This window comes from Diadema antillarum, unplaced genomic scaffold (genome assembly GCF_040938485.1).
Source record: "Diadema antillarum isolate AM-2024a unplaced genomic scaffold, OU_Dant_1.0 scf00000025, whole genome shotgun sequence".
NCBI classification, from domain to species: Eukaryota; Metazoa; Echinodermata; class Echinoidea; order Diadematoida; family Diadematidae; genus Diadema; species Diadema antillarum.
Window position 1 is genome coordinate 1,283,071 of NW_027270914.1, and position 121,896 is coordinate 1,404,966.

At 38.2% G+C, this 121,896-nt stretch overlaps 5 protein-coding genes across 5 annotated transcripts in view; 2 read left to right on the plus strand and 3 right to left on the minus strand.

The window, feature by feature from the left end:
- The window catches only part of LOC139733939 (uncharacterized), a 10,206-nt gene extending 8,950 nt beyond the window's left edge, over nucleotides 1-1,256 (minus strand). Inside the window, exons 1-2 of the mRNA XM_071644755.1 lie at nucleotides 1,121-1,256; nucleotides 414-545 (exon numbers count right to left, since the gene is read on the minus strand). Coding sequence (XP_071500856.1) covers nucleotides 414-545; nucleotides 1,121-1,256 — 268 coding nt within the window. The remainder of the gene's footprint in view (nucleotides 1-413; nucleotides 546-1,120) is intronic.
- A 44,780-nt stretch (nucleotides 1,257-46,036) lies between these two features.
- LOC139733424 (pleckstrin homology domain-containing family F member 2-like) lies at nucleotides 46,037-71,276 on the minus strand. The gene is made up of 9 exons (XM_071644244.1): nucleotides 71,261-71,276; nucleotides 64,718-64,782; nucleotides 59,659-59,796; nucleotides 57,235-57,298; nucleotides 53,498-53,623; nucleotides 52,426-52,529; nucleotides 51,008-51,164; nucleotides 49,538-49,635; nucleotides 46,037-46,535 (listed from the first exon to the last, which is right to left on the minus strand). The coding sequence occupies exons 1-9, from the start codon at nucleotides 71,274-71,276 to the stop codon at nucleotides 46,503-46,505; spliced, it is 801 nt and encodes a 266-aa protein (XP_071500345.1). The 3' UTR covers nucleotides 46,037-46,502.
- A 392-nt stretch (nucleotides 71,277-71,668) lies between these two features.
- On the plus strand, nucleotides 71,669-75,574 carry LOC139733433 (ribonuclease kappa-like). The gene is made up of 2 exons (XM_071644254.1): nucleotides 71,669-71,938; nucleotides 73,714-75,574. The coding sequence occupies exons 1-2, from the start codon at nucleotides 71,867-71,869 to the stop codon at nucleotides 73,927-73,929; spliced, it is 288 nt and encodes a 95-aa protein (XP_071500355.1). The 5' UTR covers nucleotides 71,669-71,866; the 3' UTR covers nucleotides 73,930-75,574.
- Nucleotides 75,575-85,114: 9,540 nt separating this feature from the next.
- Nucleotides 85,115-91,027, minus strand: LOC139733444 (ubiquitin-conjugating enzyme E2 T-like). Its single transcript, XM_071644263.1, has 6 exons — nucleotides 90,919-91,027; nucleotides 90,332-90,401; nucleotides 89,628-89,733; nucleotides 88,636-88,734; nucleotides 87,312-87,401; nucleotides 85,115-85,456 (listed from the first exon to the last, which is right to left on the minus strand). The coding sequence occupies exons 1-6, from the start codon at nucleotides 91,025-91,027 to the stop codon at nucleotides 85,148-85,150; spliced, it is 783 nt and encodes a 260-aa protein (XP_071500364.1). The 3' UTR covers nucleotides 85,115-85,147.
- Nucleotides 91,028-98,463: 7,436 nt separating this feature from the next.
- On the plus strand, nucleotides 98,464-116,896 carry LOC139733463 (actin-like protein 6B). Its single transcript, XM_071644283.1, has 13 exons — nucleotides 98,464-98,570; nucleotides 103,013-103,089; nucleotides 104,179-104,362; nucleotides 104,887-104,987; nucleotides 106,581-106,678; nucleotides 107,566-107,660; nucleotides 109,516-109,622; nucleotides 110,786-110,934; nucleotides 111,569-111,683; nucleotides 112,980-113,060; nucleotides 114,627-114,722; nucleotides 115,409-115,519; nucleotides 116,611-116,896. Exons 1-13 carry the CDS (start codon nucleotides 98,546-98,548, stop codon nucleotides 116,689-116,691), a joined length of 1,320 nt encoding a protein of 439 aa, XP_071500384.1. The 5' UTR covers nucleotides 98,464-98,545; the 3' UTR covers nucleotides 116,692-116,896.
- The last annotated feature ends 5,000 nt before the right edge of the window (nucleotides 116,897-121,896 follow it).

Sequence of the window (121,896 nt, forward strand, 5' to 3'; positions counted from 1 at the left end):
CAAGGTCTTGTCACCCCAGCGACTGCTCTCTTTTAAATGTAATATTCAAACGAAATTAAAAGGTACCATCCCATTTCACCTAGCTTTCCAGTGTATGATGAGTATTCAACAAATGCGTGGTTTCCTGCTGTTTATCGTTATACTCAAGTACGTGGACACCATTTTTCAGTGTTCTTTTGCTTCCCGTGACCTTTACCCATCCACTTTATTCTGCAATGTAGCAGACTTATATCCATCAGTATCGAAGATCTTATTAAATCTCACCCTCTTTTTTTATTAGTTATGACGTACAGATAGAGAAGTAGAAATGATGGCTGGACACAACAAAGAACAATTCTACCTGTGCTTTATGCTCTGGCATGTTAAAAGAAGAAACATTACAGCCTGTAAACAAGAACAGCCGCGACGTTAACCTTTTGGTTTGGTATATTTCTTCTTCCAGCCTCCGGGCGTCCATTCCTCGTCTTCACTGTCACTCTCTCTTTTTGTTGATTTTTTCCTCTTTCGACTACTCTGCATGAAGTCGGGAGCTGGAACATTTAGTCCTGTTTAAAGGGAAACGGGATTGTAAAGATGGATACCAAACATGACCCTGAACACAAATTCACTTTCATGTAGCGGTGATCCTTGAGTCCTGAAAGCATTTCATTAATGAATTACCAATGAAGGCTCAACAACGTTCTCTATGTGTTAAACCTATGCATAAATGGTATGCACACGATATAATCTACTGCAACTGTTTCAATGCAAACAAAATGTGATGGACTAAAATAATTTTGAAAAATTTGGCCCATAGTAATCTTGCCCCAAACCCGACACCAACAAGGGAGCATACATACTTTTCCAATTCTATTCTTGCCTCCATGTTCAAGAGGTGGCATAAAATAAACATACAAATTAGTACGAAATTCTGTCACATGATTGAAATAAATACATAATTCCGTGAGGAGTGTATTCTTACAGGAATTTTTATTTTGATGTTTACACACAGCTCGAGATCGAATTTCAAAGTACAATTATTATTACAGAAATAAAAGATCTAGACTCTAATGTTCATATGCTAGAATACCTAGATATTTTTCATTTCTTATACATCATCACTCTATTATTTGCTTCTTACCAACTTCTCGCATCATCTCATAGTTTTCTTTGATGTTCTTCAATCTCATCTTCTCATAGTCGTTCATGTCCGCCCATTCTTTAGTTGAAAAATACGCCTTCACCTGAGAAAAGTCATTCTTGGCCCGAAGAGCCATGCCGGAACTGTTTTTGTGAGTTCTTCACCGATGGATTTTGCTAGAAAATTAAAAGAGTTAAAACTCGATAAGAAAAAAAACTTTTCAATTTATCTTAAACAATTCTTGCAGAGCAAAGGAAGCAAATAATGCCCTTATGGCGTTAAGAGCAGAGGCAACAACATAAATCTAGAATCTAATGTCTTAAATGATAGGAGTAAAATATAGATAGCCTTGATGAAACTTGCAACATCTTAGGTCTGGCCTTGAATAACAAGTATGACCAAGCGTTGTGGAACCGGACGCGTTCCAATTCGCGAAAAATTCATGCCGCGAATACGTGGTTAGAGTTAGAGATCTAACAATTAATACCTAACGGTTAGGCCCTAAGCCTGGGTTAGCTTTAATATTATACTTTGTGGTGTAACGATAGTATAGAAATAGGATTAGGAGTAACTTAGGACTATCACTTAACGTTTAATACACTCTAACTGTGCTAGTCTACGTTAAAGGCCAGCGACTGACCGTAGGCGTAGGCCTATTAAACCGTTAACACTTTAACAGTTAGTTAGGTATTTCTGGAGTGTTAGATCTCTAACGTTGAATATTCTAGGCCCTTACCGTTGTAACGTTAGATGGGTCTAACTCAACTGTTAGTGTAATGTTAGTCATTGTTAACCAGACTCTAACGTTAGACAAATTCTAACGTTAACGTTTAAACAGACCATACCGTATCACTATCACGTTGAATAGCATAGTTCTAATAGATAGTTGGTGAGAAAGGTGTTTATCATTGATCAATAGCACATCATTGTTTTTATACCGTAAATGTTAACGGTTTAATACTGCTTTACTAGTCGAGTGTTGTAGTGATACTTCGTTAGCGTTTCTCTACTACTAGTCTATGGACTCTAACATGTTAATACACGTTTATTGCAAATAGACTCTCTATTTCTAGGTCCTAAGACATGTTACTGTACTGGAACTACTGCACTGGCTCAAATATCTTTCTGTAGTGACGGGTAAGACCTCTACTGTGTGTTCTATGACTATTATAAACGGGTTAACGGGTTACCGTTAAGACTGTCGTAATACGTTAACGTTTCATAGAAGCCCAACAAGCGTGCAAGTTTAATTTACTAACGTTAGCTTAGATTTAATAGATTTTAGGACACCTCTAGATCTAGTCTAACGTTAGACCTCTCTATCAACGCTAACCTAACGACAACGTTAATCATTAACGTTCGTTAAGTTGTTAGCTGCTGTTAAAAGTGTTAATGATGCAAAGGATTTAGATCTCTAACGCTATGCTGAAACGTTAGTGTTATAAAGTTAACGTTAACAATGTTAGACGGATAGGAGTTGACAAAGACAATAAGTTATTTTAGGCTACCATTATTACACTACTAGTCTAGAGTTCTACGTCAGTTTTCGTGTATTTCTCTAGAACACCGCCTTCTGAAATGTCATGTTCATACGTTCACAGGGCTGCCAACAATGGAAACTCGGTTAGATATTTGTATAGTTGAGAGTGAGACTCCCACAGGCCAATGCTAACGTTATTAATTAACAGTTAACGTTAGGAGTCAAAATGAGTGAGATCAATATAATAGTAATGCATGCAAATGAAATAAAGTTTTAGAGTGAGAAAGGACCAAAATGAGTGAGTCTCACTCTCAATGAGTGAGAGTTGGCAGCCCTGTGTTCAAATATCTTACCTTTGAAAATTACCCAGCTTTACCGTTCCACGTTTGGGAGCGCTAGCGTACCAGTTATTGAGGTTAGCATGCAAGATCGACCATCAGCTGCAATAAATCACAGACGACAAGTACAAGTATCGTACTGGAGCGCGAGCTATAGCTGTATTACTGGGCCGGCATGCAATGTACCGTTACGTACCTAAACCAAAGAGATTATACATATAGAGTAAGTAGTCGCCATACGCGTGCGTACAAATAGTGCGTCCAAAATTGAAGAGGGAGCGCACACTCAGCTCCTGGCACTGGATCTAAGTCTACGTTCAAGTCATATCTTCTCATATCATATCTGGAATGATATGATATTCTTCATTACACATTTTCATTTTCAGAATCACAATGTGGTTAATTGTTTAAATATTAGTTTCTACGATGATATCATATCACTTGAATCATTTGTTAGAGTCCAGACCTTTTTGTTGTTCGCAAACTAAACAGTGGGAACTTGGGTGTAGACTAGACAGTACTTGAGCATTATGACGTTTGTTTCGCTTACATTCCCACTCACGCCATAAAATCAAACAACATCAGCACCATTATGACGCTTAAACATGACCATTGTGACGTCACAATAAAACAACGCAAGGTCACTGCGCCAAATATTGGATCCGCGCAATGGCGGCTCCCACAACGCGAAATGGCAGCTCCCTCGCGCGGCTGCCTCCCCACTGGACTACGCCCTCTTGTGGTATAATCTCTTTGACCTAAACACACTGCGGTGCCGTACGCGTTGACGTACGTGCATAATGCAAGCCAAACAGTCATGCCCGATATACGTACAAAATAGTTTCTCAATGCTGTTCAAGGTAAAACTCAGGGATTCAATGCTCCATAAAATTGCACTATATCATGGTCAAAGAAATGTGGTCAAAATGTGGTCATTTCTCTATGACCGCTTAACCAAGTTGAATGGGGTTTTCTGCAAAATAGAGCTCAGAATGATGTTATGTTTTAAGACCCTGAAGTAGCATTTAGACAATTTAATCATATTGGGCATGTTATCAATGCGAAAATCTGATTGTATTCCTTTGGGGGCATACTGTAAAGGGGAGAGTGGGGTACAAGAACTGGGAAGCTTTCAGGTCGTATCCTCTATTTGGCATGGAGTATTCATAATCATATTAATGGTAACGCCTCGCGGCAATGAACTCTGACGGAAAGCTTAATTCATTTTGAATTCTTTTTCATGATACTTTTTTCCTTTTTTGTATTCAGTGTAAAGTGTCTTCTGAATTCATTAATTGCTACGGCTTCAAGAGGACATTAAAAGCACGCTCTATTGATGATATATAGGGCTTATGAGTTAAGCAAACACTGGCGTAGCCAGGGGGGCGATGGGGGCGGTCGTCCCCCCCCCCCCCCCCTAAGATTTGGACCGGGGATTTGGGGGGCGGAAAAAAAAAATGCGTGTATACTGTATGCATGCACATGAAGCGGGTCTCCTTTGCAACCTTTCATCAAATAAGATATTTGTTTGAATATTTCACTCAAAGTGTGCACCAGATCGTTGAATTTCAATTCAAAATATGCAAAATCTCTCGTGCTTGGGAGGGGGATACCCCCTCCCAAACCCTCCCCCTCTGTGCCTCTTTCCCTAGCTTAGTACACTTTTTAGATTTGCACAAAAATTATGAATAATTCTGAGTGCACAAGACTTAACACTTATATTCCGAAAACTCAAGGTTCCCTCATGTATAAGGGGAGTTTCCCCTTTTAATCGACCCTTTCCTCCCTCAGTCCCCCCCCCCCCATCAGTTGTTTTGTGGGGTTTTTTTGTGATTTCCCAAATGTTGATTCCATCAAATATGCGTATACGAGATATCTAAATTTCAACCTTAAAAAGGCAAAAGCTCCATCGGAAGGGAAGGGTGGAGATAACACTCGCCCACGCCTTCTCCCTGCTCGCCCGCCCCTACCCCCCCCCCCCCCATCTTCTAGGCCGCCATGCATAGAAGTAGACTGTGGCTATACCCAGATCGCTTTCTTTCAATTCTAAAAACGCAAAAGCTCCGCGAGCGGGAGGGGAAATCCCCCTTCCCCTAAGCTCTACCTCACTAGACTTTATACATACACACAGATGGTGCACATTCAGAATAAGAGCTAAATTCCGTGATTTTAACACTTCGATGAAAAAGTATTGCACCAAAAATTTGCACCAGATCGCTGAATTTCAGGTCTGAAAACGCAAAATCACGTTCGTGTGGGAGGGGATATGCCTCTATATCTACACCCTCGTGTGCATGCTTTTTCTGTTTGATTGCTGAACAGACAGCGTTCATGATATTCAGTGTAAGGATTAATACAAGAAGATTATTTAAATGATACCATTTTATAGGCAAATTGTTCAATAATAATCTACACTAAAATATACTGCAACCTTAAACAAGTGGGACTGTTTCAACTCGTTAAAACACGCAAAAACATGCATCAAATTGCACCATTTGCAACATCAAAATGCAAAAAGTTCTCACCGTGGGAGGGGGGAACACCCCCCTCCCACACCCTCCCCTCCCCCTTCGCTCGCTCCGCTTGTTCGGGTTCAGTCGCGTTCGTGATATTCAGTGAAAAGAATTAATACAAGAAGATAATGATACCATTTTATAGGCAAATTGTTCAATAATAATCTACATCAAAATATACTGCTACCAAACAAGTGTTACTGTTTCACGTCGATAAAACGCGCAAAAACATGCATCAAATTGCACCATTTGCAACATCAAAATGCAAAATGTTCTCCCACACCTTCCCCTCACCCCTCGCTCGCTCCGCTCGCTCGGGTTCAGTCGCGTTCATGATATTCAGAGAAAAAAATTAATACAAGAAGTGTATTTAAATCATGCCATATTACAGGCAAATATTGTTCAATGATAATCTACATCAAGATATACTGCAACCTTAAACAAGTGGGACTGTTTCAACTCGTTAAAACACGCAAAAACATGCATCAAATTGCACCATTTGCAACATCAAAATGCGAAAAGTTCTTACCGTGGGAGGGGGCACACCCCCCTCCCACACCCTCCCCTCCCCCTTCGCTCGCTCCGCTCGCTCGGGTTCAGTCGCAATCAGGATATTCAGTGAAAAGAATTAATACTAGAAGTGTATTTAAATGATACCATTTTATAGGCAAAATTGTTCAATAATAATCTACACCAAAATATACTGCTACCTTAAACAAGTGGGACTGTTTCAACTCGCTAAAACACGCAAAAACATGCATCAAATTGCACCATTTGAAACATCAAAATGCAAAAAGTTCTCACCGTGGGAGGGGGGAACACCCCCGTCCCACACCCTCCCCTCCCCCTTCGCTCGCTCCGCTTGTTCGGGTTCAGTCGCGTTCAAGATATGCAGTGAAAAGAATTAATACAAGAAGATTATGATACCATTTTATAGGCAAATTGCTCAATAATAATCTACACTAAAATATACTGCAACCTTAAACAAGTGGGACTGTTTCAACTCGTTAAAACACGCAAAAACATGCATCAAATTGCACCATTTTGCAACATCAAAATGCAAAATGTTCTCCCACACCTTCCCCTCACCCCTCGCTCGCTCCGCTCGCTCGGGTTCAGTCGCGTTCATGATATTCAGAGAAAAAAATTAATACAAGAAGTGCATTTAAATCATACCATATTACAGGCAAATTGTTCAATGATAATCTACATCAAGATATACCTGCAACCTTAAACAAGTGGGACTGTTTCAACTCGTTAAAACACGCAAAAACATGCATCAAATTGCACCATTTGCAACATCAAAATGCAAAAAGTTCTTACCGTGGGAGGGGGTACACCCCCTCCCACACCCTCCCCTCCCCCTTCGCTCGCTCCGCTCGCTCGGGTTCAGTCGCGTTCATGATATTCAGTGAAAAGAATTAATACAAGAAGTGTATTTAAATCATACCATATTACAGGCAAATTGTTCAATGATAATCTACAGTAAAGTATACTGCAACCTTAAACAAGTGGGACTGTTTCAACTCGTTAAAACACGCAAAAACATGCATCAAATTGCACCATTTGCAACATCAAAACGCAAAAAGTTCTTACCGTGGCAGGGGGGACACCCCCTCCCACACCCTCCCCTCCCCCTTCGCTCGCTCCGCTCGCTCGGGTTCAGTCGCGTTCGTGATATTCAGTGAAAAGAATTAATACAAGAAGTGTATTCAAATTATACCATTTTATAGGCAAATTGTTCAATAATAATCTACACTAAAATATACTGCTACCTTAAACAAGTGGGACTGTTTCACGTCGATATAAAACGCGCAAAAACATGCATCAAATTGCACTATTTGCAACATCAAAATGCAAAAAGTTCTCACCGTGGGAGGGGGCACACCCCCCTCCCACACCCTCCCCTCCCCCTCGCTCGCTCCGCTCGCTCGGGTTCAGTCGCGTTCATGATTCAGTGAAGAGAATTGATACAAGAAGTGTATTTAAATTATACCATTTTACAGGCAAATTGTTCAATAATAATCGACATCAAAATAAACTGCTACCTTAAACAAGTGGGACTGTTTCACGTCGATAAAACGCGCAAAAACATGCATCAAATTGCACCATTTACAACATCAAAATGCAAAAAGTTCTTACCGTGGGAGGGGGGGACACCCCCCTCCCACACCCTCCCCCCCCCCCCTCTCGCTCGCTCCGCTCGCTCGGGCTCGGTCGCTTCGCTCCCTCGCAGACTAACCGCCCCCCCCCCCCTAAGATGAAATCCTGGCTACGCCGTTGTAAGCAAATTAACATTAAAAGGCTTTGCAATAAGTGAGAATGCGACATCAGCTCTCATTTTGATCTTTTGGGGGTGCTGGGGTAAAATGGGACATCACTGTCCCATCATCCACTTCTCCCTCTATTCAAAGTTATGATAGCGATATCACAGATATTCTTATTATTTTCTTTAAATTTCAGGCTCGTTTGACTGTATTATAACGTTTTCATTTCATTTCATTTCATTTCATTTTTATTTCATTTCCGGCCAAAGCATATAATATGACAATTTCATATGAACAAATTAAGTACAATGTAATTTTTACATTATTTTCCAAATGAAATTTAGATACACGTCATTTGTTTACATGAATCAATAAACATACTAGTTGAAGAAATACATGGGCAAAATGTCACTGAATCATAAGAAAGAAAAGGTCGGAAATGGAGGGGACTGGGCAAAGCCAAGCTTGTAGAATGCAGTCCCCTCGTGAGTCGTGAAAATTATAGTAATGATGCAACAAGACAATTTGACATAATAGTCCTCGGGAAACAGAACATAAAACGAGTACGCACATAACACAAAACGAGTACACACAGTTGCGATGAAACTCTTCATATTGTGTTTACATTCACACGCGCACGTGCACACACACACACACACACACACACATACAATCATGCTTGTAATAGTAGCCTACAATATTACTGTTTGTCACTCTTCACTGTCCCTATAATGTCCCTTTTTTCCCAGGGGGTGGGCAATTCACCCCATTCAGAAGCCCCCCCCCCCCTTTTTTTTTTACATCATTTGGGGCCTACACAATAATAATGGATAACACAATGACACTTGTATGTCGAGGAACATAAAGTAACAACACATTATGTGGCTTTGCATGCAGTCTTCGGGTCCGAGACAGGAGTGCCCTACATATTCTGAATGTCAGAAAATTAAACAAGAAATATTCATCAAATCAATTCATTGTACCACTTCATCCCAGTCTCCCTTATACATGCCGTGAAGAATATCCTTATAACATTACCCCTTGAGTGTTCCCAAAAACACCATTATGCGCTGAAAAAAAAAAAAAAAAATATGTTGGGGTCAACTGCGGGTTGAGAGGTTGAGCCCTTCAGATGGCACTGATTAAAATCAAATCCTTTCTCTCCCTCTCTCTCTCCCTCCCCCACCCTCACACACACACACACACATACACACTTTCCCTTTCTCTGTTTCTCATGAAAGAAATCACAAAAGGGAAAGGGTACTGGGCGTTGCCCTCAGGTGACCGGAACCCATCATCAAACGAGCAATGACGGCCCCTTTACGGGCCGCAGCCTAACACAGTGATGTGGAAGTGTATATAAATAGGAGCCTATTGGTTTACAGAGAGCGTAGATCTACTTCTTGCAACGACAGGCGGTGCTATGTATATTTATCTATTTATTATGTTTCTCTTTTTCCATTTCCAGCAGAATACCTTACAGAAGTTGAATGTATGATTTGCATCACAATGCGTGATGATAAAGGAAATGGAAAAGTTTGGAAATATTGAGAGTATAGTATACGGAAGTGTTGGAAATGGGAAAGAACGCTGACACGCAATGCTTGTTGGGTGCACCCCCTCCCTCCCCCCCCCCCCCCCCACCACACTCTATTCACTATTGAAGGAGTGATACAAAAATGAGTGAAGTTAGAGTGAAACTGGAGCGAATTTTTAGTGAAAATGTTCATTTTCACTCATTTTTTAGTGACCTCAAGGATCACTCGAAGATTTTGGAGTGATCCCTGAGGTCACTCTAAAACGAGTGAAAATGAACATTTTCACTAAAAATTCGCTCCAGTTTCACTCTAACTTCACTCATTTTTTTTTCACTCCGTCAATAGTGAATATTTTCACTCGATTTTTTTTAGAGAGCACACAAGAAATACAAGAAATCACATGACTGACTGCTTTTCATAAAAAGTGGAATTACGAAATAAACTAAGACATGGAAACCTACAAACCCGAAACAAACACTCTGTATTATCCCTTTAAGTCGCTGTCATGCAATATCGAGAAAGAAGAGAAAGAGAGGGGGAGGGGGAGAGAAACTAATATTGAACATAAAAATGTAGAAGAATGATTGATGCAGCTGCATGGAGCCGATCAGCAATAACTGCCTTTTTTTGTGAGAAAAAGAAATTTCATAGATGAAGATTCTTTTGAAACAATAAACATCAGCACAATAAGTTTTACGGTTTTTGTCATTGTGTTTAAGAATGTGATTCAAATGCGCTTAGGCCCATTGTAGTGTCGTCTGATGTATACGGCTCAGCATAGGATAAGGTCTAGAAAATTAGCTGTCAAGCAATTTTGTTCTTACGTTTGGTTTCGGCGTTATGAAACCTATATAGTCCAGCGGATATAGAAAAAATCATGTACTTAATGGTAAAAGCACCATATTTGGTACACATGTACATGATGCCAATACAAGTCATTTCTGATATGGAAGCCACTCTGATTCTCCCTTGGGCGGCCGTGGCGGCCATTTTTCAAAATGGCCGCCATGTGATATAGCAATGCTGTGTATTTTGGAAAGTATAAGTCCGATTGTCGTAATTCTTTTACCAAAGTATAGGATTTTAGGGTCAAGGATTCCAATAAAATAATTTTTGAGAGGATAAAACCATGGCAACCTACTTATTGGCGGCCATTTTGAAAAAAATATGGCCACCATGCTAGATATAACATATCCTTAAAACGTATGGACAAAAGGTCATGACTCTGGTACCAACATATATGTTTCTGGTAAGTGAATATGAATCGTTTCATCCTACGTTTTGGCGGCCATTTTAATAAATATGGCTGCCATACAACAGATGATGAATATTGTATATCTTCGAACTCAAAAGATATATAATCAAGATTCAAGTGTAAAAGTATAGTTTTTGGGTGAAGGTTTTCAATATAATGATGTTTTAGCAAAGTGAATAGGTTCATCACATCCTTTGTTTTGGCGGCCATTCTCATAGCGTACGAGTGTTATGAAAGCGGGATGCCCATTGTGGATTGATTCTGGTGTAAACGTTTGTTTTAGGGGTCAACAATTACTTGTTCACTCATTTTTAGTATTCTAATGTGGGACATCTGGGCACAGTTAACTTTGTAATCATTTTGGAAAATATGCTCAACTTCCTTTATAGGATTTCTGTGTGTACAGTGTATGTGAAAAACATGATCTTCACAATTTCGTGTCTGAAATATTAATCAAGATTATAATATTTTCTAGAAATATCGACTCTCGCTTTCTCTGGTCCCTGGACTATGGAATGAAAATCATAGTTTCCAACCAATTGTTTAGTACATCTGTTTTCTTTGGAAAAATGACACAAAGTGTGAGAAAACTTCTAAAACTTCTTGGGTCACTTACATCAAATGTAAACACACTATATGTATGTCTATAAAATCCATGATTGACCAGGCTGTTCTGATACTTATAACTACACTGAATCTTGTACATCAAACGATAAAGTAAATAGTGGCAGTGGGCAGGTCCTTCTGGTCCTGTACGGGTAGAAAGACGTCCCCGCCCTCCACGAGTCTCGCGCTTCCTTGCGGGCAGTTTTTTGGTTAATCAAAGGCTAGGGAGTAAACCTTATGCAAATCCGGAGCGTAACCCCTAAGGCGGTTAGGTGTTGGTTCATCATCTCTCCGACAAATATAATTAGGTATTATACAATACATCTTTTTAGGTTTACATCTAATTGTCATTTGCAGCTCCACATGAGTCTACTATCAAAATATAAACTAGAAGAAAAATTATGCTAATTTATGAATTTAAGGAAAACCTCAAAGAAATACAATTTTTTAGGTTCATAATTATTGGAAGACAAAACTGCAGAATAGAATATTCAGTAAATCGATCTTACTTACCGGCACCAGTAGAAATACTGAAGACGTTCTCTAAAGCGCAACTGCATCTATATATGCATTTACTTTCATCACCGCTCAGCAATGGGTAATCAGGAACAATAATTGTTTTCGATTGTCAGAGCTAATTCGATTCCTTCATATGATTCCTTATAATTTTGTGTAACAGTTTTGACAAGATCATACTATGAAATAATGAACAAGAACTGAAAACAAACTTTATAAATCAGTAGGTCTTATAAGACTGCAATTATCATGTCTTTGTGGCTGGAAGCTATGACAGTACACTATATTGTACTCTCCTGTCTATGCATCCAAAATTGGGGGAAAGTCTTCTATTCCATTCTCACCATTTCATTCTACCTTTGATATTCAACATAATTATCTTTAGTATTCCAGGTATGCAACAATTGTACTTATGTGACGTTGAATACCTTATACTTGAATAGTGAATGTGATAGAGGTATGGTCAATCAACAACAATCAATGAACAATAAATAACTAAACGCCGCAACGACATAGGAGGTTCATTTACCAATAATAGGTGAACGATTCTTGTCAATGGGACAAGACATATGGCAAGTGAGGGTATAATACATACAGGGTGGCCCCTCAGAAAATGGAAACGGATATTTTTCCAAAATCAAAACGAAATTGTCCAATTTGGTTGAGTACTTTTCTTTCTAGACATGTTTTTGTTAACCATTAATTTCTTACTTTATTTTATCAAAGCTCAGCAACGGAGGCTACCCAACAATTGAAGGTCAATTTTCGACAATAATCCTATTCAAGCATTCCACATTGTGATGTGCGGCCTCAATTCTTTGTTAGTCTCCCAAGTGGCTTTTGTTCGATGCTGAAATTTGTTGAATTTAGCTGAGAAATTTACGCTCGACCCGTCTTTACAAAAACATCTGTAGAATGAAAACTACTCAACCAAATCGGATGATTTTGGTGTCATTCTTCTTCTAGATAAATTCTCTACAACTCTATGTCATTCATTATGGCATCAAAGTAATGCAAATGTGCAGATATTTGCGAAAACTCGCGTTTCCGTTAATTCTAGGCCACACTGTTATAATGTGTGTGTGTGTGTGTGTGTGTGTGTGTGTGTGCATACTCTATGTAGTGCGGCAGTCATACTTATCAAAATGGACATGAAAACGAAATGTGTTAGTTCTATTCATCAACAAATGCTTGTTTAAAATCATTGACTAATGACCCCAATTAGTTTCAAAGACGTACAGTATAGTATATATTGCGGTGGCCATATTTTAAAATGGCAGCCAAAACATAGGATGTGATGATTGTATACACGAAAAGATGTATCCATTTAAGTAATTGAACCTCAAAAACATATTTTTGTACCAGAATCATGAAGATGCATCCATTGGTTTTAAAGATATATGAATAGAAGATAGAGCGGCAGCCATGTTTAACTGGAGGGAGGCCACATTTATTAAATGGCCGCCAAAACAAAGGATGTGATGAACCTATTCACTTTGCAAAAACATCATTATATTGAAAATCTTCACCCCAAATCTATACTTTTACACTTGAATCACGATTATATATTCATTGAGTTCGAAGATATACAATGTTTATTATCCGTTGTATGGCAGCCATATTTATTAAAATGGCCGCCAAAACGTAGGATGAAACGATTCATACTCACAGTTGAATTCATCGGAGTCCTTGACGCCAAAAAACATATAAGTTTGTATCAGAGTCATGACGCTTTGTCCATACGTTTTAAGGATATGTTATATCACGCATGGATGCCATATTTTTTCAAAATGGCCGCCAATAAGTAGGTTGCCATGGTTTTATCCTCTCAAAAATTATTTTATTGGAATCCTTGACCCTCAAAACCTATACTTTGGTACAAGAATCACGACAATTGGACTTATAGTTTCCAAAATACACAGCATTGCTATATCACATGGTGGCCAGTTTGAAAAATGGCCGCCACGGCCGCCACAGGCAGAATCAGAGTGGCTTCCATATCAGAAATGACTTGTATTGACATCATATACATGTGTACCAAATATGGTGCTTTTACCATAATGTGCATGATTCACCATATATGTGCCCTATATCCGCTAGACTAATAGGAAATCATTTGTTCTCTACTCATTACTAAATGAAACCGCATGCTGGCCCGAAAATCACAGTACATGGTATCTGCATCATATATCAATGAGTATGTACATTAGTATTTAGAACAATTTAATATGAATATGTTGTATTGGTATAACAAATTGTTGCTGTTAGTGTTTAGTTCCAGTGTTCCATGTCTTTTAAGTGGAACGCTGTTTTCCATCGTAGTGATTAATTACTTCTTCTTTTTTTTTGGCCATGGCAAAGTGCATTGTTTCTTTTTTTGTATGATATCATTCGAGCATAATTATACTGTATATTGTATTTGAAAAATAATTGCCTTTATCAGACGAATGAAAGACAAATTGAAAACTTGTGCCACTTTTGATCATGTTCCCTATTTCTTTTTCTTTCTTGATGATAGAAATAAACTATTGAATTGCATTGAATTGAAATTGAACATTTTAAAAATCAAATCGTGTACAGATTATCACAGTGTTAACGTGCATCCTTCGAATCGCGTCCCTCATCCCCTACCATGCCTACATTCCGCACCAATCTTTTCGCTCGTTCACTCTCTCTCTCTCTCAAAAAAAAATCAAAAATCAGTAAATTATATTTTCAAAATGTCAAAGGTTTTGAAGTGTAAAAATACATGAGACTTTGTGAAGAAATTGTGTTTCTGACAGGTTAGTGTTTATCTGCTGGTGTGGTCTTTATGGCATAGTGTGTTTCCTCTGATACCTTTTTTCCTGTGGTTTAATGTACAGATCGATGTTTTATTCTTTCATAAAGCATGATTATGAGCCCTATACGTCTATTATTGTTCCCATTATTAATATGGTTTGTTTATCGTTGACGCTATTGTTGAATCAAACTTCTTTGTTAATATTCCATGGCCTAGGATCGGTTGGCCAGTTCAAGAATAAAGATATATTGTCATTTTCTATCTTTCCCCCACTCTCTGTCACACACACACACACACACACACACACCACGTGCAGATTGCACACTTTTCGTTTCTCTCTTTATTGCACAGCCGCTGAACGAACTTAACAATCATATCGAAGTAAATCAAGTAGACCGCTCGGAGTGATTTAGTTACAATAAAAGGGCGTTTATTTACATATTTCTGAGCAAATATAGTGCAGTATTATATTTTATTCATCGTTACATACTTATTCAAGCATGGCATTGCTCAGTCTTCATGGGATGCACTTGCGATATGTTTATGAAGTCATTTCCCACAATAATATTAATATCGCCGGTCATGAGATGAAAATAAATTATCATGAACGTATATCAACAGAGAGTACAATAATTCTCTCATCTCCATGGTACAATGCAACAAAGCCTTATACTGTATACGATAGAGTTGTCAAATGTCAATGTAACAATTTCATACGGCCTAAATATTTACAAACACTTTCGTAGAATCTGCTTATCGACGCAGCCTTTTAGTTAAAACTTACAAACTGCATTGTCTCAAACGGATAACACGCACACACTGTAGAAACATGAGCGAACTTTCAAGAAATTTACATCGCACTTGTATAACATCGTTAATAAATTCACAAAGCTGTATAACCGCTCATCAATAGTACACTATGAAGGCTTGCAACAGTTTGATGTGATTAAAATCGTGCAAAGAGGTCCACTGCAGTAATATACATTCTTTCCTCTAAATGAAAAAATAAAACAAAACAAAACAAAACAAAAATAGAAACAAAAATGCGTCGGACGGTGATAACTGCAGTGATATCCACATAGAAGGTATACAAAAGACCAAATTCACATGGAAATTTAAAGATTATTGTAATGTTGAGGGCTGACCAGAATCTGCTTCTTCTTGCCTCAAAATACAGAGTTGAAAAGTCACAGTCAATTCAACGAATGTGACATTTACACATGCCGGTTTGGGGTCTTCCCATAAGATATAGCCTACCCGCGAGTCACACGCGGCAGACGAGCTCGACATTGATGGTCCATATTATAAGTCTTATGTATACTTTTTGAGTCTTAAAACCTTCAAGTTATACAGACCACAAGCTAATGGCCACCAAGTAAAACAGATAGTGCAGACAATGACAGGCCCCACGAGCTCGACACCGCAAAAGAGCAAAAAAAAAAAGTTTTGAGCTCGACACTATAATCGATAATTACACATAATGCCCCATCGTGTATTGTATAGAGCTCGCGGGCCGTTTCCCCCGATGAGTAGGGTCTAGCTCGTGTCTAACTCATGGGCTTAATGACTCGTGTCGAGTTCACGACGTGAACTCACTAATAGTTAAACTGGTGCTGTTCTTTGAACACCATGTGACCGCTTACGGTAAAATGTAGAGGGAGATCACCCAGCCTTAAGTCGTGAAAGTTTGAAACGACATTCCTGACTGTGAATATAAAACTTGAAATAGAGTGTAACATGTATGAGAAAAGCATAACCATATCAATATAACAATGAAATAAACAAAACAAAAGAAATATACCTGTAGTGCTAAACATTCAAATCAGTTATTCAGAATTTCATTTATACAATATACAGCGGCGCCCGGCAGCCGCAGTGGTAGAACGATATTACTGAAATTCATAATTATTATGATTACAACATTTAAAAGTAAACCAGTATTGTAGATTAAAGTTAAAGGGGATGGCTAGTAAGCGATCAGTGGGAATCAGTGGGAATGCTGGGGGATGATTGTTGCAATTCTTGTGGGATTCATCAAAGAGCACATTATATATCTATTGTTGTGTGAAAATTATTTGCTTCAGAACGGTCTCATATTCAAGTAATGTGCAGATTAATGCCCCGTCACTGACCAGGCACGCTAACCTGGAAACATTAAACTGCACATTACTTGATTATAAGACCATTCTGGAGCAAATAATTTTCACACAACAATAGATATATAATATACTCTTAAATGAATCCCACAAGGATTGGAACAGTCATCCTTCAGCATTCCCACTGATTCCCACTGATCCCCTTTAATGCTCCCATTTCAGGTGAAGAATAAGTAACAGGATGGTGGTTAACAGTACAACCCTTAAACCTTATGATTGTCCATATCATTCTAAATCATACGAGAGAGCAGCAAAATGTAATGCTTACTCGATATTGTAGACCCTAATGGGATACTTCCAAAGAACGTAGACATCCAAGTGCTCAAATTTCAAATAGTCATGTTCTCACTCCAATTTCTTTAGCAGATATCTTATACAAAATCAACTGCAATGTATCAAGTTGAATATGATATTCAACAGTATTATAACGAGCTGCTGCTGCTTTTCGTTTTCTGTGGCAACTGAGACCCTTTTTTCACAGACAACGGTCAAGTCGAAGGATCCGTTCCATGTGGTTTCTTCACGAGGGATTTGCCTTTTTTAGACCGGCCGTAAACGTTCTTTCCTGGTCTGGTGACGGCGCAGTTCTTTTCTCTGTGTTCTACTTCAATTCTTTCGAAGCACTGGGATTGATCGCGTTTCATCTCTTCGCTCTCTGTAGTTTGCCGGATCGATTGTGACTGTTTGCAATGACCATCATTTGAATCATTTGGTGAAGGGCAGGAGTTGAATCCAGAATTGAAAATGTCAACACTTTCGCGGCTTTCTGTCCCGTCCGGAGAGCTAAGGTATGAACAATCAATAAACTGACCTTCAAGTAAAAAAGGCCCTGGCAGTTCGGAATCCGAACTTTGACGCGATTCGTGTTGGTTGACCGATCGTCTCATTACCTCTACAGGATCCTCGGATGGTACTTCTTTCTGAGAGGAGTCAATTATTTCTTGCTGCAGTACAGTGGCCCTCTCTTTGAATCGCTCAATGTACTGGGCAAGTGGAAGATCGTCGTCTGAGTCCGATGATTCAGTGACAGTATTCTGGCGTTTAGTGACTGCACGATCCTGTCTTCTGCGATTTCTACCAGGGTTAGAGGCTGTGGATACTGCTCTTTGAAATTCCAGGTCACCTGCACCGTTGATTTGTAAAGCATGTGCCCCATCTGTATCAACAACACTTCCGCTACTCGTCCTTGCGGAGTCCCCTTCTTCATGGCAGTTATTTCGGTTAGCCGTGCCCGCCGAATAGTCTGGTGATGAAGATGGTCTATCATTTGACCCGTGCATTACCCCTCTGTGAGCTGGCCACTGCAGACGTTCAAAGACAGCTCTCTGTGTGGAGATACCCTGAAAATGAGCTTGCAAAGGAGGAGGGGATTGAGCTGATTCCGATGCGTGGTAATCTTCATGGGACAGTCTCGTCTCAACACTGTTTGGTGTCAAACCTTCGAAGGACAATCCATTGGGAACGTCTAATATCTGATTAGTGCCGTCCTTCTGAGCCGTTTCCTCTTGCACAGATGCACTTTCACTTCGTTCATCCCATGCAGTTTGTGCGGTTTCGTCGTGAAATGATCTCTCACGTACAGTCCCTTCAACACTGTATACAGATTCGTCAGAATCAGCATCACAACTTTCATGTGGTTTGGAGGACTGCTTTGCCAGTTGGTACCCCTCTAAGAGTACCATCAACGAATTAGCCACAGCCGGAGGAAGGTTCATACCTTCTATATCTTCAGCCGTGACCGGAAGTGACTCCATGTCGCTGTAATTTCCCGTGTAGCGCAACAGATCCTCCCATAGCTTCATCATCTTTGATTCCAGGCCAGTTCGTCGGGTAGCTGGAGGACTGTTGTTACAAGGAAGATGTGCTTCTTTTGAAACTGTCGTCTCAAATTTCGCGTCGTTAAGAGTTGCCCAGTAGCATTCATTCCAAAGCCGTGCGGAAAGCGAAGCTAGAGTACTTCTCCTTTTAGGTTTGTGCTCGAAGTTACCCTTTTCATTCACGTCTTGAGAGTTTTGTTTCTGCACAGAATCATCGTTGTCAAGTTTCTGAACATCTTTGACAGGCGTCTTCTTCCTCAGTTTTGAATTCTTTTTCCTATTGCCAGACAAGCTCTTTCGACGTGACGTCGAGGTTCGGTCGAGTGACTTTTTCTTGCACCATCTATATTTGGTGTAGCCTCTGGTCTTAGTTGCAAATTGCTTCACAGTTCTTTTCGAAAGCTTACGTGATGAGAGGTTTGATGACTGCTTCGGAGAGTGGCATTCACTTGACGTCATAGTTCCAGTGTTTCTCAGTTTCATCTTGACATCCGAACGTTTCTTGATACGTCTGACAGTCTCCTCAATTGAAATGAGACTACTATCATACTCAAGTGTTCTCTCACTCGAATTTGACTGCCTGGATAGGACTTCCTCTCGAAGGGAGATTAAATCCTCTAGTTCTGACGTTTCTGTGGATGTTAATGGTTTTTCCTGTTCATCGGTGCAGGAAGGGGATCCAGTTCGCGGAATTTTGTCGCGTGGCTTGCAGACACTGCCGGTTGATTCGCGATCGCGTTTTTTCTTTTTCTGTCTCTCCTTACACGAATCACTAGTTGAAATGGCAGAATCGGAAATACCCTCACTATCAACCCCGTTTAAAGGATTTTTGACAAACGAATCTGAACTTGCTTGAATTCCTCTTGAGATCAAGGAAACATATTCGTTCGGTTCATCATCATTGCTGTTTCTCTCGCCTGCTTCACGTGATCGCTCTCCTCCACGCATGATCCGTTTTGTTGAAATTGCACCCTTTCTTTGTTTTTGTAGCTGTTTTAGCAAACGCTGGAATTTCACTGCAGCACTACTTCCAACAGACTTCGTGATGTTTATATTGCCGATGCTCGTCAGATTTCCTCGAATAATAGGATTCCCGTTGACATGTTTCACTGTTGAGCCTGGTCTCCCCTGTTTCATGCATCTGTGCATATTCGCACTTCGCGACTCCAGTTCCCCGTCACCCTTGTCTTTAGCCTCATTACCGTGATCAACTGTCGAGGAAGCGCCAGGGAATGCACGTCTCCAGACATCTTTGACCAGTTCTCTGTCTTCTTTGTCGATTAGATCCACATGCTCTTTGGATGGTCCTGAGAACAGCTTGTCTTTGATAGATTTCATGTGGTTCTTAAGCAGGACTGGTTCTGTCGTTTCTCTTACCTCTTCTACAACACTTCTAGGCAGGGTTGACTTTGTTTTGTCTTTGACTGAGGGTTCTTCGTATCTTGAAGATTCTTCACTTTGAACATCAACCACCATATCATTTCTGGACATCATTGCCGCTGACGTGACATTTTTGGCAGTATTGGAATTCATGTCTGCATCAAAGATTCTTGGAAATGACTCTATTCCGTTGAACTCTTTATCACCTTTCTTTCCCCTCAGAGTGACCTGCGAGAGTTCTTCACACGTGCTATCAGTCTTATTCACCTTTTCGTATATTTTACCAACTCTCTCCAAGCGTAAGACAAGTTTTTCCTTACCTCCCATACGCGTCGTCTCAACTGGCATAAAGCAATCACTCTCTGCAGTACTAGAACTGGTGCACTCATTAACCTCCATTTCGACCGAGGCAGAAGTTATACTCGAAACGGGACTATGGGAAGACGTGTCTTCGCCTAGAGAGATGTCTTTTACCCACCCTTGTCTTTCATCTTTCGTATCAGCGCATTTAGCTTGTTTTTTCGTAGCCATTGCCGTAATGCAATTTCTAAGAAACCTCACTGAGCTCAAGGGTTGCTGCTCTCTTTTCACATCGGATTCTTTAGCTGGTGTTACAGGCTTCTTCTGGGGAATGCTTTCACTTGCGACAGAAGCTCCGTCACACATTCTCGTAGAATCGTTCCTAGCTGGAGGTAATGCTGTCATATTACCTGATACATTCTCTTGGGGTTTGATTTCAGTTCCATCGCGTTCTTGTGTTGCAACTGACCGACTGGTCGACTCATCTTGCTTTGTCAAAGAAGTCATTTCTTTAGTGCATTCATGAAGTCGTCGGATAAGCAGATCCTCCACCTGTTTCAATCGTTCAATTCTTCTCGCGCATTCCCCATCTTCAGTTTTTCCGTGTTTTGAAAGGAAACTGCGGACATTTCGTAGTTCTTTAACCTTTGATGCAATAGCCCGCTGTCGGGACCACCACTGCTGAATCTTGTTGCAGTATTGCATTGCTTCAGCCATTAATGCCTTCTCTGACACATCGGTTTCGCTGCATTCTTCTGTCACGTCTTTGGGATCCGCTTTGGTCGAGACATTGACTACCGTAGCTGATGCATTCCCCCTCTCAGAATCAGGCCCATGCGGTTGATCTTGTATGGATACATCTTCATGACAAGGGACTTTGGGAGTTGACGGGCATAAAGCAAGGGAACCGCTCTTTGCCTTTGAAGGGCATGTCACATGGCCAGTAGCTTTAGGAGTTGAACCTATGTTGAGAGTTGAAATTTCCTGTCCACCAATCCCTTTGTCCACTTTCGCTGGCTGAAGTAGCTCTTGCTTGTGGGAGGTGCTGCTCTTAGGATTTCCTTCTTTTGGCCCAACAGCACTTCGCGTGACGCCCATGAGGGATTGGTTGTTGGGAAGTATCACAACAAGATTTCCTTTACCATCTTTAACAACTGGCACGTTGATATAACCGAGTAGTCCTTGAAGAGAATTTGCACTCTCTGTAGTTCCACGATGTGGCGTGTTACCATCCGGCTTGACAACACAGGATGTAGCCGTATTCACACTGGACTTTCGACTCTCTCCCTCGTGCATGACGTCTGAAGTTGGGACTCTCAAGCTACTACTGCGTGAAGGTTGAGAATTGCCTTGATAAGCTGTAGCGATTGTCGGCTGCACAGCAGCTTGACTTATTTGGGGGTGTGATGCATTTTGCTGCTCACCTGTCCTCTGCTGAGTTACATTGGTTGCTCCTGTTTGAAAGCTATTACATCCTCCATTCGTTTTAACAAGAACATATGGAGAAATTTTCGATGATGTCGACAAGCTAGCGTTACATGACCTCACCCCAGTCGAATGTAATGCTACTGAGCCTTGATTTTCCCCTGGAAGGCCGTTCAACACTATGTTTCCAAGTCCTGGCAGAACGGCGTTGTTACGTGGCGTGAGAAAGGCACCATGACCTGTCGGAAAGGTGAATGAGCCGTTATTTTGAAACTGTTGGAATGGATTCTGCAGTCCAAGCTGACATGAAGACAGTGTTCCGTTAATAATTGGCGTGTTCCCGCCTACACTGTAAGCCTGACCGTAAATATTATACAAGCTGCTCTGAGCGGGGGCAGCTGAGAAGGAAACTGGTGCTAGTTTCTCCCGTATCACGACTGGCTCTTCACGAGGCTTCATACATCGCCTCGAAAGCTCGAGAAAATTAGATCCTGCTTCAATATTTCTGTCGCGGTGACCATCTTGGACACAAGCGTTCGTACTGGTATGTGAAGAGTCAGTACCGGTCTGTGGTCTGTGGTCTCCCATGGAACCAACTGGCTTACTATCAGTTTCCCCAGCAGGAGTTTCAGGGTGTCGGACGTTGCTGTCTTGCCCCGTCACAGTCGATGTCTCTACAGTCTTTTCATCTACTAAGACTGAATGCCGTTCCCTGCTTTCATGCTTACTGGCTGAAGTGAGGCTCTCAGTAGAACTGCCTTTGGTGGAAGAGGAAACATCAGTGTGTGAGTTTTCTGGCGCTTTAATGATTATGGAATCCGTCTTATTCGCTGGTATCGCTAAACTGCTGACACCTTCTAAATGATCAACAACAACGGGAAGTCCTTGATGTCTACCGTTTATTCGACTTCCAGTCTTGTCCGACTGATATTGTTCAGCAAGAACATTATCGATGTGCGGTGATTTCGCTTTACCTTCAGTTCCCAAAACGCCTCCGGTAGAAGTTGTCATGAGGCACTCAGCAGATGGCTCAACTACTTTGCAGCTCCCTGTTTCGTCCTTGTCATATGAACTCCTTATGTTTGCATCAATATCTTCTAGAGCAAAAATCCTTTGCGATGCTTTTTGGGCTGGAATAATCTTAATCTCCTCGACATTAATTGGACTCACTTTCTGTGCGCATACATCAGAATTGCCATTCGCCTGGCAAGGAGTGTCTTCGCCAGTGTCTGTTGTAGCACTATTGTTTTTGTTTAAACAGTCATGCAGTGCGGTCTCATGGCAATTTGTCAATTCTGGCGTCTCGTTTGTCCCTTCACTCGGGTGCACATTTTCAGAGAGTGTCTGTTGCATGGAAACAATGGAATTCTTCATTGTGTTATTTGCTGTCTTGTCAACAGGTTTTCTACTTTCGGAGTGGTTACACGCAGAAGTCATTACTTCCGATCTGTTCATACCGATAATTCCTTGTTTCATAGATTCTTTTAGTGTCCTGCTCACGTCTTTGACGACTGATGCATCCATTGATGTAGTTTTGTTTTGTACCTCGGCGTTTTCATTATCCTTCTTTCTTTTTTCTTGTTCCTTCATTTGCATCATGAAAATTGCTCTCTTTCTGAACATTTCGTCTTCCGCTTTTTTAGACAATTCTGTTTTTCTCGCTGGCTGGCTGTTTTTGTTGTTAAAGCCGTAGGAGTAGAGTCTCGGTTGGAACAGAGGCAAATAGCCTAAATATTCTTTCCTTCTTTTCTCGATGAGATCCTGAAGCAATTTTTGTGACTGCTTACTGGTCTTTTTCATGTTGCTACTGTCTGTGCTTTCGCTGGATTTACCAGAAGAAAATTCGTTGCTACCTGTCACCTTGGTTTTCTCATTTTGGAATATTTTCGAAGCAAAATCGAATCCTTCTGTTTGCTCATGTGCTGTATCCATAAGTTTCAATCGCCCGTTATCGTCAATCAGCTCAACGTCCCCCGGGCTGTTCGAATCTGGTTCGTTTGCTGACGTCTCATCTGCTACCAACGTTGCTGGGGGCTGGGTTTTACCCCCACTTTCTCCAACAGAATCAAGACAAGGGCTGCCAATAGATGGAATTTCCAGCGACGTCTTCTTGCGCCAAGAAAGATTTACGTCAGCTCGATACCCCTTTTGGAATCCTTTGGACGTTCTCGGTTTCTGGTATTTGCGTTCATTCCTGATGGCGTAAGCGAGAGTCTTGCTTTTGGTCCATGTGCCTGAACTTTTGTTGAGGTTACGCACTTGGTGGGAATGTGCAGATGTGCGATCGAGTATTCCAAACGATGAGCAGTCACGATGATATTGTGTGGACCGTGGATTGTTGGTCTGTGTGAAGAAAATAATGAAACAGCTCAAGAGACAATGTAATCTGTAATAACAAATTTAAGTCCACAGGATTTGAATGAGAAAGGGAACAAAGAAAAAGCCACTTTTGCTCTTGGCGAAATATGTCGTTATAGTTGGAAAAATTGTTGACAGCGTTTATAGATGTCATTCATTTGAATGGATTACAGTATTACCTGCGGAAGTATTCTTGAATATGATGGCAGTAGTTATAGGTTAAAGCATTAAAACAATATGCTGTTTCCGTGGCAACGTATACTTTCAGTCATTTTCTTTTTTTACGTCCACTTCCCCACTAACGTCTAAAGAAATCATGTAGTTCCAATAGTTATAGGGTTTTTTTTTCTCTCTCTCTTTAAAAGACAAGAAAAGAAAAACCTTCATACATCTATGGGACATATTCCATTAGATTTCGTTGCAATTCTGAACCACTGAAAATTATTACCTATTCAGCTAGAGCAACTGTCATCTACAGAAACATTCAAATCCAAACTTAAAATGCATGTATCTGTTCCTCTCATGCTGCGGACTATAATTGCTGTCTAGAATGTTCGAAACAATTGCATTCTTTATCTGATATGTCTTTATTATTTGTTTGTTGTTTTCCATTTTCTTCTCTGTTGCCATGTTTGAACATATTATATACACTGTATTATATCTTTTCATTTCTGAAGCGCCATGATCACTGAAAGGTGGACCTGTGCCCGATACAAGAAGCCAATATTATTATTATTATTATTATCATCATCATCATTATTATTATCATTATTATTACTATTATTACTCACTTAGCAGGTTTCATTCCCTCATTAAATCTTCCTTTGGAGATGCGTCTTACATGTTATACACGCTGTAAAAGCAAACCATCATGTAATTTTAGTTGCTTCACACACAGAAAGCTGTCTACTCAGTGATGTTTTCTCTAATTTCCGTAATATTTCATGACCTTGAAAGCACATCTCGGAATAATCATTGTGCAAATCTGAACGTCAATTTTTGAATACGTGACAGAATACGTGACAAATCACTTGGCCATTTAGGGACTAATTCGGTCTGCAATCTTGCAACAGGTCAACCTATACGGAGAGTACACTCGCCGACAGTACACAGAGATCCGTTTACCATACAGGCCTAAATTTTGTTTAGCGAGGTAATACAAAATAATTAGCTAAACAGCCATGTTATCAGCGACTTGGTAGTTTTGCAAATTACATGTTGGCATTAAATGACTTACTGCACAACTTGTTATAAGCTACAAATGTACCACTGAAGATGATGGGATTCTTTTTTGCCCGCCTAAAGTTTTGTGCGACTATATAATATTCTTGGGGGGAATAAACGTAAGTGAGTGAGTGTGTGTGTGTGTGTGTGTTTGTGTGTGTTTTACCCAAGTTTAAATCACAACCACGTTGTGATATTATGTTGCGAAAGTTCCTCTGCATCCAGAAGAATTAGTCTGCAAGACTTATCCCTCATTTTTTTTAGGCAGCAACGTACTGTTACCATGGCAACATACTTCTGCTATATACTCTAATATTTTTTCCTCCACAATTTAGTATGAAATTCCACAAGCGTATACCAAATTTGACTTGAATCACTTAAAAACTGGAGAGGTTCTTTCTGCTAGGCTTATCCTGATTTGGAGGCCATGCATAATGGACTCTTTCCATGGCAAATTCACTTTCCGCTTTTCTTACGAGTTCAATTAGGGACTACAAACTTTGAGTGATTATTGCTTCAAAACTGGACAAGTTCTATCTGCAGGTTTTACATTACATAGGGCCATAATCAACTGCCACAAATTTCACCTGCACAACTTTATATCACATTCAACACGGATTGTGTGCCAAGTTTCTTTTTAATCGCTAAAAAAACACCCCAAAAAAAGGAAAATTTCGTCTGCAAGGTTCTTAACTATTTGGGGGCCAAAATACACATGTACATTTTTACCATGACAGGATTTCCATTACATTTTGATGAATGTGTCTTGTACAACATCATAGTTTCATGTTTGTTTGTTCTTTTTTTTTTGGGGGGGGGGGATGCCCTTACAAAAACTTTAGAAGTTTTTTGATCAGCTAGAGTTTTGCCTAATATTGATCATGTTGATGGCTATAATTTACTCCTCCCATGGCGACGCACTTCTGATGCTGTTTAAGAAAAACCAAATCTTTCACGAATTTATATTGAGCCTATAGTGTGCCGAATTTCTGTCAAATCGCTTGAAAACTGTTCGATCCGCGAGCATTTTACCTATACAGTATATATAAATCATGTTATCATGGCAATGCACTTTATGCTACTGCTGGAAAAATTTACACCGAGTTGGGCATGTTTGCCGAATCTCGTTTGACTTACTTGAAAACTGCAAAAGTGGTTCGATCCGCGAGCCTTTTATGTGGTTTTGATGGGGATTATGAGGACGCTAATGTGATCTTCCCATAATAACACAATTTCCGGTGTATGTGTCTAGGCAATTTGACATGAAAGAACTACTATTGACGTAGATTGAGTAAAATCATCAATGTCAGTTTGAGAAAAATCGGACAATCCATATTCAAAAGTTTTTTTTTTAATTTCTTAAGTTTCAGTGCTGCCATTGCTGGATAAGAAAACTTTACATTTCATGACGTCATGTGTAGACAAAAATACATTTTTTTTTTTCAAGCACAAGGAGAATTCCACAAATCTTCATATTTAACAAAAAGTACATATTTCCCAATGTGTCTGGTTGATAACGTTTGCTGCTTATAAGCTAGTCACCTGGGGCGAACCACACGAGGTCGGCATCTTTCGCCTGTTTTCTTGTGTGGGTAGGTAGGAGGACCACTTTCGGTTAAAAACAACCTTCGCGATGAACGAAGGAGGTGGGATCTTTGACGTAAAAGTGAGTCGTGGTTATTCACACACGGGACCACATCATAACCGTGTCAGACCTTTCCGCGGGGCAAGCCTGCGTGCGACTTGCGAAGAACAATTTTTGCAACCCGCAGGCCCGTCCCCGCAGATGCCCCGCACATGACAGTATACCTATATAGCACGTATTTCACCTGTAGTTACTCGGAGTTGTGCACGCAAGTCCTCTTTACCCGCAGCAAAGTTTTGGCCCTGTCAAATCTTTCTGGGCAAGATTATGTGGACTATATGAGTGTGGGGATTTTTCAGCATACCGGACAATTTCTGAGGGCAGACAAGGATTTGGGAGAGTTTCGCATGTGTCTTACTTGCAGGACACGTTCTACTAAAAGTTCTACTTGCAGGTATTCTGTGTGACCTGCGTGCAATCCCCGCCACTCACCCATAAAAAAAAAAGAAAGAAAAGTTTGGTCATGCTCAAAACTTGGCTGCGGGTAAATCGGACTTGCGTGCACACCTCCGGGCAACACTACTCTCAGGTGTGGACCAACTGCTGGGAGGAGCGTCCGGGTAGAAAAAAAAAAAAAAAAATCTCCGCACAGGAATTTCATGTTTTCAGGGCAATACTCAACGCTTGCATGAAAAGGTAAGCCACCGTGTTTTTTTTCTTGATACTGGAAAAGTGAAAGCGGTTTGAATTTTCTTCACTTTTTTTTTTCTTCTTTTCTTTTCTTCTCTTAAAATGCAGCATGGACGGCACCAAACTATGGATTATAAGAATTAATGAATTGTCAATCGATCGTCCGATTTTCCTCCGATTTTCACTTTATGTTCCACTATCTTGCTGTTTTAACTCAATCCATTTCTGGGTTTGGGTTTTCTTTAGGCTCAACACACACTTATGTAATAATACCAAAATTTCGTTTGATTGATTAAAAAAAAATGATCTGCGAGCTTTACAACTGATCTGCGGACATACATGCTCTGAAACCAAAGCATGGCAACGCACTTTCCAATATTCTTGAACAAGACTATGATGTCTTACACAGCTTCAATCATTATCATGCATGGCTCTAACGCAAGCATCCCAATGTTCATGTGAATCACTGAGAAACTGGAGTTGTATTGATCAGCATTGAGCCCAGTACCTGATTTCATGTGTTTATACCATGGCAACATACTTTTAGCTGCTGTTGAAAAAAAAATGTCTTGCTCGACTTTAGACTGAACTCAACATTTGTGCCAATATTGTTTGAATCGCTTGAAAAATTGAAAGTAGTTTCTCCATTTTTCCTGATTTTACGGCCATAATGTACTTTCTGCTTCTCATGTATATGTTGTGTTTTACAGAACTTTACATTGAGCTCATCACATACGTTTGTACCAAACTACATGTATACGTTTGAATCGGAATTACTTTTTTTTATTTATTATTTGGCCCACAAATTTCCTTTGATTTGCATATGCTATTGCCATGGCAGCACATTTCTTGACATCACCAAGCTTAAATTTCTCTACTAAATAATTGCCATCATAACCATTTTTACAGGTCCCTATTCCGGCTCAAATTTAATGTTCGAGAACTGAGAGGGTAGTTCGATCCACAACATTTTGCGTGATTTTTATTTTTTTTAAAAAAGAACTGCTGTCGTTGAAGAAACACATTTCTTGACACTCATGAAGCAGATGCCTTGCACATGGTATTACATCATTGTTTCTAGTGCAAGTAGAGAGATGGCGCTATTCAAATATACTGTGCAAAATCCAAGCACAATTTCTCACCATCAGTCACCTACAGTGATTCATTCCTTGCAGGTAATGATAATTATCCTTTATTCCGAAAGTTCGTTACTCCGGAAGTAAAGTGTAAGATTCCTTAATTTGAAAATAAAAAGAAGGCGCTTATTAGCGAAAACGAGCATTATTTTGTTTTCGGATCAAGGAACCTTCTGAATGACGAACCCATTACATTCTCGGATTAACGAACCTCCGGAATAACGAACCGTGTATTTTACGCTTTTGATTACAGTAGTTCTCTTGCCGATTTTGTCTTCCGAGATAACAAACTTGAACCCATACATTTCAAAAGTTTCATTACGTATCATGTATGAGATCAATGACAATCAAAAGGAATAACCATAAGTATGTCCTGTTTACAATTTTACATTTTGGACGGGAAAAAAAAATCAATCTTTGCGTATTAGTGATGAATTGATGAAGATATTAAGGATACATCGTATATTTAGAGAAGAAATAAAAACGGCAGGCTCTAGCCTAGCTCTAAATAGCCAATGATTGTCCTCTAATAGGGGTACAATGAAAAAATTACGCCAGAGAAAGTTGACTTAAGGTGTTTGCTTAGTAATTTTATATGAGGTATAAGCTGTAAATCGACAGCATGCCATCTACAGATTAAATTATGGAATTCACTGAAAGTCTTGAGCAGATAAAGCAACTAAAATAAAAAGGTATGTCACATGAACTAAACAAGGATGATGACTATTGTTTTTCGATTATAACATGATTTGCTAGTGATTTCACCTGTGCATGATTTAAGGATGCTTTCTTTTGTTTTGCATCAGCTGTTAACTAAACATTATTCAGATGCATTTTTTTTTGGTCATTGCCCTTGATTATTGTGATTTCTTGTGATTTTTCAAATTTTAACATGATTGTTCTCAAAATTTCCTTTTTTTGAAAGCATTCTCTTTCCTAATCAAAATCACTATAAATTCTGCAGCTCTGTACCCGGTTCATTGATTTTGTAGATGGTCAAAATAATCTACAAGTAAAAAAAAAAAATCGTCTGGAAGTCTCCTTCAAATTACGTTGTTACTAGAAAAGGAAAAGACATCTTGGAAGTAATTATGTCTTTTTCACGTACCTGTGGCCACTACGTCACTTCTCGGTAACTATAATACAACTTCAAGTTATATATATATATATATATATATATATATTTCTTTTTGGAGGGGTTACACCTCTACCATAACTTATTGCCAGTTCACGAAGATCTTTTTTGATACGATAATATATACATCTAATGTCTTTTATTATGTACATAATGTATGCTTACCATAGCAGATTATGGTGAAACAAATCTAAGAATGAAATCAAATCAAAACTATTTGAGATCAAATGTATAGTTTGTGTCAGAGAGAAAAATATTCGCATATTATTTCATCTGGTAATTTATCATTCTTGATTGGGTAATGATTGAAAACAAAAAAAAAGTAAACGAAAACAGGTTCAGGAGATCCTAATTATGTAATCGCGCAAGCCTTGTCGACATAGATTTAACACTAATGTGTGGTATACTTATCGAATTACAAGGTCATGATCATCGATGTACATAGCATGGCCCTGTTGCATAAAACCCTTACCGCTGGACTTACCGCTCCTTTCTAGCGGTAAGTCTTCAAATTAGCGGTAAATGTTATAATCCTTGATGCTGATTGGCTGTGACGCCTAATTTTGACGGTAGTTACCATTGAAATTCTACGGCAAGTTTTATGCAAGGGGCCCCATATAATATCGATGGTCATGATTGTGTGGATTCTTGCTTTGTCGTTCCTCGAGCTAGTAACAATTTGCAAAATTTCACCACTTCTTCTGAAACTCTGTTCGAGGATATAAGGTTTTGAAAGTTAGTAGATCTCTTGGTTGAGGGCTAATTTAACAATAAATTATTTCAGCCTTTGGCTCGGTGAAGATGGAGACCTATAATGCTACTGATTTCATTCTCCAATCTCGACTGAGACAAATGTCCTTCCAAGCTGACTTTCCCTTCACGGATAGGGTTAAAATCAGACGAAGAAAATGCTAACAAATCATGAGATTCAGATTCCTGTCATGGAAGTTATGGAATTCTAAATCTATACCCTCTATCATTTTCGTCAAATGCCATCATTTACGCTCCACTGATAAACCTATAGGGAAGAAAACCTAATTTTGTAATAGGGACCTACTTATGGGGAAATATGCGGCTAAGTATACAGTATAACAGTCGTTACTTGTTTCAGTCAGTGAATTTGGAACAACATAGAAAATAATTATTATTTTCAAGATTCTGTTAATATTACATCATTCATTTCATTCTTTTTCCCCCTTATACCTATTACGTGACTCTGTTAAAAAAAACACAACAACAATCCGACACGAAGTCCACGTTTATCATCAGATGCATCGTTCCTCCAAACACCAGAGTAAAACATGGATGGGGCGATCGTACTTTCTCCGTTATGGGATCAAAATTGTGGAATCAATCACCTATTCAGTTAAGGCAAATGCCATCTACAGACAAATTTAAATCCAAATTTAAAATGCATCTGTTCCTCTCACACTGAGGACCATTGTGGTCTATAATATTCGGAACAATTTTTGTATTCTTTATCTTGTAAGTCCCATTTTCTTCTCTGTTGTCATGTTTGAACATGACTGCATCATCTTTTTTTTAAAGCGCCATGAGCACTGAAAGGTGAACCATGTGCGCTATTACAAGTAGCCACTATTATAACAGAGTCCATCTCAAGAGTCTAAACTACTTCCATGGGATGATGTAAGGACACTAATAATTATGTATATATCTATATGATTCATTGTTATCACATAGGTTAGGTAGTCCAAGGTTGTCAAGGTATACATCAGATTTAGGCCAATAGGGGGAGCAAGAGGAGGTCAGGTTCGATTCCCACTGGTTCCTTTTTACCGACATGTTAAAAAGAAAATGTAGATCAGCAGTTGCGATCTTACAGGGGGAGATCAGACAAGATGAACTATAGGGGGCCCTACTAATTTACATGCTGATAATAATATGACCCTTATTTACGGTTTACTATTTGCCAACCAGACGGCCTGGAGAGTCTGCATCTTCCTGTGTTCCATAACGACCGTATTAATTATAAGAATAATTATAATAATATAATAATAATAACGATAATAATAATGATAACAATAACAATAATGATAATGATAATAGTAATAATAGAGATAATGATAATGATAATAATTGCATATAATTATGGCGCTTTATGATAATAATAATAATAATAATAATAGTGGCTACTTGTATAGCGCATGCACTTTTCAGTGCTCATGGCGCTTCAAAAATAAAAAGATATCATATATTAACATGCATATACATATTCAAACATTTCAACAAAGAAGAAAATGGTAAACAAAAACAAATATATACCAAATAAAGAATACAAACATATACCAATTTAAAAAGACAATATTGATCCAATATTAATGACATACAGCAATTACAGTCCTCAGTATGAAAGGAACAGATAAATTTTAAGTTTGGATTTGAATGACTCTGTAGATGACAGTTCCCTTAACTGAAGAGGTGACTGATTCCACAATTTTGGTCCCATAACGGAAAAAGCACGATCACCATACCCATGTTTTACTCTGGGAGTTTGGAGTAAGAATATATCAGATGATGAACGTAGCCTTCGTGTCGGATTGTATTTTTGAACAGAATTAGTTATGTATAGTTTATGGGGGAAAAAATGAACTGAATGATGTAAGTAACAGAATCTTGAAAATAGTCCTTTTTTCTACAGGTAACCAATGTAACGAACGGAGAACTGGTGGCATGGAATCAAACTTAATCGTAAAAGTTAACAATCGGGCAGCAGAATTTTGCAACCGTTGAAGTTTTGTGACATTTTTTTTTTTTGAAGATTACGCAACAATGAATTCGAAAAATCCAACCGAGAAGAAATCAAAGCATGAATAAGTATCTCAGCTGCAGATTTAGACAAACTATTTCCTTATGAAACTTAAATTACGCAAGTGATGTCGAACATTCCGCTGAATATAAGTTACTCGCATGACTTCGAAATGACATTTCCTGATCTAATATGACACCTAAATTACGAGCTGTTTTCGACGGAGTAATGCAAGTGCGTTGACATGACATGACTGACAATACGGGTGTTTTTAAGCGCACATTGGTTACGGGACTGAGTGAGTGAGTGATTTTATTTGGGGAATGTTCTCCCATGAATATCATTTTACAGGTGACCTTTTAGACTCTAGATCTACTCTATACGCAAAATTTATTACAATAAACAATTTTCTGCGTAACTATAACACAGGTCATGTACACATTGAAGTCTAAACCATGACCCCCGTAAATTGCAGAGGAGGTCATATCGGCCGATGAGGTGCAGCTTGATATGGTTTCCCTAATCAACAGTAATAATATCTCTTTTTCTAAGTCTTACCTTGGCAATAGAAGATGATGTTTGCGGAGCAGCATTAGTGGATGAATTCTTCGAATTCGGTTGGGATCGCCAGTTTTGATCGTCAGATCGTCTTGATCTTTTCCCGCTCTTCGTTTGCCCTTCCATTTCAAGCCATTACTGGACGAAAGCAGATAAAGAATGAAACACACCCTGCACAGTTCCACCACAATAAACTGATCTTCGAACCACAACTTCGATTATGAAAACGTTGCATTATATTCGGACATACAAAACTTTTTGTTGACACAACATGCGCGCGTGTAGCTGTGGAGATGTGAATAAGCGCGGTCTACAGCAAAGAAACCACTCTACATACGCAGCACATGACAAAAGTATGCGCGCGCATTACGCATGAAAAAATTCCTCCCCTCCTTTTGTGCCTGCGCGATATCAAAGGGTGGTTGCTATGGTAGCATGAACGTATTGTCATTATCATCAGCAGGTTTGATGTAACAGAAATAGGAGTTTACATGCACAAAAAGTCGTTTCTATTTATTCCTAGGAATCGTTTATTTTCAGAATGTAACACAATCATTTGCGATTTCACATCTTTCAGAAAGAAAAAAAAAACACAAAGATTTACCTTACGACACAAGACCAAGGTTTTTTAATTTACATGATTGTACAACTGCATGACATCTCCCTTTTTTACATAAGTAAATGCACTAGTGCTTCGTCTAATTATCAGACATTCTGACACTTTGACAAAGTTAGTTGGGCCTACATTCTCCATATTTTCATATAATACATTCTAGTGATCGACTCCTCTCAAATGCGCGGCAGATAATTGACCCGGTGGCTGGTCATAATCATCCTCGCAACACTATGGCAACCGGCGAAATGCCGATGAAAGTAAAATAGTCGAAAACTCGTTTGTTGTCTCGGTAAATTAAGCCTGGCGTGAGCTTGCTATATTGCTCTACAGGACCTGTTTAAATTTATGATATTGAGGGGATTTCTGCTGCAGAATATTTATCATTTGGTCTTCGTTCATCAAGTTGGTACCTGACCATTCTGCTACATTTTTTTTTTTTTACATTGGAGAAAAAAAAAAACATAGACATATGGACCAGGTTAAAGCACGTGCTTAATCTACAAGAAAACACGAAGAAAGCAATGAGGAGATTTGGAAAAAAATATAAAGAAATATCCTCTTCAAAAATTATTCGACTGACAATACAGGAGTCAAATAAAGGAAATGTTCGTACTACCATTGACTACGAAGTTAAGAAACACGATATTATTATGACTGTGTTGTAATACTCTACTACAGGGATACACAGCAAAACCGGGGGAAATGTGATTTAGACCGTATCTTCATGACCACGATTCAGGCATCGATCAATCCTGAAGAATAAACAGACCGACATTATATCTTGAGTTTGGCTTTTACTTTGGCTTCAAGGCAAAAAGGAGATAAACGTATTTGTTTTACTGTTAAATGATACAAAAACTTCAGCAGAACGAAATTGTTTTTTTTTTACTATGAAGAGAATTATTCTTCTTTGTGTTTTGATGTGGGTATTTATTTCAAAGTGTGCTTTAAACGCGTGCAGATGGAAAAAGATGAAGTTCTGTCTTGTTCAGGTACACTTTTCTTTCATATCATAACTTGTCATCAAAATCAGTGTCAAGTTAAAATTACCCAAATAGTCCTTCTAATGCTTACAATTATACAACAAAAGATATTTTATGAGGTTCATGTCTTGGTATGGTTGTCTGGTATACAACAAGCGAATTGGGTATTTCTTTTCATTTATAGGTGTTTTTGTTTATCTTCAAAGCATTATAATGACAGTCGCCTTATATTTTGATTGACATGGAAATATCTAATTGTAGAGGGTGTCCTCTGGATACAGTCGAGTGTGGCTCTAGTATTTTGATTAGAGTTAATTGTCTATTATGACACTGATGTGCTCATTGTGAGATGCATTCCAAAATTGCATATCTTCTGCTTATTGGCCTTAGGTCGCATTGTTACTTATTTTGTGCATTCAAATTATTACTATTTAAAGAGTGTCCAGTCTTCATCTTCAGTGTGCTACGTATATCTAAATTTTCTTCCTTCCCTCATATCTGAATCGACTAATTTCTCTCTCTTCACTACAAGCTGCACAAACAAATGACTTGGCTTCAGTTTTCGTTGCAATTGTTCCTTTGGACTGTAGACAAGTTCAAGTTCAAGCGCCCAAAAGTGCCTGTCATCTGGAGGACAAGGACTCTAAATAATATTCTTACTTCTTCACTTTCATCTTCATCTTAAAAGTAACCTTACTCCTCTCTCTCTGTTCTCCTTTTTTCGAAAAGTGTACCTGTAACGCGTGTACAGTATAAATGATATGTTACTCGCGACGAATACATTTATTGAAACCGAAACTCTTCGAAGTTGAGGCAGCCATAACCATCCAAGCAATAAGTTGTGTATACAATTTTGCCATTGAATAAATGGTAGGTGCATGCATCGGTATATGCTTTTTTTTTTCTTTATAGTTAATAGAATGTCTAAAACAAGATTTGCAATTGGTCGACTTGGTACCATGCATGTAATATGAATTGATCTCTTAATATCGTTCACAGCTCCAGATGTTATAAATCAATGCAATGAACACACCTTTTTCATCATTATTACAAATCCTTGCCTACATGCACTATTGTATTCACACTCCAATGCATAATTAGCCTTATGCACTTCTATTATAACTCATGTTAAACAGCACTTGAGCTAATTATGAATTTGTTGTGCATAATCATAGGTACAATCAAAAACTTTATAATACATGCGTTCGCGCTTGAGTGTTTGTGTCATGTGTGTGTGTGTGTGTGTGTGTGTGTGTGTGTGTGTACGTGTGTGTGTGGGTGGTTCTTAACACGTCGGCACATACGCAAAGTACACGGTTTTCACTGGTAATCTTTACATACAAACCCCTTTTTATTACCACTCAAATAAGCTGGATCATAATCGCTTCAAGAGCATAAAGCTGTAAATAACGACATCCGAACTAGCTGGCATCTCCCTAAAGAAAATATGAATTATAATATCAGCATGGCGGAAGTCTCCAAACAAAACAAAAAAACGGATAAAAAAAATATACTTAGAATGATTATAACACCGTGAAGTGGTACATGTTGAAAGGTTTACATACAATTATTGCATGTGCAAACATGCATTGTGCATTGTTCTACATCATTTTACTTCATGAATACAATCAACTCGACTACACTCCTGGCCATAGTTGGTCTGGCGTCTATGATATGAACTCGAGAATTATAGGTCAGTAGAGTTTCTGATTTCATCATTCTGGGAACTGGGGGCATTTTATGGAACGTTTTGTTGGATATTTTTACTGACAAACTGTTATACGCTGCTGAAATCCTTGCATCTGATTGGCTGAGAGCAAATTGTCCGAAAAATTTGTCGGACATATGAACGCTTCATGAAATGCCCCCTTGAACGTATAGAATCGGGAGTTCCAACCAATTAGAAAAGTCCATGCTTACAACAGCTATATTTCAATTCATCAAGATGGTAATGTCTATGTCTGCGTTGAAGGTCTGAACCAAGCATTATGAACAAAAAAAAAGGGAAAATACTGAATATTTCAAGAGAACAACTCACAAGTAATGAAAGGTTAATTCAGAAGTCATCTTTAACTGTTTGAGTTGTCTTTAGATCCAAATGTCAAGCTACTGCTCGATGATTTAAACATTCACGACCAACTCTACTCTAAATTGCTGAACTTCACTCAAATATTTACAGACCTGTTCCATTTCAGTAATCGAAAAGCATTTCTATCACTTGAGCAAGGATATTGTGTGTTATGATTTACTATAGAACTAAAAATTAAAAGAAAAAAAACAGGAATCACCCAAGAATTTATCAGTTTTAAAGAAAACAGCATTTTAGACAAAATAACATTTATAAAAGCAGGAGACACTACTTCAAATGGCTTGAGATTTTCCTTTCACTCTTGTTCCATTCCATGGCCATAAGGAACTTCCATAAGGAACCTTTCTTCCTAACACTTGAACACAGACGCACTCCTAGTATTAAAACTAGCTCCTTGCCTTAATTGCACAATATAAGACAAACTCTACAATGGCAAAATGAGTTTGCTTTCACCGTGCAACTCTACATCCCCAGTGATATGCAAAAGTGAAATACAGATTTATAAAAATATTTTTTTTCGTGATATTGACTAACATTGTATACTTTCCTTTAAATACATTCAAAGTCTTGTTTACATATATTATACAGTAAATGTTCTTCATACTAAAATCTGGAAGAGTGTATAGAAAGCATTACTACTGACACACGAGTAGGATCGTCTAAACCAAACATGCATCAACATTCTTTTACGATGAGACTTACAAGAATGATACCTTCAAGAGTACATTAGTATTAAGTTCCCCTGTGGGTGCAACTGATATTGAGGATTATCCAAGAAGCTTAAATACATATTCATATATCCATATATAGCAACAAAGGACATTAAAATGACTTAAGTGAATTGATATGGGTCAAACTGTATGAGGATTACTCTGCCTCCGTTGTGTTTACTCTTCTGTTTTAGCAAAAGGAAACTTAAAAAAAAAAACAACTTCGCCTACTTACCACAAATCGCATTAAAGATGCTCACATGACAGAAACATAAATTTTATAAAAACAAGCACAAAAATTGAAAAATTGCAAATCTGCTGAAAATGACAAGACACAGACACGATGTATACATGTTTCAATCCTTGTAAAGTGAACTTAAGAGAAGGTACAGCAATAGACTTGTTCAAACATGGGAATTGTTCTGGCCCCTAAATTCAAAGTTTATTTGCATTTCTTGTTTTCAAATCCTGATTTATCCAAGTCTAAATACATTGAAATAATTCCATTGGTCCCAAGGAGGGTTTTGTTGTTGTTGTTGTTGTTGTTGTTGTTGTTGTTGTTGTTGTTGTTGTTGCTGCTGCTGCTACTACTGTTGTTGTTTGTGTCTTGCTTTCTTACTTTTTATGACAGGTCCAACATATACTGGAGTTACACACGATCTGCCTTGTCTGCAAAAGTATCACACATCCATCAAAAACGAAGGGAGCAAGTTCTTAATCTTACTGACTGTGGACACATTACTATGCAGCACAACTCTGAAATTAATGGAGAAAGTTCATTTAAGTTCATTTGCACATCTTTGATTATGCAAGAATTTCCACACTGCAAAACACACACTTTTGGTGTCTGGTCATTTTCTGTTTTCCAATCATGGACCACACTGAAATAATTATGTAATAATAATCTAGACCACTCAACCGCCATAGAGGAGACACGTTCGCTCGATACATCTTTTTCGGCCATTTCTCCACTTTTCTTATTGCTTTCTGGAAAGAAAATATGCCCTCCTATAATGTAAATACAGGTAGATAACATTGATGGAGTTGTGAAAATAAATACATCTATCTCATACAACTTTCCATGTATTCATGACTGTGTTGACCTGCAGAAACTAGAATTTGAAGTCCTGAATGTCTTATCCCAATTTACTAAAATTTGCCAACACCTGGTATGTACAGAAGCAGCATTCTATGCCTAATGCTGTGAAATGACATACAATTTCAACTGCCACAAAAAGACAGATTTCACTATAGGCCTTCACAGACTGCAATACTGATACATGGGCTTCAAAACATAATGCAAACCTTGCTTTAGAAATTAGATCTCTGTCACTTTGTAGATAAACCTCTAACTGGACTCCAATATTCGGGGGATGTTACACTGTCTGGAATTAATACAGGACTGTACATTTCATAAATAAACAATTTTACATTCCCAGAGATCATTATAAAATCAATGCATAATGATATGCATACTGCATTCAAAGGGCATTAGAGTAGTCTCTGATCAGCCTCTTGCATTTAAAGCAATTCTCTGAAAATACTGAGCACACGATAATCTTATGCTATTTAAATATTGTAGCTTTTCCTATTTAGATTGGAGATGTAGTCTGGACCCAGGCACACATTAGTATGATTTTACAAACTAAAGGGAGTTAGTTTATGTGAAGTCTATGATGAAAACATATAGTGCATTGACTTAAACACAAGTGAAGTGGGTACACCATGCTCATTTTGTACATCAGACCGCATTCAATGTTTGTCTATAATTGGCATATGTGATGTATCAAGCACATCTACTCAGTCCATATTTGCATGCATGAACTAGATTTCAACTTGCTTCGTGAATTCCAACCATTGTTTCCAACCAATGTTTCTAACGGTCAATACTGCAGAATGAGCTCTTGCATTGTCGCGCATATAATGCTTTTAAATATTTCAATTTTTTTTTTTAAATATTGCTATTGATTACAATCACAAGTAATTTGACAATTCAGATATACCCATTCTTGACTTGACACTGTTATTGCCAAATCATTGAAAGTAAAAAAAAAATATGACAAACAGGATAAAACCTATCCCTCTTCAATTTACGTTAGAAAAAGAAAATTTCTTGAAACTAGTAAGTAAATAATCCTGAAGGGTATGACATTACTTTCCATCCATTGTACCAATGTGATTTCCCTGTTTTCTGAAAATATGCCAAACTCTAAAATTCTATTCAAAGTTTCACAGCAACTTTTATTAGTAGGATTTCACTTTCCATTAAAACAGACTTAAATTGATGAATTCTAACTTTAAATCAGCTTCCGTTTGCCACCATTCCAATGACAACAACTGTCTCAGCATTTTCATTTTGCATCATCTGCACAGCTTTTGCACAACTTTGACACGATTCTGGGAATCAGTGCATAACAGCTCCCTTCCAAATGCAGTAAATGTACTCTGAAAAAAGTCCAGTGTTAAATATGAAACACCGAGCTGGTGTTAAATTTCCGGTGCTCATTCATGGTGTTAGATTAAGACCTCCTGGTGTCATTTCAAAATCTAAAATTGTTTTTTGAATAGTTTCTTAGTTACTGCACTTCTTGTTAATTTTGAACTTCAACAAGACGATAAAGAATTTTCCGATAAAGTACTTGATTTTTGAAAAAATGTGTATACACATTTACAACACAGTAACACCAGTTGGTGTGGTCCCCTATTGAAGCTGGACGGGTGTTATACCATTGAAATTAACACCACCAATATCAAATCAACACCATGCGGCTAGCGCAGTGTCAAAAATATCACCAGCCACAGTGTCAAATTAACACCACGAAGTGCCAGGTGAACACTTTTTAACACCGTCACAATACATTTTCTACACCTGTGGGTGTGGTCCTCTATTGAAGTTTGATCGGTGTTAGATTTAACACCGATGGTGTTAAATCTAACACCGATGTTTTTACAGTGTACCATACAATGAGAAATCTCTACAATGTCACCCTTTCTGATGCTGCCCTGCAGAGCTTTGGGAAGAAAATGCTTTGTTGCCGTAGTAAAAACATTTCTGCAATCTAATGTTCACTACAAAAACATTGAGAAAAAAAAAGTATTAAACAAATGTGAGAAAACTCACTCAAACTGACAAAAAGGCAACTAAAATTTTCTATTTATCTCAAAATGGCATTACCAATCATATCAAATGCAAACTACATTGAAGTCAGACAGGTAACTATGTGTCACCAATTAAATACTCAATAAGGTGTAAAATTCATTTCACTATTGGATAGAAAATTGGACCAATGAAGAACACAAAGATATTTGTGTAAATACTAAATTCTTCAATACATACATGTACATGGCTTGCATGAGCAAAAGCTTGATAGCAATGTTACCAACTGCGCAAGGTGGAATATGAAAGTCAATTGGGAAGTGTAAAAAAAAAGAAAAAATGTTTTCAAACAAGACAGTTACAACAGTAAAAGAGTAAAAAAGACAGTAAAAAGAGTAAAATTACTTTTGGTTGTTATACATCCTTTCAGTGGAGTACTCTATCTTTCAAAATATTAGCACAATTTGTGCTTGCATCTCTTTCAATAAACTATTTATTCGCAATCAATGCATGCTTTGCTCACAAAAGTTTTTCTTAAAGGACCCATACAATGCACATGCATGTTGACTTGCAACAATTTATAATACCCAAATCACGACTTGTGTGGGCAAAAGGAAACAAAATTCTTATCATAAAATATGTGGCCATATATTCATATATCATACATACATATTTGTGCCTCATACCTTACAATAATTTTCTACCATTTTTCTTCAGATTACATGGATTCACCCAAAAGACAACAACTTTAATATTGACCAAGACTCTATAACTGGCATCAATGCATTAACAATGCATCTACCCCTAGACTGAGCATAATTCGCATGGTTTTTGCAATATCTCTTGTTAATCATTTTCAATAAAATGGATACAGAATTCAAGGGAAAAGCATCATCATGGCCCATTATTGAAAAGTTGCAGAAGAGACAAGACACAGAGTGACAGTTTATCAAAAATGACAATCATTAAAAATCTAATGCAGAAAGTGAATAAAGAACTATAAACTTTGTAAAATAAGCAAGGTCACATTATCTTGGAAAGACCCACATATGCTTGCCTGATATACAGTATATGCCATATATTCAGCGAGTCGAAATTTTCGCGAATCGGGACTTCCGATGATTTTGCGAATGGTTAAATTCCCGACCGTGGAGTGCAGCTCTGCACAGAAGAATGTATATGTGCAAGTCACATTCATATCTAGATCAGAGTTAATATTTTCGCATGTGTTTAAATTCGCAAATATCAAACTCGATTCAGAAAACTTGCAAAAATAAAAAAGATCACGAAATATTTGGCGTATACAGTATTAGCAGGTTCATGACTGAATATCACAGAAGCTGTTCGTACTTTTTTCCCCACAACTATTCTTCTTTCTTCTTATCTTTTTCTTCATTTCCCATCACTTTCCCAAACAGAGTATCCCAGCCCATTGGCAGCTAAGCAATACAAATATTATCATGCATGACACACATATTTACATAAAATTCTTATTAGGGTGCATTAGCAAGACATTTAATTCAGATGAAGACTGGTTTAACAAGAAACACACGGAATGTTACAGACTAAGCAGTTAGACATTCTATGCGTTCCCTGAATGAAATGTCACAACATATCATATATGGGTATACATTGTAGATAAAGTCTGTGGTATGGTATCTATTATTGCAATATAGTTTGTTTTGTTGTTGTTTTTTAAGGGAAAAAAGCCCTTAGCCTTGCACTGCTTCCCCAATTCACATTTCTGTGAACATTACAAATGAATTTTCAGCATTGTATGAAATATAAAATCCAAATCCAATTACCTGCATTGAAACTATAATTATCATTCTATTGGTTGGTCTTCTTTGCTATTTGATTAAACAAAAAACTCATTCACATGGGAGGAAATATCCCATAATTTTTGGCCTACATTATGAACATATCAGCTGGTCCGTTATTAGGAGTATCAAATCGCCCATTTGTCCTTGACATACTCATAAAACAGTACCATTTAACTGAAGTGAGCATGGAAACATTTGGAAGAACAAAATAACAAATATGAGAAGCTTAGAAAAACATCTGGCAATTACAGACAAGTGAAAAACCAGAAACATTTGCGGCACGAAACTTTCCCAAATCGCCACTGGCATTCAATGCACTGTATGGTCAAACACTCTTGCCTGCATTTTATCTTTATGAATCTTCCTTGTGTGTGAAATTTGCTAAAGTTTCATACACACATTAAAAAAAAATCTGGTTTTACAGTTTGTGTCTTTCTCAATGCCACACCAGACAGATGTTACCTCAGTCTTCTTGTAATTACTACAGTTTTTAACCAGCAGGCAGTTTCAGAACAATGCACTGTATGACCTCTTGAAAGTGTCTCACTACAAAAACAAATGACAAGGTAGGTGAGGAGTTTAAATTTCAACTCAGCTCTGTCAACTCACCCAAGAATTGAACCAATTTCCAATAAGGTCTTCTTTTTGTGTTAGAATACGGACAATTTGTATTTCCTGGTGGCTTCCTACACAGGTTCAGACATACATGTAGCAGGTACATTAAGTCTATGTGGTTCTTTTGGTCATTATTCCCAAGTTCTGCTGGGATGACATGAGAAAAGAGTCTATCCACAATCATGAGCAGTGTTCTGCTGTTTCGGAGCTTTTTTGGTGTAATTTTGCCCCCATTTGCTTTTCATGGTTTTTAAGGGGGGGGGGACACTTTAATCAAAGTTGAGTGAACATTGTACATCCTCTGTAATAAGTAGCAATACCTTTAATGTACAAGGTTAAAATTCCCATATAGACCTACACTAAAATAAAAGCCTGGGAAGCTTCATCACATGGCATATATATGTAATCATGCAATTCAGGTCTGTTGACTACAGCTATACGCTACTTCTACACTCCAAATACCATTTCAGACTCCAGTCATCAGGAATGGCATATGTGATAACCCATTGGCTCTATGGTACTAACACAAGTCTGGATTTACAAAGACATGCTAATGCCTGCAAGCCTTGTTTGAATTCTGCATTTGTCCAAGTAATCACCACACTTTCTATGCAGTAAGGGATTCCCCAAAATTGGGATTGTAGTTTTCACACTGTTATGGCAAACATTTGTGCCAACAAAACATAAGAGTGCAGGAAATTATCCTAGTTGTACTGTTTGGTTCAAGTGTAAGGGTACTAATCCATGGCATGACATGGGGTATCAAATAAAATCCATTGGTATGAAGGGCTCAGAAATGCTTATCGTTTTTCAGTCTCCATATTGCTCTTTGGTACTGCATTAAACTATAGAGTTGTAACTGCTGGATACTAAACCAATACTGAACTGCATTTAAATGCAATAAAACAAGATATCCGGAGGATATGGCAGGTGTTTGTTTGTTTGTTTGTTTGTTCATTCATTGTTCTGTTTGGGGCTCCCCAAATGGAGTGGTCAGACCTTGGAGTGGGGCTGGAGAAGTGATACTGAGGTACACACACAAAGAATATCAAATGTCCTCTCATAACCACCCACTGCGGGTGTTTCTTTCTAACTGGTCCCACATATAGGTCTTTGGTGGTCCACAAATATGAGCAGACTGCCTGCTGCTGGAGCAAACCAGGCACCTTTTGAACTGCACAATATACTGTAAATGCAGAATTTTTGCAGTAAACTGTACATTAATTTTTTGCATATTTCGCGCTACTTTTGGCTAGGGCAAATTCTAAAACCAAAGAAAACTATCTTCACAATTTTATCTGCACGTTTTGAACAGGGTGACAATTGCAAAGCGCAAATTCAAGAACCAGCAAATATGTCTTTGAGCAGTTCAGTGTGAAAATTTAATCTCGCAAAAATATTCAGATCGGACATATCATCCTTACAGGTGTCAAGACTCCCTCACCCAATTTGCATATGTATTCAAATCCTCCTAACTCAATTTTGAATATCAGCGATACTGAGAATGAGCTTTTTCTGCTCAACTGGAATTTCAGGATTTTTGAAATATGAATTTAAGCTAGGAAAGCACAACATCAGCAGATGCATAACGAACATGAGATAACACAAACCTTTAATCTGGAGATACCTTTTATGTGTAGTTTGAATCAAAATTGTTATAAAAGAGTGCAACATAGACTACATAATAATTAAGCACAGCAATGCACATTGTAAGTAACAAATATTTTAAGAATGCATAACAAGCACTAAACACAGTTGTCACTGCAGTGCTATGAATTCAAAGTTTGAAAAAAAAAAGAAGTAAATTTCCTTCGCTGTTAGAGCCAAAAACAAAAAAGGAACAGTATTCATCTTCCTAGAGCTATTACTTTTTTTCTACAATATACGTACCCTGTTAACAATCACCTCTTCTTCGACTGTACTTAAGAATACCATGCTTTACTGCATGTCAAAGGTGTCTGTCTCAATTGACATAATTCTTATACAATGCAATGTGCATTAGTCTAGATGGCACAAACTGACTCTTTAGAGGACATGGGACAAGTCTTCCAGAATTCAACCAGATGCAATCTACCCATAAATAAGGAAAGAGTGCATAAATTGTTTCTTCTTTTTTTCTGTCTCTTTGAAAATCTTAGGCAAGCAAGAATCTGTTACAGCAATAATGCATGAAGACATTTTCTGAGGCAAACTAAAGTATGAACATGAACAAAAACAAAACACATGGAATAGCAAAGGCAACAACAAACTAATATATCCTCATTCCTCTTATGCATTTTCCAGTTTTTTTCCAAGCATAGGACTCATACCCTAGACACTTTAACCCTTCATGGGATGGGGTATGTGGGGAATTCTTCCAGCTAGGGGAGGGGTGGTTTTGGGGCCTAACAGGACTTAACTCATCCCATGAAGATTAGTTTGTGAATGGATTGATAAATGAGAATTAATTTCAAGATTCATCCTGTACAATATTGTTTAGTCTATATTTGATTGTCGTTATATATTCCATCAAATTATATGTCAATTTCAGGGCATTCATATGGTGAAATTTCTGTCTATATTTTCCTTTTCTTGAAACTGAAAGTACACAGTGCCTGAGAATTGGTTATCATAAATAAGTAAAAAAAAATTGCATTTGATGTTTTAATTTTTTTTTGCTTCCTAATTCTTTTATTTATTTTATTTTCTGAATCTGATGCATCATTTTGTATAGAATCACATCATATGCATTAATGAAAGTGTATATGTAAATAAAATTGATGGAAAATGTTGAATTATAGAATTAAGCAATTCTTCACAATAGGATAATATGCATGGTAGTATGTGACAAGCAAATTTTTAGGAACGTGATCGGTTATTGTAACCTGATTATTCAACAAAACAATACATGCAAATCCTATATATGGGGCAACAAAATTTGTGGTAATAATACCAGATAACAAAAAACAATACATGCAAACCACACAAATAGGGCAACAAAATGTGTGGTGGAAAATACCAGAGCTAAAAGTCACACAAGATGGATACAAAAGCTGGAGCTGGTTCTGGTAGGACAGTGGAAGAAGAGCCCTTTCTCATCTAGCCCCCACCTTCTCCCCCCACTCCATCCCCCCCCCCCCCTCCCATGCACTTTTTAAGGTTTAACAAACTGGTACTCAAAAGTCTCCCTTATTGACAACATGTATAGTTGGTGAGCAGTCATTTATCCAGCCAAAGTTGGAAGAAAGAAAAAGGGAAAAAGGTAAAATTATTACAAAACCAAAGGCATTACTTTCTACTCGCAGTACAGCATTCCCTACACACTACACCTATAACTCCTTGTAATTAATGAGGTAATTATCAGCAATTTGAGTCACAAAAAAGGGAGAAGAAGAAGCACAATCATTATTACTATTATCTCCTCCCACAAAGATAGTCCTCTATGTATCGAGCTACTTGCTCCCTGGATGCCAACTGCCAAAAATCCATCCACAGATTCGTTGGGAACTGTGCATCCAAGAAATGTCCACGAGTTGCTGGGGTTGTTCCAGAAGGAATCAGATTTGAAGTCTCTTTTTTTCTCTCCCTCCTAGCACGTTTGGTGTCGGTTGGCACAAGAAGTCTTCATCTCCATGACGACGCACTCATCGGTAGTTCTCCTCGTAGAAGGTTGGATGCTGTCACGGAGTGAAGGAATCACAAGTGATGTATCATTCAAAGCTTCCATTCAGCACAATAGTCAATGATTGATAAATTGCCCTACATCGACGTAAGTAAGCATTGAATTGATCAGTGTTTTAGCAAGGGTAGCCACGATAAAAAATCATGGGCGTACATACTCGGGCAGAATTCGAACCTACTACCTCCTATTTATTGTATTTGTCAAGCAATGAAAAAACATCTTGACAGAAAAATTTCATGAATTTGAATAATTATGCAGTACCCGCTGCATGCTATAAGGATTAGAACCAACACTTGCTGTCAGGCGGAAGCTCGGTGGTCTAGTGGAGATGACTCCTGTCCGGTATCAGGGGGTCATAGGTTCAAATCCTACTCGAGTATGTACGCCCATGATTTTTTTACATGGCCCACTACTAAAACACTGATCAATTCAGTGCTTCTTTATGTCTATGTAGGGCAATTTGTCAATCAGTTACAGTGAAAAAGCATCTTCACAGAAGAATTTTATGAATTTGAAGAGTAAATAAATACAGATAATGCGAATAATTCTGTTTGTCATGACCAAAGATGGAAATTATCTCAACTAGAAAATTTGCCTACACACTTCCTCAGTTGATGACAAGATGGCCACAAAAGCTACATCTAATGAGGAAGCATCTAGACAAGGTGCAAAAGTCTCTAGAGGTAATTTCTGTCTTATTTTTGGTTGTGACAAAAGGAATTACTTGCATTACCTATATTACATGTATCAACTAAATGAATCTCTTTTCAGATCTAAGGGAACAGAGATCCAGTTTATAATTGAGTCACATTTTCCACATTGCATGACATTGTCTTTCCACATGTCAGTGCTTCATGTGAGTTACATTACTTTACACAGTCACAAATAAAAACACATTGATACATAGTATGTCTAACTGACCACAAAATCCATATGATGCCCACATCATGGGTATATCAGGTAAGGAGCTCCAGCATTTTTAAGCTGTAAATCATGCAATTTGGTGTACTAAATATATTTTACCTTTATTCCGATATCATGCTGTGATTTTTGGTGATGAATCATACAATTTGAGGTTTCTAAACCTACATAAACCTTTTGCAGAGAAAGCCAGTAACAATCAGCCTTTTGCATTTCACTGGGTATCTATGTGCGAGGCTCACAATTTGTGGCATCAGCAACCCTGCCCATCCCGTTAATGGGTGTAATATATCATTTTTATGTGCACACACATATATGCATATAATATGTATTTAGATTCTACCTTTGCATGCATTAGTTATCACTACCATGAAGCTTTGAATGATACTGGTGACTTTAGGACACGGGTCTAACTGTCTAAAACTTTCTCACTTTTCCACAAAGACTTGTAAAATTCATCCAACCCAATTCTCATGCCATCCAGTGTGTATATCCTCCTCCCTCCTAATTTTGAGCTTTCTGAAGAATTTTGTTACATTTCATCAGCAGTTCCCTTTCCCAGTCCTAAATAATCCATTTCAAACTCAACTCATGTCCCCTTCTCAACCTCCCTCCCCCCCCCCCCCCCCCACCATCCTTGCTATAAAAAGGCAATCTTGCAAAGGGCTAAAAAGGGTGTCAGTTTTGTCATCAATGTATGATGTGTTATAATCACTTTATACATTTCTTTGCCTTTTGAACACGGTTACATTTATTTTTACCTCATAAATAACGGCTTTGAGGAGAAAACATATTACACGCTCTGCTTTTTAGCTTCCCTTCCATTTCCAACATTTACATTATTCAGATATATAGCATGCATCTCTAGTCTTCTCAAACAACTGTGTTTCTAGCACATATTGATGTTAGTAGAATAAGTATATCTTTTAATGTCATGTTTTGTGTAATGATTCTCTTTGTTTAAAGCTGAAATATATGAAATAAAATGAAATGCAAGAACAGGAGGGAGAGGAGGGGAGGGGAGGCAGTCTCCCTGCAAACTTCTTTGGTGTATGTTTGGGGGTGGAGGCGAGGGGAGGCGGTCTCCCTCCAAACTTCTTTGGTGTATGTTTGGGGGAAGAGGGGAGGGGAGGCGGTCTCCCTCCAAACTTCTTTGGTGTATGTTTGGGGGTGGAGGCGAGGGGAGGCGGTCTCCCTCCAAACTTCTTTGGTGTATGTTTGGGGGAAGAGGGGAGGGGAGGCGGTCTCCCTCCAAACTTCTTTGGTGTATGTTTGGGGGTGGAGGCGAGGGGAGGCGGTCTCCCTCCAAACTTCTTTGGTGTATGTGTTGGGGGAAGAGGGGAGGCGGTCTCCCTCCAAACTTCTTTGGTGTATGTTTGGGGGTGGAGGCGAGGGGAGGCGGTCTCCCTCCAAACTTCTTTGGTGTATGTTTGGGGGAAGAGGGGAGGGGAGGCGGTCTCCCTCCAAACTTCTTTGGTGTATGTTTGGGGGTGGAGGCGAGGGGAGGCGGTCTCCCTCCAAACTTCTTTGGTGTATGTTTGGGGGAAGAGGGGAGGGGAGGCGGTCTCCCTCCAAACTTCTTTGGTGTATGTTTGGGGGTGGAGGCGAGGGGAGGCGGTCTCCCTCCAAACTTCTTTGGTGTATGTTTGGGGGAAGAGGGGAGGGGAAGCGGTCTCCCTCCACACTTCTTTGGTGTATGTTTGGGGGTGGAGGCGAGGGGAGGCGGTCTCCCTCCAAACTTCTTTGGTGTATGTTTGGGGGAAGAGGGGAGGGGAGGCGGTCTCCCTCCAAACTTCTTTGGTGTATGTTTGGGGGTGGAGGCGAGGGGAGGCGGTCTCCCTCCAAACTTCTTTGGTGTATGTTTGGGGGAAGAGGGGAGGGGAGGCGGTCTCCCTCCAAACTTCTTTGGTGTATGTTTGGGGGTGGAGGCGAGGGGAGGCGGTCTCCCTCCAAACTTCTTTGGTGTATGTTTGGGGGAAGAGGGGAGGGGAAGCGGTCTCCCTCCAAACTTCTTTGGTGTATGTTTGGGGGAAGAGGGGAGGGGAGGCTGTCTCTCTGCAAACTTCCAGGACTCACCACGTCATCTGATTGCTGTTCTCTTGTTACTCCATCGTAGTCCTCATCATCATCGTCATCATCATCTGAATCCTGGTAGGCTGGAGCTGCGTTGCGACCTAGAAATCACCATGGCAACAAGTGGAGATTAAATTGCAAATGTGTGCAACAGTGCTACTGATGACATAAACATTGTCATTATGGTGAAATGCTATACTGTAAAACGAGGAATTTTCGCGTGTATTTTAATTTCGCGAATTTCGCGAGCGCCAAAATTCGCGAAATTAAAATGCACGCGAAAGTTTTTGTCTACACTACATGCATTGAACGCCAGTGGCAATTCGCGAAAATTTCATGCCACGAAAAAGGCTGTCGGCTCCAATTCGCGAAAATTTCATGCCGCGAATTTTTCATGTTTTACAGTAAATGAGACAACACGCAGCAGATATAAGAATACTGATACTAACATTATAACAAAGACCCAGACAATTTGAACAAGAGTATGACAATGTGAAAGCTTTCTTGCATGAGTTTTGGCAGTGATGGTTGTATGAAAATCAGCACATGACCATGGCAAGCTATATACCTACTCCTGTGTATAAACAGTGTGGTGGTTACTTTGTCAGTTCAATCCAAACAGTGCATCATCCAATTCTGGTAACACATTCAGGTTTCATAAATTTTCCTACATTTCCATACCATCTAATATGGTGATCTGGGTAACACTTTATATTGACTACATGAGGCAAAATACTTTAGGACATTACACAGAGGAAAAAAAAAACTGAATGTTTCAATCACTCCATAAGTAGTTTGTTATTTGCCCTAACAAAATGATGCTTTAAGCATTCACAAGAATTAAGTACAGTAAGTATCAAGTGATCTAGCAGATACAGCGATCATGAAACTAAACCTTCACCAAATTCAATGCAAGGATCATAACTTGAGTGCATTCAAAAAAATAGTGTAAGACCAATACTTCAGTCAAAGGTAGCCATGTCTGCTCATCAATTGCAACACATAACATGGCATATTACATCCCAGGGCAACATCCTTAACTCAACAGAAGTCCCTCCCCTCACCCCCCCCCCCCCCCCCCTCCCCTCGAGACTCCAACCCCAAGCACCTTCTGATCTGGAGATTCTCCCGCCCGAAACCCTTAGCAAACGGGAGACTCCAAATTGATGTGTGCGAAGCGCGAAGGTCCTATAACATTGGGTAGGGTTCTAGATGTTCTCTGGTGCTATCTAAGGCTTATTTTTTTTCAACATACGATAGCAGTAAGTAAGAAATCCTTTCCAACTGGAGACACAGAGCCAGGGCGGGAGAAATCAAATCTCAAGCAAAGAACGGGAGATTTTGCAAAAATGGGCTTTCGGCGGGAGATCTCCGTCGAAAACGGGAGAGTTGGGGTCTCTGCCCCCCCCCCCCCCCCCCCCCCTTCCAATCCCTTTAGCATTGGCATGATACGAGACAGGGGTCAAAGGTTACCTTCTTCCATGCGTTCCCTGGTTCCATTCCTCTCTGATGAGAGCTGCTGGTAGCAGTAGTCACATACCCTCAGCGGCGTGTTTGACTGGAGGGGCAGCATAAACTTCTTGGCAGAGCACGCCTGGCATACCACCTTGCCACATTTCCTACAGTGGTGCTGTCATGGTGAGCATAGAGACAATAACAACACGCATTCATCCAAAGCTGGTTTAAACCCTGGCTGCCTTTAAAGAGATTGCATAGATATGGTTGAGACATGGTTTCAGGTTTTAACTTCTTGCTACATAATTAGAAATCAATTATGAAATATCAAAGAGTTTTGTTTTGTTTATATGTCTATTGTATTTCTCTCAATATGTGTTTGATTCTAATATCTATGCACATGTATTTGTTTGATTTAAAATTACTTCTATTATAAATGTTTTTGTTATGGTGGCAGCTGCTCATAAAACTATGTTTTTCTTGCTGTCTCCACATTCTGTTACATTTGTATTGTCAAATTGAATGTATATCATATATGTACCTTGTGTGAATGTTTTTTATCTGTTTGAATAAAACAAACACGAATTGAAGTGAATTGAATTGAATTGAATTGAAAAAAAAAAAAAAAAAATAGGATAAAATCCTGCAAAAGAAACTACAGCTGGCATTCATGTGGAATGATATCACTGTTTCTACATATCATGCAATGTCATCTTATTCTATTTAAAGCAAATGTAGTGCTAATGATTATGATGACTGAAAGAGTGACTATAAGAGTTTGACATATACGTACGTTTAGTAACTTAAGGTGAATGAAAAGCTTTTACTTAAAGGTCCTGTTTACCTTTGGGAGCATTGATTTTAACAATGTTCAAGATATCACATTTGATGCATATGTATCTGTTGTATCCCAAAATATCCTACCATATTAAATTTTTGCAATAAAGCCAAGGATATATAAAGGATATGAGTATTTTTCCTCAATAAACCATAACTGTAGATAGTTTAGTCTGGAAACAATGTTATTATAACTATTGTTCATATTTTGTGCATTTAAGAATACTTACCATCGATCATACAGATTCAAATTTTTACAGTGGTTGTTTCTATCCCTAACTCACATTTTAGAACTATTTTAAAGTAATAATGTTGGATTTTTGTTTCAATTGCAAATGGTAAATTATGCCTTTAAAACCTTTATGCACTCATTCCTAGTGCATCTCTGATGCTATCAAATTAGTAACACAATTAGAATCAGCTCAACAGGACATTGGCATCACATTGCTAATTCCAGATTTTCTTCTACTTTTGTCTAAATATGCAAATACTAGATATATATGCTGCTAGTAAATGATGAATTTCTATGCATTGGGCTGACACTAACTGTACATGTAGGTCACCAAGTCTGCAAAGTTTCAGGATGTTTCCTAACTCACCCGCCTAAACAATGTAGTGAACCTTTTGTTGCAGAGCATACAGTGAGGGGCATCATGGTCAGGGACCCACACAGGACTTAGGTCTGTGGCTGGCTTCTTACCACCTGTACAGCAGGGCAAAGACAATACAAAAATATGATTAAACTGAGTGAGGAAGAGGTGATGAGTAGTATTAAGTTATGCACATCAAGGCACCTTCATGGGGACAGTGCTAGAATGTGTTCCTATCATCCACAATGTGACTAAAGTCATACACATCAAGGTTCCTCCACGAGGAAAGAGCTAGAATATCATGTTCCTGACATCCAATGTGTGATTAAAGTAATATACATCAAGGTACCTTCACGGGGAGAGTTTGAGAACATGTTCTTATCATCCACAGTGTGATTAAAATAATACACATCAAGGTACCTTTATCGGGACAGAGTTCAAACTTGTTCCAGCATCCAGTGTGATTAAAGTCATGCACATCAAGGTACCTTTTTGAGGACAGGCAGAGGACTTGTCCCTGACATCCACAGTGTGCAATAATCAAAGAGTATCAAAGAGTAATCTCTTATTTTCAGATTGTCACATTGTCTGCTTGTTTGTTAGCTGCCCCGTTTTCTGCAAGCACCAGAACATGATTTGTTAATTCTAAGTCATATTAAAATTCAAGAGCTTTAGGTTGATACACCACCTATTTAACATACATTGTAACTCAGAATACCACCTATCCAATTTGGCAACCAATAGCTTCTTGTACATAGATCATAAACTGTTAATTTTTTTTGATAACTGTTGTTGGGGAGCTAATTTTGTGATTCTTCAGTACTAAAGCACACTCCTCATTTAAGGATCCTGCAGATGGCATCTAAAACACTAGTAAGTATTCTGCCCTCTCAAAACAATGTCTGACCTGTCATGCTATCTTGGAAGGTGACACTGTTTGCACATGGCCATTAGACTTTACGATTGAGAATAATACCACACAACATTCCACAGCACACTAACATTCATTCAACACAACAATCATGAAATCATGCATGTATTCATGTATGCATTTTGTCAACAAAGAGGGTGCCAGACTTACTCTTGGCCAAGAGATCCGATATACACTTGTTGATGTGAGCCATCCATTCTGACTTCTCTGTTGCCGTGGCAGCATAGACAGTGAAGGACTTGGTAGCGCTGATAATCTGCCAGCCATTCTTGAGGTCTATCAGCAACAATAAATCAATAATATTACATAAAAACATGAGCACAGCTGGCTCTAAGGGAAAACTGCTGTTATGTTTTATCGACCAGATAATCAGAACCTCGATCCACTTAATGTTGGCATATCTGGGCTCCGTTTTATCAAGATAAAGTTAGTGTCGATTGTGAAATCAACTATAACTTTGATTAACTTAAAGTCGGCTATAACTTTCAATCAACTTTAAGTTTCCGTTTTACGAAGAGACTTAATAGTCTTTTATAGATAGCTGATCACCATGACTTATTACTGATTTAGTCAAAAAAAAACACACAGGATGAGGCTGGTTTCCAGTACTGTGTGCTTAAAAAACAATGCAATATATAAAAGCAAAACAAAAACACGAATGTTCATGATTCGTTTGCCAAGGCCATGGAAGCATAGTCTGCTAGTGCGCCGCAGTACTTAGCGCTACAGCCGCTGAATAAGAAGTATGTTTGCCCGCAAAATACGCCATTTTGCGTTGTATTGACGAAAGTATGTTGATAGATCTAGCACATCTCGAGCCCAATAAAAATCTGAGTATGCACACACCTGAATTAACGATCCTGCACACCACATAGGATCTTAGATCTAATGTAAGTATTCACTGAAAAGGATAATCTGACACAGAGGATTTTTGCAGCACTTGGAGTGTCCGAGGTGAAGGTCGTGCATGCATTGTTTCAAGTCTTGCGCGCCACGTGTAGGATTATGGAAATATGTGAGAGTGTGGTGACTATAGCTTTTGTTTTTTACATCTACGCGCGCAGATCAGCTTTGAAAAGAATAGATCGAGAGTCTACATGTCAAAATGCTAGACCTAGTAGACGCTCTAGTCTACAGTGTACGGTAAGTACAAACGACCTGCCGTAACCTGTTGTAACCTGCTTTTAGGTCTAACTGGTTTGATAGATCTTACTGACGTACTCGGTGCTATAGTGTTAAACTCTTTACTTTTTGTATAGGCCTACTAAACTATTAATTAGTATCTATTGACGAACTAGCTCTATGTAGGCCTACGCACGTCAGAAATCGCTGGTTTCCTCGCACATTCTTTGGCAAGATATGCATTGCACACAAATGCAGTTCCAGCGCTCGATTACTTGCCCTTGCTGGCGATGGCTTGATGGGCAGGCAGGCAAAAGCGCCGGGCGCGCAGGGTGGGATTGAGACTGCTGTCTAGGCGTTTGTGTGCAGCAGTCGCGTAAGCAATGCATGTCAATCCTGAATTTCATGCAAGGAAAAGACCATAACTAGATGAAAGAAACGTACATGTAACTAAATGTTAGAGAAAGTGAGCAGTTAACAGACAAACATTTGTGACAAGACCCCAGCTAGACTAGGAAAGTGTGACACTCATCTTTCTTCTGTAAATTGCCTTACAATTGAGTCTACCTAGACTGTCTCTACTTATAGTTGACTTTTTATCAACTATAAAGTTAACATGGATTTGAAGCGGTTGTGAAAACTTAAAGTTGATTTGGGAGGAAGTTAAATTTGATTTCAACATTGGGTCTCTTGATAAGACGGACTTATAGTTGATTTGGAAGTTACTCGTTGATTAATGGACTTAGAGTTGATTTGAGAGGTTAATAATTGATTATCTTGAGTTAAAATCAATTTTATCTTTCGATAAAACGGGGCCCTGACTTGATATGTTGGGAATTACTAACCTTGGCTAATATCGAATTCATTTGCTGAGCTCTGTACTTCAGTGAATTATATTCAGTGCTTTAAACATACTGTTGCATTGTGACTACTGTGGCATTGTGACTACTGTAAAAGCTTGAGAATGATAGCCACTTGTGAGCAAATTGTGTAAGCAAGAACTTTCGCATGCATTTTAATTTTGCGAATATTGCCGCTCGTGAAATTTGGGAAATCAAAATGCAAGCGAACATTCCACATTTCACAGTATATAGTGTGAGGTGACACAAATTGTCTCCACTGTCATTGCAAATCAACAGAACACTATCAATACTTCCTCACAATGGGTAAACAAAGAACACATATCACATTCCACTGATTTTAATAAGAGACAAACATCAAGGTTTGGTGGCTCATCAGTTCTAAGACTATTGTGTAGTCTCAGAACTGATGATCCACCAAACCTTGGTGTTATAAGAAATTACACCTGAAGTGGTACATTCACAAGATACAACATGTACACCGTGTAACTGCATGTGTACTGTACAATGCATCAGTCTATAAATTTCGTTATTGAGATTTAAACAATGTTTGATCCCATTACTAACAGCTGGGAGATGATTTCCTCAATTTATGGCCCCAATCACATGCATGACATATGTTTGACTCATATTGAATGATCAGTCCAAGCACAGTTTCCATGCACATATCAAAATATGAAAATGTTAAGGCAGCCAAGCTTTGCAGATGACAAACCATGTGACACAAGGCAATGAGAAAATTATACACACAATGCATGGTGACTTAAAATTTGGAAGGAAAGTAAAGATATTTTACTGACATCAAAACCATGATGGACATTCTAATATTTTAAAAACACGCTATCTGACAACTGTGCACAGAAAGTATGAGCTCTTGTTTCTTCTTCGTAGAAATAGAACGGGCCGCACTTCAACAATTTTGCATCAAACCACAACATGGTTGGACTGGGTAAAATCAGAGCCAAAAATATGAATTTTCTAGCTCATAGTACATGTAAAATGTAATATGAACTTTGCACATGAAAAATAATATGAGACCTCAAAATCGACCAATGTAACTGTTTCACTGAATACTGCAGACTATTTCCTCATACTGCTGCAAAAATAAATCCTGCTTCCTCTTTAACATCATGCAACAGTTGTATCACAAGCACTCGGTAGTATGAATGTGTGCATACAAAGCCTGTGCATGTGTGTATGCATACTATGCATGTGTGTGGGGGGCTGTACATGTGCAAATATTTGTGTATGCGTGGATAATGTAATCCCATTAAGCTGCGTTCACATAGAAGTATACTATTCGGGTATTCGGGCTCGTTTTTCGAGGGCACGCGAATAGCTTGAATCGAACGATAGGATTTCCTCACACCGGTTCACATAAGAGGGCACTATTCAAAAGTACCGAATAGCTGCGAATAGTATAGCAAAGTGGGAATCGAGCTTGTTCGATTTTCTTGCCGCGTATACCGTCTCTCGTTTATGAAATAATGACACTTTTGGTCTGGATTTGCCCTTTAGCAAAAATAAGCATGTAGACTGACATTCTGATGCAGTTTAGAAATTGTTAATAAGATTTGCTGGGATGTAGGAGGAAGAAATCCTCACTGCATGGGATGGTGAGTTGACGGTGCGGGTGATGGTGTATTCGGTGCCCGAATACCGAATAGCGAATAGCGAATACCGAACACCGAATACCAAATACTTCTATGTGAACGCAGCCTTACGGTCCCTACTCTGCATGTTCTTAGCCTTGAATACACAATTAATTCGTCTCAAAATGTGCTGGAATGGTGACAAATACTGTATACCACATTCTCCAGTGAGCAGATGTTGGCATCGCAAGAAACAGCTGGAAGCTAAAGAGTTAAACAGATGGAAGTCAAAAGGTTAAATGGTTTCACTTACTTCCCTCATCCTCCACAGACTTTAACCTCACGTCTTCCAGAGGCAATATGTGTTGCTTGTTATACTGCAAGAGAGTACAGAACAAAAAAAAAATGCATTTTAAGTAAATAAATGAAAAAATAACAGTTGGCAAATTTCAAAGTTCAGGCAACACACTGTAGCTAGGCAACAATCACATGACATGCATGTATTGTGCAATTTATCTATCTAAAATAAAAGAAAGAAAGAAAGAAACACGCAGTTAGCTAGGCCATCTGTAATAGCCTGGCCTCTAGTATCACTGTATGACCCATCACACCCAGAAACAACTTGTTTGTTGTTGCGTGGTGTAACTTTCCATCATAATTTTAGTATTCACTTTGAGTATGTGAAAGCATAGTCTATGACTAAGGGTGGGATTTCACGGAGCACGCGAACGATTTGCGAAGGTCGCGAATGGCAAAATCTAGCATTCGCATTTTGGTCTGCAAAAGATCGCCAAACGAACGTGAGGGTTCGGAAGCGTCGTCAATTGTTCGCGAATGTCGTTTTTACTTCGGCGATGATTTCAAAAAAGTTTGAAATTTTCTGCGAACCTTTTCCGCACACTTGGTCGTGATTTGCTCGTGAATTGTTCTCGAAAGTGTCTTTAAAGCCTCGTCAAATGCGCAAGACCTTCGCAAGACACGCGCGATGTTCGCAAAATGTTCGTGAAACCCCAAACAGACTCCGAAACTTTGGAGAATGTCTCGCGTATGTTTCGCGTATGTTACGCGAAATCTGCGAAGTTTTTCCGATCATTTTACGACGTAATCGCAAACTGTTCGCGTACCTTTTGAGACATTCTCGCGAACGTTTAGCGCACGTTTGGGGATGTATGACCTATACGTTTTCTACAAATAAAAATCGTAGCATACACCTAAACATCAAACAATTATTAACAACTATAGTAACAAAAGAAATTAAAGACTATCAAAGAGAAAGAAATGTTTGATATACAAAAAAAAAATCGCAGAATACAGTTAAAATTAATCTAAAGTATGTAAAATTTCATTTGAAGTACAGAGATTATGTGTTGGAGGAACTGCAAAAAAAAAAGATCATATATATGCTTTACTAGTGGAGATACGTCCTAGGAAAAAATGTAGGCAGGCACACAATAGAAAAATGAGAGAAAAAGAAAGGAGAAATAGAGGAAAGAAAAAAATTCAACTCAAGACAGCTTCCACCTCTCCTTGGGTACATTTTCTCCCATGATTACTGAAAATGTTTCGTTGTTCGCATTTCCGTCGCGTGTTCTTCGTGTACGTAACATGCTGTCCTTAGGCAATGATACACACGACATTCGCACATACGTCGCGGAAACTTCGCACAAATTTCGCAAGAATAGTTTTCGGCTTCATTGTCGGAAAACATTCGGAGAAAAACTTTTCCGAATGTTGGATTTTGTCATTCGCGTCCTTCGCAAATCGTTCGCGTGCTCCGTGAAATCCCACCCTTAGGTCTCATATTGCGCCCGCATACCAGAAATTATTTGTTTCGGTTCCAGATTTTTCAAAAGCTTCTTCATTACAAAATTCTCAAAATAGCAACACACTTTCTAAGATCAAAGTTCTGTTTCATAAATGCTGAAAAGATTTTGTAAATTTCTTACTGATTCTGTTCAGATACCAGTTGAACCAGTCACTTTCTGCAATAATAAAACTGCAGTGAAATTCCAAGCTGCCAATTCAGTGAGGTGATAATTACTGCACCCAAAACCTCCTAGGACTGAATGGATTAATTCTCTTAGCTATTGGAGAACTACTTGTATATAGAGTGTTAATTTTTTTCTTTTCTTTTTATTAAGCAGGCCCGAGAGGCCTGCAAAAGGGTTCAGAACTTATGGTTATTTCAACAAAAGTGACGATCACATGAAATACTGAGGATTTGAATGTCATTGTGTGTAATCATCAAACGGGTAAAGCTTCAAAAGTTATCTCATGGACACACTGATACAGATAATTCCATTTTAATATTGTCAAGCATTCCACCTAGGCAGTAAAATACACATTTTTCATGAAAAACAAACAAGCAAAATATTCTACAATGAATGTTGCATAAAATAAAATAATTGGGGTACCATACAATATACCGGTAGCTGATATGAATCAAATTTCACAGGGTTATAACAAATATCAGATCTATTTCTGAATCTCCTTTCCAGTTGGAAGGATACACATTGTAAGCTTGAATTTGTCATTCTGTTCACAAATTTGGGGGGTTTTGAAAACATAAAAGAAATGTCAGTGCAGTATCAATTTGGTTCTTATTCAAATGTATCATATAGCACAAACTACTTGTAACTTTGGCATGAGGTGAAGGTAAATTTAAAATAATGACACAATAATAACAGTAATACACAATGAAGCTTTCATTGTGTAACTGTCAAGCGAGTTCACTCACCTTCTTTTTACTGAGGACGATGTTACCGTAGACCAAGGCATCGTTGAAGAGGAAAAATTGTCGGGGTTTGCAGCGCTTCCGACAGTTTTTGGTTAGGACGCCCTCACCCACCAGCACTCTGCCTGGTACGGCTAATGGCTGCAAGAGAAATAAGATAATGTGATTGCAAGGCAGAAGCGCTCCTGATTAAAACTGACCACAGCTATCAAATTTCCATATGTACCAGTATTACGGAATGAGGGAAATCCTGGTGGGGCAACAACATGTGACACATTCTGACACCGAAGCAAATCACTACCACTAACCAAACTTAACGTAATGAAAACTTTATTCTTCCCTCGCTTCCTCAGACAGCATGGTCCCAGCCTTGAGCCATCTTGTCTTCCAACGTGGGCCGAACAGGCCACACCCACTTTTTACCAACATGCATAATTCATGACAACCATTAACACTTTTCTCTCATCCATTCCATTAGCCTTACATGTACACATTCCAGGGGAAGGGAAATTTTCACTAAACTTACATTCTGTACATCTAATTCACTATTTTTAAGATGAAAAAATAACTTGATAAATGCCAGATTACACTCTCATTTATCATACTAGAGTTGACCATAACATTCTGATGAGACTAAATTACATCATGCATTGTACACTCTCTCTTTTGGTAACGATAGAGGATTATTATAACTTCTTGTTAATGTTGTTCAATAAGTAAAGGTTCACTTTAAGAACTGGAAAACAAAATACAGAAATACAGAAGACAGAATAAAGTATTCACTTGGATTCTTCCAGAAAGGCTGCCAACATTCACAGCATAAATATCAGGAAGGCTTCCAACAGATTCCACCAGATTTCCAGGTACATGTAAAAACTCAATGTAGCATATTGCATATTGGCTGATGATAATTCCCGAATCAAGGAAGGTTTTTATATTCTTCTGCCTGGACTAGAGAAGTAGTCATGATACTACAGGAAATCTCCTGCAGAATCAGGATGACTTGGCTGGTCTGTGAATATAATCATGGAACTACTGGTACTGGGTTTGCTTCTGTATAATAGGACTGGGCAGAAATTTTGTGAAAGAGAGCTTACTATACTGAAAACTGGCCAACAGCAAATGGGCATTTTTTTTTCTTACCCCTTTCCCCAACCCCATCTCTTCACTGTCATGCCAAACAATTGGTTTCACATTGAATGAGTTTTTTAGATTACTATAGTAGACATTCTTTATACTGAGCAGAGGTACTCTGGGTGTATGTATGTGAAGATGTAATTTGTCCATTCACTTTTTTTATTATTATTTCCTTTGTGCTTCACACCTTAGCTCGCGCTTCAAAAAGGTCTAGAGCACACTATTTTGCACACAATAAATTTGTGTGTCTTCTTGGTTTTGGGTGGATATTTTGTTTAAAAGATTATTCAGTATTTATGACGGTGACTTAGAACCTTTATCTCGTTTTTCTCACAAGGGAGTTGGTGATTGGCTTGAAGTTTGAAATGCTTTTATACAAATAATATCAACATGTATCATTGTGGCTAAGTGGACAAGACCACAGACTATCAATCATAAGGTCCCTGGCTAAAATCTCTAAGCAGCAACATCCAAGCCCCAAGGCAAGGCATTCTATTCTCTTTTGGCCAGACCTCGAGATGGGGCATAAAAGCCGTCAGACCCTGTCAATATTAGCATTTTCTATTGTAAGTGCTTCTTTGGTGGATACATAAGAGTCCAAACACATCAGACATTTATCTTAGTAAGAAATTTTCTGTAAACTCAAACCACATAGCATACATGCACAAAAAAAGTCTTACAAAGTTATAAAAGCAAGAAAAAAATCAAGTAAACACATTTATGCACTACCATGTACCATTCTTAAAATACACAAAACACTTTACACCAGGCAAAGAATGACACCATATTCCAAAAACATGGTTAAAATGCCATGTTCAAGTATTTGAAAATTCTCAATTCCTCCTACACCACAATAATATATCTATCTAGAAAAGGTACATGCATCCTTGGGTATATACATTGTACATCCACACAGAATATCTTGAAAACCATCTATGACCCTGCAGGACTACATGGAGATGACCTAAACTGAGTCTGGAAAGCATATTGGCCAAGACTAATCATGTGATGACTCAAGTCACTCAGTTTCCTCTACAATAAGCTATGTAGACCACTTGTGAAGAGGATTGCCCATCACTGACAAATCATGGCCATAAATGACTGGAAATTTGACAGGTGAACATCTTTATTTGATATCTCAAAGTGCAAAGGTGCTTGGAGTAATATGACACACGGTACTAGACAAGGCACTTCATAATTTAGTACAAATACTATTAGCATTATTAATAGTCCATCAAAACTCACCATGCCATGACACTTTAAAAACACTGTACAAAAAATTATATGGTATAGTATGGTTGCCAGTAAAGCATGGATGTTGTCATTTGTTGTCATGTCCTACTTCACTTGCTCAATAAAATAGCCATAACACAATTATTTCCATGACAAATTTTTTGCTATTTTGAAGGAGTCTAGCTACTATCAAGGAAGTAGTACCACTACTACATGTACTACTAAGAAGTACCACTCCTACCGTATCCCTTCTGCTGCCATCACTACTACTACTACTACAGCTACTACACGTGTATAACTTGGATGATAACTAGCACCTTTCCAGTAGTGCTACATCATATCAACAATTATATTTTGGATCAAAAATTTGTCTTCCATTGATTGGTTAAAAGAGCTTCACGTGATTATAGGTATTTTGAACTATTTTAGAGTGTTGGTGTGTTTGACACTCCATGAAGTACTATTTGCAAAATGATGTCACAATCACCCTTCTTTACAATCAAGTGTACGTGGTCCGTCCACGTCCGGTCCCGAATTCTAGTGTTCAGGTTTGCAGCGGCCATACGAGCGCTTGGATACATGCGACGGCCAACTCTGGCGGTGCCACGGCTGCTACGTTTTTCAATTTCCGGTCTCTCGCACTGTTGCGTATTGCAGGCGCTGCGCTGCTGCCGCAGTGCGGCTAAGCCTAACTGCGACCAGCCCCAGCACGCAGTGTTGCAGTGTAACTGTGTACACGGAGCGTCCCGGGGTTAGGCTAAGCCTATAATGATTTTCACTTTTTATTCAAATTTTTGATCCAAAATATAAAACAAATATACTTTGCCTAGTTTCAAGTTTCTTGTTAAAACTATGGGCCTCGGTGACTCCAAACTAGTACTATTCACTTCGGGGCTGCTCCCCTCAGTGAATAGTACTAGTTTGGAGTCACCTCTGCCCATAGTTTTAACAAGAAACTCTCAAGGCCAAGTATATTTGTATACTAATGCTACTACTACACTGTACTACTCCTATCAAAACAACTACTAGTATTGATACTACAGTTCGACCTCGATTATCCGGCCTCCTTTTGTCCAGAAATCTCTATTATCCCGACGCATTCACGCAGTGAAGGACTTTTTTTTCATCCAAAAATTGAGAAAAAACAGTGACTTTAAACTCAATTGAAATTTCTACAAAACTCACACAACTTACCTACAATATTCCAGACAGAATTATTAACATAAATTCACACCACATTATCATCATAAATGTATTCAGCAGTCATGATCTATCGGGACTACAATTTTGCGCAGGCTAGCATAGATTACACCACCATTGCAGGGTACGGTACTATAAAGGCTACCTGCCTAGCTGCCAGTGCGCTGGGACGGCAGCTTGCACGGCAGCTATACATTAACATTGTGTCTCCCATATCTGGCCAATTCGCTTATCCGGATGAGCACCGGTCCCGACATGGCCGGATAATCGAGGTCCAACTGTACTGCTCTAATTCTATGTAAGCATTAAATCGAGTTTATGCTAAAAATCACCAACAATGTGTCTCGTATCAAAAGACTACAGATGAGTCAATTCTATTTCCTTTTCCGTATTGGCCTTGCATACATCAAATGCTTTATGATTGATGTATTCAACATGTATATGAGACCATACTTTTGATATTCATAAGCTGATAGCTTTGGAAGCCTTATGATTAATTCATAACTTTCTTAATCATAAAATGCTTATGAAACATCCAGAGATTATTGTTACAGGTCCTGGTTACCTTTGCGAACAGTGATTTTAAAAGATTTCAAAATATCACATTTGATGCACACAATGTAGGTGTAGGTCTGTCGTATCATAAAACATCCTACCATACAAAAATTTCACAATAAAGCCTAAAATATATAAAGGAGGTATCACTATTTTTCTCAATAAACCATAACTGTAGATGGTTTAGTCGAGAAACTTTTTATTACAACTATTGTTCATATTTTGTGTATTCAACAATACTTGACATCGATCAGATTTAAATTTTTACAGTGGTTGCCTTTATCCCTAACTCACGTTTTAGAACTATTTCAAAACATTAATAGAGGGTTTTTGTTTTATCTGCAAATGGTAAATCATGCCTTTAACTTCAGTTGTGGCAAGAATAAAGCTACATGGCTTTTTCAGAATGGAAAATGTTCACAGCTGCTATTGCCAGGATGTAAAGTCACAAAGTCCAGGGAATATGGGCGAAAACGAACACTCACACAACACTCCTTCACTTCCACTTAGGACAAAGGAGGTCTTCTTTGGATTTCATACTAATGATACCATCTCAGGCAGCACATGTACAACAGTGTCAGAAATTTTGTTCGAGATTGCATGACAATGCATAGCTCTATTGTTACTTTTTATCTGGACACAATACAGACTTCTCTTATTTTACTTTGCATTTCTTTTATGCCCCCTACCCCCCCCCCCCCCAAAAAAAAGAATAATTAAATACTTAAATCATATATTTGCACTTTTTGCAATCATTAATGTCACTTTATTTCATTTTTATTCTTACCTGCATATTCCAAGACAACTTTTTTTTTTCAGTTTATGCCTTATCTGGTAAGGCACAATAGACTGTATTCTACAAAATAATAGTAAAGAAGAGCACTTTGTGCATTACGCTCCCATCTAGGACACATAACCCAGGTGCTACTTTTCTCACCTGTCCGGAGCTGCCGAAGCAAAGCTCAACTTGCTCAATCCTCTTCCGATTGGCTTCGCTGTTTACTGAAGAGAAAAGAAATGTAATGCATCCATTAGCTGCCTGCTGACATACAATATATAACATTGTATCTGGAATCTACTGCACACTACACAATAAGCTGTTTTAGTGTTACTTCTAAAATAGCTAAAACCATAGACATAAAATGATTAGTATGTTCACATAACTGGAATTAATATGAAAATGAATTTTTAAAGTGTCACAGATATATTTCTGTTCAATTTGCATGATGTGATACAAAAACAGCTAAAAAAAAAACATAATTTAGCTCATCAACATTTTTAACTTCTAATACCTGTTTGAACAGGAGACATTGCAAGAAAGTTCCTACTTCACGAAAATGTGTTATTACACATTGTTGAAATCAGCTTTGACTACTCTGACAAATATCAGAAAAATGGCTAAAAATTATATGATGATCAGCCACATTTGTTACATGATAATATGTCAAATCTGTTTGTACTGGTAAGAACATATCCAATGGATATTTATCAAGAATTTTAATATTTTACAAGAAAGCCACTGGAGATTGCATAAAAACAGCACAAAAAAAGACAAAAAAAGGAAATACATAACAAAGTTGAGAAAGCAAATTATCGTCAGAATATGCTCTATTAACATTGACATTTTCAAATTAAGATTTCTAGTAACATGGGGCTGCCAACAAATCAGTATCGGAGAGGTTCGATGAAACTAATCAGGGAGATGTTACAATGTTACAATTTTGTACATGCACTTCAGTAGGCTAAAGTGATTTCAAAGTCACTCAGCCTGGTTTAATAAACGTCTGCTCTGGTCAGAACATGAAGAACTAAAAACCTTAGTTTACAGAGAGCCTCAGCAGAAACAGGGACACAAATTTGTTACAAAATTGATATGATCTGCAAAGATTTTTTTTTTTTTCAAATATCTGGAGTAGGAACAGGGTGCAAACATTCCATTCAGGAAAAATTAAATATCCACTAGCTATCAAGGAAATAAAATGGGACACTGTCATTTGTCTAATACATAATGTACCAAACACCATGATTATCAAACAAACATAATACAATTATCATGCCTACACTTCACTTGTATGTAACCGACGACCGTATAGGCTGGTGCAACTACTACAGTATTTCTCACACATTCAAGCACTGGCATTAGAGTCTTACAAGTGTACCTCATACAGTGTACTATGTGCTTACAGTACACTGTACACACGTGTCAGCGTACATGCAATGTGTAATACACCAGTACCTTTAATTGCCCATTCTAAATGCACTGCACTTAATGCTAATTGCTTTGAAAGTTAAAAATTCCATTGCAATCAAATAAATGGGGAAGAGAAAGTAAAACTAGGAATGTCACTATGGCAACTGGTATGCCTCGGCCTTCTCGTATTATCCACCAAATTCGCAGGTCTACAGTACTATACAGTATTGCCAATGTCAGACTTGTAGTTTCATATAATGATTGGCAAATTTAAACCATTATCTGGTCATCATACCACAATTTTCAAAACAAAACTGCAAGCCATTTTAAACATGGAACACAGCTGATATTTTAACAGTTTTACCTGACCTTTTACCTCATGACTGAAAACAATCCATATTGGGCAATAAACTAGTTTCAAATTACCTCAAGTGAGACATTTCAGTGATTCATGGAGGAAAAAAGTGACATCTTAGTATTTCAACTTGATCTTTGACCTTTATGATTGCAATCCTTCTAACGAGAATCTTTCACTGGTAATACACTAAGCTTCATATTTTTACACAAATTCTAGCATGGCAGAGATACACCGTTCATGTAGGAAGAAATAGTAAAATTTTATAATTTGATAGTGACCTACACTTGTACGACCTGTGCCCTTGGGCATGTGCACCTAAAGCTTGATAGGCACAGCTTTGTCCACTCATACATGCCAAGTTTTGTTTGGACACCTTAAACGGTTCTTAAGTTAATTCATCCACAAATTTGATTACAGACGGACAGACAGACAAGATGACCCAAAAGCACACAAATCTATTAATGTCTCTGGCACTACTTCCTGGCAGAGGCATTAAAAAAAAAAGGAAAAAAAGTATGTATAAAAGTCGGCGAGAATGGGGAGAAGCGGGACAAAAATTGCGATTTGATCAATTCTCTCATAACTTTTCTAATATTTAGAATGGGGCGCCCACTCATGTCTGGACCAAAAGACTGATGTTAGGCCACATGATGGGTTGTTAAATCCTACAAGTCTCATATTTGTGTTATCAATTATTGATTTTAAAAAAAGTTTCTGAACGGGGTGAATTGGGTCATCCCTTGCGAGAAGTGGGACAGAGATTGAGGTAAAGTGGGACAAACAGTAACTTTAGACTACACAATATTAAAAGCATGTATTTTCATATGTGTGTGTGTGTGCGTAGGCCCTATGTGTGGTTTATGTTGAAGAGAGATGATTTGCAGTATAAATTGACAAATGGATTTGTTTGTGTTTTGAATTGCATTTGTACCTTTTATGTTCATGTTACACCCAGAATGGGTTGATTTCAGAATGATTTAAATGAAATCAATAAAATATCAAGGGGAAAAAAAAAAGTGTGTGAATACCTAGACACATGTATGAAGAGTTCCAGAGAGGCTATAATTATATAGAAATGAAGGAGATCAGGGGCCCATTTCATAAAACTTGTCATCAGTGACAACTGCCACATTTCTATGAAAAATTTGCTCACAGCCAATCAGATGCAAGGATTTCTGTAGCTTGTCACATCTATGACAACTTGTCACTGATGACAAGTTTTATCAAACGGGCCCCAGGTATTGTACATTATACGTATAGCTATCCACGGGACTGGAAATTAAGTTTTTCCAGACAATTGTGCAAAAAACAAACAGTACAAAGGGAAGTAGTAAAATCCCAATGATTAAATATTTCATAAATCATGCTATGGCTAGGCAAAGATGATTTTAATACAAATTGCATGTACATTGATTCATTTCCTGGAAGCTCTTGAATACATGTTTCATTTACAGTTTACTGTCAAGCATGCCTTTTTTTCTGAAAATACACTTGTAGAAAATGCAATTCATTCAACTTAGGAATGATAGACATCACAAAAAACTTGTGATATCAAATCCTTATAAAAGGGACTGTACAGTACTGGTTGAGGTGGGGATTCATGTTTTGAACATTCCTAAGTGAGGTAATGTAAAATCTCTTATGAGATATGAAAGAGCATGTAATTTTAAGAAGAATTCAACGTTTATTTGATGAAAATTGGTTTTCAAATGGTTGAGATATCACAAAAAGTGACAATAATAAAAGGCAACAGGCCACACCTTTTATTAGGATCTCTTTGTTTCACCTTGTTTTAGGATATCTCAGTCATTTCAAAACCGATTTTCATCATATGAACTTTTGATACCCCTTAGAATTGCATGCTCTTTGACATCTCATAGAGTGGTTTCTGAATATCTCGCAAAATGTTAAAAGCTAAATTTTTACCTCGACCAGAACTGTACACACCCTTTAATAAATGTCAACAAAACCAACAAAAATATGCACCATGTAACAAGAAGGGGGGTCCCATGGCTCTCATCTTTCATATCACTATCCAGAGGCGAAAATTTTAAAATACAGAATAATCGCAATTGAAACATTGATGTTTTTTTCAGCCATTTAAATGCTGACCAAAATATTTCTAGCTGTATACAACTGTACATGTAGCCATGGAAGTGTTTGATAATGTGATTTCAAATAGTGAATGTAAGAGACTTATCACTGCCATGGGGAGGGGGGTTATTGTGCATACCTAAGTTGACCAAATGTTGACTTTCTTGTAAGTGGATACTTTTTGCTCTGTCCCTGTTATATGTCGACTGAGGTGAGATTATCTGCAAAAATTTATTTAGACTACACCTGTACCAAGGTTTGGATGGTTGTCCCAATGTAACCCTTTGACTGCTGCCATAAAGCTGCCGCCCATTGTACTAAGCCTGCCCCTGCACACCAACCTGGGCCCTATTTCATAAAGCTGTTCGTAAAGTTGCGAACAACTTACGAGCGACGGGTGATCAGTTCTTACGCTGAATTATGGAAATTCTGATATGTATAGCACATCAAACTGATCACCAGTCCCTCATAAGTTGTTCGTAACTTCATGAAAAGCTTCATGAAACACCCCCTTGGTCCTGGAAATTGGAAGTGACATCCAATTGGTTGCTTTGTCATAAATCTTATAAATTGATGGGTGGAATCGCTAATTAATGTACATGTGCATTAATATGTTGGCAGTATGTTAACTGTACAGTTGGACCTACAAATCTATAGTACTTCTTGCATCTGCATTGAGCACTTTTTGATTAAATACATTTTATCTTAGAAAATATCCCTCAGTTTCACCTTACTTTCATTTCACTCAAGGCAGATGATAGCGTAGATTCATATCTCACACTCAGATTGTTGACTCTCACCATTCGCATTGAATTCTTGGTGACAAACACACATTCGATGTGACACTTTTTATCGTGTACCGGTGCAACCTCATCACTTTTATCAACTGCCCAGTCTCCCACTAAAAGCACATCAATCTAGTGAATGACAAAGACGTGCTCACAATAAATTCTGAGTATTACCAATGAGGATTTTCTTTAATTCATTTTGCTCCTGTTTTGTCAGGTTATTTACCTGTATCCCCTTAGATCTAATTTCTCTTGATCTACGGGTATTCATGTTTGAATGTTCCAGTGTATTGCGCCCCATCCCACACGTACTTTTGATTTTATACGCAAAAGAACCATTGTGCGAGGGTGGTCTATGAGTGTTATGGTTGGGTGTCTAATACATCAACACTGGTCACCCTAATATGTTTCTATCATAGAAACTTTAAATGTCTCACAATTTGCCTGAAATTTTACTCACATGTCTCGAAAATACTCTGAATTCACAAGCGCAAATTAGAAATGCGATTTGCTGTAAACGTTCCAAGATAACTGCTCCGAACGCATGGGTTATTATTTTGTTTTGCTGTTGATGTCGTTTATTATCAGGTTTTTCAGTAATATTTGGACATCTTCAAATTCCCAGTGAAGTTCTAATATATGCAAAACCACTGCGCTGCGCATAGTCTAACCTCTCATGCGTGAATGTTCGTTCTGTAGGCACAATGCCATTGTCAGTTTCAACATACATACACTATTGTACATGTAGTAGACTTACTAAATACACAAGGCCATGCATCCACGCTCAATGATTTATTCTTTTAACATGTTTTAAAAGTCAGTGAAATGTTGCCCTCACTGTGCAGTGTTGGACCTTCAAAGGGGCCCTGAAATCCAAATGCATACAGTGTTGATTTATGATACACCTGTACCCTCAACATCACTTTTGCAGTAAAACGAATATCTAGAAATATTCCATATATTTTTGACCATTTTTTTCTTCTATTTTCCTTCAGATCACTTTGGAACGCCCACAAAAAGATCCTTCCAAACCAATATTCTTGAGATGACATCATCTAGCTGTCAATCATTGCTAAAGTATTGAAACGTTTAATAAATGACATTGGAATGCACCTTCCTCTCGACTCAGCATAACTTGCATGTTTCTGTGATTATTTATTAATGTGACTATTCAAAAGACAAGGCGAGGGAACATGCAAGTTATGCTGAGTCGAGGGGAAGTTGCAATCCAATGTCTTTTGTTAAACATTTCAGTACTTAAGCAATGATTGACAGATGGTGTCATCTCAAGAATATTGCAATTGCATGCAATTACATTGGTTTGGAAGGATTTTTTGTGGGCATTCTCAAGTAATCTGAAGAAATATAGAAGAAAAAATAATTAAAAATATAAGGAATGTTTCTAGATATTCATTTCACCGCAAAAGTGATGTTGAGGGTATCATAAATCAACTAAAATCAACATTCATTTGGATTTCAGCTACATTCACAGCTAAGTAAAATTAATTCAGTGGCTTTATAAACACAAACTCACAAAACAATTGTAATTTAGTAAAAACATAAATTGAGCAATGAAAAAAAAAATCCTGTTTGCAATGCAAAATTAGATGCTGCTGAGTCGATGTTGCCAAATCTCAATACATGGAAATAGGCACAGCAAAGGCAGTGTTGACCGATGCAAAACGACCATTGTCATTGCTAGTATTGCTTGTCTTGCGCTGCGCTGGGTAGGTAGGTAGTATTACTATAGTAGGCTGGGCCGACAGAGCGGCGTGGCTATCCATGAACAGTAGCATAGCACTGCACTGGCGTCCCAATTCTACGCACGCGAAAATAATACACATATGCACATGCATCTCGCACTGATCTTCGATCATTTTCTTGGCAAAATATTTACTCTGACAAAAGACAAAATCTCGACAAAATAACAAATTGCGGCACATGATACAAACAACAACTTTCACACTTCCCGCTTAATACAAATTTACGTTGCGAGATCTAAGAGGAAGGGTTAGAAATACCGAAACAAACTGTCGGAAGTAAACTCACCCAGTCGATCAACCATGTTTATACTGGAATGATTAGGAGGAGTAACCTTTGGTCACATGATCAGGGTTGTGACCTTTTTCCATTCAAGAGATTCTGTCAAACAAATGCAGAAAAGTAACAAAAATAACTTTCATGGATTTCTGTGACATCTATTTACTTCAGAAATTTTAGTAATTGTATTTATTATCATAGGTTTTCAAATGGTTTCTGTTTCTAATAAGCTCGCAGAATCAGGAACACACTTTTGTACTTCAACTGAGACTCTCATCTACAGCAGTCACAAATCACATGACCAACTCGCATAGCACTGCATACACGGTCTGCACAGCCAACACACACAGTACAGTGTATTGTCAGTGTCCACTGTGTAAAAGTCTGCTGCGTTCATCAGTACGTGACATCCAGTCCTGTAATTTACTTCGTGCTTGCTTGATGATCTGATTCTTCTATTTTTGTAGGTACATTTTGTACCCTACAGTACACAGGATCTGGTACACTGGTGGTCCTAGTAATTCACCAGGCTTTGGACCGAACGTCTTCATTATATTGCCGTGATTTTGAGTCCAGCTGTCCAATTTTCTGCCGATCTGAAAATACTTTGTAAAAATGGTGAAAGTGTGTGGTCCAAAATGTTCGACCTGCTGCTCGCTTCTGAGCATATGGGGTGTTGTCATGTTGGTAAGTTTGCCTTTTCCTGCCCAATTTGCTATTTTTGTTTTTTAGTATTGGCATGTATTACTATTATTGGAAATAGATGATAAGAGTCTACTAATTAATGGAGAATACAATTCAGAAACACAAACGAATCACTTTCAATTCATCATGATTCATGATTCATACTGCAAATATCTCTTCAACATGGATGATATTAATTTATAACTCAGTTATCAATCCCACTGGTAAATTCTTCTCAAGAAAATATTGACATGATTTTATAATGCCAACATTATTATTGATTATCCCTTGAATATGTTGGATCATAAATCATATTCAACATATAAGAATGTATTGTACGTATGAAAACAACTGTACATTGTAACTTAGATTTGTACATATCCACATTTTTTAAGTGAAATCATTCATAATTTTACCAACCAGCCCTCCCCCCTCAACCAAACCAGGGGTGGTATTCTGAAATCCTTCCTTTTCCTAGGAAGAATTTCTTCCTAAGTCAGGATTTTTTCCTCCTAAATGGTATTCTGAAAATCTTCCTAAGTTTCTTCCTAAGTCTGTTCCCAAGTTTTTTTCCTTAACTTTTTTAGGAAGAAACTTAGGAAGGGGTCGGAGGAGTAGGAATATGCAAATTTCTGACTTGGGAAGAAGTTGGTATTCTAGAATCCACTTAAGAAAGAATTTTAGGAAGATGCGTATTTAGGAAAGCTCCACCCCTGTCCTAAGTAAGTTGCATTTTAGGAAGATGCGTATTTAGAAAAGCTCCACCCCTGTCCTAAGTAAGTTGTTAAGAATAGCAACTGCAAGTATCGTGATAGGCGCGCTTGTCATTCACTGCGCGCACATGTACTTTGATGCGCGAAATGGGTGTGAGAAAGGGGACATCCTGTGCACACGTGTATTTGACCAACGGCTACATGTACAACTGTACGTCATAGTAACATGCGATTGCCATTGTTAGTTCCTTATGATATGGCATTTCGTATTGGCTTAAGAAAGAATGTGGGCAGGGATGAGGATGGCCTAATTTGCATTAAGAAGTGCCTGGGAAGAAATTTCAGAATACCAATTCTGTCTTTCCTTGGCACTTATAAAGTTTCTAACTTGGGAAGAAACTTAGGAAGAAACTTAACAAGCCCCAAGGAAGATTTTCAGAATACCACCCCAGATCTTCATCCATCCTAAATAATTAGCTAATCCTACAAAATAGTGTCTTTCTTACACCAAAGTTACACTTTTAAATCAATCTATCCTCCTTCAAATCAAATCCCAGTCCCACCAAGGAACTTTGGTCCCACCACCCCCCCCCCCCCATTCACCCAAAACCAGAAGCACACAGGCTACGTACATACACTATACAAGATGTTTAATACAATTATGTACACTGACACCCTCACACGAACACACACACACACACGCACACGCACATGCACACACACCCGAGCTGATACTGTCTTTCTTCCTGATGAAGCCCCTTGATACTAATTTAGCCTATTTATGCACAAGAACACACACACACACACACACACACACACATGCATTTTCTTTCTATTTTATGCACGACAAACATGTATACGTATATGTACACTTTATACTGGTATTGACTTACACCAATTATGATGTCAGTCATAATGAAATGTCTTATCTCAGTGAACATTTTCATTAAATAAGATTCAGTAATATTGTAACTTGTCAGCTACTAAAGATCTTCACTACACACATTGAAGGCAAACCCCTCCTTCTAACACACAGCATTATGTGTTATCCTACATGTATGACAGGTGCTAATGGGGGTTTTCTTCCGGATCAATGCTCTGGCCTTCGTTGAGGACATCTCTCTCCCGGATGTCGCTGTACTGACCAAGGAAGATCTAGAACATTCATACACGCAAGTCTCTAATAACTGCTTCATCGCTGCGGGCCTCTATGTGCTCTTTGCTGCTTTCTCCATCTACCAGTACAAAGTGAACAAGAGCCGGCAGTACCAGGTGGATTAGAATCATGGTTGGTGTGGTGAAGCCTCTTTAGAAAGCATTCCTTCCAAACATGGACACAGCATGATATGGACATTCTTTAGTGGGTGGTAATGTGGATACAATAAGTAAGGTTAAGTTGTGTATGGTTACCTGTGTGGGTGATGGCAGATAAACAAAGTATTTATGAATGGAGTTAAGAAGTTCCCTTAATCAACCTAAATGCAATACATAAAAATGATGGAAAACAGACACTGTAACAGGTTTCTTTGGCAGACCTATGTTTTGGCTTGGATCAGTAATACCCACAAATCTTAATTAGGTTCAGTTTCCAAGATTTTATGTACTCTCTATCATGGTATTACAAGCTTTGAAAATCTGTCTGGATAACCAATTTTACCCATGTCACCCAGGAACAGTAGGGAGAAAAGTAAGAGCAAAGATAAACTGCCAAATTGAATGAAAAGAGTTTGCATAATAATTGAGTCAGATTTCAGTGGGCAAGGCCTCGCTTTGACAATCCAGTTTAAACTTTTGTTCAAGAACATAGGTCATGTTTACTGATTTTTACCGACTCATTTTTTTGAAGTTTACGTGTCATTAATTTGAAGATGAGGTGATATGTCATATGATCGTTGCTTTAATAGAGAAAACTTACGTTGTAAAGATTTTATGCAGGGGTGAACTTGTGAATACTTGTGATAAACTTGGTGTCAAGGATTAAAAAGTACTATGGATAAAGGACAGTATGGTTCAAAGTAGTTTGAACAATGTATCAGAAATTGAGCAATATGGATATTCATGCATCATTGTAATGTACTGGTTCTTAGTTTATTAGTTCTCTCTTTCTCCCTCACTATTGTATTTCTGGTCTTTGTTATATCTTTGTTTATTTGTCTGGCTGGACGGTTTTGATCATTTGTTTTTGTTTTCTTAAATGTGCCATGGGCAACAAACCAAATTACCCATTAATTTGCTCACGCGGGCATCTGAAACTCCTATTGGGTAAGACAACTACATGTAAATGGCCACTTGTCCTGATGCTGCCTTTAGGCAAATGCTTTGAGGTGTGTTAGAATGTGTCATCGATATCCACTTTCAGGACAACTCATTACATGAAGTTAGTACATTATACATGTATCTTATCAGCAGTTATGTGCTGTTCAAATTTCAGTTACCATACATAGATGGTAAAGATTTTGCACTACTATGGTAGTCATATGGAGGAGCTAGATTATAAATAATGGGACGATTATACATGTGGATAGGGGCAACTTTAATAGTTTTAAAAACGTAGTTTACCAGAGTGTAATACATGTATTAGGGGCTTTTCAATTGTGTGGACGTGGCTGCCTTTCTCGTACAAGAGCAGTTCCAAATTGCTGCAGTCCACTCGTCACGTCCACAGTGTTATCACCCATTTCAATTTTCAGTGCACACCGCTCACACGATGTACTACTGTGATGTCATGCCCCCGTCCCCTCCATCGGGCTGGCAGTTGACGTCAGTCCAATGCTGAATCTAGTTGGCCTTGAAATCCTTGGAAGACATGTTAGTAATTCTGGCTTTGAATGTGCTGGAGAACCTTGAGCATGCGCAGTTCCTTAAAATGACGTCATTACCTCGACGTCCAGGAGATAAAATCAAAAAGTCCCTAATACAGGTGTACAGTCATTTACATTTGTGTGAATAAAAGTTTAACTTTTATTCACACGAATGTGAATGGCTACTGTACAGGTCTACAGAAAAATAGGCCTATTTGTGGTACAAAACTTAATGTGTGTGTCATATAAGATACAACCAATTGCCTACACGATGCATTGTGTGCACTGTCACACTCATTGACACCACAGTGACGAGATGTGGGGGAAAAAAATAATTGTTTGTCTGATTTGTGCAATTCTGTGGCTAAAATTGTACTTTTCCTTAGATAACAAATACATGTAGGTATAGTGAGTATCATTTTGTGCATACAGGCATATCATTTGTTTATTCATTCAGATGGCTCATACAGTTACATGTATAGACTAGAGTATAGTATATGAGATGCTACATATTCCTACTGATGATTTTATCATCAGCTTTCAAATGTTATGTAATTTTATAAACATTTTTACATATATGGGGTACATGTATTTCCATTGTACATGCCTACGGTTTGTATTACATGTATGCCTATGATATGTATGTGTAATTATCTACTCATACCAGGTACCCATTTCATAAAAAGTTGAGCGCTACGATAGCAACTCTTGCTGGAATGGCAGTTGTCATGTTAACGACAAGAATCCAGCTTCCCGATTTGCTGTTGCCATGGGAAGTTGCTATTCTAGCAAGAGTTGCTATCCTTACTTCTTTTATGAAATGGGGCCTAGGATGTTATGAACCCACTTTCTCACTTGCGAGGAACAACTTAAACTGACTCTTGTGACAAGTAAAAATTCATGGATATTTGTCCCTCAAAAAAAAAATGAGGCCACATAATGTACCCATCCAGGCAAGAGGAAAGACATTGTGCCGGCCATGCCCTGCATTATGTGATAATGGGAGATTCATGTACTGGCATCTATATTAAACAAGTTGTTTTGTACAAATATTTTGTACAGTAGGTAATGCAATTTTGCTCAACACTGTTTAAACATGTGGAATCATGCTGTTGCAGATTCAGCATAGATACTGTAGAAGATGATTCTATTTCACTCATTATGGTTTACAATGCAAACAGTATACAATGTACATGGAGGAGCCAATACTGTGTAATGTTGGTTTCCTCCCTTGGCACATTTCACACTGAATACCACGGTAGATGATATGCTTATGTAACATACTGTTGACCCCATTCTGGTAATTGTTGTCCTGCATGTTTGAATATTAATTATGGTATGTGAAGAGTTGGATTGTGTTTGTGACTCGTGTATCAATGGGGAAAAAATATATCCTAATAGTGTACTGTACATGTGTATGAAATATAAAGATATTTTATGTAATACCAGAAAAGTGCATTTACAGGCTGTTTGTTTGGGTTCATAAATCAAGCAAATGGATTTGATGTGTAGAGGTCTTTTATTGCATATCTACTGTACCTAACATATTTTTACTTCTTTACATTTACTGTCCTTTTTGTAGTCTATGAAAATTACATTTTATTTCACACAGTTCATATAAATTGAGATTATTACATGAATTGAGGGCAACATTAATATTACAGAAGTTTATATTATAAATCTTTTTAGGGCAAGGTCACTTCTCTGAAGACTTCTCTACATACGTACAGCATTATAGATTACAAGTTCTAAACAGGGCGCCATGTCAAAGGTCAAAAGTGAAAGGCTGAAAGATACATAAATACACACATGTATTGAAATTGTGTCCCACAAGAACAACAAAACTTCAGCTGCATACCTGACATGTACACCTGTATGTGTACATACAATGTATCAGACAAATTGCACATTCAAGATTCTAGAGAGCATTTTGAGAGACACACTTGTGTTACATGCATCCAAGCAGATTAAAATAGTTCTTAAAGGACAAGTCCACCTTCATAGACATGTGGATTGAGTGAATGCAGCAATATTAATAGAACACATCAGCACGAGTTTGAGGAGAATTGGACAATCCGTTTAAAAGTTAAGTTTCTGCTCAGTCACTGCTGGATGAGAAGACTACTACAGCTTGTGATGTCACATGTGTACAACTATATAAAGAAAGCATAAGGAAAATTAAAGATATTTTCACTTTTCTCACATAATAAAAGAACACTTGACTTCCCTCTTTCAGAAGGCAAGGGGAATAATATTACCCTTAACATACGTCAGTGATGAGTCGAGGAAATGTGCACTTTTTTCAAAAAGTAACATTTTGTGAATTTCTCTTTATATTTTCATTATAACGTTGTACGCATGTGACATCATACACTCTAGTAGTCTTCTCATATAGCAGTGACTGTGAAGATACTTTAAAAATTAATAACTTTTGAACGGAGTGTCCAATTTTCTCCAAACTTTCACTGATGTGTTCTACAAAATATTGCTGCATTCACTCAATACACATGTATATGAAGGTGGACTTGTCCTTTAACTTGAGTGGCTTTTATATTCTTTTGTCACAACATGAAAGAAAAATTGATATTTATGGAGCCTACTACGGAATCAGGGGGACTTTGTACTGTAGCAGCTGTGTTTGACTTTGAAATGTCTCTCTTCTTTGTACATGTATATAATACCAAGAATACACTATACGGGTATACATGAGCATGCACAAAGTGCAGTACACTGAGGACTATTGAGCATCATAAAGGTATTTGTGAATGAATCAGTTTTCCAGCCCCAGAACTCATTTCAAAACCCTGAAATGACTCTTTTTATCTCCACCAACTCAGATTCAGACAGGAAATGAGTGATACCAGCCTGCTGGTGTAAGCCACATGTAGGAAGAGGAACCTAAAGGGTGATATTATCATGGTATAGAGCAAACCAGGATCATAGCTCAGCACAGAAATATTTCCAGAGTAGCCTGATTTATTTATTTGATATACACAATGTATCAGTGAAAAATATTTTGACCAATGCATTTGCAACTCCCTTTCATATTACAAAGGAAAAGACATATTAGTTTACTTGTGAGGTTATAGGGTAAGAAAAAAAACCCAGATGATTTGATAAATGATTGATTGATTATTGTATCTTTGTGTTGTTGTTGCTTGTGTGTGTGTGTGTGTGTGTATGTGTGTGTGTGTGTGTGTGTGTGTGTGTGTGTGTGTGTGTGTGTGTGTGATGTACTGTACGAAACAGATAAGACGTATTATAATAGTACAGCTGTACCACATACCATATCAGTGTGGGCACTTATGGGCAAATACGGCATCATTTTCAGGAAATGATTGGGAGATTGTCATACAACTAGGAAAATTTGCATACTACACTATACTACTGCAGAATAATGATTGCTAAAAAATCAGTTGTGGATTTGTGTGTGTTGGGGGAGGGGTTAAAGGGATGGTACAGTATTGGTGGAGATGAGAATTGGGCTTTTAACTTTTTGCGAGATACCATGAAAACACTTAAATATGATATAGTACAGAGCATACCATTTTAAGAGAAATTCCAAGTTTATTTGATGAGAATCGGGTTTGGAATGACTGAAACATCCAAAAACAAAGTAAAACAAAGCGATCGTAATAAAGTGTGGGTCCCACACTTTATTAGAATCGCTCTTTTTGGATATCTCAGCCATTTCAAAACCAAATTTCATCAAATAAACGTTGAATTCCTTATAGAATTACATACTCTTTCATATTTCATAAGAGGTTTCTCATTATCTCACCAAAAAATGTTAGAAACCTGAAATTAGGTCTCAACCAAAACTATACCATCCCTTTAACACCCCTCCCCCCCCCCCCCCCCCCCATGGCTGCCCAGTGAAAATATGATTTGTATATAGAAAAAAGTGCCATCATGTGTGCACACAGTATGTTCACACAGTATGTTCCTAGCACTCTGTGTCAGGGTCAGCCCAGTGTCAGCAGAGTTAGCATAAATCTGTGAAGAGGGTTTTTTTTTTTTTTTTGGGGGGGGGGGAGTTGTGGTTTCTTTGTTGTTGTATGTGGATTTTTGTGTGTGTGTGTGTGTTGTAGTTGGACGATTTTTGGAGAGAAGTAGCAGCAAAAAATGTGAAGACTTTTTTTTCCCCCTTGTCGGCCGATTTGGCAAAAGAGAATTGTCATAGGTTTGGCAATGGCAATTTTGGCAACATGTTGGTGATGATGACATGCATACCCTATAGCAAAATAAATCTCTGTACTTGCACAATAGAAACTCCATATAAAGAGATCTGATGTAACAAAATACATGAAGAGTTTGTTCGCAATAACCGATAAGTCCATATTTGCCAAATGGAGATATTTGCGATTAAAGGTCAAGAAAAATAAAGAGAATAATAAGGAAATTTTTGCTTCTTTTGACCATAACTTTAAAAATGTACCTTTATATGTAGTGACCAATATATCATTTAAAAGTTATCATTTCGTACTTTATGACAGAGACCATACTTTAAAATCTTCAAATATGGACTTATCGGTTTTTGCAAACAAACTGTTCACATGTACCTGATATAACAAACTAATTTCTCCAATCCCAATGAATTTAATTCCTTTGTTTTGTATTGTTTGTTGACTACTGATATAACAAAATATCCGATGATAAAAGAACAAATTGTTTTGGTCTAAAGGATCTCGTTAAACTGAGTTTCCTCTGTACAACATAAACTACTGAAAAAATTGCATCACATTATCCCTTTTCTCATCTCCAAATTTGAAAATTGAACATCAATAACCCCAACACACCTAAAAATAATGATTTTTACAGAACAAAGCAAAAAGGATGATTTATGTATGAGAATATGAAAAAATTGATATCACTTCTCGAACGTCTATGCAATAATCAGAACATATTGGGGGTCTTTTTATTGTTTGGAAGTCAATCCTTGTGATGACTTACCTTATGCAGTGCGTGTATAATTTTTTTTTCACGATGCAGCTCTTCATATTTTGATCTCCCAAGATGGTAACTCTTTGTGTGAGAAATGGTCCTATTCCCTTGCCTAGCACCCAGTCTTACGGCACTGAAATGCCAAGTTCCTCAATCCTCTCGTGCTATTACTTTTCATCACATTCTTTCTGTGTTTCTTCTATGCTATAAACTTTTCCCCATAATTCCGTTTTCTCATTGTAATTCTCTCTCTCTCTCCCTCTCCCCCCCCCCTCTCTCTCTTATTTCTTTCTCACTCGAGCTTTCAATCTTTTTTTTTCTTCTTTTACTGTGAAATGCATAACTGAAAGCAGTAGATGATGATATTTTTTGACTTTAACAAAAAAAGTACAAGGTAATAGAATTCTTTAAGTTTCAGATGTGTCCTTTTAAAAACTGACTCAAAATCACACTACATGTCTCCCATTTGTTTGTACACAAATCTTCAACATGTTTTTGTTTTGTTTTGTTTCTAAACATACTAACATGAATGCAATGAAGAAATACCCTGCCTTAATTTGAATTCAATTTAGAGATGTATAGATTTTGCAAAACTGACTCTGTTATTGGAGGGTTTTACATCTCCTAACAGATTTGATATTTTCTGTGTTCAAACAAGAGATTGCTAGAATAGAACTGTCGTGGCATCAGTGCCTTTGCTTATTAGAATAATATAATGTATTGTATGGAATTGTCAGTGAAGCTGAAGTACCAGTATCACTGTTTCTTGAAAAAACATACGGATGTATACATTGTAAGTATCTATACCTTATTAATTTTGGGTCCATTTGCACGTAACCTACATAATGTATAACTCATGTATTCTGCCTGACTTGTACGTATGTATGTACAGTTGTATGTGTGTATTCAACCAACTATCTATCCAGCTATCAAACTATCCATCCATCTATCTATCAAACTATCTATCTATCCATCCATCCTCTTTCTCCATCACCTTCACCATGGCAGAACATTGTATGAAAGTACTGTTACAATCCATTACAACTGTCTACACAATTTATTTCACATGCATATATATTTTTTTATTCTGAACTTTTGAGAAAGTGTCGCAAGTGAAAAAAAAATGATGATTTCTGTACCATAAAAGAGTTTATATAAGTTTACATAATGCATATAAATTTTACAATCAATTGCAGTGCTTTTTATTTGCAAAGGTGTAAGAAAAAGTTGCCACTTTTATACTACAAAAGATGGATATCCTCACAATTCATGGGTAATCGTACATACAGTATGTGCACTCCCGTTTAAACGAACATGGTTATAACAAAATTCTTGTTACATCAAACTAGATTCAGGTCCTATAATTATCATCTATATACCTTTATACACATACTGTTAAGCTACAACAAAATTCTGGTATAATGAAAGAAAACCACCAGTCCGGAGGACTTTGTTATAACGGGAGTGCACCATACTAAAAAAGATATGTAATCACTATCAAAATAACAATAATAATAATAATAATAATAATAATAATAATAATAATAATAATAATAATAATAATAATAATAATAATAATAATAATAATAATAAATAATAATAATAATAATAATAACAATTATTATTATTATTATTATTATTATTATTATTATTATTATTATTATTATTATTATTATCATTATTATTATTATTATTATTATTATTATTATTATTATTATTATTATTATTATTATTATAACACAGGGGTACTAACATGTGTCAAATACAGTAAACTATGATCCATGTTCACAACTTTATGCAGACATTTTCCTGACAGTTGAAATATTGCTCTGATGCTTGCTTACCACAGCACCAAAAAATGAATGCATACAGCCTGCATTCCAAGAATTGACATGTATCTTTTGCTGGAATGAGTAACTTGAATGCAGCACTCCGGTTATAACAAACATAGTTATAATAAAATTCTAGTTACAACAGGTAAAAGTTCAGGCCCATGCGTTATCTGCTCTGTTTTTTATTGTTTATTTGTTCGGTTATAACAAAATCTAAATACAACGAAAGAAAACTGCCGATGCCAAGGACTTCGTTATTACAGGAGTTGACTGTATATTTGTGCTCACTCTTCAAGAAAAACAAAAACAATAAAATCATACCAATAACTGAATGACAAAGTGAATAAAAAGAAATTATTTGATTTCATTTTCATGGTCATTCGGTTCGTTATAACGAAATTTCAATACAACGAAACTGACGGTCCCAAGGTCTTCGTTGTAACTGCAGTCGACTGTACATTTGTGCTGGCTCCTCAAGAAAAACAACAAAGTAATACCAACAAATGAATGAATAAGATAATGAAAAAAAAATATATGTATACAGTCAACCTTGCATAAGTCGAATCTATTTGGACTGAAGAAATAGCTTTGACTTAGAGAAAATTCGACTTATGAGGGATTAAATTCAATAGCATATAAAGAGGAGGGACTTGAAAAGATCTTCTACTTGGGCGATTATTCGACTTATGCGAGGTCGACTTAAGCAAGGTTGACTGTATATATATATATATATATATATATATATATATATACATATTTCATTTCATTTTCTCAGACTTCATAAAAGGGATACAGCAATTGGGTTTGTTTTGGCAAATGTGGGAAGGCATAACAATGAAATTGGTGGGACTAAAGAAGCCTTGGAACATTTTTCACATGGATCCATTGTGTGCAGAGGGGATTCGGCAGTAGAAATCACCATCTCATCACCATTTAATTGGTGCTGGGAGTAAAGTGGGACATTTTATAAGAGTGGGCTGTGACACTCTTTCACATGGACCTCCATTTAACGTCCTATCTGAGGGACAGAGTTTTACCTCTTCCTAGAAGGGAGGAGATGGCATAACACATAACATTGCTCAGCAAAATTTGAACTCAAGATACATGTACAGTGGAAACTCGATATAACGAGATGGTCGGGACCGAGTCATTTTCCTCGTTATAGCCGATATCTCGTTATATCAGTAGGCATAAAAGAAGGCATAAAATAAAGACATTAATTTGCACATGTGGGACTACCCATCATATTTCAATCAATACTGATAACTTGATATTGTGTGTGAGGGAATTACTCACCTTTATGGGTAAGAAGATGTTTTTCACCAAGGAAATCCAATATCAAGAATGTGTTTCTTATTAATTGTAGATGTTTGAATTTGTAAATTTATATAGCTTGCGATTGTATCAAGATCGTCTGTGGATTGGCATGTGGTTATCGTATGGGTGTGTGTTGTGTGGAAAGCTTAGATATGGTCTGCACAATGCTGTGTGTGTATGTGACACATTCTGTATGTACATTATATGACTGCGTGTGTGTGTGAAGACGGGGAATTCCCTAAGTAGAAGGCCAATCACAGCATCAGATTGCCTCACACCTGCTAAACGTCATGATGATGTCATGTATACATATGGCCGTCCCACCACATTTTCTGCATGTATCAGTGTGCGTGCACACACACACTTCACACGTACAACATGCAGTGCTAGCTGGAGTGCACTGAAGAAAATGCTTATGTGTGTACAAGACAGTTTTTGGCGCATCAAGCTTTACAATCTCGGAAGATGATAGCACAGGCGAAGTAAGCTTTACCGAAGTCATTTTGCTTTACCTCGCTATAGCAGGTTTGATTTACTATGTTTTTCTTTGTTTGGAAGTCACAAAATTTATCTCGTTATAGCAGTTATTTCGTTATAGCCGATCTCGCTATAAGAGTAGCATTTTACATAGACTTGTGTGGGAGGAAATTTGGGACCGAGAGAATTTCCTCGTTATACCCGATATCTCGTTATAGCAGTGTTCGTTATACCGAGTTTCCCCTGTATTTGATCGATAAAGACTGAGCCACTTTGCAGCCATAATGTACTTCACAAACATTTGTTTTTAAGGACAAGTCCACTTTCATAGACATGTGGATTGAGTGAATGCAGCAGTATTAGTAGAACACATCAGTGAGGGTTTGAGGAAAATTGGACAACCTGTTCAAAAGTTACAATTTTTTGAAGTTTCTGCTCAGTCACTGCTGTATGAAAAGACTACTACAGCTTGTGATGTCACATGTGTACAACGATATAAAGAAAACATTAAAAAATTCAACATATTTTCACTTTTCTCACATAATAAAAGGACATTTGACTTCCCTCTTTCAGAAGGCAGGAGTAATAATATTACCCTTAAGATACGTCAGTAACAGGTCGAGGAAATGTCCACTTTTTTTTCAAGAAATAAAAACATGTGAAATTCTCTTTATATTTTCCTTATATTGTTGTACGCATGTGACATCATACACTGTAGTAGTCTTCTCATCCAGGAGTGACTGACAAATACTTTAAAAATTCAAAACTTGTGAATGGATTGTCTGATTTTCCCAAAACTTTCAAGGATGTGTTCCAATAGTATTTGCTGCATTCACTCATTCAACATGTATATGAAGGTGAACTTGTCCTACAAGCTATACACTTTCGCAATATACAATTTCATTTTAAAAATTACATTTTTGGCAAATATGAGTTTTGATGAATTTCTTTTGCTTTATGTATAATTAGTTACATTTCATCATAATGCTAATTCTTTATGTCAAGCTCTCCCTTTGTCAACCTATCTCTCTCTCTCTCTCTCTCTCTCTCTCTCTCTCTGTCCCTCCCTCAAACCACTGATAAATTTATCTTCCTCTCATTTCTTTCCACATTTTTTTTCCGTTCTACTTATATGTCAATCTGCACATGAGACCTCTTGACCAATCCTGGCTCTCCATTCGCTTCCTGCAGACATCGTTTCTCTCCTCGTCTCTCATTGGTCGCTTCACTGCCCCTGGACGAAGCATCTTTGCAAAACGGTCTGCTATTGGCCAATGTCGACACATGCTGTCCATTTTCACGGTTTGAAACCCTCGACGTCAGAGAATCTCTTTTCACCAGTTTAGCAGTCTCTTCTTCCTCATCGCTATCATCACTCGATGAATCTTCAGATGAGTCGCTGGTATCATCTGAAGTTCTTGCCTTATTCGCAGAAACCTTCAGAAAAACAACAAATACAGTGCACTCCTGCTATAACGAACATGGCTATAACAAAATTCCAGTTACAACAAAATAAAAATTCAGGCCACAACGTTACCCATACCATGAATTTCTATTGTTTAATTGTTGCGTTATAACAAAATTTTGATTTAACGAAAGAAAACTGTCGCTCCCGAGGACTTTGTTATAACGGGAGTCCACTATATTTTAGTCTTAACCCGTTGAGGGCAAGTCACGAGTACACTCGGGCAAGCGTCTATGGGAAATGCGTGTTGTAGCAAAATCAAGCTGTCCTCAACGGGTTAAAAGTATGAAATTTATTGGCACAGTTGCTGCTTTACTCCCTCACATTGACGTGACAATTCTCTTCAAGTCTACAATGAGAAATAAGACCACTAATTTCATTATGTGGATGCTCATGGAAAAAGTCTCCCCCATACCCACAAATGAAAAAACAACAACAATTTTGGGACAGACACAAAATCTGACCAACTTTGTATAGACATGTCAAGCCGTAAACATTGCCATGTTCAAACGCATATATATGGTGAGCTACGAAATAACTTTATATTTCAGTTACCCTTTTTAGTGAAGGTTCTCTCACAACTGACTAGCTTTTACATGCACTGAAAATTGCAAACAAAGCCAATCATCTCAGAGTATGTCAGCTCTCTATGACTTGGATCTCGCTTGCAAGTTGCAACCATCCCAATTTTTTATAATAACTTTATGGACAAGCTGCCATTTACATAAGGATTACCCGTACATCTTCAAGGTTCTGCTAATTCTTACCTTATCCTTGCACTTATTCCACTGACAAGGCCTTAAAAAGAGACAATCCTCCCCCAAGCCCATATCTTTGGGAGTGGAAAAGAGTGATCAGCGTGGTTCACAGAGGTTTTAGCACGTCACTGCAGCATGCTGAAATTCTTGTGCAACATCAAAAGCCAGCAACATGCTATGCAACATCCTCAAGAATTTGTAACAAGCTCAAAATAAAATGTATTCAAACATGTGAAAAGCATGTGCAAAACTTGCAAAACATTAAACTACCTGGTACTTAGATATTTGTTTTTAAAACATGGGAGAGAGCGTTGAACCCAAGCAGCACAAAGAGAGATAAGCTGTGAAATATTGCGTACTCCTTGCTCGTGACGTGCGCTCCGTATACATACAATTTCTGCAATATTCTCAAATTCTCAGCTTCCAACATGCTCAATTTTCAAGTTGTGGATCACCCTTGTGATATAACCAAATTCATGAACTGTTCCTTACTCTTTGGTGGTCAAGAAAGGGAAAGATTCTGACTCTAGAAAATAAGATACTGTAAAAGTGGTTTCTTTCGCGGTGGTTTTATTTTCACGTTTTTCGCGCTTTGAGGTTGAACCGCGAATTTAACATCACGCGAAAATGTTTTGAAAAGTCCCTCAAAATTAACCATGCAAGGAAATGTTTTGAACTCGCCGCTTGTTACAACGCTATTGCGCACATGCACATACGAAGATTCCGTGCATTGAGCGTATTGATGGTAAACACACACACAGCGATACCATGTTATAAAGTACTCGAGAGACAGGATTTCAGGTAAGCCTGCATTTAATTTTTATTTCTATCTAATAAATAAAAGAATACTAGTAATTGGACTATAGTTTGGGTTTTCATGTGCAAAATAAAACAGTTTTTGCCAACTGTGAATTCACAGATTTTGCCGACCGCGAATTTAAACACACAAGAAAAAGTCGGCACCGATGGAAACCGCAAAAGTATCTGTCTGCGAAAGACACCACTTTTACAGTAGATAGATCACCTGACTGACCACTAGAGGGTCAGAGAGACAGATAAGGATACTGACCAGTGCTACAGTTGATGGCGTGGCATGTTTCTTGGTCCACTCTTTTGCCTTCTGGGAGAACAGCGGCCTGTTGTGCTTGAACTCTGTGGACTGCAAATAGAGATGACAAATTTTTGTGACAGTTAGAGCCATGTTAATCTCCTTTACAGTCCTAATGTCACTGGCTCCTATTCACTTATGGTCAGAAACAGCACATATTCCAGATTTACTAACTGGTTTGTGAAAACCTGAACTTTCACTGTGAACGTTCCTGGTCAAAATCATTTGGCTGTATTACTGGGGAAAACGGCATACTCTCAGATTTCATATCTAAAAAAAAAAGATAAGTAAATAAAAAATTGAATTTCACCTCATGTTTCATGCCAAAGAAGTATTGAATGGAAGTGGTAAAATTCACTGGATCTGCATGAAATCATTATTAAACAGAAGAAATTGTGCCATTTGGAAACAGAACAGGAAATGGAATCTTTCATTGTGCTGTCAATCAAAGAATGTTAAAAGTTAACTAATTGAGAGAATATAAAAACTTTTGCAGCTGAAATAAACAATCTGGCATTAACAGCAAAGCAGTAAAAGTGACATAGATTGTTTTTTCATTCTACTTTACGAAGCACTTCAAATGGATGCCAAAAAATCATAGCAACAGGTAACAGTGACAAACGACAAAACAAGGTTTCCTAGACTTCATGGGTTAAACAATAAATGTTTAGCATGAATGTCAGAACTGTTTTCAACCAAGCATTGCTGACTGTAAAGTGCAAGTCTCCACAAGGCATTTTGTCTCAGACTATAACACGTACAGCAAACAAATCTTTATTGACAGCTAGCTAGAATGTCACAATATATAACAAAGAAGTTTCTAGGATAAGGTTTCTGGCAGAGGTGAATGGAATGCATTGGTATCAGCATGATCTGAGGGAGAATGATAATCATGTTCTGAGAGAAGTGCTAGAGTCTTTAAAGTGAATGAGCCACAAAAGTGTGGACAACCACAGGAACCATGGAAAAGAAAGAGGTGGATGACGAGCTTGGGAAAAGAGGATGCTCCAAAAATTGGATGATATGGCAAGAAGGAGTGAAAGCGGTTGCTGTTAGAGTGAGGTAAATCCAACCATCCCTGTTGTTGCTGACAGACCCATATCAAAACTACATGATGATGATGATTATGATGATGTGCTTATTTCCTTAACTCCTTTCATAGATTTGGAATTAACATAAAATGAATTTTTTTTTTTAAGTTTCACTGAAACTTTTTAAACTTTAGCATAGCACTAGAAGACTGGTTGCTTCTTGAGATAGTGAGGAGGGAAAAGTCTCAACTTACAATGTCTACCATGAGGGAATCGTCTGGATTGGGTTCGGCCATGAGTAGCTGCAGAGACGTGAGGACTGTGGAGATGTTCAGACTTGGTTTCCAGTTGCCCTGAGAGATGAAACAGAAAACAAGTTTCATGAGGCATACGCACAGTTAAAGGACAAATTATAATCCTGAAGTTATATCAAAGACAAGTCAACCTTCATATACATGTAGATTGAGTGAATGCAGTGCTCAATATTAGTAGAACACATCAGTGAAAGTTTGGGGAAAAACAGGACAATCTGTTCAAATGTTATGAATTTTTAAAGTATCTGTGCAGTCACTGCTGGATGAGAAGACTACTACAGTGTATGATGTCACATGCATAGAACAATATAAGGAAAAAAAAGAGAATTTCACAAAATTGCATTTTTTTTTTAAAGTGCACATTTTCTTGACTTGTCACTGACATATAAGGGTAATGTTATCCCCTTCCCCCTCCCCCCGCCTTCTGAAAGAGGCAAGTCAAGTGTTCTTTTATCATGCAAGAAAAATGAAAATACATTAATTTTCTTTATATTTTCTTTATATCGTTCTACACAAGTGACATCACAAGCCATAGTAGTCTTCTCATCCAGCGGTGACTGAGCAGAAACCTCAAAAATTCATAACTTTTGAACGGATTGTCCAATTTTCCTCAAACTCTCACTGATGTGTTATACTGATACTGCTGCATTCACTCAATCCACATGTCTATGAAGATGAGCTTGTCCTCTAATGCCACAGAAAAGGTAATCTGGATTGCATATATTCAAAATAATGGTAGGACAGCATTCAACTCCACTTTCAGCAAGATGTTTGGCCACAATTGAACAAATGTTTAACCATCACAGTTAGATTTGATTTGCTTTGTTTTACATTTTTGTTGTTATATGTGTGCATGTATGTGTGTGTGTGTGTGTGATATACAATTATACTTTCAAAACAAGGGAGACACTACAAATAAAATCTCAACTTACTGCTGGAGGCATTTTTAGTAGATCTAGACATATCCGCCCACTGGTGTCAATGTTTGGATGGTATATGGGAGTAACATACTGCACCTTTGGTGGCTCAAAGGGGTACCTGTATTCCAAGGGAGACAGTACATGTACAGAAAAGAAATACATAAATCAGCAATTTAAGATACGACACATGTGGTACTGATGGATTGACTGTGGGGGGGAAAAGTGCAAATATCCTATTTATTTCATTACATTACTTATCCTTAGAAGACATTATCTATTAGATGGAAAGAGAAAAAAAAATAGTTCTGCTAAGACCCAAAGCTTGAGTGGGACATTGTAAATTCTGTAAGTCCAACCCCCTCCCCCCGCCACTTCCACGGTAGGGAGTTTTGATCATTTTACATTTAAAATGGTTCAATCTGGCGTATACTGAAGTCATGATCTCAACACACAGATAGAGCCGGTGCACCTGCGGAAAACATCTTGAAACTCTAGGCTTGGGTATATGAAATGTTCAGAATATCAGAGATTTTGGAGACATTTTTTTTTTTCTTTTCCAGTTTCAGGGTTCAGCATGAGATAATCGTCTATAACGATGAGACAAGAAAAATATTGGGTGAACTGCGCGAGTCTACCACTGATTTCTGGAAGAGTTGGCAAGCTAGCTGTATTAAACACTTGAGCAGATTATTAGGTTTGCGTATTGATGCACTCACCGCTCCGGGATCTGAATCTCTAATTTGAAGACACCTCCAGCATAAGGAGTAGCATCTCCACCCACGATCTCTGGATACAGAACAAAAATACAGAAAGAGGCTTACAAAATAAAGTGTATTACTCAATATTGGGCCAAAGCCCTAAAAGCAATGGATGCAGTAGCAGTACAAGTTATTGATGTTGGTGGTGGTGGTGTTTTTGTTATTGCTGTTGTAAAAGTATTAAACAGCAGCATGATTTTAAATTGAATAAAAATAAATGCTGAATAATCATAAAATAATTCACAGACTTGTCGAAATTAAGTCAAATGAAAGGCGTATAGGGTGAAAAAAAAAGCATAAAAATGAAATGAAAAATGTACTGTAATGTGCATTGACATAGGTGCCCACAGTCAACCTTGCCTAAGTCAAATCTATTTGGACTGAGGAAATGGCTTCGACTTTGAAAAAAATCGACTTATGAGGGATTAACATCAATAGAATGTAAGGAGAGGAGGCTTGAAAGGACCTTCGACATGGGTGAATTTATGACTTATGCAAAGTTGACTAGGCAAGGTTGACTGTACATGTATGTATCGTCTACTTACGAGCCTCTAGCTGTGTGACGTTATCTGCCTTTGCCCAGCAGCTAATGCCTGGAGGTGGTTCCTTCTCCAGCATGGCCAGCTCACGTTTCATTCGAGAGACACGCTGCATGGTAGCTACACAGGCTTGCAGTGATGGGCAAAGACTCAGAAGTGGCCGCAGTCAATTGTGATCTCTTGAACACAGACAGAGAAAATAACATGGGGTAACATAGTGACTGAAGGCAGAATACAACTGAATTGATCTACACATGTATAATCAATAGCAAACCAGCAGCCCACAACACAAAGTACATGTATGGCTGCATGCAAATATTTGCACCATCATCATTTTATCAATCTTTGTTGACAGCACAATTAATGTGTCTGCTTTGAACTGTCTGGCGACGAGGGCAGAGCTAGTTATCACCTGGGCAACTCCATACGGGGTCAGCATCCTTTACCAATACTTGCTTTCTGGTGTGTGGGTGTTTCCGCATATCTCTCAGAGCAATGTACATGTATGATCTGTCATGCATGATATGCCTAGTTGATTTGTGACTCTCTCATAGACATGTAATTAACCTGCATTTCATGTCCTTTCCACTGAAAAGAGTATTTCATCTTCACCGATTGCAATTAAGTAGATCTAACAACATACATGCAGATGTCTGAAAAGCATACAACATTCGTAGCTCTGGGAGGAATATGATAAATGTAATGCAACTTTGCTCAGACAGAGCAAAACACAAACTGTTTGCCATATAAACCACCCCATAAATTATTCTGAAAGTTTTGATAATTCACAGCTTTGCGGGTATTGTGATGCAACAGTAATAGTATCACTAAATTCATGACTGTCTAATGCCCACATTGGATGTCTTACACCCTTATACAACAGGTCATGTGGGTGGCCTTAATTATTCAGGATAATATAATGTTCCCTCTTTAATATTCATCTTTATTCTTCACCTTCACAGGAAGCCCCCTATGATCCTTGGGATCATCCCTTCCCTGGTCCTTCTCCTACCCCTCCCTTTTGTTTGGTCACCCCTTTGTTTGCTTTATAATCCACCTCATTACCAGTTTGGCTCACAGAACTCTACCTACAGTTCTGTGGTTTGGCTCCCTGCCTTTGACAGTGCTCAGCTAAACTACCCCTTTTGTGTTTGACTTTCTTTACTGTGTCCTTATTATTAGCCCTTCCCAGTTAGTGCCTGCTGTGTATAGTTCGTAATCGTGTCATTTGGGTCTGCTGGCAATGCAGACATTTTGCCCCTGATGAAGACTCTGCAAGGATTAAAAGCTCACACTTCTTTTAAGTCCATTTCGACTCCACTGGCTTGCTATTAACTATCAGTTTTCAGCAGTTTTTCCCTCTTTTTAATTTTTTTGTTAAATTGAGATACGAAATCAGGGGTCGCACTTAACTATTTTTTTTAACTAGCCAGGCGGACTAATTAGAATCAATTTTGACACTGAAGCAATATTTTGGCTAGCCAGACGGACTAGTAATTTCAGAATTTTATGATTTTTAGCTAGTCCTACGTGATTTTGGGTGGCCAATGGCTAGCGGACCATCGCCAATTTCGAACCCTGAAATTGAAAGAACTTCATCCGTCTGTAATTTAAGCTTTGTAAAGATCTAAATGGGTTATGCACAGCATTAAACCCATTCAAACTCTTTTAATAAAACAGGGCCCAGGGCCCCATTACTGGCAAAATATATCAAAAGATAAAATCAATTTTAGATTTCCTTACTACACAGGCTGCATTCTGCCATAGGCATGATAGGCATAGACATAAATTTACAGTTGAAATAAACTACAGTCTAACTAGACTCTATAGATCTAGTCTAGACAGAAAGGTCTGTCTGTCCGGTGTTGGAGGAGTCTTTTATTTAGTTTTCTATTTATTTTTATTTATTTTTTACTCTTTATCGCTCTCCTCCGGAGAGGGGATCTGTGAAGCCAGACGCAGTCTCCGCTGAACATTGTATCCCCGACGACCAGATACAGTCACCCTCCGTTAAAACAGCAAGATATTTGGTTTTTACTTGCACTTTTATTTTGCCCTCCTCTTTTAATTTGTGTGTGTTACTGTAATTCACACTGTATTCTGCACTGCACGTGTTCTCGTGACCGCCCACCTCACTGCACTCAGTACGACTATACTCTACTAAGAGGGATGTACTTTAATGGAAGAAGAAGAAGAAGAAGATGGACCAATCTTAGGTCAAACTGACTGTTAGACTCAAGTTGTTCTACTACTCCACTAACCGCAGCGTGCAGCAGCGACCCCATACGGACAAATACGTACCGTAGAGGCCTTTACGGTACGTATTTGTCCGTATGGGGTCGCTGCTGCGGTTAGTCATTCCAAGCTAAGGCCTGCCCCTGTTTTATGAAGCGTTAAAATTGATTATAGTTACAGGAGTGGAGATGAGGACTACGACTGGGCTTTTAACTTTTTGCAAAATGCCAAGAAACCACATTATCACATATTACTAGATAGTAACTTTATTAGTACAGAGCATACCATTCTAGGATATAGAAGGAATTCAAAGTTTATTTGACTAAAATTTGTTTTGGAATGGCCGAGACATCCAAAAACAAAGTAGATCTAAAACAAAGTCAAGTGATTCTATCATTCATATCAATTAAATAGACATTGAATTCCCCCTTGGAAAAACATGCTCTTTCACATTTCATTACAGAGCTTTTATTATCTCACAAAAAATGTCGGAAACCGGAAATTAGGTCTCAGCGAAAACTATGATTCCTTTATTGTGACCCCATAACACTTAGCACTTGTATTTAGTGTACGTAGTCTAGGTCTATACATACGGAAACAACTAGCCCGGCCGCGGCGGGCACCGATCGATCGACCAGACGCAGTTCTTCTCAGGTACGGCCAAGGAGGTACTAGGCAAGCTTGCCTAGTACCTCCTTGGTACGGCATCCCGCAACTTGCTGTACAGATACAGCGCAACGACAAACAGTGACAGGGATACTGTATTTTTAGCTACATGTTATGTACTTCGCCATTCGGGTATACACTGTCGTGTTCATTAGTCATTCACAGCATTTATATTACAATAGGTATGTACCTACCTGGGTGATGTTCGCTGTAGGTTAAAAGCAGGGGGGCACTCCTAACCGGCTGAATTCACTACTCGTTTGAAGAGCTAGCATCAAATCAAATTTCCCGGGAAAATCTACCTTCAGCATTTTCGCGCATGCAACATGCACCCACGTTGCATAATACATGTAATGTGTTTACAAAGAGATTTTTCTCCTCCCCATCACTAGAGGGCCGAGCAGACTGGTTACACCAAAGAGATTTTCTCCTCCCCACCACTGGGGAAAATCTCTTTGGGTTACACTTGCTTTGTAACATCATTTCACAAGTTTACAATGCACTCTTCGGAAAGTCGTCATAAAAAAGGGACGTCATTAATTTTCAAAACAGTAAGCCTAGGCCATAATACAGCTCTATGGCCTAGGCATGGAGTGTCAACATGCCAACATTCTGTAATATTTGAGAAAAAAAAACACATGCATTATCATTACCGTGAAGGTCTTTCGGTAGTCTTTCAACCATGACACGTATCGGATACATTTTTTTTTATTTAAAAATAAAATGATAGGGCCGAACTGATATTTATATATAGGGCAGAGACTAGGTCTAAGATAATGTTTCTGGTACTCCAACAAGTGGAGCAGCTGCCCGTATCTATCCACAGGGCTTATTATGAAGTTCTTTTATACAAGGTTTTGTACACTTTTACTTCCCATCCGCAGTGGATGTAGGCCTAACATAGATTCTTTCATTCTCTTTTCAATTAATATTTTATTGTGAAACGTCTCTTTGTGTGCGTTTAACAGGAAATAATTTTCATTATGATTCTTCCAATTTACAACTTTTCTCCAAAATGTTTGCTATTCTAACAAAAATCGACAATATTTTGCCTTATTCAAAACAATTCCGATATGTAGGCCTATTACACTCGCCTTAGTTCGTCCATGGCCCAGCTCGTTTCCCGTGATTCCACTGACTTGAATCCATTCAAAATAATAGGTCCCAACATACCCAAACCCTACCAGCAGACGATTGACCCCTCCAGCCTGAGTGGAAGGAGGGGGAGGGGGGTGAGCTAACCCGCGCAATAACGAAAATGACGTTGTATGCACAATTTCTCGCCGATAGTATTTTTCTTAAAATAATTTGCAATTTTTCCTCTTTTCATAGGGCTCGGGGAGTCGGCAATGATTATTGTAATAGTATGCACGTTTTATGCAATGTCCAAGTCAATAAAAGTGATAGGAAAATAATTATATACAGTTATTTTGACAATTTTATATGATTTTGGGTTTTTTTGGTGTTTTTTTTTTTTTTTTTGGATGGAAATAAAAGGTTGTTAAAGTGCATCCCCATTTCAGGGGACTTTGAGCCATCCGTTTAAATAATTATATTATTTCATTTTTGTTCTAGTTAAGTGTGCAGTTTTCCAAGAGTTAATTTATTTCCTAATCATTTCCATTTTTTCATAATAATTGTACTGAACAGTTCTCTCTAAATCAACAACAAAAAAAAGAATGTATACCCGGATACTTAAAACCTCCTTCATAGTATACACCCAATGAAGATTACTTTCAGGCAACATAATTCTATCTTCTTTATTCTTACATTTCCCTATCCATATTACTTTTGTTTTATTTTCAATGATTTTTAAACCAGATATATTTGAAAATCTATCAACAGTATTCATTGCTATAAATAAATCCTTCTCTGTACCATTTAATGTCAACAGTGTATCATCTGCATATTGAACTATTCTATGAAACATAATTATTGTGCATTCATTTTGGTTTAGACGATGGCGTTGAGGGCGCCCTGTATGCTCTGAGCACCTCTGGAGTCGTAGGCTGCGCACTGAGTGCCATACACAGATGCCGCAACAGCGCCGTATGGACGGCACTGAACAGTGCGCAAACTACACACACTCAAAGCAATTAATCAAGAAATAACCTAATTAATTATTGCTCTACAAAGAGATAGGAGTTTCCACACATTTCGTGTTAGCCAGTCTTTTCAACCTATTTATCTTGCTGTAGATCTTACATCTTTTAAACAAAATTTTGAATATGTGCCAACAAAAACAAGTCTTTTTGTCAAAAAAATAATACCCGAGATTATAGGCCTATATTCTTATTCTTTAATTTCAATTCATGACATAATAATTCAACAAATTTGGCGGCTGCACATATTCAGTTATATCAAAAGTACCAAAACAATGAAAATTAAAGAAAGGCTGAAGAACACACCGATGTCACTTTTGTTGTTTTTAAGAATACTCTATTCATATAATCAATGGAACAATACTTCACAAAAACATAATAGGGACCTACAATATTTTCACGTCGATTCCCATTAATATCATGATTTTATAAATCATTCTTAGATTATAGCTGTATTATCTATATGGTCAACGTCATAATGCAAAATACCCAAATTTTGATAACGTTTACGAAACAGTACAGGCTATTTTTTTTTTTAAAGAATGTAGGCCCTATACCACAAATTATCATCCTAAAGTTATATTAAAAGACAATTCCACCTTCATATACATGAAGATTGAGTGAATGCAGCATATTTGTGAAACACATCAGTGAAAGTTAGGTTCAAAAGTTATAATTTTATAAGTATCTGAGCAGTCACTTCTGGATGAGTAGACTATACAGTGTATGATGTCACATGCGTAGAAAGATCAAGGAAAATAAAGCAAATTTTACAAAATCTTACTTTAAAAAAAAGTGTGCATTTCCTCGACTTGTCACTAACGTCATGTTAAGAGCAATATTATTCTCCCTGCCGCATCTGAAAAAGGCAAGTCAATTTAGTGTTCTTTTAAAAAAAAAAAAATATATATATATATATATATGTATATATGATATATATGATTATATATATGTATATATACATGCTTGATTTTCTTTATGCCTTCTTTTAGTATATTGTTGTACACATGTGACATCACAATAAGCTGTATAGTAATCTTCTCATCCAGCAGTGACCAAGCAGAAATTTCAAAAATTCATAACTTTTGAACCGATTGTCCGATTTTCCTCATACTCTCACTATAGTGATGTGTTCTACTAATCGATGGCTGTTTTCACCCCATTATTGTCTTCACGAAGGTGGATTTGTGCTTTTAACCCATTCTGTGCCAATGAGTCGAATGTGCAAATTTATGTGGCACACGGATGGTTAAACACTCATACATATTCACTATGCTGTGGCATATAGTGGATAAGTCTCCCGACTCGCCGATCGGAGGACTCGAGTTCGAATCCCACCCAGTGCTTACGTCCTCAGGACAAGATGTTTTTACCCACCATGTCCCTCTCAACCCAGGTGTATAAATGGGTACCTGGCAACGCTATAGGGTAATAAGTGCAATGGCAGGGCCCTCTGGTAGGGCAGTGGTAACACTGAAGAGGCTATAATACCCTGGGTTAATAAGACCTTATTGTTATTGTTATTATTATTCTGCATAATTTCATTATCTTGTGTGATTATTAATTGGGTGAAGTTTTATCACAAAAAGAGGTCCCTTCCTCGATCCAATAATTGGCTGAAAAATTATCCCACACCTCTCACTCTCCTAACCTCATCACCTCCGTCCCCTTTCCACCCTTACTACTCGAATCATACCACAACTTCCTCAGAGATCAACGCCAGAAGATTAGACCTATACTTTTTATCACAATCGAGTGAGTAGGAGGGCATTTCATTTTGGTCATGGTTCAAACTTCCAAAAAAAAAAAAAGTATTATTTGGCTCCTTGTACTTTTCCTAATGACAGAGTGTGTTACACTTACAGCACTGTATAACAGTCAGACGGTAGCCTATAAAACTATTTCATAAGCATTAAAAACATGTGTAAACTTTGTATTCCTCCTTTCAAATGCATACCGCATTTCTATACATACCAATTAATCGAGACATGATCACCTCAACACATAAGAGGAAAATGAAGAAAAAGTATGCTATTTCCCATTTTCCCTCTTTTTCAAATGAAGCGGCAATGAATAATGTACAAATTGCAAATCCAATTTGTTCCCGGAATAAATTTTGGAAATCAATATAATCAAATAAAGTACGACACCAATTATCCGTAAGTTCTTGAACCAAAACTCACATAATACTAAGTATACTTGTAGAATAAGAACTATGCGTCTTTCTTTATAAGTCTCTTCTTGTTTATGACAAAAATATTCAACATACCATTATAAGCTCAAACTTGTGTAAATGATACTCTATAGAACCCGGCTGTATCCAAATGAAAATCCCTCGAGGTGGAACTCAAAGAACTATAGGTAGTACTAGATACTTCTAGGTCTACTGAAGATAGATTTTTACAAAAGTCACGAAAACTACTACTGTATTCTGTGTACAACAAGAGTAATCTGTCCGCAATCGATCAAAGGTAAGTGTCGATCGATCGACGATATGGTCGACTAGCGATAGCGCGTAGCGATTGATAATTCACGCGCCTGGCTAGCTTGGAGAACGCGAAGAACGCCGGGTTGTCGAAGAGTTTGTGAACCAGCCTTCATCCCCCAAGAATATAATTCCCGAAATAAAAATGAGCGGAGGTGTTTATGGCGGTGGTGAGTATGTCATTTCAATAGAATGTTTCTATCTACAAATGGAAAATCCAAGTAAGCTTGCTGATTCGTGGATGGACAAAGGGGGACTTTGCTACATGACCTATGAACGATTTTACTGGCGGTATAAACGGTCACAATAGCGGCTCCTCCGATCCAGCCAGCTCCACCAATACAATGGCAACTACTCTGACTGCGACTCCGATACTGCACATGAGTTGACAACTGGCCTTCCAGTCAGTGTTTGGTTATTGTCAATGTTTGTTAGTGTTAGTGTTATATTTTGATATTATTCTTGTTCAGAGCTAAACATTTGGGCAATTTCGTCATTCCTGAAGTTTGTTAATTGTGGAGATGCGGAGTTAGACTCCTTCACAGTGTTACCCGCTAACCAGTGCAGTGCTGTCACTGCTGACTCAACTGTAAGAGTCCGACCTACTGGCTACGTTAATCCAAAAATGAATCGAGATTCGTATTCAAATCATATTAATTTCGAAAATGAAGTAAAATTCAGCTCAGTTAGCAACAAAATGGTGGTAGGCCTACCGTTGGGCAGTAAGCGTTAAGAATGATTTGCAATGTGCTTAATTTCATGCACACATACCCAAAAGAAAAGAACTCTAACTGTTAACGTTAACCGGTTAGTAACCCCGGGACGCTCCGTATACACAGTTGCACACTGTGGGAGCGTCCTGAGTCAATAGAGTGCTATATCGGTAAGCTTGAAAAACATACACAGTCTGTCACAGATTTTCGCACCTCCGTAAGTTTCGAATATCACGAGGAAAAAACGTACTTTTATAGTATACATAAGATTCTTATCTAATTAATACCCTTCGTTCACCTTGTTCTTGTTCACACTGGTCCAATGATCTTGAAAAAACGTTTTTTTCACGGCCATATACGGGTCCGTAGTCCTAGCTCCCCATCCCATTCACCATTTTCGAAATCAGTATGCAGTACACTGCGCACGTAAATATTCATGTGCTGGCGGAGTCGCAATGCGTTTAGCCTTCTGACAAGGCCTGCGCGCGCGCACCCACCCAGAAAGCAACGCAATATACAGCGAGAGGGTTTGCCAACAGTATGATAAAGCCTTGCCACAAAGCTACACGACTTGACGGCCAGCGCATGCGCACAAATCTCAAATCCATTGACCGTATAAGATGTAGTTCTCCCGAGTTCCTCTCGACCGAGTCGCATTTAACTCATCAAACCGAGCAGAAAGGGACTATTGCCAGAACCAAAAGTTGAACGCAGTCAGTCTTCAACATTACATCTTCACCTGTAAGTCTTCATATTGCAGAATTTTTGCGATTTCATATTGATTTTTAGGCGCTACACTTCGCCTGTCATGATCATGTCTGCTACAATGCGCAGCCCCAACACTGCGTGTTGGGGCTGGTCGCAGTTAACCGGTTAGGTACCGTAGTTAAGGGTAAACTGGGCCAAGCGGGTAAAGTTGGCCGCCATCGCGCACAGTACAATTTTATGTAACGTTACTGTGCGCGCTGGCGGCCGACTTTACCCGCTAGGCCGAGTTTGCCCATAACTACGGTAAGTTAACTTCGTTGGTCGTTAGATAAAAACCCCAATTTTCGGCCGGCCTCCAAAATCTGGACACTTGCGACCAGCCCCAACATTACCTGCGCAGTGTAGGATTTTGGATCTGAAAAGGCGTAGTATTGCGGTTAAATTTAACCTTGTCTAACGTTACTAAAAAATGTGTCAATTTGAATACTTACCGATGTATTCAAATGAATTATTGACAAGAGGAAACGCGGAACGTAATAAGTCTGTTAATAGTCCATTTCTGTCTAACGTTAAATCGATGACTTTAAATGATTTTGTCAGCAGGGATCTCCGAGATTGACAACTGCTCCGACAAAGACGGGATTTGAAACCTCTGCGCTTGCGCGAGTCAGTACTTGTAGTACTGTAGCCTTTTTGACCAGGCACTCTTGCTGCGTGACATCATGTAGCGCCCGATCACTTGCTGTGTTGCTGGTGTGGGCGCGTTTCACTCGAACCCTTTCGCTCGCCTCTGCACAGCGCTCAGTGAAAGGGCCTGGTTCAAATCAAAGGCTAAAATCATCGCAACTCTCATGCGTTATTCATATCACCAATGCGTAAAGTGCACCACGCAAAGGTTGCATCTATAGCCAAAGAATGAACGAGAGTTACGTACAGTTGTATCTATATGGAGATGATCTTGTAGAAGAAAGACGTCTTTTCAAGAGTAGCCCTACATGGGATAAACGTTGAAATTAACAAGTGAACATAACATATGAATAAAGAAATGTACTTACATTATAAAAGTAAGCCTTTTGCTGGTAAATTCTGAAACTTTTAGTTGCGCGAAAATTTGTGTTGCTTTTCCAAACTTCAACTTACAGAGATAGTGCTCTTTTGACTCACTGTAATCCCACAGTATAACTGTACAAGGAGCGCCCTGTGGTTAATCACAATCCAGCAAATTCTACTGTCATGACACACGCACATCACATCGTTTCACATGTACTTGCACACTCGTTCACCACAGGAAAGTACCTGAGTCACCTCCTAAAATCCATCTATAATTCCAAATTTTGCCCTCATAAACGCTGAATCACCGCAACTTTTCCAAAGCATGTGCAAATTACAATTAGGTCCTGTGTAAAGAATCAGGGTCGCCGAAAAAGCACTAAAAATAGAAAAATTACGCCGTTCTGTTGTGAGATTTTTAGCTTATCCCTAGCTCAGATTGTGATGGTATCCTCAAAAACACAAAATCTCTGTACGTGCCGGTGCAGTGAATAAATGTACAGGGGCTGAATGCAAGTGCAGAGTCACCAAATTAGGGCATGAATGGGTGCCGCAATGTCCCTGATGCAACCTTACGTCAACAAGGTATGGCGCGCGCTCATTTTTCAGGGGCCTTGTATTCTTACTGACATTGTGCGCATGTCTGAAATTTGGAGAGGCTGTCTGAATTTTGGGGAATTGACAAGGTGATAATATTTGGGGATTCTGTGAAATATAGACTGTATCCCCCTAATTTCTCTTGATATTTATTCATGTTTGAATGTTCCAGCGTATTTTGCCCCGTCCCACACGTACTTTTGATTTTATGCGCAAGAAAGCCATGGCGTGAGGGTGGTCGATCTAAAAATAGGTGGTCGACGAATAGTGGCCTGAAACGAAAAACCTGCAAGGCTAGAACTTGTCAGCTACAACTGTAACTCGTAAATGTAGCTGACAATGTATTGTTAATGTAATAAATGAGAAGAACACCCATTCAATTCCTGACCTGCTGAACCCCGCTGCAGAGACTCCAACCCAAAACACCTTCTGATCTGGAGATTCTCCCGCCTGAAACCCCTAGCAAACGGGAGACTCAAAGTTGATGTGTGCAAAGCGCCAAGTTCCTAGGGTATTAGATGCTCTCTGGTGCTATCTAAGGCTTATTTTTTTCATCATTATATACGATAGAAATTTTAAGTAAGAAATCCTTTCCAACGGGAGGCAAAGAGCCAGGGCGGGAGAAATTAAATCTCAAGCGGGAAAACGGGAGATTTTGCAAAAATGGGTTTTCGCCGGGAGATCTCCCGTCAAAAATAGGAGAGTTGGAGTCTCTGCCGCTGATGTGAAGATGGTGAAAATGTCAGAATAATGATTTAATGTTATAAGCTTGACAATCCTCACATGATGCAACATAATTATAACATATATCTTATACAATTTTAAGATTTTTTAGATAAACTGGCCTATTTTTGCCTCATTTTGCCTGGCTGTGTTACACTATACATAGTCTCAAGAGTAATGCGCATAGTCCTGCGTGTACATTTGTGTTCGGTGCCGTTGTAGCCATTAGGTGGCGGTTTTAGAGCCCCCGGCAAGGTGTGGATATGTGGCTATACTGTTGTAATTCACCCTGATGCCAGTGTACTACAGTAAGTTGTAGGTGTTCTGTGATAAGGACTATTAGTCCACACAGACTGGTATGTTCACTGAGATTCTATCATGACTCTCATGATCAGTTAAAATTTTACTCATTTCTGATTTCTTGCTGGCTGTTTGTAAAGGGAACCGTGCCATGTCATTGTTAGACTTTTCAGACAGTTTTCTTTTCTTCTTTTTGTAACAACACAATGATTGCACTTTTTTACCTCTATGCTCCAAAAAGTCTGAATTCAAAGTTTAGGTGGTTACATTACAGTATAAAGTTCAGTTAAGTTAAATTGCCTTCTGAACCGTGTAATGTTTCCTATTGGGTGTAGATGTACAGTATTATACATTGTAATTTACATAATTTTGTGCTCAGTCAAGTGTATTCATGCCAGTACATATGATACTGTAACATGTCTTATTCTTGGCAGTGTTTAGGATCAGGATTACACTACTGTGCTTCTGTTTAAATAGTATCACACACTCACAGTGTACCACTACTTTGTTTTCTATGGCAGATGAGGTGGGTGCCTTGGTCTATGACATCGGCTCTTTCTCCGTCAGAGGAGGCTATGCAGGCGAAGACTCTCCAAAGGTAGGAAGACTGTATATGATGCTCACATGAACTGTTCACACTTGCAACTGAATATGGCAGTATTTGATATTTTAGCGTTTGCTGCGTGCAGTGTTTAAGGGAAAGTGACTGGTGAACGAGAAGGTGTTTTGGAGTTGGAAAAACATGTCTGTAAAAAAGCATTAACTTAAGATTCACCAGGTTGGCATAAAATTGACATAAATCCACTTTCCTTGCTATGAATATAGAATCCAGTCTGAAGTGGTGATTATTCCTGTTGGCAAATACTTTATATGCCATATATTCGCGAGTCTAAATTTTCGCAAATCGGGAATACCTTATGATTTCGCGAGTGGTTTAATTCACAATCGTGGAGTCCTGCACTGAACGTAGAAGTGTATGTAATATGCGTACAATGTACGTCACATTCACATCGGGATCACAGTCAATATTTTCGCTTGTCTTTAATTTCACAAATAGCACCTGACTCGTAAAATTCGCAAAAATAAAAACCTTGCAAAATATTCGGCATATACATGTAGGTACTTGTATCCCTGCAAATGCTTGGCAAAATATCATCCTACTTAGTTATGGTCTCAGAAGCCAAGTTATTGTTTAAATGTTTGTGTTTTTATTATAACCTGTGCATGGTTACAATGTACATTGTACATTTTTATCCTCATTAATAGACATATTAGATTTTATGGCTGTATGTGTAGGTACTGTATTGTGGGCTCAGTCATGAAGGTGGGTTTTTGGTATCATTGAATCATAGGACACCAATAGCAGCTATTTTCGTGATGCGTTTTTCTTTTCACTGATATAATCAAGGTATGAAGAGAATTTACACGGAAGATTTATGACCCTTCACATTTGAAGTAAATTAAGAGAATCATGTGAGAAATATCAGGCACTTTCCTTTCTCTCAATATGGAGGATTCCCAATACATTCCTGTTTGGATGACCTGACATCTTGCTGATAATAACTATCTTTTTATCTCTTCACCTTACACCTCCCCTTCTAAAATTCTCTTTGATTCCCTGTGAATACATAATTGCTAGGAGTGCAGTGACCTCTCAAAGATAAGTCCTTTGTCTATGTCTTCCCAGGCTGAATTTCCAACCACAGTTGGCATGGTTGACTGCAAGGATGAGGAGTCTATGGATGTAGACGGCCAGTCACAGCCAGTCATTCGAGACGGCACGGCAAAGAAGCGCTACGTAATCGACACACCCTACCTCACCTTTGTGAGAGAGGGAATGGAATTGAACACTCCCCTCAAGGATGGCATGAGTAAGTCCTATCTCGGGACAGCCCAATGGTCTGACCTGTCTGTCGGACCAGTAGGTACCCATTTTTCCATTTCTTACTGCTCCATTTCTGAAAACGTTACTGGTCCGACAGTGATTTTTGCTGGTCGTGGAACGTTGGACTAGTGCCAGTGTGCAGCTTTGCCTATCTGCAGACAAATGCCTCCCTCTATTGGGACTGGTGAAGTTTTTTCCATGGATTACACACATTTTAAAATCATAGTTGCATGTTACACATTGCATACACCATATGACAAGCACACAGTGACAGGCATGCATATTGATGGCACACCGTGTTTGAAGTTTGCGAGTTTGTCGATTTGATCATACATCCCTGGTAGGAACAAATGTTGCTCGTGATTGGTGTGTACAAACCGTCATAAGTCACAAAATGTATGTCAATATGGTTTTCCAATGTCAGTTCACTTTCAAACATGGCTTCACAGTGCCCATTGTCTTTTATATTATCCATCATATATGAACTTTGTTTCCATGTTTGTGTCACAGTTGAAGACTGGGACATGTTTCAGGGAATACTGGACCATGCCTACAAGAAATACATCAAGTCTGACTCCACCCTGCACCCTGTCCTCATGGCTGAACCTGCAGTAAGTTTACCCATTCTAAGCCAAGGACAATGCTCTGAAGTGCAAATGCTGTGTCATTTTTCAAGAGTGGTCCCATGGGGATGAAATATAGTGGGCCATGGTGAGCAGTGTAGTGGGAAGTTTGATTTGTTTGAAATTAGGAATCGCAACAAGGTTTTGATGTGCTGATGAGAATAGCAGATCGTGTTTTCATTACAAATTGTAAAAGACAGAAGCCATTTTGTGAATATCTGTTTTGGAAATGACAATTTACCTCAAGTCAATGGCTATCAGAATTACAGTATTAGAGCTTGTTAAGCAAAAGATCAGAACCCTAGATGGTATTTTGTAGTAGTCCCAGTCACCATAAGTACTGAAATTTGCAGCATGCACTTGTAGGTGATAATTTTTTCATCCCACAAATCTCCAGTTGATGACTTGTACATAAATCCTCACAAGGTTTCCTAACTTGACATTGATAAAAGTAAGTTATTGGTATATCCTGTACTTTAACATCAGCTTGTTGCAGTTTTGTAATGACTGAGCAACAATGACTTTGTGTGAATAAAATTTATACTAATCAGAAAACTGGAAGGATGCTAGAAGAAGCTTATTGTTAGCAGCAGAACATCATATGATAGTTCAAGTCCAGTTTTCTACATCTTAGAAAAATTTGACGATTTTATCTACTGTAAACGTCAATATTTTCGCGCGATTAATTTTTCACGCTGAGCGGCTCGAAAACATATTCGCAGGTTCTTAAATTCGCGCTCCGCAGCGGGTTAATACACAGTCGCTGTTTTCATCCAGAGCCTCTGCTACTATAGCTTGCTATGCCAGCGTACGATAAGCGACGTAGCGAGCGGCGCGAGTGCGAGTACAAGCGCTTTACTACGTAGTACATGTATTTTACTCGATACATGTACTGTAGTACTGGTACTGTAGTCGCGGGGATGTAGCACACCAATCGGCCGTGGGCTCATTGCGTGCGGTGCGTGCGATGATACTGCTATATGCGTAAACATATCTGTACAACTGTACTACGTAGCAGTATCATCGACGAAGCACACACAATTCAGCCCGTTCAAAATGTGCATAGAAAATTGCGAAGATATATTCGTGCGTTTTTGAATTCGCGCTAGCCGAACGTAGCGTGAAATCCGCGAAAATTAATGTACCGCGAAAATTTCCACGTTTACAGTATTCAGTATGATGATACAGAGGCTATGAATTATGTGATCATCAGGGCCCCATTTCATACAGAGTTGATATGATAGCAACACTTGATAGAGTGGCAATTGTCATGGTAACAACAAGAAGCCAGCTTCCTGATTGGCTATTGCTACTGGAAGTTGCCATTCCAGCAAGAGTTGCTATCATAACATCTTCTATGAAATGGGGCCCTGATGTATCATAGTGTGTTGGGGGTGTGTCGTCGTGAGTGTGCATTATCTTTTCTCTGTTCCTGTAGGCAGTTCTTACTTTTTCTCAGTTGCTTTTACTGCACAATTAAATGTGCATCATTAACAATAGAGCAAATAAGCCTACGTGTATCTCCATGTATTACACAATAATATTGAGTTTGACTTTGCTCTCCTTTCCTTTTTGCTTCAGTGGAACACGAGACACAAAAGGGAAAAACTGACAGAACTGATGTTTGAACATTACAGCATACCAGCCTTCTTTCTCTGTAAAAGTGCTGTCTTGTCTGCGTATCCTTTGCTAGACTTGGAGAATTTCTACATAGTTATCAGTATCGTTATTATTATATTTTTTATCATGGTAGTATTGTTGTCATAATCATCATCACCATAATCATCATCACCACCATCATTAGGATTATGATTGGTGTATTACAATTAATGTATGTTTGTTCTTACAGCAGCAGCAAGACACCTAAAACTATTACTGTATTCTTGGAACCACCACAAGATACGATGTTGCACTTGTCTTCTGTTATGACTTAGTGAAATCAAGGAGGCATCAGGTATCACTTGGGGGGCAGGCCAGACCAAGTGTTTAGCCATCAAATAGCTGACAATAGCAACTTTCGTAGTGAAGCCAACCTACTATTTACTGTGTGGTGTTTATTATCCATATAAGTCTTTAATTTTGGCATAAAGTAAACCTAGAAAGTTTGTGTGTAGATATTCTTTACATTTTGCAACTCAAACCAGAAAACCTGAAGAAAAAAAAGAACTTTCATCTCAGACTTGAAAAATATTTCTCTGTATATATATATATATGTATTCCTGTGCAAATTTATGCAGTTGAGTCTTGAGGTAGAACATTTTAGCATTTGATTATTAAATTTTTGTGCAACATTAGCGAACATTTGCTTCAGATCTCATATCAAAGAGTACACACTTCTGTAAGCAGTTAGAATTTGGGTATTTATCTTCTTGTACTGCATACTTGGTGGTAAGTACTGTAATCATTACACTCTCAGTATAAAGGTACTGAATAGGATGCTACTTTTAGTCTAAATTCATGATTTTACGCTGTTAATAGTATGCAATTTTTTTGTTATCAAGTTTTGTTTGATTGTTGTTGTTTTTTTATTGAGCACTTAGACTCCTTGACCAGTCTTTTTATCAAGATTTGCAAATGGAAGAGCAACAGGTTTGGTTATAGACAGTGGAGCAACTCACACAACAGCAGTACCTGTCTATGAGGGCTATGTGAACCAGTCTGGTAAGAAGTCAACTAATGTTTTTCAAAGTTATCACAGATTATGAACACCAAAGGTGCCTGTGGACATTCCCCTCAAAGTATTCACCCAAAGCATCCCCTGCCCCACCTTTGTAAGGTCAACAAGTATTGAAGAGGGAAAAAAGTATTCAGTCTTGCTTTCAATACCCTAAAGGCTTTCTCAGTTTCCTGAAGAGTAGTACATTTTCATATATTTTTAGGGTAACTTTGGATGAGTTTTAGGATACCAGAGCTGGACATTGCTACATAGCAATGACTAGTCATTGAGGAAAGATTTATTTCTTAAAGTGTATCTGTACACTGAAATTTAGTTTTCTGACATTGTAGGTTATTGTACTGGTAATATCCCTATGAAATATAAGAGTGCAACGTTACTCACATACAGAGATATAGCAATATATAAAGAGATGTAGAGCAATCTCTAAAATGCCAAAAATTACATGTACCTTGATCTAAGAGTAGTCTTCTGGCCTTATCGACAGCATTCAATTGCGTAGTTAGATAATTTTCTGTACGATCAGTGTACTACGATACTCTCAAAACACGCAAATGTCCATGTACGCAAGCTAGGTTGGTGCTACCATGCCGCGCCGGGCCACTGACCAGGCAGCCGCGGCGGCCTCTACTCATGGGGATGCACATGGCTCGATGAGGCGATACCAATAGACAGTATTTGATATAGCTGTGTGCAGACGGAGGCGAACGAAGGAAACGTGCACACACCGATGGTCTACGCGCAGCTACTATTGCAGCACGCACTAGTGCGCGCTGATTTATTAAAATTAATATTTCACAGTTTGGGACATTTTTTGTGATGAGATAGAATTTTCTCTAGAGTTCTTAGGACATGCTCTCACACCTCTCAAATCTAAATTTTAGGGGAGAGATTCCCTTTAACCCTAACTTACCTGGGCTATTTAGCGAGCTTGAATTCCTGGGGTGGGGGAGGGGGGGCCATTATGGCCCCCCCCCCCTTCAGATCTCGGCTGTTGATCGCGCGATCGCCGCAAAATTTTGCATGAACATAAAACCGGATGTAATCTACAAGACTGTTCAGTTAAATTTTCAAAAAAATTGCATTTTCTATTTTAAATCAATTAATTATGCAAATATATGCAAAAAAAACTCATTTTTGTCTGTAATTGGCTTATAAAAGCTTGTGGAATGCTGATTTTTGGTGTAAATATTTCTAGTGACATTCCAAACATTTGTGCATAAAAAAAATTTCAGTATCAAAATTAATTTTTATGTTTTTTATTGTTTTATCAATTCTTTGTGTATTTCGTTGTTTTTTCGAACTTTTGTTTTTGTTGTTTTTTCAGCAGAATTTGTCATAAACATTTTTTGAAGCATAATTATACTAAAATAAGTTGATTTCAGCCATTAAAATTAAGAATATGAATCTTTATATGAATTAATTGAAGAAACACAATTTGTATTGACTTTGCACACAAAATCACGTTTTTGAGCAATTTTGGGGTTGACGAAAGTTTTTTGAAGGGGCGTGGCTTCGGAACGGTATGCCCGGGCGCGACAAATTTGGTCTCAAAAGTTGTGCGAGACTTGAAAGTAAAAAGTCAGCGAACGGCGCGGTCAAAAAAAAATTCGCGCCGGAATGGTCTCGGAATTCATCGGGGGGGGCATTATGGGCCCCCCAGGTAAGTTAGGGTTAAAGAATTTAGCAATTGAAAAATTGATTGTGCATGGTACAATGTAGATGAACAATATGATAATTGATATCATTCTTTTGCTTGTACTTTCGCCTGGTCTCTCTCTCTCTCTCTCTATCTCTCTCTCTCTTTCTCCCCTGTGCTCTGTAATTTTGCCATCCTGACAGCTATTGTCAAGAGCCCCCTCGGTGGTGATTTCATCACAATGCAATGCAAGGAGTTCTTTGACGATGAAAAGATTGAAATCGTGCCATCCTACATGATCGCCTCAAAGGTAAGATATATGCAGGCTGTGCCTCCCTTGCTTCTACTTCCTTAGCTGACATTCAATCAGATTCTGTGTATGCAGAAACCATACAGTAGGGCAACTTAAACTCCACTACACATGCATGTTGATTATCAACCTGTCGAGGATGAGTCCCGAGTATACTCGGGCAAGTGTGTATGGGAAATGCGTATTGTAGCAAAATCAGCCCATCCTCAACGGGTTCAAAAGAAGATCAGCACCAAATGAATGCCAGGATCATAACTGCTCTGCATTTTCTGATCTTACCCCTAGATGTGTAGTCAACAGAAATTGTATAAATTGAATATTCATGAAGGCTAGTGTACAAAGAATGATGTGAATATTTGTAGCAAGATGTAAATGAGAACATGTATGGCAGTGGAACATAAAAGGCTTGCCAGTCTGAGCTAGGTCAGGCAAGGATAGGATTGTTCATGAGTGAAGTGACGTATGACAGATGGTACTTGAAGTAGTGTATTTTTTGGTGGACTGCAATGATAAGAATATACAATCCTGTTCAAAATATATCCCTACTATACAAGCCAGCCATTTCTGTGTTGCATGTAGACTATTACAACATAGGCAATGCATTCCATGCGCAGCTTTCTCATGAGATTAGCCTGAATTTACAAAGGTAGTACAAAATTCTGTTCTATGGATCATGAGTACTATTAATATTAAATGCAAAAGACATTTCACATATCGTCGCTGGGGTGACAAAACCTCGTATCTCAAAAATGTCAAATGTTCAGGAGAGCAAAAAAACATGGCGGCCAAAGCACTATGGTGAATGGGAAGGCCTTTCCTTTGACATGTCATGGTGACTTCATTTTTTAAGTAAGACAGTTGGGATTTGGCCAAGACAGCACTTGACCCATTATTTGACCATTAAGCTAAAAAAAAAAAATTGACATTTTTGAGATACGAGGTCTTGTCACCCCAGCGACGATATGCAGAGATACAAACCCACAAGGTGTACGTTTTTTGTGTTTTAATTTTAGTCCGTGGACTAGATTTTAAGACACGGCTTTGACTTAAACTACCTTTTGTAAGTTCAGGCCATTGGCTTTGACTTTAACGGGATAACATACTACCAAAGTTGTAGGCTGTGATTTATTTCTGTGTCATGTGGCATTTATTGTATTCAAAAGGAAACTGTAAAAGAGAACGCGCCGCCCAACTTTAAGAAGAAAGAGCTGCCCAACGTGACGAGGTCGTGGCAGAACTACATGGCCAAACAGCTCATCCAAGATTTCCAGGCCGCCACTCTACAGGTGTCAGACACACCATACGAGGAAGAGTAAGTACTCCTGGAGTCTCCATGAATTTGAACCTCAGTCAAATATTGACTCAATGATATTATGCTGGCCATTCAGACGGACAGTGAAAAATTGCCATACTAGAAAACTTGCTGACTGGAGTGGGATTCTTCTAACTTTGTGTGAAGTGTGCCTTGACATTTGCAATGGGAACGCAGACCATAGAAAAATTACTTACATTGTTTGTCATGTAACTTGCACTTGATGTTTGGAATCCTCCCTTCAGTCACACACCAGACATGCAGCTAGCCACCCAAGACATTTTACTTCCTAGCCAGAATTGCTTCACAGAAGACTGCATCACAAATTGTGCATGTAAATCAAAGTATTAACAAAGACTTGTGATGCTTTTAACTGCACAGTTTTTCTTTGCAATTAAATTGAACAAAAATTGGAGATAGTATTGTGAAATTTGTAAAGCAACTGTACCTACTGTGATTTTTTTTTTTTTTTTTAAAGATTTTATATGTTGGATTGTCTATAGAATATGCTGGATGCAACTATGATTATAATGTCACAATAGCCTGGCTAGCTACATGTAGTTACACATCCGCACATGCCGGAGTGGAAGTCATGTGTCTGATTTTGCAACATTTTCTGTACAACCTTTCTCAGAGCTGCAGAACAAATGCCAACGGAGATCTACGAATTCCCCAACGGTTACCATCGAGAGTTTGGAGTGGAGAGGTATCGGATTCCAGAAACGCTCTTCGACACATCATTGGTGAAGGTAGCGTCACATGATTGTGTTTTGTTTTATTTCACGTCATACTTTGGAACACGATCCATGATGATGATGAGAATTTTTAGTGACATCATTCTTAAACACTGTAGACTTATGTCCTGTCTTCAGCGAGGCCCCTCTAGTATAGCCATGATTGAAGTATTTTTTTAGACAGAGGGTAGCAGTCTTCATGTTGCAATCAGGCTGAAAGACTGCCAATTATTGATCTGATTGTAGCATTTACTTGGTCATACAGCAATGACAGATCTATGTGAAGCAGTCATTGAATTTCTTCATTCTTTGAAAACAGACAAACCAGGCAAAATATACTACCTACGATACCTCCTGCGCCTGATGTACCTGTACAGTTGTGTGGTGTATGTATATTTATTACAGTGGTAATGTTTTCTACACAGGTTATCATTTGCAGTCCTGAGAAGTCTGTTTGGTCACCTTTTCCCCTCCACCCCCCCCCCCCCCAAAAAAAAAAAGGAGCTATATACCACAGCTGAGAGACACTGATTTAGGGGAATGGCAGTTGTATTACTGTAAAAGTGGACATTTTTGCGGTGTTGAAATTTTCCCACATTTCGCGCAACCAGAAACTACTGCAAAAATAAAAGCACGCAAATATGTTTGCGTGCCATGTGTTCCAGTAGTTGATGTCTTGATTCCACGAAATTAAAAACACACGAAATACTTCTTATGGCTGGGCACAAAAATAGAATTACGTTAAACAAATACATACTGCTACTGAACGTTTTCGACGTGCACTCTTCGGAGTAGAAACCGCACGTATGAAACAGGAAGAGCGAACATAACAATATAAGCAAAACGAGCAAACCATTCAAGCGAAACAGTGCGTACGCTGATTGGCTACCGTAAACATGAGTCAGAATCAAAAGAGCGCCAATGTGCGTACAAACTCCTTTTGCCTGCATAGAATAGGACTGGTCAGCTGAATGAATGTAGCCTCAAGCATACGCAGGTGAGCGTCGCTCCGGGCTTTACTGACTATGCGAAACTGTGACGAGGTGAATTAGTCGTGCGAAAATATCCACTTTTACAGTATTCTTTAGCAAGATTTTAAGCAAGCAGTTTCCACTTTGAATCTATTTATTAAATCAAGACAGACTTGTCTACAGAAGTCTCTATCATTTAGTAGTGAATTTTTCAATCCCTTGATCTAAGTGATGTAATGCAAAAAACCTGCAAACAGTCTAGATCAGATACTAATAGCCAGTCAGTGCTGTCACATTCATCTTTATATCATTGTGTCTTCTGTGTAATTTCTTGTGACAGGGAGCAGACGGGAACAGCATGTTAAGTATGAGCCATGTGGTGACTACCAGTGTGGGCCTGTGTGATGTGGACATCAGAGGGGTGAGTCAAGCTCTTTGGCAAAACTAAACACCAGCGTCAGTCCAATGGTCCCAGACCAGTAAAAATCACTTTTGGGCCAGTAACTTTTCAGGAATTGCTAAATTTACTGGTCAGACATGACAGGTAAAATAAAAAAAAAATACATTGTCGGGGCCAGTTTGAAAAAAAAAAGTATAGGACCAGTAGGAAAAATGGCTAAGTGTGCAGCCCTGTCATTGGTGTGCTTTAAGTGCTTTTTAGTGCACAGAAGCTCTGTGATATTTTTTGTCCCCGCCGAACGAGTTCGAGCAGGGGACTATGAAACGGGCTCCGTACGTGTGTGTGTCCGTCCGTGCGTCCGTCCGTGTGTGCGTCCGTGTGTGCGTCCGTGTGTGATCAAAATGTTCAAAATGCTACTCCTTCGCCATTTCTAACCCGATTTTGATTCTGTTTGCTTTATATGATAGCACTACATGGGAGCTTTGAAACTTCTATACAGAATTTCAATTGTGACCTTTGACCTTGACCTTTGACCTATATTGTACATTTTGCTTCAAAATGCTACTCCTTCGCCATTTCTAACCCGATTTTGATTCCGTTTGCTTTATATGATGGCACTAGGTGAGGGCTTCAAAACTTCTACACAGAATTTTGACCTTTGACTTCTTTGACCTTTGACCTTGATTTTTGACCTATATTGTAAATTTTGCTACAAAATGCTACTCCTTCGCCATTTGTAACCTGATTTCAATTCCGTTTGCTTTAAGTGATGGCACTAGGTGAGGGCTTCAAAACTTCTACACAGAATTTTGACCTTTGACTTCTTTGACCTTTGACCTTGATTTTTGACCTATATTGTACATTGCCTACAAAATGCTACTCCTTCGCCATTTCTAACCCGATTTTGATTCCGTTTGCTTTATGTGATGGCACTAGGTGAGGGCTTCAAAACTTCTACATAGAATTTTGACCTTTGACTTCTTTGACCTTTGACCTTCATCTTTTTACCTATATTGTACATTTTGCTACTAAATGCTACTTCCGGCGGGGACATATATTATGCACCGCGTAATTTCTACTTTTCCTTGTTACTTACTGTCCTACAGATACTTAGCCATGACTTGATGTATGAAAACTACCCATATGAAAATATGAACCTGCCAAAGATAATACGGGAACTTGTTGACTCATTTGTAATGTGTTAATTTAGAGTCTCTTCATTTTGAAGGCATTCTCTGTGAACATGAGTTATACAAAAAAGTCAGTGCAGAATTTTCATATGGGTTACGCATCACTTGTGTTTATCCGTTTATTGTCAGATATCAAGCCTTACAATGTTTGTCATGTACGCTTCAAATGGAAGGGAGAGCTGCAGGTTCAGTAATAAATCATCTCATGCTGTATTTGTGCCACAGTGCTTGCTTTGTTTTATAATGTTTCTCTGTGATATTTAGACAGAGAATATAAAAAGAACTGGATAATAAAAAATATGAAAAAAAAATATAGAGCAGACCCATGTCATCTATTGATATACTATGTAAAGTCATCCTTTACATGTCTAGTCTTGGTGTTTTCTTTTTGTGGTAGGCACTCTACAGCAATGTCATTGTAACCGGGGGCAACAGTCTACTCAGGGGCTTTACGGACAGGTTACACAAAGATCTCCAGGGCAAGATTCCACCAGTAAGTATACTACCGGTTTTGGGAGCAGTGTGATGACTAGTAAAATTTATCAATGACATCAAATGAACCTGCAGAGGGAATGAGTCTTGGTAAAGAGAGTCAAACCTGCTCTAGTTATAACCTGTATGTAATGATCATCTGCCAATGGCGACCGCATGGAAATACCCCACAAAGAAAGCTTGTAGTTTAATCACTTATGAATAGTAACCACCTGTGTAATTCGACCAGGGAACGTATGTTTGGTTTCTATTAGCTGAAAACTGTGCACAATTATCACTCAGCAGCATAGAAACTAGTTTTCTCTGGCCATTGCGCTAAACAAATTCCAGGAAATTCACCTTCAACAAAGCCAACCAGTGATTGTTTTCAAGGGGCAGGGCTACTAGTGTGTGCAAACGCATGTTGTATACATGCATTGTGTGGTATCATGGTGTGCATGTAATCCTACAATTGTATATTGGACACCTGAAATATCTATCATAAGTGTCAAACAGGATGAACTTGTTTACAATGACAACCTGGCCATAGTAACCACATTTTATGTTTCTCTTGTGCAGTTATAAACATGTAGATTCGTTGTAGGTTCTCTGTTTATTCTTGAACATGTTATTGTCAGCTTTTTTTGTTGTTTGATGTGTATCAAAGCAACATCACTTTGATTTTATCCCTTGTCTTTGGTTTGTCAGAATATGAAGCTGAAACTGATCTACTCCAGCAGCAACTCATCAGAAAAAAGATTCAGCTCCACAGAACGGCGGTTCAGTTCATGGATAGGTGGCTCAATACTGGCATCATTGGTGAGTGTTGGTGTAACAACACAGGAATAAATGCATGGGACCACAATTATTTGATTAGCATATACTTAAACTGATGTAATTGTTTTGCTGTAATAACGCAGGAATGAATATACAGGGACAAAAGTATTTTGACGTACATGTTAATAAAGGTTACATAGGGTGAGATTTACAAGACACCATAAGGAAATGCTGAAAGGACTGCCCTCATGCCATACCTCTTGCTATGTTATATAGTCAACGCCATGCGAACCTTGAGAGATCATATAATTAATATATGTATAGAGATATGATTGGCAACCGTAGACGGGAGTCAACCTGGGGGTATGTCCATTTTCCCTGCACATTTGGCTTGGGCAAAGAGCTATAGCTATATGTCACAATCACTTTTGTTTTCAAATTCATCTGGTAATCTTTTACTCCGTTGTATTATCTTAATGAATAGTGTTTAATAGAGGACATAGGCACTTTATAATGTGCTGGTATTAAAAGTCAATCACTGAGATGACTGTCATGAATTATTTGACAAAGACATCTTGCAAAAATGTTCTTGACCATGTCTTCAAGCAAGTAATAATGTAGTGGAAAGTGGGACAAAACTTGATAGTGTCAGTGACCTGCCTCAATACCTTTCATCCCTTTGTCCTAAGGCCAGCAGGAAAGACTACCTCAGCCAGATAAAGCTGTTCCCTGATGTTTTTTTTTTTCTCTCATTTATTCATATACAGTGTACTCCCGTTATAACGAAGTCCTCGGGGACTGGTGGCTTTCGTTACATCAAAATTTTATTATAACCAAACAACATAGTGTATAAAGATATATAAATGATGATTTGGGGATCCGAATTTTAATTTCATTGTAAAAAGAATTCTGTTATAACCTTGTTTGTTAGAGCAGGAATGCATTGTATCATTATTTAAATATTCATTCATTCAATGAGTTATTCATTTATTTATGCATGTATTCATTCATTCATTCATTCAAGTCATTCATTCTATCGTTCATTCACTTATTAATTCATGCAGATATTTGTTCATATAGTCTCTTGTCAATTCAATTATTTATTCATGATTTTGCTTTGTTTTCAAATGCAGGGCACATTCCAGCAAATGTGGATATCCAAACAGGAGTACGAGGAACAAGGCAAGACAGTGGTGGACAAAAAATGTCCATGAAGGCACTTACCACCTTTTTAAGCCAGGATGGACCTATCTACAGCCAGCATGCATGAGATGGAACAATGCAGTGTTGGATCCCAAACTCTCAATTTGTAATCAGGAAATTGCCTAAATGCAAGACACAGTCATCTGGACGAAACCTGGACAAACACACACCTCACCACAGGGATTCGATAGCAGAGACTTCTCAGCTGCTGCCATTATGGTCTGTCACTACACGGCCAGACAAGGTTGCCAGACATTAATGTAATTACAGTTGAACCTCTCTTATCCGGCCTCCCTTTATCCGGATCTCTCTATTATACAGACGCAATCTCGCCGTGATTTTTTTTAAAATAATTACGGGAGGAAAGGGGGATTCCCAACTCCTTGAGATCTCCTACACAAACACACATGAATTACATATACTTGATACATTTCTTAATGTATTATTTAGGTAAATCATCCCAAGAATTTATAAAAGAAAATGATTTCATTCTTGCAAACACGAACCTCTATTTTGGGGTCTGTTACTGAGTGTAACAATGAAAAGGTTGCAGTATACACATTACTACATGTGGTACTACAATGGGCTACATCAGTACGTGTGTATGTATATGTACATGTATAAAGCATTGAGTCTCCCGTATCCGGCCAAATCCCTTATCCGGATGAGCCCCGGTCCCGACTTGTCCGGATACAAGAGGTTCAACTGTATATGAAATAGTACAATGCTTTGATTTTCTGATTTGGGTGGGTTTTCTCTTTTTTTTTTTTTTTTTTTTTTTTTTTTTGGGGGGGGGGGGGGTAGACTCTCAAGCTTTCAAGTGATGTATAATTTGCTCTACTTTATTTCCAAAAACTTTCCACGTCAGAGAAAAGAGAGTTGGCTTTAATACCAGATAATCAAAATATGGAGAGAATCTGCCTTGAAGTTTAGTTGCAGTTATGTGTCCAGGAAATAAAGCATCAAATGTTTTGGGTCCATTCCAAACACCATAGCAACATGCTTCATAAAGGTGCTGGGTTTTAAAAAATTGGCAGATTTTGCCTTCCAGGTACATTATAGGTAGGTGGTCTTTAAAATCCCAAATTTTGAATGAAAAAAATATTTCTCATTTTCTAATCATCTCATATTATTTTGCTGTTTTTTTTTTAACTCTTGCAAGGTAATGTGACAAGTCACATGTGTGGGGCAACATACATTGCACTGCCGTTATAACAAGCAAGGTTGTAGCAAACTTTCAGATACCACAAAGTAAAATTAAGGTCCCACAATTATCTGTATATTTCCATGCATGTTATTTATTCAGCTATAACAAACTTTTGACATAGTGAAAGAAAACTCTTGATCCTTGAGGCTTTGATGTAATGGGAATAGCCTGTATTTTATGCAGTCGTTTTCAGCCTGCCGAGAGTTATTACGTCAGACTTGTGGCTCAAAAGAGGAAAATAGCAAATTTTGAAAATATTATCCTATAATTTAACTGCAGAGAGAATGCAAATATTGCATTGTCATTGCACTATAAGAACATGTTAGGTAACTACTTCAGGTAAATGTAATGGTATCAGAAATGACTTGCCATGGCCTTTGTGCAGAGGAAGTGCTTGTGTGTCAAAGGTCAGGTCCCCTCCCTAATCCTGAACTTCCTGTCTGGTAGAACCAGACACCTTTCTCACCAGCACTAGAGGAGGGCCAACTATACAATGGCATCTCTGATTTCATGGCAGTGTACATGTATATTTACGTGTATACGTTATGTATACAAAGCTTACATGTACACTTACATGTACACTTAGCAAAGGCAGACTTTCCTCTCAAGTTACATTTTTACGGTGTGTATTTGAAATTTTACAAGAGAATGCACTCCTTGATGTGGCTGCTCCTCAGTTGCTTGTATGCTAAGCATGTTAGCATGAGGGGTGAGCCTACCACCTTGCATCTCCCTGAGTAATCACAAAGCAGTTGTACAGGGTGTATGGATAGTTCCCACTCTAGTACGTACTCATTATATAAGCTCTTTGGGTAGAACCTATTTCTAAGAGGTAGAACTCTGTTGTGTTTGCAGCCAGTCACTAGAATGCAGAGAAACCGCACAATAGTGAGGACCTGACAGCCATGACAATTACCTTCATATTATCAGGCTTCTCGCTACATCAGAGTATAAAGACAAAGAGATATAGAGTTGGGACCTATAAAATTGCATTGTTATATCTGACCTCTTTTATAGCGAGGCTCCACTCTGGTAGGATCTCTGTGCTGTCTGATTGTAAGAACCATCCTTTGGAAGAGAAAAGTACTCTCTCTTGTATAAAATTAAACCTGTAAATATGTACATATTTTCTGTAAATGTTATGCAGGACTGATATAGGGGGGGGGGGGGGAGCAGGGGACATATTGTTCAAAAAGCATCTTTGCTAACTTTTCATCACATTACATGGCATTTTTTTCCCCTATTGCTTTCAGGTATTCATATTTATGAATGACAATAAAACCAGTCCTATACGATTATTCACGCAACTTCTAACACGCACTTCATGTCTAAATTGTGTCCTCTTCCAGCTCAAATCTTATTTTTAGTTTCCGTGAGGTTTGTCTGACATAGCAAAAACCATTCACTGTGAGAAAGACAGATTTAAATCATTGTAGGAAGTACACCAGAGGAATATCAAGAAATATTCTCCCAGACTTAGATCCCCATCTGCTAACAGATTTCATTGAGGTCTTCACTATTTTATGATTCATGATTAACCCGTTGAGGACGGTTTGATTTTGCTACAACACGCATTTCCCATAGACGCTTGCCTGAGCATACTCGGGACTCGTCCTCAACGGGTTAATGTTCAGTCATGACTCATTACAGTCATCCTCTGCTGTTTCGTTGTGTATTGATGTCAAATATTATTGTTTTGTATGGCTGTTCAAACTAGAACTGAGCCGTGAAGAATGTATAGATGAAATTACAATCATGTTCTAAAAAAACAATCTGTTGCTGTTAATGAGTTATTCTTTTCACCTGTTCGTTATAATTCTGTTTTGAAGAAGTTGCAAAGAATAACATAGCATACACACATGACCTGTGGCATCTGTAGTTAATACAGGTGTGAGTCGTATATCTGCTGTGTGTAATCTCTGATGGGGAAACATGCAAACCACACAGTCACACACACATGTACACACATTCTCAAAAGATGCTTCTACCAGGGATATGATAGTTTACTCAAGGTAACCGGGCATATTTCATTACTTGTTTCTGAAAAAAAAAACAAAAAAAAAAAATCATATAAATTGACATGAAATTGAAAGCCTTAAAAAAAAAAATGATATGTGAATTCAGATTTGTAAAATAAAGTGCATGCGTAACAATTGAGGATACATGTAAAATGTTCAAAATTTTCCATTTGATTAGTAAGAAAACTATTCAGCTACATACAGGTCATAAGTACACTGTATGCAGAACAACCACGTGCATCATATCCCCCCAGGGCCTCAAGAGGGCGCTTTTCATTTGTTTCAAATACGCTGAGGAAGCGGGCATATGCCTTGTGTGAAATGTATCCTCAGTTGCCTTGAATGAAACTTGGCCGGCGCCACATTTTTAAAAGTATAGGGGCAGTTTATATTTCTGGTGCCACCTGTGGATTTCATCAGCTAACAAGCAAAAGATAACAAGCCTTACCAACTCCCACTTCGAGATTTCATAGGTTTCCCCGGTTGCACCAGCCCTGTGAAACACTACAAAATCCCTAATTGAAGCCATTTAATTAATGAGTGCACACACACACACACAATGCACAAGGAATGCATTTACCATTGTGTTCAAGGTTTGGTCCAAGAGTGCCAAATGCAAGTTTGTGATAATTAGGACCTACACAGGCTTGCCAAAGATCACTATGATAACAATGAATCAATTGAAAAACAAAGTTAGGACAAATCTGCCAGTGCTGATGTGAGTGTAAATTGCAAATTCTTGTCATAACATGAAGAAATGTTTAAACCTTGACATTTTGTGTGCTGTGAATGTTGATTGACACAGACAACAGTATTGAGCACAGTGGGAGCAGTGATGGAAAAAAAAAAATGTTTGAATTACCATATTTGATGCAAAAAGTTTAGTTGTACCACATCCTCCTACCATATAAAAATTTGGCTAGATAGCCACAAGTATGGAGATGTCACTGATTTTCTCAATAAACCATAACTGTAGACGGTTCATTCGAGAAACAGTTTTAATGAAACTATTGTTCACATTTGTATATTTAACAATACATTGTACTTAACATTGATTGTACTGATTAACATTTTTACATTAGGTCTTTTCTGTCCTTGACTAACATTTTAGTACTACAATGTACATGTACATGTATTTTGAAACACTGAATAGTGGCAGATCCAGGTGGGGCGCACCGGGCGCGCATCCTTTATTTTATTATTATTATTTTTTTTTTTTTTAAACAAAAGAAATAACGAAAAAATTTAGGGGGTGCCTCCCCCCCCCCCCCCCTTAATTTCGTAAAGACACCCCCTCTTTATGGAATTCCTGGATCCGCCCCTGCTAGACCTGGTTTTGGATGTTGTTGTTGTTGTTGTTGTTGTTTGGTTTTTTTTTTTCTTCTTCTTCTGCAAATGATACATAGTGGCTTTTATAACCTCTCTGAAAACCTCCATTAGAATCACAGAGACTTGGCAAACTATGTCTTCTCCTTTCACATCACTATAGCCCAACAATAACAACACACCAGACTTCTTTCCACACAGAGGATAATGCAACTGAATCACTACACTTTACAACAAAGTGCTTTTTCCACATAAATGTCTTTTTTTTTAATTCCCTCAAAGAAAAAAACATCAACAAAATGAAATAAAAAATCACTCCTGTTATATAACTTGAGAGGCGAACACACAGCCAGACACACAAAAAAGGAAAGAGATTGTTGTTTCTTTTTACAGAATTAAAACGGAAAAGGCTAAGGGTGCACAAATATAGCATCTAATCATTTCAGTCCCACTCTATTTATCTATATGTTATGTTAGACTTTGCTATGCCCATATAACATTTTCATGATGTTTGGAAGTAAGATACAAGATACACTTGCGATAGCAGCCTTTAAGGTTTTAGTTGAATAGAGACTTTTGTGCTACAGGGCAGAATTTCACCATAGTTTATGCGGTTTGACTCTTAAATCTAAGTTACCAATTGTTACACTTTTTGTTCTTACTCT

Coding starts and splice junctions, on each gene's coding strand:
- LOC139733463 (XM_071644283.1), top strand. CDS start 98,546: ATGAGCGGAGGTGTTTATGGCGGTG. Junction 107,661..109,515: donor GGGCTATGTGAACCAGTCTG/GTAAGAAGTCAA, acceptor CCATCCTGACAG/CTATTGTCAAGAGCCCCCTC. Junction 113,061..114,626: donor GTGATGTGGACATCAGAGGG/GTGAGTCAAGCT, acceptor TTTTTGTGGTAG/GCACTCTACAGCAATGTCAT.
- LOC139733424 (XM_071644244.1), bottom strand. Junction 57,299..59,658: donor TCGTCCTCAGTAAAAAGAAG/GTGAGTGAACTC, acceptor ACTCTCTTGCAG/TATAACAAGCAACACATATT. Junction 46,536..49,537: donor AACAGCAATCAGATGACGTG/GTGAGTCCTGGA, acceptor ACTCCGTGACAG/CATCCAACCTTCTACGAGGA.
- LOC139733433 (XM_071644254.1), top strand. CDS start 71,867: ATGGTGAAAGTGTGTGGTCCAAAATGTTCGACCTGCTGCTCGCTTCTG. Junction 71,939..73,713: donor TATGGGGTGTTGTCATGTTG/GTAAGTTTGCCT, acceptor CATGTATGACAG/GTGCTAATGGGGGTTTTCTT.
- LOC139733444 (XM_071644263.1), bottom strand. CDS start 91,027: ATGCAGCGTGTCTCTCGAATGAAACGTGAGCTGGCCATGCTGGAGAAG. Junction 89,734..90,331: donor GAGATTCAGATCCCGGAGCG/GTGAGTGCATCA, acceptor CTTGGAATACAG/GTACCCCTTTGAGCCACCAA. Junction 88,735..89,627: donor TACTAAAAATGCCTCCAGCA/GTAAGTTGAGAT, acceptor TTCATCTCTCAG/GGCAACTGGAAACCAAGTCT.